We start from the raw sequence: 120,645 nt of genomic DNA on the forward strand, positions 1-120,645 counted from the left end.
AATCACATAGCGAATCGTTAATTCCAGAGTCAGCCCAACGAACCATATTGAACATATTTTCAGTAAAATATTAGTTATAGTTCCCCAAAACAGGCAAAATATTTCATAAATGAGAAATACAGAAAATTATAAAATAAACAAGCAAAAGTCTAAATTTTAATAGTTACAGTACAGTATCGACTGTCATATATATTGGTAGTTATAAGTATAAAATTGGTAAAATTAGATTCTAATTTATGTACTTTTTGTGAAAATGTTTGGGAAACAATATATCACTTATTATGGGATTGTCCAAACGTGCAACAATTACTTGGAACTCAAAGGCAATTATTAGAATATACTTTGATTCTATCTTTGGTGATAATGAAAGTACAATGTAGATAGTTTGAAGTCAAAAGTGTTCAATATACTGATCAATATGATAAAAAATACATATAAAGAGGCAGATATTAGAAAATCACTTGATAGTAAATTGTATAAAGTATTACAATTCTTTTCAAACGAATTATGTTCTCCTTCGTTTCACTCATCCGAACATAAAGTATTTCTATTCTAAGTATTTTATAAATAACAACAACACAGGTATTAGAGTGAGTGAGCTGTCAACCAGTTTATTCGCCGTAATATACAATCAGCACGCGACTTTAATAGCGATGAACTGGAATTAGGCCCAATAATTCTATATTTCCAAATATATCTACAAAATACAATGTAAACTTTATATATAAATACACATCAAGTATACTTCATCATACGCACATGTCCCTATAAACAAATCAAAAAAATCGTGTTCGAAAGGGTTGATTGCTCTTCGATGACCTGTCTATACCTGATCGGTTCTATATATACTACAGCCAAACAACTACTTGTATAACTGCGCTAAAAGAAGTAGTCCGTGAAAAATACAACTTACAGAAATTTATACAAGTGAGATGGATAGGCTCAATACTGACTGTGCAAAATCTATCCCTTTGATAAATCACACTAGATCTCTCTCTCTCTCTCTCTCTCTCTCTCTCTCTCTCTCTCTCTCTCTCTCTCTCTCTCTCTCTCTCTCTCTAAAAGTGCTTTCTGAATTCAGAAATGTAATTTATATTTCTTTAAGTAAAATTTCATGATGTATTCAGTGTTGATGCAATTGTTTCGTAGCAATGTTTACAATATTCTGTATCCTGATGTATGCAGAGACAATTGTTTCACCAATATATATATATATATATATATATATATATATATATATAGAGAGAGAGAGAGAGAGAGAGAGAGAGAGAGAGAGATGAACGTGATACACTAATTGCCATCTTAGCTAAAACGCTAGTGGTAAACAATAATCTTTTTCTAATGCTGGAAATACACGTATCAATGGCACTGGTTGTATTGCAGATATCCTAATCATGCTAGTCTATTGCCTTAGGAGTATCGTTAAATCCCTGTGATAGTTCGCGTATAATGAATTTCACTGTTTTCCGATATATGTTATCCATGTTGGCCGAATAGCGATCCCCAAGCGTTTCCTTGACGGCGATCAAAAATGGCTCCTCTATCCTCTAAAAAATAAAAATGTGCAATAAGATAACAAAGTTAATCATATCCAAATATACAATACATGCTTATATTGTCGGGTATTTAGAAAATAACTTTATTCAAGTATTACATTGTACTATCACCAATATTGCGTGAGCATTTACTTTTTTTGTTATCTTAATTGACCTCGTCCACAAAATTTAATGTTCATCAAGTGAGAAGCATGATAAATGTACTGCCAAGAACCATTGATCACGAATTCGAATTTATGCATCCTCAAAAATTTATGGTTTACATTCAGAAAAATTCCTAGATTCAATGACCTTTAAGAGACAGAAATTAGAGTGTGAAAAGTCCCATTTAAATAGTCCACTATCTGTGTGCATTCTAGCGCAACAAAGGGAGAAAAGTGATTTAAATTCAGACAATGAATCGATTTGACACCTAACAGAAATTTACACGTACAGCCATTCGAACTTAAAAATGACTAGAGGAATTCTTCAAGAAGAAATGCGGAAATCTATCTCCATACGATCCTGTGATTATAAGAATATTCTTTGGGGAATTATCAATTAATTATTTAATAATCATTAAGTGTCTCTCGATACTCTAAATACTGCGTTGTTTCTATCATCAATGATCATCTTTTGACACGTTTTTTTTTCCATCAGATGTAGAAAACCCTCCTTAATACTGTCCTTTACAAAAATTTAGATGATTGAGAATCAAAATTTGTACATGTACAAATTTTGATTCTCAATAATCTAAATTTTTGTAAAGGACAATACAAATAAGAGTTTTCTTCTTAAAGGGAACTGTGTGTCATTATGTATCGTATGAATTGATGGCTGATCATACTTATAAGGCTGCAAGAACATTTCCATCGATTTCCTTTTCTTGGCGATTGTTGAAGGGTATTTTTGAACGATCATAATACTTTTTTGTTTATGATACTGTTCATGTACATATAGATCTGCAGGATTCTCTGAACACAATAAGGGTATGATAAATATTACATTTCTCGTTTGTTCTCAAGAGCTCAGGTTTGTATTATAGCGATACCTTAACAAGCTTCCATTTTTTTATTTTAACAAAGAATAACTTTTCTGTCGTTTTATTCCATATATTTTATATAAAGAATTTTAGAAACCAGCAATTGTTCTACTCAGCCATTTTTGGTGAGAATAAACATATTCATAAATCGATCAAATTTTGCGATTCGAGTAAATATGACTGTTGCCACAAAAATGAATACGGTGAAAAAGCTTACTTGAAAGAAAATTTTGAAAAAGCAATATAATTGAAAATCTAATTTTTGTCGAGAAAAGAACATATTTCATTTGTAAATTATAATCTTAAGTTATTAAATATAATCTTAAAGTGAAGTACAATGTTAACGCAGATATTTATATTTTTCAGTGTGTTTTTTCTGTGATAACTCGACTCTGATTGGCCCAATACATTTAATCAATGAATATTTTAATACACTGTATTAAATCGTGCAATCGCTACAAATTTTAAGCTATACTGAATCATCATTCTTTGAATATTATGGGGTGATCAAATACAGTCGGGCGTGATCAAATCTATCATAAAGCCCTCGGGTTGTATTGAGCTTAATTTGATTTTATTATCCCGATCGTATTTGATCACATGATAATACCCAAGAAGTGATTCCTTAAATATAACAAACCTACAGCATGTATATAATGACAAAAGCAAACTAACAGCGTATGTATTTGTATTGGACAAGCTATCTGCGAATGATGCAAAACAAACATAAATAGAAAACATTTAGTTAATAGAAAATTCTTAAATGGTTTTCCTGGAAACATTAATTTTGTCATTTGACATTTTCCAAATTTATCAAATTGAGACTCACGCTAAAAATCATGAAATTGAACTCGGGCAAGCGTCTGTGAGATTTCCCCACCCCTCGCAGCATCTCCATGACGTAATCCGTGTCCCCCATTGAACAGATGGCTTCGTCGAGTGTATGCATCACCAGCATCACGTGGTTCTGGAAGATCTTGTTCTGGAGGAGGTCGGAAGATTCCTTGTAGTCTCCAAACTTGAAGAACTTCCGGAGATCGTCATACTCTTGGAACATTCTGTTGAAACCAGATATTTCTAAATGTTGTTTTATTTTTGAATTTATTTCATTTTTAATGGTATTACTGCGATTCCCAAAGATTGATACAGTATGAGCAAAATTTATATTGTATACTCATGTACTGGTATATTAAATCATGTATGTACTCATATTGTGTTTTAACATTAGAATAAAAAATGTTACAAAATAAAAAAAAATATGAAAGAACAAACAATGATACCGATTTAAATGAAATAATTTTAATCACAGGCACCTGACTATATAGTTATATTTTTCTTTATTAAACAAGATACATGTATTAAATAATATAATAGCACATTGTATTTTAAGGTAGAGGATACCATTTTATTTGTTTGAAATGAGAAGAGTGCATGTGTGTTCAATTTACCTGAGAAACATTGTGACACCTGTAGCATGCAAGTCTCTGGCGATGCCTTTCCAAGATTTGATGATTTGATATTTGTCACGTGTGGTCAGGGAACATCGAGTATCCATCACAGAAACACTCCGAATCCACTTCCGCTGGGGAGACCGGTTGAGACATGGCTTAGCGGTGCTCGAAATCTTTTTCCGGATCTCCAGCGGAAGTTTCTTCTCTACTGGGCTGGAAGGTTGCCGTATCAGATACACATCCGGGTCGAAAGGTGAAGGACATTTGTCAGTTTTAATGGACAGTGTGCATCCCATTTCTGCAACCATACAGATTTTGGCTTTGAATGAAAGTTTTAAGGCAACAGTCTTGATTATAGTCAATTTGACCAAAGTTGATGATGATGAAAGTCGGTATTATATTTGTTTCCAAATGAAGAAATATCTTTTTTTTTCTGTGTATTCATTAATATGAATTACAAAGACATGATTAATTAATAAACACACGTTCTGAGAGGTATAATTATCTAGCGATATCTCATTAATTTACGAATAAGAAATCATTTTAATGATGAACATGGAACTCAAATGAGAATGACTTAAGGTCATAAAGTATTTTCATAATCTTTATGATCAAATATTTCGTTAACTTATAAGAGATCACGCAATAGAACTATGTTTTACATTGCATGCCTCCCTCTACTCAAGCATTTGGAAAGTGCAAGATTCCTTACTTGTCAAAACTGCCGAATTTGCACAATAATGTCCACGTGATATCTTAAGCTTAAAAAAGATTACGTTAAAATGGAGATTTCATTAGAAACCATGTTTTTATTATCTTTCTATTGAAAGATTATATGAACGACTATATAAGCGAAAGAAAGGGTTGATTTAGACACAAAGATTTAAGTTAGGTAAATGAGTTGATGATATTTGGAATGTAGAGGGAATGTACAAATGAACATTAAATTTTACGTAATATTGTTGTCCGTACAGAATTGACATTTGTTTTCGGTAGATTATACAGTATCGGGGAGTCTTGTAGAAACAACAAAGAATATACGACAAACAAGCTTTAAAAAAGCGTTAAATAGTTAATTATAGTAACTTCTACATATGGAAAATCGGCCCCTCCCTCTATGGACTATAGAAGATATCTATATTGTGTGATTTTATATTTGCTTTATCCAGGGAGCTAAAATAAATAATATTTTCGCGAGGCATAAGACGCGAATATGAACCGACACCATTTCAAAGAGAAATTAACATAAAATCACACAATAATCTCATATAATTTGACATATATTTTATAGTTTTTGGAGAGCTTGAACTTCACGGACTTGCACGGGCTAACCTCCGAGTTCCGTGTAGCCGTAGTAACCATGGTAACCTTCACATGTATGGAAAATTGAATGTTCCTTTCTGTAACGTAGTGATCGACGTTAAAAATGCTAGTAATTCACATACTGAAATTACTCATTTTTTATGGATAATAAAACAGATGTAAATATACAGTAATCAATATCGTGTTTCACCGTTATTTTATAGTGCTCTTTTTGAGTTATGAAGGCTAACGTGGGTTATGCATTCTTTTTTCTGCAATGGCAATGCAAGCTACCTTCATATCTATACAAAATACCATTTTAGAAAGCATTTTATTGTTTACACCCACCCCAGATATTTTTTCATCTGTATATGTACATCAACAACGTGTTTTTACGGAAGCCCTGGGAGGACATTGACTTACTTTTTAATTATTATGAGCCCTGGAAGGACATATTAACTTACTTCTTAAGTTACGACTTATTCATTATGACTTAATTGTTATTATTTGATTAGACTGTTTTAAATTTCAAGCTCAGATCATGTAAAACGTGCTCAAAGAATTTTACGGATTAAAAGGGGAACAAAAAATAAAAGCCTTAATTATTATAGTTGTTTGCAACCTCTTTTTCGATTCCATTCAAATGACTGGTGTTAAACATTTTATGTACTTAGTACATTGTAAAAGTATGTCAAACCAAAGAAAAGAGGCGTAGTAAGTTCTAAGAAGCTTGGGATTCATTGTTGGATTAATCTATTTAAGGATATCGAGGATACTAGAATGTTCAACTTGGACAATCAAGTTGTGAAAGAGTGTCTGTGACTTTGCTTCACGCACGCCTTTCACACTGATTTGGATAGAATAGCAAGTCACAGGAATTCTCATAAAATTCGGCCACAGAGAGGATATGCTGAACTGCCTTAATTCTGGTAAACCAGATGTCTTGTATTTTGTGCCTGAACTGACTGACGGACAAACACCTTAAAACACCTGTGAATGCTGAAGATGTTAACGTTTGTATTACATGTACATGTAATTTGTATGGAAAGAAGAGTAGTGTAGAGGTCATAAAGCTTGTGAACTTATAATGTAATTAAACCCGTTGTTCAAATCCCAGTTCATTCCTATGAATCTTTGGAATTATTCATTGAATTGAATGACGTTCTCAAAGACTACGTATTAACAAATCACAAAAAATTAGTACAATTATTTGGTTCGTGTGTGTAGAACATTTTCAATGGCATTGTTTCCAAAATATTTTCTGTTTCATTACTTGTTCAAGGGCATTTCAGATCATTAATTTTGTTACTGCTGCAAATAAACAGGGCATAAAACTAAACTATCCGTGTTATTCCTTTCCGCACATGATAGATTGCATAAATCATAATAATTTAGCAATTACTACTCCCTTTTCTCGACACTACCAATTACATTATGTATCTAATGCTTCCCTCATAACATATAGTCAATCAAATCAAAATAGTGGTACATATGAAGGACTTGAGCTACATATATATACTTCTTGTTTCTTGCATGTACTTATTACTTACTTGTTATTTATTAATTTTTAATACTTACCTCCTATTACTTAATACTTGCTTGTTAATTGTTAATTGTTAATTTTCTTAACTTTTAATACTTATTCTTTACTGGTTATTTATGTTATTTATTAATTCTTAATACGTATTTGTTCATTTTGTTATTTTCTAGTTATTTCTGATTTTATTTTAATTTTTCATCTCTACGACAATCAGCCCCAGTCTCAGGATTAGAAACCCCAACATGTCTTTGCCAAATTACCATATAAGCATGTGTTTTAACATGAACCTAGATACCCCTGGTAAAGAAGGTTTTTACACCTAAAAGTGTGATGACAGTCCAAGTCAATAAGCATTTCAATTCAGTTGAATGGATGTCTAAAAGTTATAAATATTGGCATACAGTATGTATTTTGTATTTAAGAATAAAAATGTTTAAAAAAAAAAATACATGTATCATTTATAGTTTTTGGGAGTTGATTTTAATCAACTCTCCTATGCAGTTACTCAGGCAAAACGAAAGTGAAACAGTGTTTGGACCTAAGCACAAATCAACACCGCTGACAACATTTAGTTCTAATCAATAAATTCGATGTAATGAGTTCTTAAGCATTGTTTTTCAAGGAAACTAATTTATAGATACCTTGTAAATAGTCAGATTTTAAATGGTACGAACAATTTAGATATTTTTTGAAGTCGTACATTTTATGTATTCCTACGCCAGAGTTCAATATAGTCTCGTTCAACCAGACGCTCGGCTGTCTCCGTAAATCGCCGACAAGCAGAGAGTCACTCTTGCTTGTCGGAGATTAATGGATGTACAGCTGAGAGTCTGGTTGAACGAGACTAGAGTTCAATTTTGATTGGATCCATACAATTTCTCATAATTATTTCGATTACTGATACGCAGTTTGATGGACTAATTCTTTGAATATTACACAACATGATTGATATTGAATTTTCACGAATTTCCTGTAGGAGAATTCATATTATAAAAATGTGCGTAATTCAAATACTTATAGGAATTTACTTGCCATGCATGCAAAATTACATATCGTTGATTTTAAAATAAATAATAATCGATAAAATCAACTCCCGTCAGTACTTCAGTACTTTGATTCATGTTTAGCATCAATTTTCAATACATCTCATTTGGATACAGAAAAAAAATTCTCTCCTGTACAAGCCAACTTGTATGTGTAAGCATGGTAAAAGTTAATATTTTTTTAAAAGTGCAGGCTATTACAATTTTACCCTTTCTTTTCTCAGTTAATTTACTATGCGAATTTGATATTTTTTTTTTAAATTTTCAAAAGGGAAGGGAGCTTATAATTTTAAAATGTTTTCTGGACCTTCAACCTTCAAAGTTGAGAAATAATGAAAGAAAGAAAGATTTATATATGAAATTTTAAATCTTTTGCCTTTCTTATGTTTTTCATCCTTGTTTAAGTACATTCCAAAATATTCAAATGACTAACTGTTAGTCAGTGTAAATTACTATTCCAGTTTTTGTAAAATACATACATGTAGAGGTAAATGAAATTATCATAATATATAGCACAACAGTTACTGCTTTTTTTATCCCGAGAAAGTCAGCAAACCTAGATTTTTAAAAATTTGAAAGAATAATAAGATTGTATTTAACACAATGCATTCACATGTGTCCTGGAATACCAATCTCGAAGTCAAAGTATGATAACAGTTTTTTAATCTTACCCATCAAAATTCATGTAAAGAATATTTTTTTTTGCCCTCAAAATGGGCAAAAATAAAGACTGGTGTAAAAATGTTTAGTTCTCATAAATTTTTTTTACTGTATAGTTATTTTAAAAGAAAGTTAAAGTTTGTTGGCATATGACAGTGACAGAATTACATATTGAATATTCAAAACCAATATATGTCTCGGGTGCATAAAAAATATTCTTTGTATTTATAAAAACCAATCTTCGCTGAAACTAGTATTGTCAGTGTCCATGTCGAACGGTACGCCACCGCCACGTGTTATTTATTCATTGCCGTCTTATCAAATGATAATTAAGTCAAAATCAATAAGTCATAACAATCTTCTTCCAGGGCTCATAACAATTAGGAAGTAAGTCAATGTCCTCCCAGGGCTTCCGTAATTATTATATCATACGAAGAAAAGTGAAAAATTACCTTTATTCACAAGTATTTATTCAATTTCATTTTTGAATATATACTTTTTAAGATAACTAACCTTCAAAACGGATTTTAAAAAAAGTTTTCAAAGTTGAAACAAAATGAAAGTACATCACCTGGATAAGAAACTTACCATACCTAAAAATAGCATATAATTCCACAGGCAAGAAAAGCATTCAAAATGGAGTCATTTTCATCAAGAATGTAAGTGAGCTTCAATCTTCTAATTTTTATCTAATGTAGTCAAAACATTAGAAAGCAGAAAAAAGGTGTGTTAATTGATAGATTTTTAATGTTTCTTTATTTACCAACAATGAAAAGCTGGTATAGTTTAAACAATATTTATTTAGTAAATTGCATCATACATGTACATATTATATTATTATACTTTCAAATACTGAAATCTAATTGGTTCAGACGCAGTTGATAATCCGTTCTATTACCCTCAGCATTAGCAACACACTTAGCAACGGGTAACACAACGAATTGTTACATGCGCGTAAATTATGCGCGTACTGTTCGTCCTAGAATTCACGTAAAGCAGTAAAAAATTATCTAAAATTAAGACATTCAGCATAATAAAATAAATAGTGCCTGTTTGGGAGGATAACAGTTGAAATTGACACCCCACGACACCCATGTCAATTTCAACTGTTACCCTCCCAAACAGGCACTATTTATATAATGACAGTACATAGAAGATTGAAAAACAAGCAAGAAAGGCTTATGTTAATCTCGCTCTCGTCAGTTTACAAATGAGAGGTGGTATGCATCACGTCCTAAATCGACTATAAGCAAACTGACAATAATTATCCCCCTTTAATTCACTGAAAAAAGCTAATTCTTTTATCCTTTTTAATATGTAACAATTTTTTCAAATAGTAAATGTAAATTTTTAACAATCCAAGGATTATAGTTTATAAAATAAATCACCTCTACTTCAGCATTAAATTGTCCTTCTAAAATGGCATAGATTGCAAATTCCAAAAAGTAAAATATGCTATTAATATAGAATTTTATTGTATGTAACATTATTTCAGGTCAAATGGAAAATCGTTTCCACTGCGCAAAATTCCTACGAAATATCTCATTCAAAACGCAAAGGTGCACAATGGTTTTTTTTAAACTGTTAAATCAATAAAATCTAAGAATGGAAATTGATTCAATGAAATGTTATGTTGTGAAATGACTCATCGATCCTTGTTTTGAATATCCTCTGACAAAATAGGAACTTACATACATATTACATGTATATCAGATCGAATTTACCGTTTGATTTTGCTTAAACAGTAGTAAGAAAATGTATCACTTCCGATAGGTCAAATAAACAAGTGAAATGAGTACATAAATGCAAATAATATGAGGTAAATTCAAAACTAAAAAAGTTAATAATCATACATGTATACCCCCCCCCCCACACACACACAAAGATGTAAAGATGCATTGCTTTAATATGCAGGCCACTTGGAACAACATACATGTACTAGGTTGATTTCTATATGATATGATGCGTAAAATGTAAATGAAAAAAACAAGGTTTCTCTTAATTTTTAAATTTTGAAAAATATGCATATTATTATAAACAGAGGCAATGGACTGCAGCACATGTCAGAGTCCTTGTTTGTGGGGATGTGTCAGATGGTTGGGACCTTAAAACAGGTGGTCATAAGGAGGGAGACAGTGGATATCAACGATATGCTGAACAGACAAATAAAAACTAATAATAAAGTTATTAGGATGCTGAGTGGAAGTCGCAGAGAAGGTTTCAGACTGAAGGGATCAGATTTAGACTATATGTACTGGCCAAACAACCACCGAGTGATCATAGACATTTCTCAGTATTGCAACACAGCCAATACAACCTTGATTCTCTCTGACAGTTCTGAGAGCCCACCAGGATTCGCTTTACTTGAGTTACTGACACGATCAAAATGCAGAGAAGTCCAATTAGCATGTGTCACAATGAATGATCGAGTATATATATCTAGTTCTACATTCAGACAGTTAACATGTTCATCACTTATTCCAAATTCTATCGAACATGGACCCTGTGGTAGTGGTTATATAGCAGAGACAGTCGAATATGACTTTGCTTGGAGTTTTGTTAGTGACTGTTGGCCTCCGTCTGCCTCCTCATGGATAGACAGATGTCACTCATGGCCTGGCCCTGAAGTTGTTGATGACATCATCAGGAATGGTATTCACTTTGTAGCAATTGGACACCCATTAGGACCACACACAAATGAAGAATGGAGAATTTCGTTTTCGCAGGCAGAATATAAAATTGTGAACTCAATGAACCACTGTCAGTTTTTGACTTATGGATTGTTAAAACTTTTTCTTAAAGAAGTAATGAATCAACAATCAGAAGACGCCAATAAGCTGCTGTGTTCCTATCACATGAAGACAACAGTTTTCTGGGCAATTCAACAAAACACACTGCCTCACTGGTGTCCACAAAATCTCCTGGCTGGTTTCTGGGTCTGCTTTAAACTCCTCCTTAAATGGGTGTATAAGGGAGTTTGTCCTAACTTTTTCATACCACAGAACAACCTGTTTCTGACAAAGATCCATGGCCCAGCACAAAACAGATTGTTCCTACAGTTACATGCATTGTACAAGAAAGGTCTGGCCTGTCTGTTACAGAGTTCCTCCATCAGGTCCTACATCATTGATGTCCTGTACAATCCTACACTTTCTATTTGTACAGATGAGAGTACAATGAGGTCTCAAGTTGATTATGATGTAGAACTTGTCAAAGAGGCATCTATGGTCAGCATACACACAACAAACCTATTTCGCCTTATCAAAGCCATTCACACCTTAGAACAGTTGGTATATTCACCCCTGACACACTATCAAGCTGTTACGATGCGGAAAGTTACAGCCACCTTATTTCAGTATACTGCATTTCAGTTACAAAATTTGTACACCAACACAGTTTGCAATAAACAGCTATATATTGCGGACAAAATATCCTGTCAAATGCTGAAATTAGCAGCCAAGTTTGGGTGTGTTTCTGATATGTTGTACATTGCCATTTATTATTATAAGACACTCCGATACAGGGAAGCTTTTATTGTTTTAGAGATGACAAAGGTCAAGTTAGCACAGCCGTATCTGATGTATAGGGGACGTGTAGACAGAGAGAGGTACACTGAGGCTGTAGGGGGACAGTCCTGGTCTACAAAGATGAGACAGGCCGTAGCATGTGATGTTAGACTTAGTAACAAAATCGGTTATATCAGTGATCTGTTACTGGAACAACAGTCTGCTCTGCATGATATGGCTATTCCTGTATTATTTATCCCAGTGTTTGTAATGTTACATTTCCTGGAGTTCTTGTGTTACAGACACGTTGATACAACATTATCACAAGCAGCTCTATGTGAGCTTCAGATCCTAGTCCACCATGATCAGGGTCAGTTTGTGGCTGATATTTTCAGAGACATCTCTTGGGAGATCCTGGGGATCTGTCAACAGATCACAGGAAACCTCCGAGCTGCTCTTTATTCATACAAACAGTCACTCACGCAGCATCCAATCAACAACATACAAACTGCTACTCATAGAAGAATACAGGATATACTCTCACACCAGTAAATACCTAAGTAATTCGGAACACCAGTAAACAGCTAAGTCTATTTCCCTCGGCTTCTCTTTTGGAAATAAACTTGCTCTCGGGGAACTGGAATCTTGCCGACTCCCTTAATGGTATACTTTAATTGTATAATATCATCTCTGCATAATGCTACAAACCCTGAATCACGTTATTTCTACAAAAGCATTTTACAACTGGACACGTTTTATATGATTTGTTTTTAATTTGTGAAAATTTCCTTTGTTTGCTCACAGAACATGAAACCTAGCAGTACCTTTTGTCTAAAGGTGCAGTGTTTTTTCTGTGACGTTTATTGGCTAATATAGAACTGCTGATATATCAGTTATTGAGTGATATTTGTGATCATTACCTAATCAAAGGGATTATGTTGTCTTAATACAGATTAAATATTTTCGTCTATTTTGTATGCGTTTTCAGTTTTTCTTTCCTATTGAAACTAATCTATTGAACTGCCATTCAATACAGACTTGCGATCTATTGGACCGATAACATACGTATTTCGGAAAAACCTAGGATAATTTTAACAGGAGGTTGGACTTTAATTGTTGTATCAAACAGCAATGAGACCTTAGCCTGTCCATTTTATTCCTGACTCCTCAGGCATGGCTCTTTTAAAACATCAAAATTTGTCTGCCTTTTGTGCTAAGTCTTATACGCAATCTATGCATATTTCATTCGAAACAAGAGTCATTTTAAACCTGTTTTGGTGCAAGAAATAGATGGTTTCGTCCCACTGAAAGCCCATTTTTCCCAAAATAAATGAATCTATATCAAAGTGAGACAAAGAGACAGGAAGATCAACATGATTCCTACATGTAGATATGATACCACTCAATCACACACGGTGTGTTTTTGCATTTGGACTTTGAGGAGGGTAATACAAACAAGAATCCATTTAAAAAACTTTTCAGTAAGAAAAGTTCATGCTGAACAAGAGGGTACAGGGGCCACATCGCAAACTTGAGCAACAATAGCCATAACCCTGATCAAATCAGCATTACAAATTCAAAGTATCAAAGTATATCTCGACAATTTAACGATGTCCAATCCTAAGCAATGTTCGATAACTCTAATTCACCTAGAATTTTTTTATTCGTACAATTAATATGTCTATTATAGACAAATTCAATTAGTCTTTTAGTATTCAAATTACACACAACTATTCAAAGAACTACTCGGCTTAGTCTTTCCACGAAGATATACTACATAAAGATAAAGGGGTTCGAATCACCGATGCACCGGTACAACTGTTGTTTTTACTAATTTGATCTCAACTAGAATATTTATTTCATTATATCATTCTTGGCCAACATTGCAATACTTTTGTGAAATGCATGGATGCCATCAAAATGTTTCTTTTTTTACTTTATTTCATTCATAAAGTTTGACGATAAATAACACTTTTATGATGAAATAAAAATACTTTGAAGCTTTAATACAGAAAATCTTGCCCAAAAGAAAAAAAAATAAATCTTCTAACTTTTATCAAAATATATCTATGTTAAATTTCAAGCTTTTTTTGTTGTTTCACTATTTGTGAAAAGAGTTTTTTCTCTATTCCTATTTGAAAATCCACACCCTCCCCTTTTAAAGCCCCCATATTTCTCCAGGGAATCATGATTTGAACAAATTTTAATCTGCACAACGTGTGCTTTCACATAAGTTTCAGCCTTTTTAACCTAACGATTTCAAGGAGAAGATTTTAAATTATTTTCTCTATATATTTTCATGTGAAAATTCCATCTCACATTGTAGCCAGATCCTACCACGGGGGATCATGATTTGAACAAACTTGAATCTACGTTTCCTGAGGACGATTGCCCACAAGTTTAAACTTTTCTGGCAAAATATTATTTTTAAAAGGAAGATTTGTGAATAATACCCAAAATTGTATCAATAATTCCAAATTATCCCCCATTTTCCCATTTTAAAAAAGCGTACGTGGCCTTTCATTCGAATCCTGTTGATCCAATAATGATTTGTGCCAAGTTTTGTTGGAATTGGTCAATTTCTTTTTAGAACAAGATTAAAACCAAGTTGAATGATATTACCGAAATTTCTTTTCGATGAGTGCAAAATATCTTTTGATCTTCATGAACAATATTACGTTTTTCGCACAGATAGAACCATTTTAACAAGAGCTTGGACTTTGGGTAGTTGTGTCAAACAGCAATGTGACGTAGACCTGCATGTGTATTTCTTTGATAGCCACTCAGCTATGGCTCTTTGAAATCAACATATTTTGTCTGACTTTTGAGCTAGACTATGCAATCGTATGCATATTTTGCTGGAAACCGCGTCATTTTTAACTTGTTTTGACGCAAGGAAAAGATAACTACGCTCTACTGAAAGTCCAAGGTCTTATCAAAATGGTTCTAAGAATAATCAATAAATTCATAAATACGCGTATATATTCAAGTCTTACTTTTTATAACATAACGTTACTGAGCAGTCTGATATTTCTGTTGATTCGTCCTTGTTTTACCTTCTTTTATCTTGGTTCAGGCCCCCCCCCCCCCCCCCCCCAGGTAATAATAAAAAATCTTTTATCTGATCATGTTTCACTACGTTACTTCCATATAAATGCTATACAATTATATTAAACCTGATAAAATCTTATTCCATTACACTATGCATACATATCGATATACTGGTTATTCTTTTATCTTTTGTTTATTGAAATTAATCATGAATTTTTCTCAAAGCCCCTTTAAGCATGTAAAATATCTTAATTAAGTAGATTCATTATCTAGCTTTTCAACTTCGGTTTTTGATACATTTAATTCATATAATATAATCATATCCAATAGTATACAAAACCTATAAATAGAACTCGGACAATTAGGATGCATGGTTAATTCCACCAGTATATAAATATCACCGTTTAATGTAAACGATAAAAAATTTCAACTAAATAAGGTTAGTTATAATTATGCTACATGCAGTAACCCCGTCTATTTCAAACAAACAAAGTGTAAACTAATGTAAATCAAAGTACTGAAGAACTGAAGGGAGTTGATTTTGTCGATGTTTATTTATTTTAAAATCATTGAAACGTTATTTTGCAAGACAAGTACATGTAGTTTCTAATTTGAATTACGCACATTTTTATAATATGAATTTTTGGACTTTTTCGACAAGAATGTCGAGAAACCCCCATATGAATTATGTTAAATAATATTTAAAAATATAATTGATTCAATCAAACTATGTATCAGTAATAGAAATATTTCTCGAAAATTGTATTGATCCAAGCAATATTACAATCTAGTCTCGTTCAACCAAACGCTCGGCTGACACCGTAAATCTCCTACAAGCAAGAGAGACTCGATCTCTGCTTGTCGGAGATCTACGGAGACAGCCGAGCGTCGAGTTGAACGAGACTATATTGAACTCTGGCGTAGGAATACATTTAATCTAAATAAGATTGAAAATTGATGCTAAGCATAAAAACTATAAATAATACATGCATTATTTTTTAATCATTTTTATTTTTAAAGACAAAATACATATGCCAATATCTATACCTTTTCAGACATCCATTCAATTGAATTGAAATGCTTATTGACTTGGACTGTCATCACTCTCTTAGGTATGAAGACCTTCTTTATGAGGGGTATCTAGAATCATGTTTAAACACATGCTTATAGGGTACTTTGGCAAAGAAAGTCTTAAATGTTCGGGTTTCTAATCCTGAGACTGGAGCTGATTGTCGTAGAGATGAAAAATTAAAATAAAATAAGAAAAAACTGGAAAATAACAAAATGAACAAATAAGTAATAAGAATTAATAAATAATCAGTAATTAAAAGAATAAGTATTAACAGTTAAGAAATGCAAATTAACAAGCAAGTATTAAGTAATAGGAGGTAAGTATTAAACATTAATAAATAACAAGTAAGTATTAAATAACAACAAGTAAGTAATAAGTACATGCAAGAAACAAGAAGTATATACATGTAGCTCAAGTCCTTCATATGTACCACAGTTTTGATTTGATTGGCTCTATGTTATGAAGGAAGCATTAGATACATAATGTAATTTGTAGTGTCGAGAAAAGGGAGTAGTAATTGCTAAATTATTATGATTTATGCTATCTAAACATGTGCGGAAAAGAATAACACGGATAGTTTAGTTTTATGCCCTGTTTATTTGCAGCAGTAACAAAATTAATGATCTGAAATGCCCTTGAACAAGTAATGAAACAGAAAATATTTTGGAAACAATGCCATTGAAAATGTTCTACACACACGAACCAAATAATTGTACTAATTTTTTGTGATTTGTTAATACGTAGTCTTTGAGAACGTCATTCAATTCAATGAATAATTCCAAAGATTCATTGGGATGAACTGGGATTTGAACACCGGGTTTTATTAAGTTCACAAGTTCTTTGAACTCTTTACTACGAGTTTCTTTCTTCTTTCCATACAAATTACATGTACATGTAATACAAACGTTAACATCTACCGCATTCACAGGTGTTTTAAGGTGTTTGTCCGTCTGTCAGTTCAGGCACAAAATATCTGTGGCCGAATTTTATGAGAATTCCTGTGATTTGCTATTCTATCCAAATCAGTGTGAAAGGCTTGCATTAAGCAAAGTCACAGACACTCTTTCACAACGGGGTTGTCCAAGTTGAACATTCTAGTATGCTCGATATCCTTAAATAGATTAATCCACAAATGAATCCCAAGCTTCTTAAGAACTTACTACGCCTCTTTTTCTTTGGTTTGACGTACTCTTACCATACATAAAATGTTAAACACCAGCCATAGAGTCATTTGAATGGAATCGAAAAAGAGGTTGCAAACAGCTATAATAAGGCTTTTATTTTTTGTTCCCCTCTTAATCCGCAAAACTCTTGGAACACGTTTTACATTATCTTAGCTCGAAATTTAAAACAGTTTAATCAAATAATAACAATTAAGTCATAATGAATAAGTCGTAACTTAAGAAGTAAGTCAATATGTCCTTACAGGGCTCATAACAATTAAAAAGTAAGTCAATGTCCTCCCAGGGCTTCCGTATGTTTTTGTTTTTTGTGTTTGGGGGTTTTTTTGCTTGGTTTTTTTTTTTTTTTGGTTTTTTTTTTTTTTTTTTGTAAAACGCCCGTCCGTATGAAACAGAACATTTTCCGATTTGCAACAACAACAAATTAATTAATAACCCACTTCCAATAAAGAATATTAATTGAAAAAAAAAACCAGACAACTTGTTTATAGACAGCTGACATAAATACATGTATACTACAATTAGATATAAAGATGGCGGTGTGTGCGTCAAGTTAAAATTCCTGACGGTTTTTTTTTTGTATTAAAAAACTAATAAGTCATCATCTCTATCAACAAAGAAACGATGGCACAATGTACAGTATTTAGTTTGGCTATAGCAATAAACAAAAAAACATTTTAAAAATCTATGTGCAGTTCAGCAATTTAAGTAATGGTTATTCCATTAAGCATTCTTTCCCTTTGATCATGGTTTTCTCTGATGAATTCTTTTCCAATTTTTTATCTTTACAATGATTACCTTTGGTCATCAAATTGTTCCATTGGTTTTTGCTTCCACTAAAAACAATTAGATATGAAGCTCGGTTCAATATACCAGCGAGTTACTTTGTCCATGCAAGCTCCGAGAGAGGACCCACGTCATGGCTATGATTCTATTACATGCTATGAAACTGAGAATTTTACTTCTGTAGTAGCTTAATATCAAAATGCACACGTATAATATATTTTGTGAAATATACATTGTGATTTTATTCATCTTCTCTTATCTGTCCATTCGCCGATTGTAATTCATAAAATGTTTATGAAATTTGTGTTTGGTGAGTTGTACGACTTAAGGCTTACCATTTTAAGAATTAAAATGGTTTGGATGTATGAACAGAAAAAAAAGAGTTTGATTGAAAATGTCATTTCCAGGCAGAGTGGTATACAAACGGTACGTGTCATTGAGATAATACCGGGTATATTAGGTAATATTTACATCTTTCAGTGTTTTGTCTGTGATTACACTACGAATCGATTTAGTACTGTACAGCCCAATAAATTAAAATGACGTACTGTCGGGACACAAGCGGGGTTTTCATTATTAATTAATATTCTAATATTTAATCGTTCAGTTAAATATATATTTATTAAGGAACCATTCTTTGAATATTATACTGCTATAATTTTGGTCGGGGCGTGACCAAATCTATCATAAAGCCAACCAGGCTTTATTGGAACCCCGCTCTGCAGGCGTCTTATAGTGATTTTTCCTTCCGTCCGTCCTTCCGTCTGTCTGTTCGTCCGAGATCGCTTATCCGGAGCATATCTTCTTCATTTGGCCCAATATGTAGTTCATTCTTCACCCATTTCTAGGTCTAAGGTTAAGGTCATAGCAGAATTATATGTAAAATCCTTGTCCAGAGCATATCCTCTCTCTCCTTGGTCCAATATGGCTCATACTTCACTAACAGAGTGTATATGGTCAAAGAGTGTGCAGTGATCTTGAATAAAGTTTGTAGGTCATGGAGGTTAAAGATTATATCAGACCACGCAAATATTCTTTTTTTCCAGAGTTTATATACTCTCCACTAAGCCTTAATTGACTCATTCTTCACATAAACAAAGCTTTTTAGTAAGGGTATGCAAATTTCAAGGTCAAATGTGACAAAATTATTTGAAAAATCCTTGTCGGGCGCATATATATCTTCTTCCGTTTGGTCCAATCTGGCTCATACATACCCCACAGGGTGCCTTTGATCAAAAAGTATGCAGTAACCTTAAATGATGTTTGTATGTCAAGTGTCAAGGCCATGTCAGATCACACAAAAATCCTTTTTTTAAGAGTATATATACTCTCCCCTCAGCCCTATTTGGCTCATACTGCACATAAACACGGCTTTTGGGATATTTTATGGTGTGAAATGTCTTTAAAACAAGTAAATGTGAAGGTCACAGCAGATCTTTTTATAATTAGTTTTGGGCCGTACAATATTTCTTATCTGCTTAATCTTGCTGAGTTTGAACAAAAATGCCTGTATGCAAATTTCTGTTAAAAATTATCGATATAAATATTGATGTGATTTTGCCATCTGGGAATACGCGTATAAGATACCTTGCATAATAAATTTTAGCTAAGAATAACATTTTAAAGATGAATATAATAATGGTTATGAAAAGGTGCCATTATGCAATCATAAAATGATTTTTTTCCGGGTATGAAGATAAATAGATTGCTTTGTAAAAAATAACACACCTTGCGTTAGCGGATTATATACTTTTTGTGTGCATTTATTGCTACCTTCATTGCCTGTAGCAAACAACAAAGAAACATTTATACTGGTTTTAAGAAATGAGAGAGAGAGAGAGAGAGACAGACAGACAGACAGACAGACAGAGAGAGAGAGACAGAGAGTAACCAATTCTTCTAGGCCTATTTATGTAAAATTTGGCAATTCCTGAAAGTCAGCCCGTGCAGTCCGTGATGTTCGTGCTCTCAAAATGGCTAAAATTTTCATCGATAAAAAATCCATCTTAAACCTAAGACATCAGTGTATGATATTAACATTTTGTAGTAAATGTTGCTTTATTTTTATTCAAAGTTGTTATCTAGTTAGCTAAACAATTAATGCTTTTGGAAGCAGTTTAAAAAAACTTAATCTATACACATGTACATGTATTCATAGGCGGATAAATCGTTTTAAACTGCTTTGAACTAGATCGTGCAGATTTCAGTCTCGTCAAGTCTTTTTTTTTATAATTCACAACCGATTTTTGTACGAAATAGGAAGTAAATTTATTAGGGAATGTTAATGAAGGAACCCAAAACTGCCAGGATGTCCAGATGTAAAGTTTAAAACAGCACAGATACTTGGTCCATAAAATAGTAGCTGTTTCCGGCGATTGTCTTCTTTTACATTAACTTTTTCCTGCACTGCATGGTTTTATTTCCGTTCGAAGTCAGGTTACTTAAAATTAATCTATACAGCTAAGTGTATCTGTATTGTTGCCACAAAAAAAGGGGGGGGGTTGGGGTTCGTACATGTAATAATAATGAAAGTTCATCAAAGGAGACATTAAATATTAAAAAGGCAATACATTTGGTACTGTATAAACATGCATCATGAACAGTTATTTGGTGATCCATAAAAAAAACTACTAGTACACAGTTGATATCAGCATTAAATGGAACAAATTTACATCATGACAATATACGATGTAAATGCTCACGATGTCATGTATAATGTGCATATGGTAAAATCCCCGTTCATTCAAACGCATTTAGAAATAAATCAGCACAGTTACGAAATAAAAAGCCAAACCTTCAAATAACAGGATTAAGAATGGTTACTTGGTTCGAAAATTCATTCTTTTTTATGTAATGAAATAAATTTGAATAAAGGTCTTACTTTTTTTTGCCGCTTTTCCGCCCTCGTCAGCTTGTATTTTCATGCCTTTTATGCAACGGTATATTTCTGCTGTTTCCATGGACACCCACAACTGCTAGCATCTAGCAATATGATTGAGTGAAAATTGTCCTTGCATGTAATTTTTACTACTGAGAAACACTGGCGTATTAATTTCTCGAAATGTTGATAGATAAACATATATGTATAATACATTTATTTAGCACCTGTATCACCATTTCCGTTGCAGTGTTTACTATATACATGTACATGAATCCATCATACTATCGCATCTTAAAAAATTTTACCACATGAGAAATACCCGTTTCGCTACTTTTTATTTCAATATTAGAACCATTTTAACAAGACCGTGGACTTTTGGAACAGTAGGACGTAGCTATCAATTTCCTGCGTCAAAACAAGTTAAACACAAGTTGCTGTCCTTTAAAAAAGGACTACAATACGTGGACCATTTGCATGTGTTTCCAACGAAAAGGTGAAAGCCTTAAGATTATCAGAGATTCCACCGACTCTAGCCTCCTGCTTTTAACCACTAAATTTGTACGTTGTATTACGTATACATGTATGTATAGCCCTGACTTTTTTATCTCAGAATTTAAAGGGTTTATACTTCTCAAATAATTATGATCTATCTATGAATGAAATTTGCATGTATAGTATCAGGCATTTGGTGAATTCTACTATTTGCGCACACATTACGATTCGCACTTCTTTGTTAACTATGCAGTGACAGCTTTGTGTAAGTTAAAAAATTCATATTTTGATGCATTTTTCTTGATATTTAAACTTTTATACAGTGACATAATTATTCAATCATACTTAAAGTAGTCCGAGTATCGCACTACGTCATAATACGGATTTTACAATATTGGTTCGACTTTTACAAAGCGTTTTTGATACCCGGTATTGATTTTGCTCTACATCGCTGTTGTAAACAATGGCAATAATAAGCAATTAGAACGGTAATATATGTATTCTATGAGAGATAGAAATGATTAATGTTGAGAAACTCGATTCTGTTAAAGTAAAATAAAAAACTTTCTGATTAACCAGGATTTCAGGTATGCTTATATCTTCTTTGTTTTGACCCCCCCCCCCCCCCCCCCCCCGAATTTTTCTTTTTCTTTTACTAAAACCAGTTTAAATTTAGAGACAGAAGCTATTTCGAATTAAATCAATCGTCAATTAATTAATGTTTAAATGATATCTAACATTGTTGACAGATTTAGGCAGAAAACCGTAGCAAAATGTGATTTTTACAGATTTTTTCGTCAGGGTCTACTTTGTTTAGAGCTTATAGCGTGAAAAGTAATCCGTCAACATATAATTTATTTTACCAAATCTTTTTTCTAATATGTCAATCTTTAGAATAAACACCATGAATTTAAGTTTGAGTCCATAAAATAGTAAAAAACTTACCAAACGCGTACTAACAATGCATTTTTTGTATTCTATTTTGATACATCAGGTCCATAAAGCGGACTTACTTACAAAAATTTGCGCAAAATTATTGATGAGATATGGCATAAATAAATATTTATACTCTATTTTGTATGTTCAGTTCTAATTTCCCCAAAATTGGTAAATATTTTTATGAAAAACGGACGTCTGGCAAAATTCATAATTGTCATTAATTTTCGCAAGGGGGTACACCCGTCTGAGAGGTGATAACAAACAAACTAGCATGTAAACATATATATTTTCTTTTGTATATGTATTGCTAGAATGTATATTTATCATTTAAAGCTAAGCTTTTAATGATTGAGCCCATTTAGTGTCGAGTATAGGACTACCTTAAATGCTTAAAGAAATTTAATCGGGAAGTTCTCTAGCCTCGCCTACTATAAAAGTAAAGTTAAGCTACATGTGTATTCGGAAAACAACAAAACATTTCAAATAATGCTATATGATGCATGCTGTAGTTTCGGCATAACATTAACTAATTTCATAATATTGATAGTTCATATCACATGCCAATCATTTTTTTTTAAAGGAATACTTTGTTTTCTGTACTGTTTACTGACAACTTTACAATAACAGCGCCTTAACCAAATGTGCTGCATAAATATCTTGGGACAGACTATAGCTGTCACGTTTCCTTAACCCGCCTAAATACCGCTTAATCAGTCATTTATTTCAAGACATTAACCATGTATTTTATATTAATGACCCTTAATATGTGATGTTATATATTTATTTATTAACTTATGTGTCCATATGGTACGGAATCCCGATCCCGATTCAGATAAACGTGTGCTAACATGGTTCCCTGAGCTACCCATTACGAACAGGAACCAGACTAGCTCATGCGCAGGCTGAATTTTCCCCATAGCACCCGGTTTAACCTGGCTTATATATTTTCTGCGTGGACCTCAGGGTCCACGCAATGACACGGATTCAAGCGAATATGCACCAATTGCGAAGTCTTAGCTCAAAAGCCAGACAAATCTTGTTAATTTCAGAGAGAACCATGGCTGAGTGGCTGACAATGAAATAGACAGGCCTACGTCACATTGCTTTTTAACAGAACTACCCAAAGTCCAAGCTCTTGTTAAAGTGGTTCAATTTCTTATAACACAACAAAATCCCTTTGATTGTTAATAATATATATTTACATTTCCCAGTGTCTTTGCCTGTGATAACACTACGTATCGATTTTGTACTATAAAACCCATAACTACAAATTGGGGCGCCAGCGGGGTTTTCTTAGTTATTTTTAAACAGTTAATCGTACAATGGCTTAAAATTATATAAATATAAGTAATAAGGAATCATTCTTTGAATATTATGAGATGATGATTCCGGTCGGGACGTGATCAAATCTATCATAAAGCCCTTCGGGCTTTATTGAATTTGATCACGCCCCGACCGAAATTATCACCTCATAATACTCAAAGAATGATTCCTTATTCCTTATATAAATAGTGCCTGTTTGGGAGGGTAACAGTTGAAATTGACACCTTGAGAAAACCATTGTCAACCGACGCGAAGTGGAGGTTGACAATGGTTTTCGAGGGGTGTCAATTTCAACTGTTATCCTCCCAAACAGGCACTATTTATTTTATTACACTGAATGTCTTAATTTTATATATATTTTTACTGCTTTTATATAGAAATGACGTGAATTCCACGGCGAACCGTACGCGCATAATTTACGCGCATGTAACAATTTGTTGTGTTACCCGTTGCTAAGTGTGTTGCTAACGCTGAGGGAAATAGAACGGATTATCAACTGCGTCTAAACCAATCAGATTTCAGTATTTAACATGAAAGTATAATAAAACGTAATATTTACCTTCACGTGACCTAAGGGGTCAATATAACATTTGATTTTCTCTACATTGGACTAAAAATAGATCGTTAATGAAACATCGCGTTTCTTAATTTCTTCGGCTTCAAACTAAAACGTTGCTTGATAACACTTTAATATAATTTAATATATGTCTGTATCAATTCGTCTCAATCATACAATAAAATAATTATTGCTGTTTTTGAGGTCAATACGATGATTTAGCTACCCTCTAAGTACGATATTCACCTCGCCTCCGGCTCGGTGAATATTGTACTTCTCGGGTAGCGAAATCATCGTATTGACCTCAAAGACAGCAATAATTGTATAGTATCTTATATCGTTGGGAATCATATTTCTGTTGTAGAGGTAGAAAAATCAGTTTCAGAAAAGTGAAAATCGGAACCTAATATATAATTTGAACATAAATCAAAAAGTCATACTGATACAGGGTTCGAATTCCACGTGTTAAAAAGCTTGATACGATACATTATGAATGTTGAATACGTGCTATTATGACATTATGATTCGTACAAACTCAAATATACATGTATACAAGAACTGCCCTTGGCTTGTTTATCTTGATTATAATTAGTATTATTTCTCTGAAACGATTGCTCGTTTGTTGCTATATTAACTTTTCCCCTCCAGCTTTACACACGCGCACGCTTCCCAGTTGGGTTCAATTACTTTTTCATTGGCATACTGATAGGAATTGAAAGCGCGTACATTGAAGAAAATATAATACACTTGGAGGTATACAGTTTCTCGCTGCTGTCATATCTTGCATGGGTATATACATTGTATATTAGTACGGATGCTACAAGCGTACAAACTTAGGAATCTAATATTAACGCTCGCGGTAATCATAGTATGTTTTTCACATCAGTACTCGAGAATCGGGCGGCGGCTGTATGAATTCCCATGATTGTGTATCACTAGAGGATTAAGCTATAATGCGCATACACCCTTTCTGAAATCGGCGGGATTTATGCAACTTGCTCTTTGAGTAATCACGACAGCTATGGAGAGATTTGTGTATTGGGTTTTGTTAGTTTACACCATTCTTCAATCGAGTGAGGTACGTAATGTCTTTGGATAAATGGAGTCATTTTCAGTCAATTATCTCATTTTGCGGAGAATTCAAGCAGTCTATTTATAGCTTAGGTGATGTATGTGTGGGGGTTTTCTCGCGGTGTTTTATTTTTTCGAAATCAATATATCTACCTGAGAGAGAGAGAGAGATAGAGAGAGAGAGAGAGAGAGAGAGAGAGAGAGAGAGAGAGAGAGATAGTATTATAACAATATAAAAGTAGTATTGTTTGAAACCTCATGTCATGTAGAAAACCAAATTGATTGATTCAAAAATTAAAAAAAAAATTTATTTAGGAAATTCTAATGTATTTCTCTATTTTGTTTCAGGCAGCGCCATTAACTGTTTCGTCCGTTCTGGTAAGCTCAGTATATGTGTGTACATAAACTACAAAGGCAACAGTTGCTTCATTAATCAGAGAACCATTATGCATGCAGTACTGTACATTCCATGCCTAGCAAGCGCACAAATGAATTTTCATTCGTTAATTCTTGGGTATTACGGCAAAATTGCAATATACTGCTGTTCCATTTTGTCTTGCAGCTATTTTGTCGCGTTAATATAAAGCCCTTTCTCAACTAATTGCTGTCTCTTTCAATAGAAAAGCTAGAACTAACGTATTGATTGCTTGTGTAATATAACATCTCTTCTAGCTGTGATTCTGACAGATGCTATTCTGACAGTTTCCAAGGACGTGACTGCATGGTTATCCTTACACTGCTGAGGATATAGAAAGCTCTTACGATGTTTTGCATTTAGAATTCAGCGGATTTAGAACTTTGTATACAGAATACATTTATCGCTCGGCCAGTACACTTTGCGCGTGCTATATCTTTAATCTTGCTAAGATCTGGTTTAAGTAAATGGTTCGCGATTTATTTATTTTTTGTCTGTGAATGTTACGATACCGGTATACTACATTTCAATTTTTAAAAAAAAGTTAAGACGAAAAGAGATGTTACAATGAAAAAAGAAAAAACAAACAAACTAGGGCTGACTTTTATTATAAATATGAAAGGGTTCGGTATATGCATGTCTGTTTCAAGTATCTAGCAAGAAGCATCATTGTTTGTTATTGCTGCATATTAAGGTCAGCAGCTTTCGGAGCTAAAATTATCATCTCCTTCACACTAGGATCTACGCATGTTACTTCTTTCCAGCAATTTACTTGCCTGCTAGAAAAACATCACTGACATGATTGAATGAGCAGAAAAAGTCAATATATTGCTTGTCTTGACAGGCCCTCTCTCTCTCTCTCTCTCTCATTTTATAATTCTAGTATACATCATGTAGCTTTTGACAAATAAAATGGTAAAAAGTTCACATTTTGAAAAAAAAACCCTCATAGTTTGAAAATTCAATTCGTTATGCAAAATGTTTGACTTTATCGATTTATTAACCAGTATTTTATGTTGAAAACAGTGTAAAACGTATCGTAGGAGTTTCGCCTTCAAATAATGCAAAGAAAATTAATATTTTATCGCTTTATTCAAAAGGGAAGGAAAAATAGTTTTGGGTCGTTTTGTTGCCATGTGGCAGTGTAAGTTAATATTGCGGCTCTTCTAGCTTGTTTACGTACCATTTAAGTACTGTATATTGTAACAAATGCACTTTTTCTCAAGTCTTCATATGAACATGCCTTTGCACAACTTATACTTAAATAGTGAGAGGGTTGAGGTTAGCAGAATTTTTGCTGTCCGGTTCATTTTGTTTTGCCTCTGTCTATAGAATAACGCAACATCATTGGATAAAACGGATCATATGGTTGTCGTATATATTTCTGTAGACTGCAATCAGTATAGACCGCAACATGGGGCCTTAACACGTCATTTTCTCATGATGTTACTTTCCTCAGTTTAATAACTTACAAAAAGTTTTAATCCTCGATAGAACAGTACATTTATTAAGTTGCTTACTCACAATCGACGAAATTTGCCGAGCCTTAAATTGACCCAAGTATCCCGACATACTATTGACAAACTTGATAAGTAAAAACAAACGTGACTGTTGTTTATCTAGTATTGATTAATACAGCAAAATAAACAACATGAATTTTGTTATATTTCGGTACGTGAGCTTACAATACAGTTTTTTTTAATTGTAGAGACTTACATGTACATGCATTGCAGGATATATTGTATTGTATTTAATCCATGGAATAACTAGGTGAAATATGTTTGTATCAAAAATTAATTCAATTGATTATCTTTTTGATAACCCATTTTATTTAAGTATTCGTGGGTAGAAGTTTTCCGTGGATTTAACAATTCACAGTTTCACAGGATGCGTGAACTCGTCGACAGCGGTCCTCATGATGAAACATGTTGTCATAGATCTTACTCCAATGAGCTAGCTTTGGAATTTAACAACGATAAAATTCATGAAAATGAAGTACTAGGGATACTAATGAAACATCAGTATATTCAAAAAATGTTTATGCACCTCGTGTACCATTTCCATGGTATTTTAGTGAATCAACTGTATAAATGTACACACAATTATTTATATACACATGCACTGGGCTTGCTCACTGATAGTATACTTCAATTTACAGATTTGTTCTGCTGGCAATTACCCGTTATTTGACATCTGTCCTTTTGCTTAAAATTGCAAGGCATTTTACAGATGTCCTAGTGCTTGCTCAATCAATAATCGCTATTTTACAATTGTTTCTGCTTATACACTGTGACAATCATGCGATAGCATCTTGCCATTATATGGTAAACAGCATCTAAAACCCCAGTCACATTATTTGACGATTGAGACATAATAAGTTCATACTAAACCAGACATGTAACAAAAGTACATGCAACTTTACAATTATTATAGTATCAATTACAGTATATGTCATTTTCATCAATGGTTAAATGACATTTTTCAATATTGACATGCTTAAATGGGCATGGTCACGATTTTGGTCAACCTCTATTTATCTGGGTTTTTTTTTTTATTTATAATGCTTAAGGAATGCATTTTTAATGATCAAATGGAATTTGAGGGTCAGCCGTAGAGTTATTAGCAAAATACAGAGCTCACAGCTATTTGTCATGTGAATAAGGCTTGTGCCCTGTTTTTCTACATATAGGTTTAATATTTCAGTAAAAAAAATTCAAGCTGAATGTCTATCATCTTCTTATTCATTTTAAGCATATATAAACAGTTCCTAATTACATTTAACATTACATTTCATTTTAGGTCTAAAACTAAAATTTTTACTTCATCATTCAAATTGTAAACAAAAGCTTTGTTTACATAGAATTGTAAGCTCTGTATTTCACTTATACATCGACTAATGGCGATCAAATTTCGTTTGACTATTAGAAATGCCTTACTGGAGCATTGCAAACATTCAAAACGTAAAAATAAATTTTGACCAAAATCGTGACCATGCCCCTTTGATGGTCACGCACGTTATATACATCTTTCAATTTTGAAATTGTCGAAATGGATTTAAAGGTTAGAGAATTTTCAGACTTTCTTTTTAAATATCTTGTTTATCGGTCGACGCTTCATATATCTGTTTTCATTAACCATGCAACTTATCAGAATAGGAAAAACCATTCAATAAGCAAAAGAAATAATTCATGCAGAATATGCATATGTCCATTCACTAAATTTTAAATATCAGCATTCAAACGTTCTAATATTAAGTTTGTTTGATTTTTCTAGACTTCGCCATTCCTTATGGAGGTCAAAAATGACGAATTTGGTGATAACAAAACATATCGCGGCTATATTATCGACTTGTTAGATGAAGTAAAGAAAAAAGCGAACTTTGAGTACAAAATTGAAATCTCGCCCGATGGGACATTTGGACGAGAGTTGACGCCGGGGAACTGGAGCGGAACAATCAATGAGGTCATTCAAAAGGTAATAAACAAGTATAAGATCTAAACATCAGAAAAAATACTTATTTCGCAACATTGAGTTTGATTCGAGATGTCAAATGTCTAAAACGTCTTTGTAAGGTTAATAGCAATGAAATTCGTAGATGAATTCAGAACTGGGAGAAAACTTGAGCTAATTCATGAATCTAGCAATGAAAACGATTGATAGCAACTGCTTAGAATGGACCTCGAACCTGCCTGCTACTGACTTAAGTGGCTTAAGTGATTAAAAGCTGTGTTCAACAACTTTTAATTATGTTTTAGAGGGCTGCCTTTGCCGCAGGTCCAATAACCATCACTTCTAAACGGGCAAAGAGCGTCGACTTTTCCACTCCGTTTCTTACAACACCATTTGGAATAGTATTGCAGAAACCGGAGAACATCGAGGAAACAGTGGAGCACCGCCTGTTGAGGATCTGGGCCCCGCTCAAACCCAGCGTGTGGATGATGATCTTCATCTCGTTTCTCGTGACCAGCATCATACTGTACGTGGTGTCTTATTTTAACCCCTATGAATGGCGGAGAATGTCGCACGACAGGGAAGCAACTCTTCGTGAAGGGGAGTCCTTCACCTGTATGAACAGCTTCTGGTTCGCCATAAGCGCTCTGATGTGGCAAGGTAACGCTCTTGATATTGCAGAAACAGGTGCATGCATAGTGGCATAATTATGCGTCAAGTTGGAAGTGTTTAAGTACTGTCATCCGCTATAATAAAATAAAATCCGCTATCTTCAGCTGAAATGTTTACGTGGCAATTTATTATAACGGTTGATTAATATTTGTGTTAAGAATTAGTGAAAAGGGGGCTTTTCTTCATTATTTTTTTTTAGATGTGTAACGTAACAATGATTTTTTCTTCTTCTAGTTTTGATTCATTAAACACAACTACCTCAATTGGTTGGTTCACTATATCGAGACCCAATCATCTGTGATGAGTACATTTTTTTTATTTGAAACTAACGGACTTGTGTCCTGAATTTGTAGGTTACGTTCGGGCTCCTCGCTCCATCGGTGGCAGAATCATTGTCATGTTTTGGTGGCTTTTTGCCATCATCTCGATCTCTTGTTACATCGCAAACCTATCAAATTTACTCAAGCTTGAGAGCAACACCAAAAGCATCGAAAAGATTGTAGCAGTTAAGAATTTCAACGATTTCGTGAACAGTGACATTCCATATATCATTACCAAAGGAGGAGCAATGGAAGAGTTTATTTCCAAATCAGAGGCCAGGATAGCCCGGCAGCTAAGGTCCAAAGGGTACGGCACCGTTAATTCCATAAAGGAAGGCTTGGAAAAAGTCAACGACGAGCCGACGCAGGCTCTAGCGTTTATAGGGGAATCCATGATGATCAAGTACTATTTGCGAAGCTATTCCTGCAAGCTTTATGTAGTTGAGGATCCGTCTTTTTATAGACAATATGCCTTAGTTTTACCAAAAGACTCGACGATCGAACGGAGACTGAATGCAGCAATATCGTCGCTGGATGAAGTAGGAATTCTAAATGACATGTATGAAAGGTGGTTTTCCGCGTCCTGTCGAGGAATTTCATTTGACTTGAGTCGCCCCGAGCTTTACGAAGTTCCAAAATTCTTTGTGCTCGATGTCGGCCATTTTTCTGGAGCCATGTTGGCTTTAGCCATTGGATTGGTGTTTGGGGGTTTGGTTACGTTAATAGAATACATCATCTACAAATATGCCGAAGAGGTAATGAAAACAATATGGGCATTTCGTTCAAATGTGAAATAAATTTGCTTCACATTGGAAGGTTTTAGATTTATCATTTTAGATTCTGATTTAAATTGGATATGCATACAAATATCATTGATACTTTTTTAATAGTACACATATTAACGATATCGTTAACGTTTCTTTAAAAAGATATGATTTTCAATCTTTTTTTTTTTAGCCGGAAAAGGAAAAATCGAAGGCCAAAAGGAAGGCAAGGTTGGGAGTTCAACAGGAAGCGGAAATAGAGGGTGCGTCCGATTCCGCCAACAGGCTGTTGTCCGGGAACAAATCAACAACGACGGTGTGAGAGTAGTCAAAATAAGATTAACTAGACTATGATTTCTCTTTAAATTTCCACCTCTGTATGTTCTAGCTTTATATCTCATTCCAGTTTTTATACCTACAATTGTTGCTTTGGATCCAGATTTACCCTTTTCGTAGTAGATTTTTTAAGGGGAGGGTGACAGTTGTGGGAGAGATCACCCTTAAAGTTTGTTAATCACATTACCATCTGATAAACTGAACATTTTTTTATCTTAGGATTTTTTTATCTTAGGAATACCCAAAACTGGGCATCTTTATACTTATCATGTTGTAACTTTTGAATGTAATGAATGGATGCTAATGCAAATTTTTCAACATGCAGCTCAACAATTACAACATGCAGCTCAACAATTACAATACAAATGTATACAAATAAGTGACCTGAGGTTTATTTACATAACAAAGAATTGTGAGTTCGTTATCTCGGTCATAACTTGGCGACCGACATCCAAATCTTGGTTGACTACTAGAAATGCCTAACAGAAGCATTTAAAACATTAGAAACCTGAAAAATAAATTTTGGCCAAAATCGTGGCCATGCGCCTTTGATAAATAGGAAAATGTTGCAAAAATAAAAAATGTAGAATGCTTGATATTGTATTATTGTACGTATATGTAAGTATTATTGTTGAAATATTTTTTTTTTAAGTTTAATGAACACGTTGAACAAAATAGCCAATAGTCTTATATATCTCCCAACATTAGCGTTTTTAACTATGAATTCATGCAGTAAATCGAATTGATTTAATACTTTTCATAGTTATTTGTAAACCAAATCGGAAAAAACCAATCATTCAATAAATTGGCAATATATAAAGCATTTACTGGAAAATCAGAGAATTTTATTACGAGCAATGAATAAAGATATCAACGACCTTGGTGTTATGGCGAGCATATCACACGAAAGAATGAAGAGCTAGCAATTTATGAACACGTTTTTATCATTATTGCTGACAGCACAGCTATAAGATGCACAGCTAGGGTTATCTGTGCGGAGATAGAATATGCTCCTCTTCCATGTGCATCTCTCTATCAAAATAGCTCTTGATTTATTTCGCTGTTACGGCGGCGCTTTGATTGTATAGTCATGTATCTATTACAAAGGCATGTATATGTACGTCATAATATTGTACAACGAATACAGGCGGTAGAAATATGTTTTTACCAATGTGTGTATGCGTACGTTTATGTCATAGACATAGGATTGATGCGTAACGCCAATTTGAAAGATTTATACAAATACATGACTGTATAGAGTAAATTAATTATAATCGTGATGATTATTTGATATAACATATATTTTTTTTTAAATCACCCATACAAATTTATAAAATTAAAAAAACCGAACAAAAAAAATCCACGTCTTCAACATTTATTTATAAATCGTGCTTGTACGGTTTCATAAAGACGTACATAGCACATTGATATACAAAAGAAAACAAAATAAATGCCCAATTCAAATATAAAAAACAAGTTTCAACGTCTCACATGACAAATAGTTGTGTGTTTCAAAAACTACGTTGATCCATGAATTAGAGAGATTACATGTAGCCATTGAGAATACGGTCATCACATAAAAAGAATATCATCGGCAGTCACATAGTGACATAATTGAAATAAAAGAGAAATTATCTGAAATTCGATTGTTTTTTCCAGATTTTACGCTTGATGACAATACAGGCAATACATCGACTCCATGATTTGCACCAAACACATTTCGTCATATCATTTACGCATATCTCACTTTTACACACGACATATTCTATCAGACAGTCATTGCTGTAAATTAATTAATATCTAGAGATGTACAAACTAATGTCATAGAATATGAAAGTAGTTCTTTGAAAAAGCTTGGACTGCCAGCGATATAACAACACTGCTTATCGTTGTCCACAGACTGAAATGTGATGACGCTTGACAAACTGTGAAGTCATGGCTGAAAAAGAAAGACAAATCCGTCAAAGAGAGAGAGAGAGAGAGAGAGAGAGAGAGAGAGAGATTCATAAACAATTTGCTATTAGCAGAAAATTCCAAATTCCTTTTTCCTGACAAGCACGTAGCATAGGGGGGGGGGGGGGGGGGGGCGCAGGGGGCCTGCCCTCTTTCAACACTTTTTATCGCAGCAAACATTTTTTAAAGATGGAGTCCCCCCCCCCCCCCTTCACTTTTTTTTGGGAGCATGTAAAAAAATTCAATTGAAAGGAAAAAAACAAATAGTGACATTAGTGTTATATGAATTTATAGGTACGTAATGCTCAGCGCCCCACCCCCCACCCCCCATGATATTGAGAAGTGGGTTTTTTGGGGGGTTAGTCGGGATTTTAATTTTGGATGAGTTTGCCCCCCTTTCAAAAACGATTCTACGTGCCTGATTTCATGTTTGATTATATTATTTGTTTTTACTGCACGTGAAGCAAAATAACAACTTGCTACTGGTATTTTCAGAGCAAGAATTTCTATGCATAAACAATAATTAACAATTATAGACCTGCCAAAACAATTTTGTGTTATTTCCTTCAGCATACAGATGTACTGTATTGAAAATCAGGGGAGGGGGTATTAATCCAATTATAAGTTGGCCAAGTTTTCCCTAAACCTTTCTCATGGTTCTGTGTAAAACAACAAAACCCAAATGCTTATTGGACCTGTTCCTTACTGCTAAGCGATATAGATTTCAGATTGGACCAGAAGACTTACTCTGTACGATTTTGAAGTGGTTTACTGTAGCTTTGTAGTCATAAAAGTACAGAAAGAAAAAGCAGACTTACTTTGGGGAGACAAGCTTCAGAAGTCTGTCATCTGTTGATCGACCAGTGAAAGACTTTGTGGTCAGCAAGTAAACTTCTCCTGAAAGAAGCGACTTATATACACAGTTTTTACTTTGGTATAACAGTAAAAACAACAGGTAAAACAGTGTGAATGAAGGAATAAGTATTTTACTTTAACCTTTAATCATTAAAAAGTATCGTAAGAATACATGTATCTTGAAGATTTATTTTTTAATTACTTACCAGTAATTGATGTAAATTTTAAAAAAAATACTGAACAAGTAACAGGGACTTTACCGGTCAAGTACAAGGCAGGGTATAGCAATCACATGGACGTACTGAATTTGAATGTTGACTGTTGTGAGAGTTAACGTTTGATGTTTTTTAAAATGATTTTTCCTGAGACGCTTTGAGTAATTCTTGTAATATAAACTTTGAAAGTGGTACAATAATGTAACTGTTATTACCTTTTCTGTCCTGAGAAAAGGACACGAGGTAGTCCTCCCCCACGGACTCTCGGGCGTGGCACGGACACACCCCCGGGTCACAATAATACAGGTGGTTCTCCTCCCACTGACCCCCACTGCTGTTTTTCAATGTTAGGAGGAAGTTTCTGGTGGAAAAAGTTACAAATTTATTGTTTAAAAAATTTATCACATGCAGAAATATCTATGATATCATATATTTATTATTCTATAGTTTGTTTGAGAATATTGCTTAGTTTAGAGCTTTTTAATTTCAAAGAATAAGGAATCATTCTTTAAATATTACATGGTATAACTTTGGTTGGGGCGTGGTTAATTCCAATTCCTAAAAATAAAAATATTACTTATCTTTCTGTCAACGATAAAAAAATCCTATATTAATTGAAAGCATATTGACTAAAGCATGAAGATAACAAAGGATACTTATGATTTACAGCATTTTTTTCTGATACATTTTTATTTGCAAAAAAATATTTTCCAATCCATTAGATAACGTTTAAAATAATTCCGGTATATGATTACATTTTAAGACATACTTAGAGAACATATCAGCAAATAGGTATCTGCCGGTGAGGTTTTTGATGGACGGTCCCCTGTACACGTAGCCTCCTATGACGGCCGCAGGGCCCTTACTGTGGTTATATGTAAATATGGGATCACCCTCGAGGCCTGTATATTCAGAAGGAGAATAAATCATACATAACTTCCGTCTTTATACTCTTGTGAATGTTTCAAAAATATTTATTGGTTGTTTATCTGCATTCTCTGAAATAAAAAAAAAATGATGCGACACGGATGAATGTTTTAGAATCAAGTTAAATATTACTATCATAACCTGTCAAGTTACAGGGGTGGTTGTTACATATCGCGCCCTCTTTGATGTCCCATCCGTAGTTATGTCCCTTTTGGATGAGATTTATCTCGTCCTGTGCTCCTTCTCCCAAGTCGCCACAATAGATGTCGCCACTGGTACTTCCTGTAGAGAAAATGGTATGATATCTTAAGGATGGACAGCATAATATGCCATTAAATGACCACATTTACGTCTGACAATGATAAACAGAGACACCATCCTGATTATAGAGATGAATACATTTCAAGGCCGTAGAAACGTAGATTATATCCACCCCAGAAAATATCATATAACATGAATATATATGCCAAAATGTCAGTAAGAGTCGGAGTTTTCTTTAAATAATTATTAAAAGCAAAATTTTACATTTAGGTCTTCTAAAACAGTACTACCGTTAAAGTACATGTAGTAGAAAATGAATATTATACATGCATGTGCGGCAGGTCTTGCCTTGATAAGAACCTCTACAATATTTAATGGCTTTGTCAGAGTGCCATGTAACGGTCTAAATTTGATGCCCTATAAGAGATCTAGCGATGTCCCATGTGAGTTAAACAGTCTTACCCTAGCAGGAAAATATCAGTTGAAAAAATAAAGTAAAATAATTACCAAAAAAAAAAACCATGCAGAAACTTAAACTTTACCAACCATCGTTTGTCCCATTTCGATCCCATATCAGCGATATCGTATTTTCTGGCAGAATAACTAAATTTTTTTAGTACCCTATAGAGCTTGCACATTCATAACCAATTATAATTTACCTAATTGTATGAACTCTTATATTACAAGTCGTTGAAGACTTCTAAACGTTTTTAAGACGAATGAGAAAAATGATTAAATACATTTCAAAACTGTTTAAACATACTAAGTAGTCTTTACACAACTAGTAATGTTCTTTTATGATAAAAGTAATGTGAACAATTACAAAATGTTTTACCAATATCCAGACTGCACCTCCAAGGGTTCCGGAAACCCCAAGCATAGATTTCCCGGAGACCACTAACATCCGGATTATCGGAAGGTATAGAATAGTAACGAATCAAATTGTCCGCGACTTCAGCATGATCTACATCTATTCGGAGAACTTTTCCCAGAAGCGAAGACCTAAAAAGATAGCAAAAATAAATATTCACATAATGTACAAAAAAATCTACATGTATTTAGTAGAGATAAACATGTTTTTAAAGGTACATAGCCCTTTTGATAAAGAAATATAACTCTTACTATATATCACATTAGATTAACAAAACAGTTAATTAAACGAGACTTGGATGTAGGGTGTAGCCCTTTTAAAGGTATTTTTCAACGTCTAAACTACAAAGGGGTTTTTGAAATTCATCTGATGAAAAATCAATATAGGATGAGAATGAAGAATGCAACTGAAGACCAAGTTAATAGTATTCTTTCATGCCATAACGTCAATTAATTGTGACTGGATTTTTTGCAGCTACGAGATGGTTGTATGGATCAGTGATGAACCACCCAAGTCTCCCTAAGTTTACAGTAGAAGTTATATCTTATAATGACTTTTACAAGTACCTACATGTTCTGGGCAGTTGAGCGGAGGCCTCCATCGCCGACAAAAATATAGAGGGATCCATCATTGCCAAAAAGTAGCTACAAAAAAGAGAGTCATTTAAAGCCATTATAGCTTTGTGTAGCTTAAACGAATGCATATGATTACGTGTATTCTAGAGAGAGAGAGAGAGAGAGAGAGAGAGAGAGAGAGAGAGAGAGAGAGAGAGTACACAGTCATCTGATTAAGTCAGTCATTTTACCTGTCCTCCGTTTCTTGTAACGTTATGTTGTTGAATCACCATTATCAATTTCTCTCTCGAGACATCAACTCGTCCGGATACCTCTTGTAGTTCTGTCACGTAAGCATACTGCACGTTGTTGAACTTCCGGATAGAGTACGTGTAAAATTTACCGTTCTCTGAAAATCTTGGGTGTAGGGCTATACTCAGAAGCCCGCGCTCATCGGCGACGTCGGCGTCATATTCAACCAATGACGTCATATTCACAAAAAGTTTCTGACCGCTCAGCTCAGAGGAAAAGGAATAAACAACACCCCGTTGTTCCATTAAAAAGAATCTTCCAGCGCCTCCGTGTTCCTCCAGCATTGCCAGTGCTTTCTTTGTCGTTAGTTTTAGTTGTAAGCACACACAGGGCTGGGTGGCATTCGGTCCTAGAACCAGCGAGCTCGTGGTCAGGGTCACAGCAAAGGTAACCAAAGACAACAACACAGGACACAGATTCCTTGAAATCATCTTGCTTCCACTCACAGATCGATACTAACACTGCAGTAGAGTTTCATGGACGCGTCAACGCGAGATGGAATTAAAGTCTTAATATTGAGTAACGATTATTCGTTATCTTAAACATCAAGTGAATATCAAAACGCAAAGCTGAATCCAAACGGCATTATCTGATAATATGTGTGGGTACCTACCCAGAAGGCGATTATGCGAGGAAGCCAGTGGTGTATTATTTACAGCTGTCACTGAACGAAACGCATACGAGATCGCTGAATTCACATGTCGCTGGATTTCGGTCATCGAACGAAGATAAAAAGAAAAACAGATTTATAATGGTCATTCCAAATCATTCAGCTGTTAGACAAAAACAATTCAGTTGGAAGCACGTGTGTGTAAGTACGCTACCTGACTAGTAACGGTAACGTTTATAACACAGGTGTGAGAAAACAAACGACTGACGCCCCAGGTAAAACGAGTTTATAGAGATACAGGTATACATGTATATAACTCAATAGAGCATATACCTGTCGATTAAGTATATTTATCAGAATAACGTATAATTCTTAAGTAGTCTTCACACAACATAAACAGATTTTTATTACTTCTATGTAATCAAAGAACATTTTATTTATTGAAAGGTTTGGGCTTTCAAGTCATACTTTTTATATAACCGAAATATTGAAAGGTGTTCTTGATTAACTTGTAGATGGTAACATAATTTAAATGTTCGTGTATTTATGACAAGTTATGTGTGTTAGATCTGTTATTTATTGTATTCTTTGCACAAGAAAACCAGAGAAAGTTGAAAGGGGGCCTCCACCGGTGACTGTGATATCTCCAACGACGAAGTTGATTAGAACGGAAATTACGTCACCTTGTGCCAGTTGTGTTGTCACTGAGGATGTTCTTCGTAAATATGACAGGTGACTGTCACTGTCAAGGATAGTGATGGATATAGGAGAGCCGTTCTTCATTATCTTGGCATGCAGTGAGTGACCACTTTGGGGATGGGCACTAGAGGAAAGTTCAAGAGAAAAATAGTAGACACCGGAAGTAGGACAATAAAATGTGCCAGTCTTGTTGTTGTAGAAGTTTCCGGAATTGAATTGAACCTTATCGAATACGATGCTCATACCAGCTGAGGGATGCGCAAGGGACGTCGACAGCTCTGCACTAAAGGCAACAGGTTGCTGATTTGCAACTACAAAATCAAAAACAAAAATACACATATATATATCAATGGATTATTAAAAAAATAAAAATATACATTTACATTGCACTTCTATATACTTTTTAATTAACCTTCGTGATTTGGATAAGGAAAATTTTTATCGTGATTAATCAACGTTTGCAGTGTCGATTAAAAAGACTCAGTTTGTGTTATATGTGCATCTACTTTCTCTTTGTAGGGTAGATGTGGCTCAGATATTTGGATAATAAGTTTTTTTAAATTTTAAATTAAAAACAGTAGAATTATCGTATTAAAGTGCATCAACTTACTCTGTTCTAGTGTTTCAAGTCTTTGTTGCAGGAGAGCGACCTGGTGCTCCAGCGGTGCGATGCATTGTCCACAGTCTTGGTTCTGTAACAGAATTCCTTCTAACGGAAGGACCAGAGTTACATGTAGTACCAATATCAGAAAATTTTCTGTTATCGACATTACAGCCTTGAGTTTGTAGAACAGTTTAGAAATTCTATAGACCTCTTTCTATAAAGAGCACTGCTTATCACTAGATGGAACTACACTTGTACATGTGTAGAGTCTTGTACGTATAGCAAAACCATGGTTCTTGTAAAACCTACAATTAATTCTTAACGCGTTAAGTTATCTATAAAATGATTATATATGCGATAAAGTTGCAGTTCTGTAGTTATAAATGGCATTGATCTCATGCATATCGATTTATTAAATAATATTCAAATGCCACACCTTAGACTAAAAAAATTTATACGTGTAGACTAATTTGCAGTTATCAAAGGCTAATAAAAACTCTAAAACAAAACCCTGTTTGAGGGCCCATTTGACGTTTATTTTATGAAAAATGACTTAAACATTGAAAATTGTGTTCTTTAAAAACAGCAGGAAGTTTTTATAAAAAAAATTACACAAGTCGAAAAATTACGCATAAATAAAACAAAATATATATGTAATTTACTTTTTACCATCCAAGGTTTTTTTTTTTATCTCAGTTGGAAGACAAGGGGTCAATATCAATGGAATTCGTTTGAACATATTTTATTGTATATATAATATACAAAGGGTTCGAACACAAGTTCTTGCAACTTACTAGGTTCTCACCCAATGGAATCAATGGAATTAGGAGTGAACTCTGTTCGATCCTCTTGTCAGCTTGGGATAATTCATTTATATTGTACAAATTTTGTAAAAAAAAAAAATTCAAGATCTTAAAATAATCAGTATGTGGCAAAGTATTGCTAATACAAACGTTTTAATATGAGGGGAATGAGGTGAGGTCATTCGAATGAAGAAACAGTTGAAAAATAAAGCAAAACAACCATTTTAAGGATAAAAAATTTCATTTTTTATTCAGAATAATACATACATGAGCACATAATTATTAGTATTTTTAAGACACTGACAATTATAGGAGTAACAACGATATGAACATGTTTCTTCGAACTTTATTACATTTAAAAACAAACTATAACAAGTCAGTAGTAACTGATTTTTAAAAAACCAAAAATAAATGTACCTATTTCAAAAACAGCATTGAATCATTGATTTGTTTTGTACATTTTTTCCAAATATATGTAACACATTTTGACTAAAATATTACTTGTAAAAACAAATTGGATACTAATATTAACAAGAAAATTTGATTCAAATAAAGTATTCATAAGATGAAATGTTAAAAAATAAACTACGCACAAGAAAAGCAAATGTGTAACTAAAACTGTAGATAATGTAATGATTGTAGTAGAAAAAATTTTGACAAGGGAAGAAGCATCACAAAGTAAATATCTCTCTCTCTCTCTCTCTCTCTCTCTCTCTCTCTCGTTGTTTTCATTTTATCTCCTGACGCATCACCTAGAAATGGAAAAGGTCGGATTCTTGTAAGTCTTGTGACAAGAGCAAGGCATTTGTTATTTCATTTTCTTGCATTGCATTTCTCGAGACAGGGGTTCTGATGTTCAGAGCTGTTGGTTCGGGTCTACAGTAGCTAGCTCCTTCTGTCTCCCTGATATGTACGTTTGAGAACGTAGCACTGGGTTTCCGATACGGTACAATAGTTGCTGTCCTTCCTTTATTATCTACCACAGTCCTGCCTGTATCCGAATTAAGTACATCAAAGTTGTTCTGGCTCGCCGAGAACGAATTCGAATATTTTCTAATAAATTGGTCATTTTCGCCACCCTCTTGGAAACGGGAATAAATACCGAAGTTGTTTTGTGGAGCTATGCTTTCTTTCCCACCCTGAAAGGTTTCGTTTTCGAATGAAGTTTGCAAAGCTTCGTTCGAACTATTCCTGTCGATAAGAAAGCGTTGGCTATTGTTTTGCGATGCCTGGGCACGAACACGAAAAGGATATCCGGCGGAGTGAGAAGGATGGATAGGATGTGAAGAATTGAAACCTGACGAGATGTTGTTTCCCCTAGTGGCAGTATCAGTATTTGTGTGTATGTTTGTTCTGCAAAGGTTGTCGTCGATTAAATTATCAACAAAGTCGTCTTGCAATAAATCAAAGCCATTGCCTCGCAGACTAGAAGCGGGGGTTTCTTCGAACAATTTCAGCAAACTGGAACTAGTCATTTGACTATTTTGAAGTCCAGAAATATCGCCCCTTTCATTGCTGCAGGACGTAGTGTATAAATTCAGACCGTCCACGATATCCGATATGGAATGCTTCCCGAAATCAATATTATTTTGCGTGCTGGGGTCGCGATTCAATGAGTTTGTCTGAATGAACCCATCGTCTGTATTTGGACTTCTATGATATATTGGTGTCTGCGGTTTGTTATTATAAAGAGATTTCTGAAAACGCCGATTACGTAGATATTCTCGTAGAAAGTACCGTCGGAACTTCAGAGCCAACATGTATTGAAATTTCCTGAAAGCACGTGCTTGAAGGGCCAACTTACTGAGCTGCAAAGGAGGGTTTTTGTTCATCACGTGACCATTTTCTCTTTCTAGCCGACGTGTACCTCTTTGTCCCCCATTCGCTTCTCTTGTCCTGCTTAGCATCTCAGTCCCTTGAGGTCTGTAGTCAAAGCAGGGTCCCGCATTTAAAGAGGACCGTTCACTCTCGTTTCGTCTTGAAGAAGTATTAGCATCATCATGTTGTTTGGGGTGAACAGAAAATGCGCTCACTTGTTTGACTGGGCATATAATGCCATCAGAGCGAACTATGAATCTGTCGACGCTTTTCCCATCTTGGTCAAAGAGGATCGCATTTTTGTTTAAATGTGGAAAATTTTGTTGTTGATGTTGGGCTCCTAAAGCTATCATCGGTTGATTTCTCTGTTCCCCATTTGGGTGGAACTCTTTCTGTAACCCGATAAGAGAACCTTCGTTTAAAGTAGGGAAATTTGTTTCTTCTAGTCCTGCTGGAGTTGAGTTCTTGCTATTTCTCATCATTTCTCTTCTTTGGCTTTGCGTCGCACTCACAATTGGTGCAACCCATTTCATAGAACCACTATCTGATGCTTTATCTTTTAAAATGGTCGCCTCTGTCTGTTTGTTTATTGAAACTGATGACGATCTTTCAGAATGCTGCAATGCAAAAGATGATTCTTCAGTTGGATATGGGCCTTCCTTTTCTTGAATAGAGTTGTATTCGCTTTCTGAAATAGAAGACACGCTGCCAATTCTGCATTCGGGTGAGTTATTTCTGTCTGCATTTTCAAGCTTTTCAGTATCCATATCATTAGACTTCGTATTGTTGTCTCTGGGTAGACAAAAATTCGTTTGATAAGCTGTTCTTTCTGACTGAACAATATTCAAATCATGCAATGACTTCAAACTTTTTTGTTTGGATACTCTTCCCACAAGTTCATTTTGTCTACTACGGATCGAGTCTTTCCCATATTCGTTCAGAATTCGGTCGATGCTTTCGTGAAGTACAGAAAATTTCCGTGAAGTGTCTTTTTTCGGCGCTTTCTTACTAATTTTCTGTTTACAATATCTGTGCATATCTTGTGCAGAACTTCGCTCTAGTCAAGTCAAACTTTAGCACCTGATCATAAACTGGAACAAAAGCGAGAAATTTTACTGTTAACCACAATTGAAACATACTGTATTTTTATATCAAAACCATAAGCATTTTTAAAGAAAATACCCATTTACTTACATGTACAATGCTCGCCAAAAGGAAACGCAATTTTGTTTCACTTTACCGTATATTTTATGTCAAACGGAATCGTACAATGTCGCGCATCCTTTTGTTTTTTCCTGTAAGCATATCTATTTACAAGATGTTTAAATATACATGCATGCTGTTTCTTGCAGCTGTTTCGGTGAGCCCGAGTCTAATTATTTCTGCTTTAAGATTTTTTGAAAGAAATTTCTTGCATGATTTTACTACCTTATGATATCAATTATTTTAAGGTTTAAAAGTCGTGTACCAACCATCACCATTTCCTAGCGTTATCAATTATGACCACTGGGCCTAATGGGAATTTTAGGAAAAACGAAAAAAAAAATTCCGAAGGATTTTTTTAATATTCAGATGTGCAAGATATATGCAAATGTAAAAGTTGATGTAAAATGCCACAAACTAATAAAATTTAAAAAAAAAATGTTCATCGTTATGTCAAGCATAATGGCGTGAAAGAAAATTTTGTTAGAAAATAAAAATGTTCAGATTCTTATACCTTTCTTTTGATGCCCTGAACATTTGAGTTGACTCAGTGTACCATAAATTCATATCCATATAGAGCTCTAGAAAGAGATTAATTAAGGCCATATTTTGGCGCCATATCTTATTTGACGTCATATTTAATATACCTTTTCTTACATAATCTCAACCTGTTTTTGGACTGCAATTATCGGTATCTATAAAATAATATTCACTTTGCAGATTACACAACTAATGAAATTACTCTTTCCAAAGAAATCATATAAAATTGAAGTGTAAAAAAACTAAATAATAAGGATAATTTCAACTTGAAAATTGTAATCAGGTCACTGATTCTAATTTTAAAAACGAAAAAATGATATAACCGAAATATAAAAACAAACCAAATTAACATTTGATCACATTTAAAAAAAAAACTTCCATCTTCTGATTTATCAGTAATAACACAGAAAAACAGCAAGAGTTATTCATTTTATGGCACTCTTAAAATCAATATCAGTATACATAAAAAACAATAACATCAGTACACAAAATGAATTTCAAAGTATAAATAAATATAGTAAAATCTAATATGATAACATAAATAGATAAAAATAAATTTGAGATATAATGGATACATGTGGGTTATGGATTCTGGATAAGAATTAGGATAGGGCAAGATAAATGCACTTTTTATTATACAATCTGGCTACTTCTATAGAGCTATGAATTAACTATAAGTTTCCATAACTATAAGTTTCCATAAGAAACAGAGGTAAACATACTCGGTATATGTAAATATAAATAAATAACCTATATTTAAATCATTTGCATGAACAACAATTTTAAATCATTGCATTACAAAATTATTTAAAATTGAGAAACAATAGGTGACCTGGTCATGTTTTTGTTGCATGAAATGTGACACAATATGGAAACTAGTACAAGCACTGCCTCTTCCCTCCTTCTTCATATTTTGTGGAATCCATTATACCCTCTTGTGTGAACTTTGTGAGTTGGAAACACTGGGTCTATCGCTGTAATAACAAGACTCCGGGCTAGGTCAGGCAGGAGTTTCCTGGAGAAAAATAACAATCAAATTTAAAATCAGGGACACTTTTTGTGGTACACATTGTAAAAATGGCCCAATAGCTCATGGTTTTGAGTACCAGTGTCATATAATTTTTTGAACCCCGCGATATATTGAACCCGGGTTCAAACCTGGGTTCAAAATGTTATGGTCACAATATTTTGAACCCCCCTCTAATTTTCATTGCTATTGGAGAGGGGGTTCAAAATATTATGGCTGCGATATATTGAACCCCCAACCTATTTCCAATTCCCATTGGAGAGGGGATTCAAAATATTACGACTACAATATTTTGAACCCCTACCTACATGTATTTCCAATTCCCATTGGAGAGGGGGGTTCAAAATATTATGGCCGCGATATTTTAAAGCAATGAAAATTACAAGGGGGTTCAAAATATCTCAGCTATAATATTTTGAACCCCCTCTCCAATGGGAATAGGAAAACGGTAGGGGTTTAATATATCACGACCATAATATTTTGAACCCCCTCTCTAAAGGCATCACGGCCATAATACTGTAGATTGGCAAATAATCACGATGGTTTTAATTTTACTATGTTTGCTATTAAATATTTTCCCGCGAAATTAAACCCATCATGAATACTATCAATAGATTTCAAAAACGTTTCAATGCTTATATTCTGATCAATTGATCTTTAAGCAGCGTGAAATTAAAACCATCACGATTAGTACTTAAATACAAATCTGTGAAATTATGTGAAACAAAAAGTGAAATTATAACACCGTGGAATTAAAACGACTTACAGTATTTTGAACCTCCTCTCAGATAGCACTGAAAAATAGAGGGGGTTCAAAATATCGCAGCCATAATATTTTTAAACCCTCTCCAATAGTAATAAAAATTAAAAGGGGGGGGGGGGGGGGTTCAAAATATCACAGCCATAATATATTGAACCGGGGTTCAGTATTTTAATGGGGGGCTCAATATTTCGCAGCGATATCTTGAACCCAGGTTCATAATATCGCATAATATATTTAACCCGCGTTCAATATTTTGCGGTATCAATATATTTTATGACACCGGCAAAATGAGAGTTTCGGATAGAAATGGCCACAAATAAATGGAATTTAAAACTTTCTTAACAATTAATGTAAAGATGGAACCAGTTTTGAACATCTTTTTTCTATAGCAAAGCCTCATAAGGATTGCTACTGAAGATTAAATTCGATTAAATTCAATGGACTTAATTGATACACAGTGAAACATTATTACAGTGAACAAACTTTTAGTTAAGTCATGCTTATAACAAGATCACTTTTTTTCACCATATCTTGAAAGTGTACTATACACTTAACAGATAAAACAAATTTTGTTTACTAAGGAATCGTTTTTAATTGGGTGGAGGGGGGGGGGCAATGTTCTTCAATTTTCTTGGTTTGTGGTGACTTAATTTCATTGACAGCAAGTTTGAAATAATTTTAATAAATATCAAACAGATGCTTGTACAAATGTTTGTAGGGATGTAATTTTATTGGCAAGAGTTACCAATGAAAGCCATGAACATTGGTCCTGCACGAGAAATGATGATTGCACAGGAAGTTCAACAGTATATTTTAATGATGTTCTGCTTACTTTGCACAAGCAGGTGCTCCATTGATCTCTATCAGATACACCATGAGTTCATCATCCACAACAAAGTCAAATCCAAACAGCTGAAAACTCTGGTAGCCCAGAAAGTTGGTGGAAATTCTCTACAAATAGATTGATTTTAAATAAATGGCGATTAAATTTTTTAAAAATATACTCTTTTGCTGTTGAAAATGTTAAAAAATTTTAAAACTTTTTCACCTCTTTCACTATCTTGAACACAGTCTTGACAATTTCCTTTATTTGAGGCAAAATAGTTGCGTCAAATGTCACTCTAAATTTAGACCTCAAGTACCTACAATGTACAAAAATTTGTCTTCAAAACAATTACTGAACTGCTTCATTAATCAATTGTTATATTAATACATGTTTTACATCTTCATCTGTTGTCATACCGACAAAGCAAGATTTATAGCATCTGTATTTTACCCCTACATCCACAAAAGTAAAAAAATAAAGTTATCTAAGTTGGCAATATATTTTGAGTAATCTACCTATCAAATGAGGAAAAAAACATTTCATTGCCTTCCTCGTACATCCCAAAGTTTGCCGACAGTTCTTTCTGTAAGCAGTGATTGGTCAAATGACTAGTGACATCATCCAGATTCTCGCGCTGATAACTCTCGGAGGCAGTGCGTAAAACTCCTTCCTCAAACAAGTACACATTGTAATTGGCGTCCAGCAACACCCAACATCTACAAAACCATGTACATTTAATACACCAAGTTTTTAGGTCACATGCGACTTTCTACAGTTTTCGATTACTTCTCTTGATAGATTTTTCCTACTTTATTTGCATTTACCGGTAAACCTGTTAATGCCCAAAAATTCAGGGAGCCTGACCAGGCTATTTTTGGAGTTAAATTTTTTTTTTTATTTATTAGCATGAAAAATGCAACTGAATGCTTCTTAGTAAAGTCATAGTATATATTTTTAATTGAAACTATATATCCAAATAAAAAAAACATCCTATTACATGATATATGATTATGGAATTAAATAGTGGAAATCATAACATTGCAGAGATGGCAATTTTATTTAGAAAATAATGGATAAGACTCATCTGACCTTAATTAAATTAAGGTGCTAATATGTGTACACTCTTGTACCATTTTGCTTTACTGTTTAAAATTTTGCAAAAGAAATCTAATTCATTATTGAAAAGCATACAATTTATGCATACCATAACTTGCAAGGCATAATTTGATGAAAAACTATGTAACAATACTAAAATTTTTCTTATAGGACTTCTTAAATGCCATATTGATGATGGTATAACCTTGACCTTGGTAAATGAAGCAGATCAAAAGCAAAGTCACAGGCAACTTCATGCCAAGCATGAGTCTCTGATATTTCTTTTCAAAAAAGTTGTTTGCCAGACATGAAAGTCAAATGAACATACAGATTGACAGATAGATGGACATGGACCCCCCCCCCCCTTAAAAAAAACTTTTTGAGGGTCATAGTAATAGTAATTTGACTCCCTGATAGTAATATTTCTATCTCGCAAGTAACAGTGCACCTGGTTTGATTTTACCTTCATTCTAATTTAATTACCTGATATCAAATTTACGGTCTTCCTCCAAGAGCAAGGGGTTGTCTATGTACCTTTGAATTACAAAGGATTGGGTTTGCTGATCAATAAATTTCACCAGTTCTGACACATCAGGGGAAATTTTTATTCCTTCACCTAATATAAACAGAGTTTTAATTCTAAGAATATGAATACATGATTGCATGGATGCCAATCACAATCCAGATTCATCAAATATGATAGAGCCTTGCCTTTTGACCCAGAAGAAGATTTAGCGATCCATACGACTGGTTTTTTGCTGGTTTTGTTGAGGACAGTGGACCGATCTAACAAATCCTTCCTTTCATCAGGCTTGGAGACCCTCCTGGGGAGAGGGCGTGCACCTGGAGCGGCGGACTCCATGCTCTTTGCAATATCTTTAGGACAAATGATAAAAGACTCTGGAAGCCATTTTGGTATTGGTTTTGCTGATGTGGTATAAAACTCTTTGAATACTCTGAAATGGGAAGACATTATTATCTCTATAACTATCAACAAATGAATCGATATATTTGACACAATTAATGTCAGGAAGAAACTGAAAGCCTGGACCAGCTAGAAAACCGCTTACCTTACTAAGGCAGTTTTTCTGCAGATAACATCTGATCCTCTGTAGTAATTCACAAGCTGAATTAGCCCTGGTTCATGACCTAATTATTAACATGCACATAAAACTATTAAAAACATCCAACTTACCAGTCTTTAAATACAAGTATTACTAGTGATTTAAAACACGGAATCAAGATATTGTTGTTGAATTTGTCAATTTAGATGAGAAATATATTTCTATATAGTATTTACCCATTCATGGTCAAAATCATTGAAAATTCTGTATAAAAATTTAGTAAAATGTAAAAAAAAAAAAAAAATATGTACAGTACAAAACAGGTAAAAGTACATGTATCTTAATTTTTTTATAATTGAATCAAATACCAAGTCTCCCAAACTGTAATTTGTTTCGCTCCCCAAACATGAGATGGAAGCTTGCAACATTTGGTGATAATTTTCTCCAGTCCTCATCATTATCCAGGAGGTACTTTGACACAGCCTTGTATACTGAGCTATGGATGTCTCTCCTGACAAATCCATACATGCTGTATTAAACTGTGAAACAAAATACTAGGTAGATTTAATATATTAATTACATAATAAGTCAACTTCATTGCAAAGTAAATGATACAAGCAGTTTCATTCCTCTTCAAAAGGCATGCTTTGTAAAGTAATGTATTGTTTACTTTTTCTGAAGTAAATAAAAAGATATTAAAAGATGCAGACATGAAGTTGGACTGCAAGAGTTTCAAGATTTTCCAATTAATAGCTAGAAAATGTAATAAAACATACAAATATACATAAGCTCTAAGCTTTGAATTGACTCTCTTTCTCCAACATTCTCTCTCTCTCTCTCTCTCTCTCTCTCTCTCTCTCTCTCTCTCTCTCTCTCTCTCCCAAAGTGTCTGGAGCTCGAGTTCTAATTTACCTACTTGTGGTAATTCCTCTTAATCTGCTATACTGGTGCGCCCAACAAAATACATGTAACCCATGTCGAGTGGTTGGAAGAGTACCATGTGAGAAATTTCTATGGGATAGAAATCTAATGATAGTAGGTATAATAGCCTCAGTGCCTCAACACTACTATACTGACACTTTATAGTGACTGAGATAACTTTTAAACTTAAGTTCAAGCCTATCAATTTGTGGTCACTACCCCTAATCGATCTTTAAAAACGTAAAATCTTTGCATATTCAACAATTGTTTCATAAGTCCAATTGGTTGAGATGATAACATCGTAAATAATAAGTGCAGTACTGTCCATCAAATTAAGAGTTGTTTCCCTTGAAAACGCATTTTCATATGAAACAACATTGTTCAACAATAAAACTGTCAACGTTATTTCTAACCTATCGCCAAAGAGGTGCATAACCATTCTTTATCGTATGCATAGAGGTTACATATATCATTCAATAAATAACGTGTCAAATACCGTACTTTCACTTACTGTTTATCTCTCACATGGTGACAGGGGTTTAGAACTCTTTTGAGAAAAAGGAGCAAATTGTCGTATACTTGTGGTCATAATCGTTGGTGTGTTTAATGTTAACCATTTTACAGATAAATTGTAAAGAGGAATTGTTACATTGACTAGAATTTTATGGCCAAAATGGGATAAAACGTGTATTCGAACATACCTTCTTTTCGTTTGTTAGTCTGCGTGAACATGGAAGATAGAGTCGTGACTCGAAAGAAAAGAGGACGGCCAAACAGAGGAGGTGGGCGATTTAATCGCGGCTCCTCAAAAAGCTCACGAGGGCGAGGGGGTCGTCGAGATGATGGTCGAGACGACAAGCAACAATATGGAGACAGGAGAAAAGATGAACGTGATGACAGATATGGGTATTTTTCATCTTAGAACTTATTTTTGTGTTCAACATGTTATTATTTAATGCATGTCGATTGTAATATTAAATTTTTCACTAGTATTAAAGGAAGTGTACCACAGTAAACTGTAAACCTACTTTTATTCACGACGACTCTATTTCGGGACTTAAACTCATCTTAGAACTTATTCATGTGAGCAACATGTTATTAATTAAAGCATGTCGGTTGTAATGTTGAATTCTTACTAGTTTACTGTAAACCAACTTTTATTAACGACGACATTATTTCTGGATTTACAGTGATAAAGAGGTTTGCGACGACTATTTTTTCGTTATCTCTTATCAACACATGAGTTGTCATTATATCCATTCAGCAAAGACTGATTCAAGGCGATAAAAATTCGAGACAATGAGTCTCTAAAGAACATTTTTCGTAAAATTTGATTCACAGTATTCATTAATTTGGCAATTTTTGCTTTACAATTTTAGAAAAAAAACAACAATAAAACAATTTTAACAAGACCTTGGACTTTTAGTACAATGTAACAATCTATTTCTTGCATCAAAACAAGTTAATATGATGCTCAGCTGGTTTCAATAGAAATATACACCGATTGCCTAGGCTTCACTCGAAAGCCAGACAAATCCTGTTGGTTTCAATGAGCCATGGCCGAGAGGCCTACAATGAAATAAACAGGCCTACGTCACATTGCCATTTGACTCAACTACCCAAAGTCCAAGCTCTTGTTTAAATGGTTCTAACTTATTCTTCGTTTTTAGGAAAAGGTCTGCTCCACCACCACCGCCACCTAGCTTTGAGAAAGAGGTCCGTGTTCCAATGCAGAGACTACATATGACATCAGAAAACCAAGATATGGTTGAAGACATGCTTAAAGATCTGAGAGGAGAAGAGATTGATGTGTACAGGTAAAGCATGCTTTACATTTATTGAGTTAGTGCCTGTTTATGATTTGAGCCAGCTCCAGTGGATCAGGTAACAATGCTATGATCAATACTGTTGGTTGGTTCTGTTCCATTTATCCACACAAGATCCACCATGCCAAAAAGTGCTTAATATTAGAATTTAAAAGCATACTAATATTTAATAAACAGGTACTCAATGAGGAAAGTGGTTAAAAGCTAAATGTTAGTGCCTGTATATATTTGATGATCATATGTACATATGACTTACTGTTCTAACAGTGATGAGGAGTATGATGAGCTAGATGACCGCTATGAGGACCAGTACTGGATGACTGACAATACCCTCTATGTGGAGGATGCTATTAACTTCTCAGCTAAGAACCACTCAGCTCAGAAACCTAAAGTTACAGCTCCTGTAGACACTGTAAACAGATATGCAGTCAACAAATTGATTAGGTAAGAAAAAGAAATTTTACCAACTGGCTTGTCAAAACTGATTAATCTCAAGTTCTTTGAGTATGGGGCATAATATCACTTTTACATGTAAATGTCATATAAAATTGGAAAATTGACATTTCCGTATATATTTAACAGGTATGGGTTTGAGAAGCAAAGATGTATTGAAGCTTTACAGCTTCTTGATGGAGACATCGGGTCGTCCTTTGAGTATCTGTACTGTAAGTGTTTTGATCTGCCAACGCTTACAGACGTAGGTACTGATGTTGATGATGAAGATATTGAAGAAGAAACAGATACCAAAGTAACACTAACAAAGGCAGAAAAACTACAGAAAAATGGGATCACATGGGAGGAGATTGAGGAACAGAGAAAGGAGGAAATCCTGGCCTTGGAGTCTATTTATATTGAGGAATTTGAAATAAGAATCCCGGACAGACTGTGGGTGTTTCGACTGGAACTCAAAAATTTAATGGACATGGTGATGAATTCGGGTAAAGTTAAGAAAGAATCCGAAGAAAAAAGTTTTGGAGAGAATTCAGAAATTTGTAAATTTTTCAAGAAAGGTGCATGCCATTTTGGCGATAGGTGTCGATACAAACATGTGGTGGAAAATACTGGAAGCAAAAGTGACTCTGTTGAAAAGACTGACAAGGCAAATTTTGAACTAGAACTTCGTTTTGGGAGCGATAATATATATCCTTATGAACCACCTATTATAGGTTTCTCTTCAATTGCTCCTGGATTTCCTTGTGAGATTTGCTTGAATATAACAGAGGTTCTCCTTAAGGAGGCCCAAGAGCTGGCTTCAGCCCAGTCACCTTCTTCCTTCTCACTTATAGCCCTGCTGGAAGATGACTTCATGCTTGCACAGTGTATTGAGAAACCTCCTTTAGCTTTTAGTCTTCCAGAACCTGAAAATCCTGTCATTCCAGGTGTTAGATCTCTCTTGAGACAAGAAAATAATGCACCAAAGTCTGCTCGTAATCTGGATGAGGAATCTTTTGATGACAACTACAGTGAAAAACAGACTGAAGCATTGGTGAAAATGGTGGAAGCAGAGGGCAGGTTCCGACAGGATGTGGATGATAATAGTAGTGTGACTGATGAGGTGGAAGATAAACCAGTGACTGTGAAAAGAGCAAATTCTAGAGAGGTGGAGAAAGACAAGCAGATATCTCAAGCAGAAATTCTTAAGCAAAACAGGAGACTGAAAGATGATTATCAAAGAAAACTGGTACAATTTAATTTTTTTTAAATCTTTTCACTCACACTGTTTTAAATGACAGTCCATGAAAAAGCCTTTAAAGAATCTTGAATCTTGGATTTGATAGGCATTGCTTCATATGTAAGCCTCTTTTTTTCAATAGGGAACAAAGGCTCTTGGTTCAATGATTTCACAAAGGAAACGTTTGCCTGCCTGGAACAAGCAAGATGACATCCTGGCAGCTTTGAAAAGTCATCAAGTTTTGGTCATTAGTGGAATGACTGGGTGAGGGTTTTTTCCAAATGTTATTATCCAAATCCAATTCAATACATGATTACCAACAAAACTGCACATGTTTATTGAACTTTATTTCAAGTTCATTACTTTTTCATTTAATTTCTTCAGCTGTGGAAAGACAACACAAGTGCCCCAGTTCATCCTCGACTCGTACTTGAACAAGAAGAGGGATCTAAAGATGTGTAACATCATGTGTACCCAGCCACGCAGGATCTCGGCCATGGCGGTGGCCGAGAGGGTCGCCGAGGAGAGAGTGGACAGACTGGGCCGCATAGTGGGCTACCAGATCAGGCTGGAGAAAGTACAAGTGAGTGCCCTCCTCATTGGCTATATAAGGTCTGGGAGAGGACTTACATAGGCACTGTCTGATGTCCAAACCTATTATGTGTTTATTTGCATAATTAAATATTTGTTAAATTGGATTAAGGTAGACTGATGAAGTACTGTTGTTTATTTACCATCTTTGCTACATTATTGTACAATTATCCTGTTGCCCCTTACTGGCCCCTAATTGGTCAATCATTGGATTTTGATTAATTTTTTTGTCCAGAAACAGATTTAATGTAATGTCTAGCAAGAACTCCTCAAATGGTAAAAGTCCTAAATGAAACATTACTGGTTCTTTATAAGAAAAGTAAAAAATATACCGCTATGTACATCTATTAGCTTCTTCCAGGACTAGATAAGGTCACTGTACCAGAGAAACTACAGACCTTTGCACTGTATGGTAGTATGTTTCCTTTCTTACAACATCACAGATTGTGCTTGTTTTTGATGGATGAAGTGTTTCATACCGGTAAATTTATTTTGTATGGTGTATTTGTGTTCCTCTGTTCTAGTCCTCTCTGACGAGGCTGTTGTTCTGTACCACGGGAATCGTCCTGCGGAGACTGGAGGGAGACCCGGATCTCGAGGGAGTGTCCCATATCATCATTGATGAGGTCCACGAGAGATCAGAGGAAAGGTATACTTTTGCATATTAAACAACAATATTTTATTAACTGCACATTATATAAATAGTGCCTGTTTGGGAGGGTAACTGTTGAAATTGACGCCCTGAGACAACCATTGTCAACCGACGCGAAGCGGAGGTTGACAATGGTTTTCAAGGGGTGTCAATTTCAACAGTTACCCTCTCAAACAGGCACTAATTATTTTATTATACTGAATGTCTTAATTTGAAAGAAAATTTTACTGCTTTTATATAAAAGTGAAGTGAATTCTACGGCGAACCGTACACATATAATGTACGCGCATGTAACAATTCGTTGTGTTACCCGTTGTCAAGTGTGTTGCTAAGGCTGAGGGTAATAGAACGGATTACCAACTGCGTCTAAACCAATCAGATTTCAGTATTTAACATGAAAGTATAATAAATGAAAATATACCAGTTACTTGTACATTTTGAGTGGAAAATATTTCAACTGATATTGTACAATTTATCAGATTTTGTAGGGATCAGAAATTGGTGTCTTTTCGGTAACTCTGTACTCTTCAATGTATGGTTCAATGCCTGCCTACAAGATTTTGAATTTAAGATGTACTGAATAATAATGTTATTGTATAGAGTGGTAAAATATTATCTATTTAAAAGAAAACCCACTTAAATTGGTTCCCACAAATATAAAAAACTCCATAGTGCAGGGCGGAATTTAATGAATTGTCAGGAGTTTATGTGCATGATAACAGATCAATGTCACTTCATAAAATCCATTACATTTTAACAAGTTAATGTTTCCTGTCTGCAGTGACTTCCTGATGATGTATCTGAGAGACATGCTGCCCAACCGACCGGATCTGAAGGTCATCCTGATGAGTGCTACCCTCAATGCCGAGCTGTTCTCCCAATACTTCAATGGCTGCCCCGTCATTGATATTCCTGGTACACATCTTCTCACACCCTCTATGTCAGCTGTTAATATTACAGAAGTCATTTTTTATTTGCTATAATTTTTGGAAAAATTACAGAGCTGACAAATACTGCCTCCTTTAGAACTTGACAGATAAAGATTTGGAAACTAACATTGCAAGTTGTAAAAAATACAGTCTTCTTTCCTAGTAATCAATTATCGTTTGTACATGAAAAAAATTCCACAGCATTCATTTTGGAATTGAAACCTGTACATCACTATCTCTCTGTAAACATATTGTATTTGGCCTTCTGTTCTATTTTGCATTTTTGGTGGAAAAGTGGCTTTCGCTAAATGAAATACATTGCAAAATGCCATGCATAAAATTTTGAGGATAGGACATTTTCTGCCAAATAATGTAATTACTAAATATGGTACATTAACAGTATATGTAATTAGAAACAAAACTCTTCTTGATATCAGTGCATGTAATTCTAATTCAGGTAAAACATTTCCTGTCCAGTCTTTCTTCCTGGAGGATGCTGTACAGTTCACACGTTTTGTGATGGAGGAGAAATCGCCGTACGCGCGACCCCTGAAGCAAATGAACGCTGTACGACAGGGACAGTCCTGGCAGACGTACGAGGAGGACTACAACTCTGACCCCGGGAAACCCCCGGGGGAGAGGATGAAAGACGAGAACCTGACCGTCAAACAGCTCATGTACAGATACTCAGGTTAGATTGATGACTAGATATATACACAATATGGACTTAAACAAGTTTACATGAATGCTAGAAGGTCAATTATGTCTAAATAAAAAGTAAGGGTTACAAGATAATCATTAGTTAAAGATTGATGAAAATTTTATCGGCAAAAGAAAACCCAATATATTGTAGTTCTTACTGAAGGTGAACATTGTATTTATAATCTTTGATCATTTGATTTATAAACATATGTGTGTACATGTATGATATACAAGCTAAACCTAGTTAACGTATGTATTATTATATGCCCTGTTTCCTATTTACAAGTGAGTGGTTGAGAATTGATTCTCTACAATTAATTTCCATGAACAAGTACCAGCAAATATTTCATTTATTTCATAGAGAAAAAAGTACAGAAATCTGATGACTCAGTCTGGGGATAAGTTGAACACAAATCTCATGGAAATCAATCATACAATCATCAAAAATCCCAGTTTTTTGTCTACAGTAGTGTTAATAATGTGTAATGCATGAAGATTAGAACTGAAAAGTCCAATGAAGGGAATTTATATGAAATTAGCAGTCCCATTCATGAACCAAATACAGTCAAACTTCGTTATCTCGAACTAGATGGGACTGTTTTAAAACTTTGAGATATCCAAGTATTCGAGTAGAATACTTAAAAAATATGTACCGGTAGTTAGGACTTACAAATCACTTCGACATATTCATTGTATTCGAGATATCAGTGTTCGAGATATCGAAGTTCAACTGTACATAATTATTGTCATGTTGCAGAGTACAAGAAGTCGACATGTAAAGCCCTGTCAATGATGGACCTAGACAAGATTAACTACGATCTGATTCTAGAACTTCTGGAATGGATTGTTGACGGAGAACATCAGGTCAGATTTATAACAAAAATTTCATTCAGATTTGATTAAAGTGTGCATGATTATAACAGTAGGATGAAAAATGTCATTTTGCAAAATTTGAATTAAACCTTTTGACTTTGTTTTGGATTTCTTTTACTAGAGACCTAAACTTACAGTTACTATAAATTCCTTATATTACGCGAGTTCTTAATTCCGCTATCCAGCTGTTTTGTAAGTTAAACCACGAGAATATAAAAACGCGAAAGCAAACTTTTATCCTTATTTCTCATATTTCTCAACTCTCAAAGAATAATGGCAAGATTTTAAAATTTGCGAAGGGTGCTTCTCGCGATTTTACGCAGATATTAATTCCTTGCGTTTAATTAGGAATCAGTAGTATGAAGCTTATAAGAGCAATATTTTTACATTATGTACATTTATGGTACTTTATTTATTGACCGGAAATTTCTTTTTTTAAATTTAAATATGCAGTACATATAATGAAGACTTGAGGTATATATTTGACTGACACTTTATATGCTGGTGTGTTTTTGTTTTACTGCTGTAGTTTCCTCTGGGAGCCGTCCTGGTGTTCCTGCCAGGGTTTGCCGAGATACAACAGCTGTATGAGGCATTGACCTCTCACAAAGTGTTTGGTGCCAGGAGCGGAGGAAGGTCAGTAATTCATAAAGTCAAGAACCCAATTCACAATTTTGTTTTGGGTTATCAAGTTTTGGTTTCCAATGTATGAAAGTGTAAATTTTTCAAATTACAATTAACCTTGACTTTCAACATTTTAGAATGTCTTAAGGTCATGACCTTCAATGCCAGATTTAAAAATACATGCAGGTACATGTGGGTACTGTATATGCAAAGTTAGAAGACTTACTGGTTGTAAGCTTGTTTTGAATTGATGGTCAGAAAACTGACAGAGCAAAAAGACTATAGATTAAAAACTCTGAAGTATTAACCAGCAGAGTTTTCTTTATATCATGTATGACAATAGGCCGCAGAATAAATGCATCACAATCATGATTACAATACAAGCCAGAATGCTAATAAATGGAAATAGATACTGTAAAATGCATCTACTCAGTAGGCTTGTTTTCTCATTATTTTATCAGGTTTAAAATCATCCCCTTGCACTCCACACTATCCAGTGAAGATCAGCATGCTGTTTTTCTGTGAGTACTTGTATTGTTACTTTGGATTCCTAATTAAACACGAGGAATTAATATCTATGCACAATCACAAGAAATCAACCCTCGCAGATTTTAAAAACTCGCTTTCATTTTTCAGACAGTTTTAAACTATAGGAATTACATGTATAGCAAAAAATTGGTGCTCGTGATTTTATATTCTTGAGATTTGATACAAAACAGTGGAATTGCGGAATTAAGTACTCGCTTAAAATTAGGAATTTACAGTATACTTTAATTTTTTCTTTTAATTCTCCAATGCATGTAAAATGTACATGTATATTGGTAAATGTACTTCCTTTTTAGTAAACAAACATGGTTATGAATTTCAGAAAACCTCCAGAAGGAGTAACAAAAATTGTCATAGCAACCAATATAGCAGAAACATCCATCACCATAGATGACATCACTTTCGTAATTGATGCTGGGAAAATGAAGGAGAAGAGGTTATTTCTAAGTGCAACATTATTGTTTAATTTATGCTAGAAAATCAATCATTACTTTTTAATGTACATATATTGTAAATCATGCATATGTACAGTAAATTCTTAAAACACATATAAATATATTAAACCAGGACATATTCATGTAAGACGGAGAAGAGGTTATTTCTAAGTGCAATATTATTGAATAATTTTTGCAAGAAAATCAATCATTACTTTTTCAATGTACATGCATGTATCATAAATAATTTACATGTTCAGGAAATTCTGAAAACATGTGTAAATATAGTTTATCAGTACATGTGCATGTGTGAACAATGCATATTATTAAATAAATTTGAATTTCATCATTTCAGGTATGACTCTTGTAAGGGAATGGAGAGTTTGGACACAGTGTGGGTCTCCAGAGCCAATGCCCTACAGAGGCGGGGGAGAGCAGGGAGGGTGGCTTCAGGGGTCTGCTTCCATCTGTTTACCAGGCACCGCTTTGACTACCACCTCCAGGAACAACCCATACCAGGTCATTGTCTTCACATTGAGTTTTCATCTTACTGTAGGCATAAGATATTACTGGTATTTGATCTAATTGGTTAAAAACTTTTTTATATGACAATCAAGTTAATATCTAGATTCAGCCAATATCATGTCATTGTTTTTACATTGGATTTACAGCATAGGCCTATGATACTATTGATACATGTATGTGATATTATGGGTGTAAAACTTTTTATGTAGCAAGTTACTACATGTGCTAAATTCCAGATGTTTGTATTTTGATGCAAAATGTGATAGATAGATGCAAAACATTGTTTGATTCTCAGGGTTTTTTTCTTTCTGTTGACAGAAATTCAGAGAGCCCCATTGGAGCAGATCAGCTTGAGGATTAAGATGCTGGACATTTTTAAAAAAGTTCATGTTCAGGTATTACAGTACATGTATATACTTGCATCACATACTCGTACATGTAAGTGTGTGCATTTACAAGTATGTGTAGTATATATCATTATACCTCACATAAATATTTATTAGTTTAACATAATTTAATTCGCTGATATGGTCGCGTGACTCACGTGCCCGCCCTACAACAAAACATCACGTTATATGGATTGGTTGTTAGAACATTCCTTATTTTTATTGCTGATGGTGCCAGGAAATTCTTGAAACTCTAAAAAGTAATCTGTATTGTAGGAGGTGCTGGAACAGTTACCTGAGCCCCCTGCGGAGGAATCGACCCTGGCTGCCCTCAAACGGTTACAGGATCTGGGGGCTCTGGATGAAAATGATGTAAGAGATTGGGTTTTATTTTACTCATCTTTGTGAATTTTAAACAGTTTAAAATTTTCCATGGAGATTGCCCTTTGTAAAATATGATATTACTGGACTGACCAGATATTGTTTCTGTTTGAGACATTTGCTGATTGTTTCATATGATGTCATTTATTTATCCCAACCATTAATTAATAGACAAAAACAAGCTTTAGATGATTTTTTGAAGTAGATAACAGGAGTGAAATTTATAATGTTAAAATAGAGATTTGTTTTAAGTGTCTTGTGAAATTTTAATGCCTGTTTTGTTTTCATTTAATCAGGAGTTAACTCCCTTGGGATACCATTTAGGTTCTTTGCCAGTAGATGTCAGGTAAGGAGGATGTCAGACTTCCTGTCACTCATAAGTCATAAATTTTTCAATTTTATTTACAACAGACAACTTTTTGTGATGTGAACATTTACAAGCGACATTGAAATACTCAGTGCTTTGATGCAAGAAATATTCTTAATGATAATGTTAACATGAACCACGCAAAATTTTCTTGCACATCATAAAAGGTTGGTTCACAGTATTTCATGTATGATTGCTTTACACAGAATTGGAAAACTGATGTTGTTTGGGGCGATATTTAGATGTCTGGATCCAGCACTCACTATAGCAGCCACTCTAAGTTACAAGTCACCGTTTGTACGTACATTCCTTCTTTCGTTTTCCGTTAATTATGTATATATTTTTCAAGAGATTTTAGTAAAACACTCTTATAATGAAGTGGATGGACAATTTTGTTTGTTATAAACGTACATGTAATTTTGTTACGTCCGTCAGCTTCGGAATATATTTTAAACCCATTGGAAATTCAAATCACTTCATTATATTACATGTATAAGCATTAATTTTATCATAAGTGTGTTCACTTTAAGTATATCAATTTACTACAGATGGACTGTATTTTTAGGTTTCTCCATTTGATAAACGAGATGAAGCAGACAAGAAGAAGTTGGAATTTGCTGTGGGAAATTCGGACCATTTAACAATGCTCAATGCTTACAAGGTATAATAATTGTATTAGGAGAAATAATTCATTAATAAAACAGTTATCAGCCAATCCAAGCTTCAATGTTCATTAGGCATTCATAAATACAAACCAAAAACTCCCACTTGTGTACTGTACTAATCAATGGGGCTGCTGTTTTGTGTACAGGGGTGGATTGAGGCTAGAATGAGGTCACACAACGAAGGCTACAAATTCTGTTTCCAGAATTTCTTGTCATCTAAATCCCTACAGGTGAGGCTTGGCTCATCATATAAGATATTTAAACAGTTCAGATTCATATACCTCTCAAGACTCTTGTTAATTTTGCTATATAGTTATTCATTTATCACTCAGTGGTTCTTTTTTTCCAAAGATGTTGGCCAGCATGAAGCAGCAGTTTGTGGAGCTACTGTCAGACATCGGGTTTGTGAAGGAGGGGATCGTGGTCCGCGACGTGGAGAGAGCAGCCAGGGGTGGATCCGATGGAGTGGTGGATGTCACGGGGATTGAGGTAGTACACATGTACCAAAGCCATGCAATCAAACACACAACCTACAACTATATACAAGCCTTATCCATACCATCTTTTCTAGCCAATGGTGATCTGCTCCTCTCTGGAGTTTGATGGAAAAAGTGGATAATCACCATGGGCAAACATATATATAAAAAATCAGATTAACATTGATTTAGTAGTTTTTTCAGATTTAAGTTTTTACACGTACCGGTCATTGCTATATGCATTGAAAAGTGAGAGTGAGGCAGATTAATTGAAGGATGGAACATTTAACTGTTAATACGTAATGTCTAAAATAGTACAGGTAGTACAATTGCAAATGGTTGCAGTCTTACCATTTGAAATGTCAAATAAGTAAAATTATAATACTACATTGTATTACCATAAATGTACATATTTTTTTATGGAAGAACATATATTTTTCTTTTAGGCAAATATCAATTCCACTAATTGGAAGCTGGTATCAGCCATTTTGGTTGGAGCATTGTATCCGAATGTTGTGCAAGTCATGAAACCGTCAACCAAATTCAGTCAGGGTAGCACAGGTAAAGTCATATACATGTACACACACACTTCTGCAAAGAAATTTTGTTTCTCTAATGTATTTTTACCATGAAAAAAATATTGCAGTTACATGATTTTCTAATGAAAGCATATACATATACATGTACATTGTTATATAGATCTTGGCACTGTCAACTAAAATATTGTGTGACTTTTTATTTTCTTTCTAGGTGCTGTTTACAAGGCTCCAAAACCTGATGAGTTAAAATTCAGAATGAAATCTGATGGCTATGTATGTAAAATTTTCAAGATCATATTTTGCATCAACTCTACATTTGTTAAAATGAAAATAACAAACATGGTGTTTTATCATTTTTTTTTCATCATTTCAAATTAATTTTTTTTTTACTGATGTTGAAGGTTTATATTCATCCGTCCTCTGTAAACTTCCAAGTCAACCATTATGATAGTCCCTACCTAGTGTACCATGAAAAGATCAAAACCACCAAGGTATGCTGTCACTGGTGTAACATCACTAGTTATTGGAAATTAATTTATGTGTAAACAATTCATGCTGAAGCTGAAACTTCATACAATTGTCATGTATATGTACCCATCGTCTAGATTAATCAAGCATCGAGACCATTGAATCTCCTATTTTGAAATAAATTTCATTGTTTTTTTTCACCAAGTAAAAAATTGGTTCCCTTTATTAAAGACAGCAAATCTTCTAGATTATTTTTACAGTTTACTGAAGGAAAACTGTATTCTGTTTATGTACCTTTACTTATATATAAAATTGATAGTCAAAATAAATATTCCACAAAGAGTTGTGTGATAATTGAACAATGTTGGTCCACCGTTATGAGTGTTGTTTTTGTTACTGTTTAGGTGTACATACGAGACTGCACCATGGTCAACATGTACCCGCTACTACTGTTTGGGGGAGGAAGTATTTCTGTTGATCTAGAAAAGGGAAACTTTGTCCTGACAATAGACGATGGGTGGATCAGATTCCTGGCTGATTCAACCAAGGTATACTTTTGTTGTTGTATTTCTTCAACTACCTGTAAATAAATGCCGGTTTTTTATTTCATTTCTAATAACTTGCCCAACAACATATTTGACTTCTGTTGTCCATGAATAACACAGCTTTTGTTCGATTTTTAACATCAAATGTCAGAAGGCTATCAAATACATGTACCTAATATGTATTACCTGTAGGTTGCGGAGTTGGTGCGTGAGCTTCGGCTAGAACTGGACCAACTGCTGACGGATAAAATCCAGAATCCACACATGGATTTGTGTACATGTCCCAAGGGAAGTAAAATCATTGATACCATAGTCAAACTGATCAGTACTCAGTGATGAGAAACTTTGCAGCGATTGGTGATGTACCTTAGAACAGTCAACCTGATCAGAACTTTATGTTCCGTAGCGACCAGTCCACCTTACCAGAACTTGGTGATGTTGAACTTATTAGTACTGGTTTAACCTTAATACCAGCAATTAGTGAGGTGGAACAGTGTCACCTAGTCTCTGGTGTGTTTTGGATGGAGTTTGATCTGTGCAATATCCCTGTCAAGTCATGTTTATGTATATATCTACATCTAAATGAATGTGAACATAACATTTACACAGGATTTAAAGACTGGTGTGCATGTATAAACTGTTTCCTGATGTGCAGCAATTTATCTTTTTTTTTTTTTGGTTCCAACTTCCATAAATGATATGTACTTGAAAATAGAATTTGGTTAACAGCTTAAACTCTATAGCTAAAAACAGTGCTGCTCTTTGACCAGGATTGATGATAGTAAAGTCTTCAAAAATCATTTAAGTTATTCAACAGATCTTGTACATGGACCTCAAGATTGGATATGCATGAACATGTTAATCTCCGACTATAAAAGTGAAGTGCTTTAAGGTGGAATAACACATCATCACAAAATGGCTTGCCTCTGATCAAACGACTATTTGTTTTATTTAACAAATTTTATTGATGACAATATGTTACTTACTCCGTAACAGGGTGGATACATTGTCATGTTTGCGAGTCACACATCCCAAGTTCGAATCCCGTCGGGGCTTTTGTTGTATTTACTGAATTGAATTTTTTTAGATATTCATTTTTCATCCCCAAACTGCAAATTTTTTGCTTATTTGACATATGTACAGTTTATTTATTATTATCTTTCGTAATCAAATAATTTACTGTTAATTTGAGTGACTTTTTTCAGGTGTGTTATTCCACCTGAATGTGCCAAATTTTACGTTGGACTATTATCAGCAATCATTGCAGTATTTTTGTAACAATATCGCTTAGCATTTGAGCACATGAAATAATAGTGCTCATCTTGCATGTAGGTACCAAGCATATCAGAATAGTTTGAGTACAAAAATAACATGTCTTTCAGTATTAAATGATTTATTTAGTTTTTATAATGAAAGAGTGCAATAAATTGTTCTCAAAACATGTTTTTCTTATAGTCTTTGCTTATACATGTAATACTGGAAGTGGGTTGAAAACATGTATCCAACAGTATTAATTCACTGAGGTTATAGGTCAAACCTATATTTTCAGACAGATCATGTAAAAATCTTTTCTCTTGTAATACAATTGGTAATTAAATACTATTGCACCACATCCCATTGAAACAAATTGTAAATAGTGTCATTTTGGAAAATACATGTATGTGTCAATGTTTCCTTACAAAGGAAAAACCAGTAACTAGACAATAGAGCAAGCAGATCAACTGAGTTTAAAGTAAACCCATTCTTCAAAGCTTATAACAATCGGCCACTGAAAAAACTGAAACAAGCAGGCCACAAATTTAAAAGGAAATTGTATCACATAAAAAATCAAATTCTTATATTTCACCATTTCAAATTCAAAGGTAATAAAAGGTAATAATCAGTCTAAGGCTGTTTTCTTGGCGCCCAGTTTGAGAGCCCCTCCCCCCTTCCTGGCAGCCCGTTTCTCCTCGATTTCTTTCTGTCTTTGTTGTCTTTTCTCTTCCCTTTCCTCCTTTCTTCTTCTTGCTTCATCTATTTTGTTTGAGCCTATAATTGTATTTGAAAAACTAGCATCATAAATAAATATACAGGTATTAAAGCTCAAATAAGTGCATGGATATACATGTATAGCATGTCATGTATACTTTTTCAATCATCACAAAAAGATCATATCTGATTCACATGTTTACAACTAAAATAGAAGCTTTTAAAGATGCGGCTAGTAAAATTTGGTAAGATGAAAATTTTTTGCAATGACAAATCAAAAATTGGATGATGTATACAAAAAAACATACCATTTACTCTTAAAAGTTTTCTACAATCTGGTTCGCCAATCATAAGAATATTTTTGATATTGAGGTTTATGTTAGATTCAGGGTACATGCATGTGGTCATGAATATTTTGAGCAATGGGACTCCAATCGATTCCTATCAAAGCTTGTTTTCTATGGATACATTAACCAACACAGATATGAATATGAATATCATCACACATACCTGACCCCCAGTCATCCACCTCACCCCACCCCGAGTCGTCCCAACCCGACTCTTTGGGGGGACTAGTACTCTTCTGTTTAGCTGGTCGGCCCTGGACTGTGGTTTTGTTTGTGGACCCTATGGTTCCCCATTCATCGGCTCCCCACCCCGAGTCTTCCACATCCCACCCAGACTCCCCGCTCGCTGCAGTATTTTGGCTGGACATGCCACCAGAGGGTGCTGGACTAGACCGTGAACCAGACGAGTCTGACCTGGGTTTTGTTTGCATGGATTTCTGCTGATTTGAAAAAAATTAATGACATTTTTAAAGATCAATTCTATGTAAGAATCAATGATTTATAAAAGGGTCTGGCCACACATAGGCACCAATTTTCCTTTATATTTCATACATGGACACACCTAGGTGTAAAACGCAAAACATAGGTAATCACAGATTACAAAGCTCACCGAGACGAGACATCACCCTTATGAGACTTCACCTTTATGAGACCGCCTTTATCATATTAAATGAAAATCATACTTTATGATCTTGGATATTCATGGATTCTGTTTTGACACAATATCGTATATCATCTGTTACAAAATTGTATGATAATCATATGTTAATCGCTACAATATAAAATCAAATATTGCATCCTATCATATTTACAACATATATCATATAATACAATAAAATACCATAATAAACAATGATGAGATATGATATTGTAACATATGGTATGACATTGTATTGTGTTATACGTTATTGTATTTGATCACATAATACAATATCATAATATATAAAACAATATAGTATTATATTACAATATCATATTACATAATACATCATAACATATGATATTATATTGTATAATATAGTATGATATTGTATGATACTGTATCATTTTTGAAACATAATATGATATTGTATCATTTGATACATTATAATTTGATACAACATTGTATCATATCAAATGATACAATATTATGTGATAAAGTAAAATATATAATACAACATTATATTATACATATTGTATCATATGATACAATAATATATTTTACAATATCATACAATGCAATTTCATGTGATGTGATAATATATCATATTATAAACCATATTATAAACCAATATCATATTATACAGTATCGTATGATACAATATTATATAATATTACAGTATCATATAATACAATTTCATGTGATATAATTCTATATTACAGAAACTAATATCATATTGTACAATATCGTATGATACAATATTATAGAATATACAATATTGTATCATAGGATACAATATTATATTTTGCAATATCTTATGTAATAGTACCATGTGATAAAATAATAAATTAATAATACAATATAATATTATACAATATTGTATCATAATATACAATACTATACATAACGATATCATGTTACAATATCATAACATAAAATATAAAAAAAATTGATACAATATCATATCGTATCATATTTATATACTTTTTATAATATTACATATGATATTATATTGAATCATATTAAACAATATTGTTTCATACCATACAATACTATATCATAGGAATCATGTTGTATCATTTACCAACAAACACATCTATCTATCGAGCAGGTTTGAGTGAGGTAGGAGATTTCTTTAGCATCCTTGATAATGGAGATCAGGCACTGCATCTGAAGCAACCTCTGCGTTTCATTTATAATATAGTTAAATCAACTATGCAAGCTATCATCTATAAAACATGTGACATGTTCCAAAAAAACTAAACCTCATCCAGCATCCAAAACCTATAGCGCAGATTCAGCATTCAAGCCTGTCTGGTGCATCAGTATGCATAAGACGCATCTCCATGCAAGTTTGGTGAAGTTCAGACCAGTAATAACTAAGATATTATCATCAGAGGGCACTACCAATTAAAACCTTAACCTGCTCCAGCATCCGCAACCTATGGCTAAGATTCAACATCCATGCCTGTCAGGTGCATCTGTATCATAAGACACACCATCCATTCAAGTTTGGTGAAGTTAGGACCTGTATTAACTAAGATATATTTTTTTGCATCCTTGATAATGGAGATCAAGGTCTGCATCTGAAGCTTCCTCTGTGATTCATTCATATTACAGTTTAATCAACTATGCAAGTTTGAAATAGTACTATTATCTATTAAACATGTGACCTGTTCCAAAAAACTTAACCATTTCCAGCATCTGAAACCTATGGCTCAGACTCAGCATTCAAGCCCGTCAGGTGCATCAGTATCATAAGACACACCATCCATGGAAGTCTGGTGTAGTTAGGACAAGTAATAACTAAGATATGATCATCAGAGGACACCTGTTTCAAAAAATTTAACCAGCTCTAAAAACCTTAACCTCCTCCAGCATCCGAAACCTATGGCTCAGATTCAGCATTCAAGCCTGTCTGGTGCATCAGTATCATAAGACGCATCATCCATGGAAGTCTGGTGAAGTTAGGACAAGTAGTAACTAAGATATAATCATCAGAGGGCACCTGCAACAAAAACTTTAAGCAGCTCTAAAAACCTTAACCTCCTCCAGCATCCGAAACCTATGGCTCAGATTCAGCACTCAAGCCTGTCTGGTGCATCAGTATCATAAGACACACCATCCATGCAAGTTTGGTGAAGTACGGACCTGCAGTAACTTAGATATTGCTATCAAAGGGGCACGTGCAACAAAAACTTTAACCTGGTCCAACAACCTTAACCTCCTCCAGCATCTGAAATTTAGGACTCAGATTCAGCATCCAAGTCTTTCAAGTCTATAAGTAGGTTCAGATGCATCATCCATGCAAGTTTGGTGAAGATAGGACAAGTAATAGCTTGGATACAGGACCTGCAACAAAAACTTTAACCAGGTCCGGACGCCGACGCCGACACCGACGCCGAGGGTATAGCATAAGCTCCCCCTGACTTCGTCTCGGTGAGCTAAAAAATACTGTAAGTTGGTTGCTGGGGGTAACCGTTGCCATGGTAATCGAGGCTAAAGATGGGAAAATAGCAAAACTTACCTACTTTGAAGCCATATTAGAAGGTTTTGCCCACTAATGTAAACTATCAAAGACATAAAACAGCCTTTGTCCTATTTTCAATTATTTAATTATACAGGAAAATTGATGGAGAAACCAATACTTTTAAAATGTTACCATGGAAACCGTTTCAAATTTTTGAAATCAGTTTTCTGCGGTTTTTTAGTAAGCCCAAATGGGAAACTGTTAAATTTTTACATCCATATCAATGTCTATGCAATACATTTATATATATTATCATAAAAATTCACATCCGTTGCAATGGCAACAAGGCCAAAAATTAGGAAAAACTGAGAAATTGAAGATTATTTTGATATGCTTTCAATCCTGATTTTAGAATTTATTTGCAATTGTTTTAGCTGGAACTTGTAAAAATATATCTAAATTTTCATTATACACCGCAAACACATTTGTTATGCAACAGAGAAGTGTTGTTGCTATGGAAAATTAAGTTGCGTAAAAAATCACACAGAAATTCTTACTTTTTGAAAAGGTCATAGCAACGGCAGTTATATTGAGAAAATTTCAGATTTTTTTTCAAATGCCATGAAAGTTAAGGACATACTTTATTTTTTCTCACCATTTGATTTTTTATATTTATTCTTAATAAGTAAATAATATTCATTGAAAGACGCCTAAAAATATTATAATTTTCCTTATTTTTAAGCTTGTTACCATAGCAACGGTTCTCATTTTTAATATTTAAATTTTTAATTGCACAATCATAATAGTGTTTACCAAAAAATCCAAGATTTGCACTTTTTATTCAAATTAGATGAAGAAAACAGATTTTAATATTTCTGTTTAGCAACCATGGAAACGCTCTTAAAATATGCGTTTCTCCTTGAATATTTTTCTTTCTTTTGAAAAATGACAACTATTTTTAATAAAATATTCTACCCTGGAAACCCCATGTTCTGCACATTACTCACAATATGTTCTCTAATAAGCATTAAAATGCCATTTTTACATCTTTACCCTCGGTTACCATGGCAACGGGACCACATAGCAACAAACAAATGGTGTTAGGCTTTTTCACTCACCAAAGTCTATCAAATTGCCAAGTATGAAGAAAATCCATGACTATGCGTGGCCACCGAATTTTGATTCTTACATAGAATTGATCTTAAAGAACATATACAGACAGGTATATTAACATAAATAATTAAAATCTCTCACATATTTTTATGACTGTGCCACAGGTGACTTCTGATGTGATATATCATTGCTATATTTAACATTTATGACATTGCATGCTTAAAACCTAGTACAAAATGGCAACATCTACAGACAATAACATACATTGTGTAACATTCACACAACAAACACCTACTTTAGGAAGTCCCATGGCCGAGGAGAAGAAATCTCCCTGATTAGTCTCCCCTCCCCAGTTGTACTCTCCGGCCATCGGAAGCCCGCTGTCCTCAGTGCTCACAAACTCGTTCCCAAAGTCCCCACCCCAGTCCTCCTCCGCTGGTTTCGGGGTTTTGGCACTGAGCTTCAAGGCAGCTCCTGACGATTTCTCTCTACCACTCTGAACAGAAAAAATTTCATTTCAATACATCACAAATTTGAATGTACATGCCTATGATATTGCTAAATGTATTTATGAAACAGTTAGCAGTTATTACGAAATGCATTTACTTTGTCTGTTACACATGTAATTCTACTGCATATCATGAAAACATTTTCAATACACATCAAATGAGCCTGGATATCAGTACTTTGAGTACTTTGATTACAATAACAATTCTGTTTACTGGTTAAGTGATTCAGCGATTAATTCTTGACACTGCTCTCACCTGAGGAGCTGTGTCCTCCAGGCTGCCCCAGTCTTCGTCGTCATTGTCCCAGCCGTCCGTGGCCTGAGGCTGGCTCTCACTGGTCTCTACCTCCTCTATATCCGGGTCATCCTAGCAATAAGTCAACTAGCATGAGTATACACACTATACACTGATCTTATTTTTCTTCCGTCACAGAGGGAATTACTACTGGTATTTGAGGCTTGGATTTTTTCAATCAAATTCAATAGTCTTCTATCAAATGTATACATACAAATATATATATCCAGTATGTAATATGCTTACTAAAGAATCAAAATTAATTAATTGCACAGAGAAGAATTCTATTTCTGACCAAATATGCGAGAGTATATGCATGAAAGACAGGAGAATTTGCATGGTCCAATATTAATACTCTGCATCTACATACAAACGCCTGTCCTTGTCTTATCTATCTACTGTCTGTAAATGGGTGGCCAATATTCCTAAAGAACTCAATACTAAAGATCCCTGTCACTGACCTCCATGTCCCCCCAGCCTTCCTCCTCCCAGCCTGACTCTCTAGGTTTATCTTGCTGTGTGTCTGAAGGGTTATCACTGGCTGATGCTGGAGAAACGGGCTTGCTGGGAAGTTCACCAACATTCTGTGCTGTCTTGGAAGATCCTATAAATGTAGCCAGGAAAGGCCCAATATAATAACATGCAATTTAAGAACCATGTGTTTGGCACCATATTCAACAGCTTTAAATCAAATCTGTCTTTGATTCTCCACCTTATCACTATTTTTCATTTGTCATTTTCAAAACTGATTTCACAAGCATTATGGTACAATTTTAAATGATTAAGAGGTTTCTGATATGTACAATAAAAGCCATACCGTTTGGTGTTTTTCTGGTGCCGTCCTTTTTGTACAGTTTGGAGGTAAGGGACGATACTCCTGTCACCGCCCACCCCGCCCAACTAGCGGCGCTATTGGACACCGCAGAGCCGCCGGATAAAACATCCCTCTCTAAAAAAACAAACAACAAGAACCTGAAGACTTCAAAGATTTACTAATCTCTAACTACTTTTAATGAATAAAGTACCTGGTTACAGGTACATTTAAATTGTAGGATTGGAGTTCATCATTTTCACATTACTCATCAGTTCATGAATTTGGCGAATTTCAATTTTTTTATATGATGTCATTTTATTACTGCTGGAACAATGCAGTATTTGTTTGCAAAATGAATGGTTGATTACATTTAAAAATGAGCTAGAAATAACCCATTCTTTACCCATTTCTGCTTCTAAATCTGGATTTTCTGAGACCTTTTCCAGTTTGTCCACAAAACACTTGATTCCTCTGAAAGCCTGAAAAGGAAAGGAAAATTCAATAGAAGGCAAATATCTCATAACTTATGTAGTTTATTATTCCATAAACTTGCAAGTCCGTATTCATACATTGAACTTAAAACATACATGTAATCTACAGAAACATGTCCAAGCTGCATATAATATCAATCCCAAAGAAAAACAATAATCAAATACATGTATATAGTACAGAACATGCAGCAAGGGTTCCAAAACATGAAAATCTTACAGTGCAAAACATGTTAAATTTACAAATATTACTGGCAGTAACTTATAAAGTTTCTAAGTAAATAAAGAAAAATGGACCATGCAGCCCACAACCCCCCACCCCCACCCCCACCCCAAAGGTCCCAGCTATTCAAAATAGGTACCTATGATACCAACAAACAATCACAAGTTAAAGAGAAAGGTGAACCCTGAAGAAACACCTCCATTAGTAGCCTGAAAAAGACAGCCTATGTTATACCTGATCCCTGACCCCTTTCTCTGGGTCCCTGGTCATCGAACACATTGCTGGCAGTAGCCGCTGAGCTATTTCATTCAGGGTGAAGAAGTTCTGGGTGGCCGCCATGCCTAGGACCCCTGCCTGTCTGGCCGGGGGGAAGGGGTCCTTCAGCGCTCGCAGGAAAGCTGAGGATATCATCTTCTGTCTTACCTACAACAGGATCACGATAAAGGGATGGAAAAGCATCATTTTTTTTTTTTAATTATTACAGCATATATTTTTATTACGTGAAGAGGAGATAACTTACTAGTACATCGACTTTACATACTGCTGTGTGCATAACACATGAGTGTTGTTTATTGATATATTTGTGCATGTGAGCTCTCTAAAGCATACTGTAAAAATGTGTTTATCTATCACATTAAATATTATAGAAATTAATAATATTCCTTTCTTTGAAAAATACAAAGCAATTGTCCTTTCTAATACAATTATACAGCTTACCTGAGGGTTGAGATGACAGGCTACCTTCCCCAGACATACAGTTGTGTTTGTCCTTATTCCACCCTGCAATCATAAATATCTTAAGTGATTTCTAGTTACCAGGTATTTGAAGATAAACTGTTTTTAAACATTTGTTTAAATGTTTAAAGAAACCTTCATATGATTTTACAGTATCCAAATCAAACATCTCTTTTCAACAATGGCCCACCTGATCGTCTTTGGCTTGAAGTCTTGCGAAATGTTTCATCACCTCCTCGTTCAAGTTTTTGTAGTTTAGTTTAGGGGCCATGAAGACCATGGCCTAAAACAAAATAAAATCATTAAAATAATTCAATATCACTGTGATTTATAAAGAATACTAGCTGGGAATTTTAAGTCCTAATGTTCTTTAAAATACATTTAAAAGTTTTGAGGCATTCATAATATCAAGTTTAAAATTACTGATATGTGATGTGGGTTTTTTTTTTAAACCTTTACATGTATGTATACAGGATGCAACATGTACATGTACAAATCTACAGGTATAAGTGTATTCTGAAATTACATTACCTTTATTGTAGATTCTCGAACCACAGGATTTGTGTCGGTAAATCCATGGATGATGTGAGGGAAAATCTTGTCATTTACTGTTGCTGGTTGAAGATATTCTACAAATGTGTCAATCTTTCCCAAAAAAAAAAAGTTTAAATGAAATCAAATACTAGAACATTGTAGATAACTGTTGATCAGGTTTTGAATACAAAATGTTTTTTAAAAAAAATACCGTAAATGTATTATATTTGGCATGTGTGATATCTGGCAGAGGATAATGTTTCAAATAGTTAGCAAGGATTAGATTTAGCACATTTCTGAATGTACCTATCTATATACTGTACATACATGTATACATGTATATTTGACATTTGGTGATGGACTTAATACTGCGGATGCCAAAAAACGCTGAACAGAATACACAGCCAAATATATGTTTATAGTAATCATTTACAGCCTAAACTTTATTGGTACAAACAGATAAAATGTGTACACTTTGACTGTATGTTGCTTAAATTAAATCAACAAACATTAAATATTACAGATTCATAATGAGAAACTGTTTCGGCTACCTGCTGTAGAAGTTTGACCCTGGTGGCCCTGTCAGGGGAGGTAAACAACTTGACCACACATGGCACGATTCTGTTCTGGTATTCTTCTGCATCCAAAAACTTTCCAATCTACATTAAATTTTACACTGCATAAAGTACATGTACAATTAAAAATATAAAACCAATTAAGCCTGTTAAAAGCAACACATATTCTGCAATTCTATTTAAACCTGATCTTCTGAATACATATACATGTACATAACATAGAGTTACTGATTTTCAAATTTCCTAAGTTATAAGGTTCCTAGTGTAAATCTTTTTTATCTGAAATCTGCTAAATTTCTAATTCAGAGAATAAAACTGAAGTACCAGATTTTTTTTTTTACAGGACATGTGTTTGATATACCGTACTCGTATACTGTACTGTAAAATAAACTCTGCTGGAGCCCAAAGTCAGTAAGATATAAACAATAGTATATAAATTTCACACACCATCATCAAAATATGCTGATAACAGTAATTCTAGGACACATTAAACTCAAATTCATTCTTGCATTGTATATTCCTACCTTGAACATAGGAGCTAGGATATGAGAACCAGCATCTCCATATTCAAAGGCATTCAACAGCTGGGGAAGAATTTTATTTTTACAGAACGTTTTTGGAAATTCATCTAAGGATGGTGCCAACTTTGTGAAAAACTTTGTTTTCTCTGCTTGGTCTTTAATCTAAGAAGAAAAATAACTAAAGGTAAATCATGTGCCACATATTTCAATAACAATTGAGAGATGTCCAATTCAATATTTCATTTTAATGTAAGAAACCACAAAATCAAACAAATAGTGTATTACGACTGACAAGAAGATAGAAAAATGATGAGAAACTTAGCCACATTACATTTGTTACCCTCTCTTTTTCATACCTGAATTTCTTCTAAAAAGAGCATTGTTTCAACAAAGGAATTATGCATGAATCCTTTGTCACTTTTACAGTTTTCTATGAACTTTGCAGGATTTGGACGAGACTTTGGATTGGCTCCGACAAGTTCACAATAATTTGGCACTAAGGATTTAGGGATCTGTAATAAAAACTCTATTGTTGTTAAAAAAATTCATTCTGCAACACATGTGATTTATGTTACATGATCGTATGTTCAAGTACATAACTAAGATCACATTGAAGATCTGATTTGATTTGATCATTCAAGCACTTACCTTTCCGACTGACTTCAGGGAATTTATTTGTGACAGAGAGCCATTGAACACTTCCCAGATCAAGCATCCTAATCCCCACATATCTGTTGACCTATTATAGATAATCCCAATTGTTAGACATATACCGGTATTAATTTCTTATTTAATTCTAGACTTACAAAAGCTCTACAGAAAAAGAACAACATTGATTTACATTTTAGGTTCCCATAGAACTAGTATTTTTTTTTCTTCAAATTACCATTTTTCTGTCCGGACACCTCTCCGATTCTCCACCTTTTCCGGAGGATCATACTTGTCCAGAAGAGGAAGAATTTTGACCGGAGGCACACTATCTTGACCCTGGGCGGGGTACATATAGTCGACGCCCCCTAACTTCCACTCCCCTGCCTGATTGACAAACACTGAGGACAAACACACATTGTTGTGGATCAAATTACAGTCATTGATGAGGAATGATAAACCTTTCTGAAAAGTGAAAAGAAAAAAGGAAAATGACAATCATTTTATTCACTTTTCCACTCAGTCAGGTACATGTATATTGTAACTTTCTGCAAAGCACTGAAACTTACTGCAACTTGATGAATACCCCATGATATAGCCATCAAATTTCGATTTTCGTCATTTTCATTCAAATAACTTTCCAGGGGTATCACAGCTTCTGTGGCAAAGTAGATTACTTTTTCAGTCTGTAAAATGCATTTGGAATAAAATTATCAATAGTTATCAACTTTTTTTTGTCACTGACTGAAATTCGACAAATCGTACATGTACAAATAAACCATTTCTGATGGACAGATTACAAACCTCAACACCATCCAAGAATGACACTATATTGGGATGTCTCAAAGTTTTGATCCTCTTGAAAGCTCCTTTTGCCACCTGCACCTATCAAAGTAAATATATGAACATTTAGTTTAAAAATATTTGTACCAATAATCATATGCTATTCTCATGACAACAGTTCAGTATCAAATTGTTCAACACGGTGACTTTTTCAAACTTGGTCCAGGGTCCACATGATTGTGAATTTTGATACATGAAATGCACTGACTGGGAAACTTTGAAACTGCTTGGGTAGTTGATTCAATTTTTTAAAGCAAATGTGTCTTACAGTCGTTGAAAAAGTGCTTAATTTTCAAAGTTACATGAACATACAATGTGTATTTACCAGAAATATGGCAAAACTTACTTGTGATTCACTGCTTGATTTGACATCAAATGCAAATATTGTAACAGGCTCACCAGTCCCCTAAAATAGATTCATGAAATACATCTGTCAAAAACAATTCTGAAAGCAAATACTTGCACTTTGGAAAAAAAAATACTCAATCTTTCAAACACGTGTAAAAATACTGTGGAAAGAAATCAAATTTATTCATATCGTAGACCTGAGATCTGGTTGTAAGAAAAGGAATGATTGTAAAAATCAGCCCTACCACCATGTTTTTATGAAAAATACCATTATTAACCACCTACGAAATAGAATATGTAAGAGGATTAGATGAGCTGTCTTTTTTATACCTTTATACTTATGAATGCATTTAGCATGTTTAAATCACTAAAAATATTTAAACTGCAATTTGTGAAATTTCCTCCACTAAAGTACATGTATATTTTCTCTACTAAACTACAAGTATACTATATAACTATATATGCTATAAATCTATGTCAAAAGTGTGACAGTCAAGCAGTTTTAATCTTAAGTACAAGACAGGAGAGGTGGTTGTGCACTTGACTAGAGATTCAGGAGGTCTGGGTTTGAATCCCAGTCTGGTTCGTCATGTTTCCTACCATCCCGTTACACTCAAAAAAGTGTAAAGAAGTAAAATAAAATAAGGTATGAATTATTCATGAACCTGAGAATAGTTTCATGAGTTGGCCAATATCAAACACTTCTGATGTGCCGGATAGGTAAAGGTGAAACGTTTACTGAATTTTGTAAATGTTTAAACAGGCAGTAGGGAATGAAACGGTACCGTTTAAACAGGGGATTATTTTAGTTGAATTTGTAAATGTTTAGAGCATTTAATCAAAATGTCGCCGTTCACAGGTATAATCATTTCGCCCTTACAGATTGGCCATCATTAGATAGAATGTTCTAGCCCATATATACTATATACTTGCTTGACTGTATCGTTTGAAATGAAATAAAATTCTTTATATGGATATAACCTTAATTTAACAGGAGAGGGCATTTTCTGCATAATCCATTAATAGAAAGAAAATGTGCGGAAATTGATAGGCGATAATCATACTCTGTTGTAAAGTATTACCTTCTTTTTACCATGATGTAGAGACCAAATTGACTTATTTTCAAGTCCTGCTATCTTCTCTCCTATATCATAGTGGAAGTCTTTCGCGGGGTCGCGAGAAAAAAATGACCACATACTTTAAAATTTCTATTCGTCTTAATTCATACAAATATAGAGAACATTCTTTGTAATGTTAAAAAAACATTCATAATTTCATTGCGTTTTGGGAGTCGTGTCAAAATTTTGGACATGCGCACTTACGGTTTGTCGTAAAATGCATATACGAAAATCAATGCTTATCTATGTTTAAATTTGGATAAATACGTAATATATATTTTCATCGACATTAGTCCTTGATATTGATTCAAAAACATATCAATAAAAGAGACACAACATAAATTTGAGTTTTCAGAGTTTACGACATCTGCAGGTTGTTTACACTGACAAACATGGCTTCCAATCCGTCTCTGGTGATGCGAATTTTGTCTGCTTCTGTAGCAGTTTCAAATCGCGCTAGTAACATTATAAGAAATGTCTTAACTAAAGGAGATCTTGGAATTGTCGAAAAGGTTTGTTATTCAGTTTTAAACGGAATAGCACATGCAATTATAAGTTTAAAATTTAATCTGTGTTTAGACATGTTTTGTATACAAGCATTTATTGTTTTCGTTTAATTTACTTTATCATATTTAACCGTGATCTTTTACCATTAACAAGAAACCTATCAATACAATATTTTCTCCCACTGATTCGCCTCATCATTATGTTCTTCATAATAAATGATATTTTGAATCCATGTCTATGTACAGTACTATAATTACTGTAATAGGATATTACCCTGTTATAGCAATGTATTTGTCACACCTATATATAGACTTATAATATAAGCTGCAAGTCTCTTAGAACCTTTGATAAGTTTGATTCTGTCAAGGTTGCAAGACTTCTATTTTAAAATATGACACATCTGAGAACATCTGTTTTTTCTTATCATCTTTAATGATTTTTTTTTCATGTAATTATAAAGGGACTTCAGAGAGTAGATAAAGTTAAATGTTATTAATTTTCATTTGCTTTTGTAAATATAAATATTTATTTTCTTGCAACGTGGATTAATTAAAGTTAGAATGTCATAGATATCTTAATACAGTAAAACACGCTTATAACGTTGAAGAGTCGGGACCGGCAATTTTGTTTCGTTATAAACAATTCGTTATAGCCATTGTTTCACAATATGTTTAAAACCCTCTGGGAATGAAAATCACTTCACTCTAAGCATCAATTTATTATAAGTGTGCTCACTATAAGCATGTTTTACTGTAATGAGTGAAACTAAGAATCCTTTTTGATTTTGTTTACATTTGGTGCATTAATTGGTAAGAATAGACTTGCATGCCCAGAGAAAAAGTCAGGGATCTTGAGTCTACTTGTGGCCATCTCACACCCACTAGTGGACTTAGGACCTGGGATGTTGTGAGGAGGGCCAAAGACAGAACTGAAACTATATAATTTTAGCTCACTGATTACAATTGTACTAAAAAATTTATGGATGTTAGAAGTGATCTAAATGTTTGTTAGGTTATAAAGCTATAGGTATTTTTTTCTTTACTTAATGGCGTTTCTTACATACTGTGGAATCATTTTTATTCATGGGGGTCAATTTTCGTGGGTAGCCAAAATTTTCATTGTTCGTGGGGACATAATTTCGTTGGTAGCACGCTCTTTTTAATTAATAAATATTAATCATATGCTTGCATATATGTTTGTGGGGATGTGAATTTGTTGGCAAGGGTTACCCAAGAAAGCCATAAACTTTGGTCCTCCATGAACAATGATGATTTTACAGTATGTTAGAATTGATCTGAAACATTGAAAATTTATCAATCGTACATATATGCATCCAATATTGTGTAAAATGAATTTCGGTTATTGTTGCATTAATCAATTACTGGTTTATTTTTATTTGTTACTTACAACATAATTACTGTACTTCCATAATTACTGTACTTCCATAATTACTGTACTTCCATAATTTACTGATGTACTACTAATTAAACCTGAGTTTTATGGACTTTTTATAAATGCCTAAATTATTACATATTTTAAAATTAGAATTATATATATTTTTTTGTATCTGATAAAAGGTACTGTTACTTGTGATTTTTAAAGAATTTTACCATAATTGTTTATGATTTAGAACTCATTTAAACTGATACATTTATTTTTTGTGGTAAACAATGCCTTTTATATGTATACTTTCATACACATACACCTATTATTTATTAGTGGTAGGTTGTTTCATTGGTCGTTATTTAAGAAGAATGCATGGGAGAACAAATTCAAACAGAATTTTATTTATTATTTCCTTTGCAATATTGTAAGAATTACCTTACTAGTATCTTAGAGAGCACGAAAACCCTAGTTAAGACTAATGTCAATATACCTGTAGGCTGTATGACTAACTTGTTATCTTTGCTAAGAACAATTTGCACAGTTCTAGTTTCTGAACTTGATGCCGAAGTTCAGAAAATAGAATGAGGTGTGTAAAATGAGCACTTAAACTAGAACAATGACCTAGCTAGTTTCATCATACAAGAGAATGGTCTGCTTTATCACCTGTGACGTTGTATGTCTCATCAAATATTCAGCTGACCAGTTATTTAAAGTGCCCTGCCCCTGTTAACAAGAGTGCAATATATAGTATGTACCAGTACAGTTAATATACTGCATCTGTTGGTCAATGTCAGTACATGTATAAGGCTGGACACACATGAGTGACTAGCTGTTCCTTGTTGTCGTCTCTATATCTTAAGAACGATCTGAATTTTATGTATACAGGTATGCAAAAGGTTTCATCTTACGATTGGTCTTAAATATTTGATGATCTCTAGCTGTTAATTGATATTCAGGTCAAGAAGCATTAATACTATACATATAGTTATAGTACACACCCGAATAATTTCTCATTACCCATTTGTCAAGAATGTACTCTCTTTTTAACCGATGTGAAGTTGTTCAGTGACTTTAGCAGTTGGATTGAACTATGCCTCTATTATTTTTCTGGGAAAATTTACAATGTAATTAATAACATACAGCCTCTGTTCCTTGACAATACATGTAATCTGGAGAGAGATAAGATGTGTTTTTGAACCTTATTTAGAACAAAATCCAAATTTTTGATTCATAAAGCAAACAGCTAGTGCATTTGGTTTACAATGAATTTCAATTGACTGTATACTCTGAAAAAACACAGTCTTCATTGTTTTGATTTAAAACAATGAAATTACTGTTTCATGCAAGTTAAATGGTATATGTATGCACTTCCCATTGTGATTCATTGCAGTATATACAATGCAGCTTTTATGTCATACCAAAACTGAAAGATATTTAGACATTGGATAACCTAGCTACAGACTAGCATGAAAATAAAAAAAATGAATATTACCAAGGGTTAAAAAGAAAGAAAATTTGATCATTCGTCAAAAATGTGTACATATTAATAGCGCATGTAAACTGTGATGTATGTAATATTGCACTGGATCAGTAGACAAGATATACAATCATGTAAATCCTAGTGTGTATTCTAGTTCCTCGTAGATAACAAAATGTATGTTAGCCTTCCTCTATATTTTTTACAATTAACACTGCTTAATTTATTCCAAACTACCATTATGGCAGGATATTATCCTGAAACCCAATATGATGGGGGGGGGGGGGGGGGGACTGGGTCTCACTGGAGACACAGGGATTGGTTTTCCCATTTTACTACTACATTGTTCTTACCTCATGAAAAATACATCATTTCTGAATGGCATTATTTGCAGGCATTTAACACGTTTATATTTTTTTTATAGAGTTATTCTAAACATCAGCCACCAAAATTTAACAATAATTTGGAGTCCAATCATTTGAGATCAAATTTTGAATTCACAACTATTTAAACCACAACAATTGATTTTCACAAGCTTGCAGTAATTTTGATTAATTTCCTTAATAATATACAGATATGAACAACTGGTTTTAAGTAAAATATCCTTGAACAGTGGTTGCAAGTGAATCTTATCCAAAACATAAAATGCCAGGTTTACAGTAACATTACAAGATGAATTGAATTTTAATTTTTGTTTGTTTGTTTTTTTCTTCAGGGTAAAAATGACCTACAGACAGAGGCCGACCGCTCTGCCCAGAGATGTATTGTGGCTTCTCTACACAAGCAGTTTCCAAATGTGGCCATATTTGGCGAAGAGGTAAAAAAAAAATAAGAGGAAATCTATGTAGTCTCTGAATAAGAGATCAATTTTGGTTGACTATTCTAATTAATTGGCATTCATTTGGGTATTATTTTTTGAATACCGGCCAGTAATTAAAAAATTAATGAGTTATTTTGTAAATTTTTGGAATAAAGGAGTACCTACAAATTCAAATGAGTAGGGTCAGTCATGAAAATCAACAGTAAGACTATTTAAGTATGAAATTTGGTTTCCGTTTCAAGATTTTATATAATATAGCACCTCTGAGTGACTCTCATTTTTCATTATTTTACGAAATCTCACTAACCTAAATAGAAAGTCAATGGGCCATTTCCTTTATATCTGTAGTAAGTCTGTTCAAAGGATGGGAGTTACAGACTGTGGGATCTCTTTTCTTGTTTCCTTGGTTAGATTGTTGCCTTATTGATTATTATACAAGTATTTTAAGTAATAAGTAACCCTGATAAGTTGGTATAATAATACTGGAAATCCAAACCTGATCTTGCATAAGCTTACTTTTGTGCATACTAAACAGCAGCACAGGCAGCAGATCTCAAAAAAGCTTCACAATGTGCTATTTTCTACAGAGTATGGCAATTGTTTGACTTGAAGCTCTGCATGGATATTCATTAATAGTACATCTACTACATGTAATAGTACTGCTAAAGTATTTGGTTGAGCTTGTTTTACTCAAGAAATGAAACATAGTTTCTCTTTCCTTTGTCAGGATGAAATGACACAGAGAACTTTAAGCTTTGTAAACAAACCACAATATGGTACTCTCTCCTCCTCTGTCCCCCATTGGACCCCTCCAAAGATTCTGGAGCTATACGACAAAAACCAGAACTTGGTATGTCTGCCACGTACTTCCTCCTAAATGCTGCATGTTCTAAATCCCAGCCAGTGGCACAGACATGCCGTACCTGGAAATTTAGTTACATTTACACTATCATTATGTCATATCAGCCAGGTCATATACTAGTACATGCATTCAATTTTATCAATGGAACTTTCACTGATTCACCTGCAGTCCTACAGTGCTTCATTTCTTCATAGTTCCCTTATAGACCTATACATATAAAAGCTTTGCATTAAAGATAATTATGTATTTCCTTATTGCAAACTTTCTTAAACCACCTTTGCTCCCCATACTGCATGTGTCACAATTCATCTCCCCTAATTTTGTGGACAAGTGCATTAAAATCATTTGTTACTGCCCAAATCAATAATAAACCTCAAAACAATCTTACATGACTGTCTGTTTTCTAATGACCATAGATGCAATGAAGCTGGTAGCATTTTATTTCAGAATATCGACAGGTATACTCATAAGAATGCCGTATCTATCATTAGTTTACTGTTACATGCTTTGCACTGATTTCTTTCAATCTTTGATATTTATTTTAAGCAACTGGATCCTCAAGAGACGATTCCTAAAGATTTTATAGAGTTAAACTTTGATGAGGAAGTCTTGAAGCACACATGCCCCGAATACCTCAAAGACACCAAAGATGAAGATGTGAGTTTGTATTTCATTTAAATCTTTGAATACAAATGTCATCTCCCCTCTAAAAAAAGAGTTAAAGTTACATTTATATAAAATATCCTATACATATATCATCCAGATGACAGGTGATTTCTGCAAAGCATTTTTGCTATGTAATTTAAATGCTGATTATATATAGATTCCTGTTTTTATCTTCATGATATTAAAATTTGATAGGGAGATGGAATTTCATTTGTCTTATAACCATCAATTTATGAAGCATATTGAATTTCAGAACTAGATTTTATTAAATTTATTCAGTAGGGCTTTCACTTTATTTTGTATAGAGAAAGTGATTATGTACCTTGTGTTAAAATTTCGATTGTTTTTGCTAAGCCTTAAAAAAAAACCCAGACAGATTGGGAGCTTTAGGTGTAAAATGTATGTCTGCATTTTAAACCTTTTAATTTTGTAGGTTGTAATTTGGGTAGACCCCTTAGATGGAACCGCTGAATTTACACAAGGTAAGATTGTCACACATGTAAGAAAGTATTATAATCATTGTGCTTGCCTTCATAACTCATATCAAAATTATCCAAAATTTGCTCGTTAGTGATATATGCTTGTATTTTGGTAGAAATTCAATTCAAAATATGGGATGGATTTGGTTATGATTATAACCATCAGTTTAAAATTGAGTACATGTATTGATACATGTATCTGTTGATCATATCTCAAACTAATACAATGCTGTAAATACAAATTTTTTGCTAACAAATGCTTGGTAATTTATCTAATCATGTCATTATGAATTGCAATTGAAATGAAATATTTGATACATTGTAACGGTATTAATCTTGCAGGCTTCCTGGACCATGTGACAGTGCTGATTGGTATAAGTGTCAAAGGGAATGCCGTGGCCGGAGTCGTACATCAGCCCTGGTTTAACTTCGAGAAGCCTGGATTACCACTGGGGAGGTGCATTTGGGGAGTTATTGGTCTAGGTGGGCACAGTTTATGAAATAACTTTCTTTTAATAAATGCACCTAAGAATCATGACCCATACTTTCCCTAATTTTGTAGAAAAAAAATCCTTATCTTGATTAATCTTGACTGCAGGTTTCAACTTTGCCAGGATATTTGCATTGACTGACGTCTTTGATGTACCATATTTTCATATTATTTTCCCAAGACAAATGTCAAAAAAGAAATGGGCTTGTCCATGCAGCATTTTTTTACAAAAAAAAAAAAAAAAAGATGTTAAAAGTCATTTTAATTTAATAGAACTACTTTAAAAGATTAAGAAAGGAATTCCTGAATATGTGCTGAAACATTGTAATGTGCTGAAACATTGTAACAAGTAATGTTGGTCAGTTTTTAAGAGCAATTCACTTAAAAATAAATCATTAGGTCACTGGTATTTAATGATCGATAAATACTTTGGCAGATATTTATGAATGCATGTAAATTTGCATGAAGGGTTATTGAAATACATGTACATTACAGTAAAACATGGTAACAGCAAGCTTTTAACAAATTCACGCTACAATGAAGTCATTTAAATTCTCCCTTATCTTAAAAGATATTAATGGATGTAAGAAATTAAGTTAATAAGAAATCAAAATCTTTTATCCCTGGAACTTTGCGGTAAAGTGTCTGTTTTATTATTGCCTCATTCTCATACCAACAGGTGCCTTTGGATTTGAGAGGGAGACACCCCCTCCCAACAAGGTGATAGTAACGACCAGCAGATCTCACTCGGACAGGATGGTGACGGAGGCGGTGGAGGCCTGTAACCCCGACGAAGTGGTCAGGGTGGGAGGAGCTGGTCACAAGGTGGGTGCTGATCAAGGGGGATAACTCTTATATTTCTTCATGTGATGATTCAGTGTATGTCCAGAAATGGGGAATACATGTATTATAAAGGAGGAATTTTATAAATTTTCTTTTCTCAATGATTTAGGTATACAAATAGTCTTTGTACTTATTTATGGTAGTTAGACAAAACAGTATGAATTCTTGATTTAATTGGTCATGGTCAGACAAATACTATTTATCGAATAAAATTTCAAAAAAATTATATACCAATAAAATATATTATGTGAAATTTTCATGGGAACTCCTCTTGATGTTTTCATTTCATGAAATGTTTAACTGTGGTTTTAAAGCAACAGAATCTAATGTGTCTTTAGTAAAACACAAGCATGTTTATATAAATTCTTATACTTTTTCAGGTTCTTCTACTAATTGAAGGAAAAGTACATGCATATGTATTTGCCAGCAAAGGGTGCAAGAAATGGGACACATGTGCCCCAGAGGCCATTTTACATGGAGTTGGTGGCACGCTGACGGACTTCCATGGCATCAGAATGAATTACAGTGCAGATGTTCAACGCAAAAACACGGGAGGAGTTCTTGCCACAGTTGCAGACCATGGAAAGTTTCTCGGCTGCATTCCGGAACACATCCGCGACGCTATGGATAAGAGCAGCCCGGCTCCTGAATTGGATTTCAAAGGGGTTGTTGTTTGTGGGGGTGCAGATCTTGAGAAGGCTAAGCAAAATAACGGCCAAGTGTCAGCTGGAAAGAATCCTTCTCCTGAAGAGAATGCAGAATCAAAGAGCTCAAGTGACAAAGTACCAAACGATGTCAATACAAAATTGTAGGAAAAATTTAACAAAGATTAAGTTACCTATATTGTATTTGTTTAATCAAGTTTTGAAGAAGACAAAGTCGAATATAGCAAGTTATTTTAGAAGCTTTTCTGTTTGTTTGTTGGACTATTTAGAAAATGCTGCAATGTTTGGTTGAACGGGTGCAATGTAATGCTAGATAAATACATTCCTCATATATTATTAATATGTTACATGTAAAGTAATTTTAATGTACCAGTGCATGTATTATATACATTATATGTATCATTGTATGAATGTGTCAGTACTGAAAGTTTCTTAGAGCAATACCAACATTAATACATTTATTTGTTTATTGTTTGCTTCATCATTTTTCTTTTCAGCTTCTGTAATCAAAATGAATGTCACATTGAAGTATATACAGGTACTGGGTATTAGATAATGTACTTGACAATCTTGTGATGCATTAAATGTTTGTTGGTTTCATACATGTACATGACATTTTGAACAGAATATACTTTCTTCAGCAAAAATTTGAGAATGGGTATTATACCTGACATGTGTGTTTAAAATTTTGTGATAACCCAAGCTTATTTACAGGTAGATCCATACAACCATTTGTACAAGTTTTTGCATTACATGTATTAATTTTGGGAGAACTTTTGATATCAGTGATTATAAAGAAAATGTAAAAGAAAATTTATTAAATGTATTAAGGTAATGTATTTATGTATTATGACTAGAACAAACCCTTGTTGAATACAGTTCTTTATAGTAATTAAGTCAGGACACCTACATGTACCACTTGACCACTTGAACAGTTTGATACAGGTACATTCATGTGCATGATTTTGTAAAGAACATCAGTGCAATAGAACAAGTTGTCAAAAATGTTTATATTTATATTTATTAATACAGTAGATAATCCGAGAACATAGCTGAATGATAAATATCACTGTTTTTTAATCTACATATGTAGTTACAGGTACAAAATTGTGATTCATGAAGAAATATGATATTTCTAAATATCAGGGGTAGTTTTTTGTTTCTTTGCATTGTTCTGTCTACACATGTAACCCTTGCCCAGATGGATTATAAGTCATCATTTTCAGATAAATTTTGTTCAATTTTCTGAACAGCAGCATCTAGAATTTGTGGAGGTTTTTTAAGGGGTCCAAAAAAAAACCCCTACCGAACATTTTCATTCTACCAGTAAGTTATAGGGCAATGCATTTCCATCGGTACCTGGTTATTGTTTCATGAATTCTGAATCCATTGGCTGCTCCTGTTTTAATTCTATTGGCTCTGTGACTAGAAGCAGGCAGCTGGTATAGTTTCCGATTCCTGTCAATCTTTTTTGTGTAGACATTTTTTTATTGTACTTCATGAACTTTTCTTTATCAATTTTCATATATTGACATAGGTACGTGCATATTTACTGTGGTATACCTATGACATCTATGATTTGTCAGTCATTTTTGTCTTGTCTGTAGAACTACATATCTATGTCAAAACAGCTAGGTTAAAATTATTTTCAATGTAGTGCCATCAAATATGTGTAGGTAGATTCGGTGACCTTAGTTGCTATTCGAGGTATTTTATATGCATGCACCGTAATTTCATTTGATTTCCTTCCATAGATTATATATTACTTTTCTTAGACACTAACATTTCACATTTGTAAAACTGTAATTCATATAACATGTAAATTTTGATGATATTTCCATTGTAAACATCTAGATTAATAGCCTTATTTATATATAATGCAATGTTCAATGAAGATGACACCAAATAACTAAATCTATGAATGGACTATTTTCCAAAGGTATTTGAACACACACACAAAAATTGATCCTGAATTGCAAGAGAAACCACATAAATTTTTAATATTTTGCACCCCTCCCCCCCAGAAAAGAAAAGGGGGGATTATTTTATATAAGATAGATCTAGTCATGCTGTAAAATTCAATGCCATCAAATCCACATACAGAGATGTGGTGTATGTGTATAAACTTGTATCTGAAAATCAAATGTACATATGTACAGTATACAGGACTTGCTTCCCCCTTCTTACATTGACAAAGTTGTCTTCCTTGTGCTTGCAGGATTATTAATACTAGATAAAGCGGCATTTTAATCAGACTACAAATGCTATTTTCTTTTACATGTAGTTATAATTGTGTGTACTGGATTTCATTCTTTAGAAATCTCTTGGGATTTTATGGGTCTTTTCTTTTAATGTTTAATTTTTTTTCTTTTCAATACATGTACAGAAACAATTTCCTACAGTTGTATGTCCTGTTATTTCAACAATGAAGAATTCATTTATTATTCTTCTTTAAAAGTTTTGTTTTATTGTTTTATTAATTGATGTTATGTATTTAAAAAAAAAATTTACTGAAATCTTAGAATAAATTATATAACCAAAGATACCTTGATGTCGATGTTGCTTACTTATATGAAATCCAGTTATGTACCAGTATACATCAGCCAGTTATGGTAAAATGACATTGTTGTCGACACAATCCACAATGTTTCAGTGATATACATGTTAAGAGCAAATGAAATAAATTGCTTTATCAGAACATAGTTTTAATTCTACTTATTTTTCACTATGTACAATATAAGAATGAATTGATATATTTCGCTGATTCCCTTAAAATTGCCTTAAACAGACCAATTCCCTGCCAAAAGTTGCATCAGTTCATGGAAGTCCAAAATATTACTAGAAATTTCACTCTAGTGTCAATTCAAAACAACATATAAATCAATAGAGATTTTTTATTTTCTTAAACAAAACCTTACAATTATGTAAATTAGTAACAAAATGAACACTATTTTTGAACACAAGTCCAATTGTAAAACAAGTCAAGCCATAACTCATAATTTACAGTACTCCTAAAAACACAGTCATTATCTGTCACTGTAAGGCTGAACGCACATGTACATCCTCTTCTCAAAATGCCAAACAAAATAAAATAAAAAATTAGTCACTTCACAAAAAACAAAAAGATGCCTTAAACTACAAGTATAACTTTTGATCATTTACACAAAGGTGAATTGGTCAAACATTATGTGGGACATGAAAAATCTTTCAAGTTGACTCACAGTAAATGCCTTTTGATTCACTTAGTCATTACATAGACCCCAATTGGTCAAGCCTCACTGAGTACATGTATGTTACAAATCTTCAGTATATTGTCCTGACCAGGCATTACAATACACATGTAATCTGATTGCACTGTTATTTGCAGGTACAACTGTTCATCATTGCCAAAAATTCCACTGTTTGACTAAAAGCATTGTAACAGTCATACAAGTACTTTGTTTTACATGTACTAGTACTTTTTTTTTTTCAACAATTACGGCACTAGTAAATGATACGAAATCTGATGCATCATTCTGAAGTTTAAACTGAGTGAAACTTTTGAACTAAACAAACTTGTTACAAGAAATATTTTAAACTATAAGAAATATTTCAAACTATTACACACATTTACATGTATATGACATATACATTATTCTTTGGTAGAGCATTTAGATGCTAAGAAGTTGCAAAAACACTTTTCAACAAACAATCATACTGGGACCAAATTATCAATCTTTTAATTTTAAGGTCTTATAATTTTTAACATTAAAACAAGGACATCAAAATCAGTGCAATGGTCTTCAAAACTATTGTAACTTCTCGACTCTTGAATTTTTTTTTTTTTACATTTTTTTTTAAAGATTTATAATAACTTTGTAAAAAATAAAACAGAAAAGGTAATTTAATCAAAATGATTTCATGAAGTGGCCTTCATGAAAATAATGCACACAAAAGTTTTAACAGTTAGTAACATATAAAAGAAGTATTTAAGCTGAGCAAATAAAGAAGACATTTATCATTATTTTTTTTTGTCTAAATGTGTCTCATAACATAGTATACGGGGGAAAAATTCATTGCACGAAATGGAAATAAAAGTTGACATTTCACATACAATGTACAAGTTGCTTACAAGTAATTCAAAAAGTCATAAAAAGTTAAAGATCCCTGACATTTAAATTAGATTTGCTGCCATACTGGACATAAAGTTACACTTTAAAGAACTATGCAAATTACTGTGTGCATTAATTAAACATGATTTAAAAAAAAACAAAAACAACAAAATCTTCATCACAGACAATATTGCCACAAGCAAAACACTCAGTTTGTTTTCATATAAATAAATAACCCTTTTAAGACAATTCTGGGAGAATCATCAAAGCACAACAAACAAATTTAAACAATTCTCATATCTACAAACGTCAGTGATTATTGAGCGTCTGTTGCTGTGTACTTCTGCGCAAGTTCATCCTTCGTCTCCCCATCTGAAAGTCCTCCGGTCTTGAGTTACCCAAATTAAAGGTACTACTTCGAGTCACACGCGACATTTTAGGGGTGTCCTCGGTCCTTGGCATCAATGATCTTCTCTTTCTGGGAGTTTGCTTTGGTGGTGATGGTTGGCGATTTGGACATGATCTGCAAAATTTTCTCATTATTATAATCTTAAATTTAAATACATTCCCATGTACTGTTAACTGCCTTTCAATTCCAATTTTGTTTATTTCTCTACATATACACTCAACCATTTGAGATTCTTGTAATTGACAAAGAAAATTCGGTGGCTCACTCACTTTAAATGCTCTTCCATTTCCCATTCCCAACACTCCATTGTACATCCAGAATGGGGACAGGCTCTCACTCCCAGACATCTCTGAATCTCTATAACATCCTCTGGAATTGCTGGCCTATGTAAAGTAAAAGAACTGATTAAACCAGTATCATATCCAGTTTACCTCAAGTAGTTTTGTAAATCGAATTATTCAAATTTTATAGCTACGACAGTCACTGATGTACCTTATAACTGGGAAAGCTTCTTCTTTTTGGCATGTAGGACATTTATCCAGGCTGGGTTTGCGTATGCTGTCTTCATTGTACAGACACTGTGTGCAAATCCTGTGCTGACAGTAACCGCTGACCATCTGAAGCCTGGGACACAGGCAAATCATACAGTTAAATCTGAAATAATTTAAAGATTTTATGATATCCATCATGGCATAAAAAATATCAGTGTTAAAGATCTTTGAAACATACCAAACCACACATTTGCAAATGTAAATATTTTAGAAGTACATATAAAAACATCGTTGTGTACTTTTTGCATTGTAAATCCCATATGCACAGTGGTTTCCCTTCCTTAAACATCATACCAGAATGGACACTGATATGGTCATATAGAAAGTATTAAAGATAAAAAATTTATAGTCCAGGAAACTAACCATGGACATGACACATCCCTCCTTTTTTGGAGAATGAGAAAGAAACAAAGGATAAGTTTTGAAATGAAGAGACTTGTTTCATTGCGTCTCACGCATTTGTCCACTAACCAATGATGCATTTATTTTTGTATTTTGATTATGTCATGAGCAGTGGATCTCGAGCTGCAGGTCTGTAGCTCCCAGTCCAAAACTAGCGCACATTTTAGTGCGTGATAAATACACAATTTTTTTTCAATTGGTGGCACTGTAGTTCCCAGGTCGTCCATCCGAATTTTTTTTTTTTCAGACCAGAAGCAACAGACCTGCAGCTAGGGCCTAGAGCAGTGGGATAATTCAATCTGGCCTGGTCAAAGATTGCAAGCTCTGATCTGCCTCTTTGTGGGAATAGGATTGGATCAGAAACCCTTGACTCGAGAAGATGAACTAAACTGAGCACAAAATTCGTTTTTGATTTCCATTTAATATACGGGTTTGTTGCAGTAAAACTTAACAGACTTCTCCCTGACCTGCAGTTACTCAATTTCCTTCAGTATTTATTACCAGTGATTACTGCATCTTATTAATATATGTGCCATCTTACCTTGTGGAATTTGAAGCATCGATAAATATTACATTACTCAAACCATATATTGTTTACTAGCTGCAATAATGTAGCCCTCTCCCGATTTTTTTTTTTATAAAAAATCGGAGAGGGCTACATTATTGCAGCTAATTGTTTACATAAATCAAATATTGTGCAATTTCAAGGAAGTTCTGACCATGTGTACAGGTGTACAAAGCATTATGATGATCCATTTGGAGTGCTGAGACCTGATATTGTATTAGTTAATAAAATTATCGTATATAAACAAAATACAAAAGGATAATTAAATAACTCATAGAAGCCATATTTTCTTTACCTTTGTTCATACGAACTCTGAATTTCTTGCAGACGTGCAGTCATTTTCCTTGTTGTTTACGCTCTTCAACGTTCGCGCTTACGTGATCACATGACGTGTAAGGCGATTTTTAATTGGTTGTTTAAGAAGTAAGCGCGGAGGTCAATCCCGAACTTTCTCGGCGCGGATCCAGTGATTTTGGTGAGATCGTACAGTAACGGGGGGGGGGGGGGGGGGGGCATACAGACCCCTCTCATAAAACTTATTGAATTAACATAGGTCTAATAAAATTCCGAACTGAGGCCTCAGACCCCCTTTTAACAGTTATTCTGGATCTGCACATATATTTCGAATATTGTTCAAAGAAGAACTTAATTTGTAAGAATGTCATGTAATTTATGCAATTGTAACAATTAATTCATTGGAGAAACTTTATTTTTCAGAATGCAAAACCGAATATTATGTTAATTAGTCGGTCAGTTTTTACCTTTAGATATTACCGTTTGCTTCTAATAGCAAGTAACTCCGTGACTATATTTTTTTATAGATGCAGAACTGAAGCTCTACGTGACCGTCAACGAAATTATACGTAATTACACTTTTAAAATTCTGCAGCTACTCCGTAAAATAAAATAAAACTTATGTTTGATTTTTTTAAATTAATCAAATTGTTTACTTTCTGATTGACCTAGCTGCAGGTCTATAGCTCCCGGTCTGAAAACGTTCGGAAGGACCGGGCCCAGGTCGTCCATCCGTCCATTTTTTTTTTAGACCTGCAGCCTCATGTACATGTACATGGGCTTTGATGGTATTGTACAAATGTAAATTAATATTACGTTTTCACGTACCTCTATAATGGGTCATTTCATGAAAACGAACTGAACTAGAGCAGAGCTCGTGGCAAAGCCCCGAGTAGGTCTTCCGTTGTTGCTGCGAGTTGAAAATATATGTTACGATTATAATGACTATACTTTCAGTTCTGCTTTTGTTATAAAAATGTGTTGTAATTGAAAGTCTGTATATAAAACGTGTTTTGAAAAAAGAAAGAAAGAAAATATTTTAGGAAAACTATTTGTCGAGCAGAGTTTATGTAATCGTTTCAAACATTGTTTAAAAAATGAGATCATGTTTAATGGCGAGTTAAATTTTCAAAGGGTAGCAAGCATTGTTATAAACATTAAACAGTATGTACTCATGATTCATGTCAGGAATTGTATTTCTTTTTTAAACTGAACTCGCCTACAAAACACGTAAACTTTTCTCAAAGATAACTTCTATATTAAAATATTTCTAAATTTTAGAAGACTATGTGCAAGTTTAGAATTGCGTGCTGACAAAATTTACAGACCCTAAAACGTACTACTACACCAAAAAAGCGTGCGGCCAACGTGCGAGAAACGTTTCGTGTAAACCTTTTAGAGTTTCATGTAAACCGTTTAGCGTTTCGGGCAAAGCGTGTAAATCGTTTCGAGCAAAGCGTGCGAGAACCGTTTGAAACGTTCATCAGATTTCATTCGGAACTCTCTGACAAGTTAATTGTTTCAAAATGGCGCGCGTGTTTTACATTACTTTAACAAAATTGAACGAATTTTTAACAAACAAAAGAAAGGTATATGTATTAAAAGACGACTAGTTACAGAGTACATGTATATTTAACGTTTTCATGCGATGTTTCAGTACTGAAACAATATTAAAATTCGCTATACATAAAAAATATTAAATACAGTTAGCGAAACATGATTTCTATTGGAACAAACCTAAATCAACTTTAACTTGCACGATCATGTTTTGATAAGCATGTATTTTTATTATCTATTTACATCGATAACTCTTACTGAGACCATTCGGCTGTGTACAAGCAGCACACATAACCTCGGACATCGGGCGAGACCTGCACCTGGCTGAACCTGTCAATCAAACTCTGTGTATTTGTTTTCATTGGATGGTCAGGCGTCTCTCTTTTGTCAAAAGCCAATGGAAAATTAATGAATTCAAGGTAATCGGAATCAGAATTTGATAAAGCACACAATTTAAATGATAGAAAATTTATTAATTATTTGAACAAAATTAAATGTAAACATTGAAAGGAAATAAAAAAAATTAATTATTATGGGAATCTATACGCATGGTACTCAATTAAAATAGATTATATTATGATTTTATTATTTTATGTAGTAAAATCACCCTTCCAACTGTTACTCAATTACATAACAATTGATGACCTGGGGCTATAAATGTTCTGAGCTGTGTGCGCTGAAGCGGCACAAGATTCTCGATCGCATGCGGCAATTGAATTAACACAGACTGGCCGAATAAACAAAGGGGTGGGAAAGTGAAACAAAATGTTACACATAAGAAGAAACCACCAAAAATGTTTTTCGACAGATCTTGATATCTTTTCTCCAATTAAAAAAAAATCCAGCGCGAGCACCTGTCAGCGGGGCGGGAGGAGTGGGGGGGGGGGGGGGGGCAGCAATGAGTTCGCTTCCACAATGAAACTACAGAAGTGATTAATATGTGACCGATAGAATCTAATCTAAAGTTGTTTAAACTCATGTGAATATTTTCTAAAATAATCATCGAATGCCTCAATTCAGGGCATTCCTTTATCGTGCTAGCACCTACCGCAAACATGTAACATGGAACTTTGATTATAATTTGATTTGATTTTTAAACTACCTTGTACGCTATCGTATAAATCAATGCTTAATCAACTGTAAAAGTAAAATAACTTTATCTTAAACCAATATAATAGTTGAAAACATAATAAAATAAAGTTGTGTCCGTGCAAAATATGAAACATAAACGCGTCATAAGGTACATGTAGAAGAACACGAACCGACCGCGGATCACTTAACCACTCGCGCCGGATCTCCTCAGCCATGTGCGAGGGATGATCATTATTTAAAGGTTTAATATTTGAGGGGGTGGGGTGGGGGGTGTTGATTTAAAACATTAATTGTACAGTTTTTAAAGTAGTTTACATAAACCAACCAACCATTAGTTTATGTCTAACGATTTTTCCGATATGGAGTAACATCGTTCATTAATATTCATTTACACTCAAATATTTAATTAAATATATACAAGTAGGACAAACCTTTATAACATAAAATTAAAACAGTTCTTGTATATACGGCTATATTAACTCAAACACGTTCATATGCATGCAAGTGTAAGTCGCGGTGTGCGAATCTTGTGTATTAAATAACCGCTTACCGCTAGGTAATGCAGCCGTGGCTGATCTCCTCGGCCGTGGGCGAAGGATAGATTACGTAAAGGTACAACGCACAGAAACGCACAGCTCAGAACCAAGGAAGATTTGAAAAGTTTGCAGTATAATGACCTTACTCTATCAAATAGAAGTTCTTTATTTTAAACTAAAAACCCACAATTGATCTATGTCTATTATTGCTTTAGAGAATGACATTGCTTTTATTAATTAAATGAACTACATGTATTTCTTACTTGACATCCAATCGTTTAATCCACAAAAGATTTTGTGTAATCAAAACTAAAACAATTCTTGAGTTCGCGGCTAAATAAATTCATATATGAGAGACGCAACTCTCGTGTATTAGATAACCACTGACCGCTAGGTAGTCCAGCCGCGACCACGGTGACCGACTTTCTCGGCCGCGGGCGAGGGAGAGCTTACGTAATGGTACACACACAGCTCTGATTCAAGGTAGATTTTGAATGCATGATGTTTATATTAAAAAGGTAATGCATATATTTTTTCATTCCATATTTTGTGTTTTACTAGAAAAGAAAAAGAATGTTTTGTTTTCCAATTCCCGTTTTTAAGGATTGTGCACTATAAGAACTTAACAACGACTTAAACTCCTAAAAAAAAGCATGTATTCTAAAAAAAAAAATTCTTATGAATTAATGCCTCCTGTATAAACCAGCATACTTTCTGCGGTAACTTCATGCCAGTTGTACGCACAAAGTCTTTCGTTAACTTGTCAAATAAAAACAGGTACATGCTAGCATGTAAAGCTTTTTACACTCATACTACACAAACCACTTACAAAATAACATTGAAACGACCTTCATGAGATCCCAACAAACAACTTTTCCAGCGACAGCCATATCAAAATCCTAACCGTTTTTGAGTTATTAAGCAACATTTTTTAGGGGCCATTGGCCCTTAATTAAAGGGGCCAGCCCCTTTTTATTGGTGTCAAATGAAAGCCCTTGTTATTTTACACAACTTTTATTCTACATGTCTTTACAAAAATTTTTTCGTTCAAAAGATATAAAGGAAAACATGTCTAAATTTTTGCACTTTTTTGAATCCTGTTTTTTGACCCCCTACCTTTTCCTAAATAAAAAACGTAATCTAAAAACATAAACAGATGTGCACAACTACAATGTCTCTGTTATTCAAATTCGTTGGATTCCCATTCCCTGCTATCATAGTCTCGGAGCCTTTGTCTGGAAACAAAAGGCCCTAAAAAAATTTAAAAGGGGAATAACTCTTTAACGGAAAGGGAATTCTACATTTTATGAATTGCTTAAGATAGTGTTTTGTAAAGTACATTAGCCCTGAAAATTTGAGCAAAAACCGTTTAGAAATGAGCAAGATATGAAGCCTCAAAGTTCGCGTCTAGGAAACAAAAAAAAAAAAAGAAAAATAAGAATAATCTTAATTTTTTTCCCGCACAATAATAGAAAGGTCTTCCGTTGGAAACGGAAGACCTTAACTAGATGAACTGTCTTGGAAGGAAACCAGGTTTCAGAATAAAGATAATAAAAATTGCTACAAAAAATGAATACTTGACATAGAATTAAGGTTGTACAAACAAGATTTCACTCCAAACACACAGAATACTATTCCATGCCCCACAGTTCTACGTACATGTAAGTATAGAGAAGCTATAGTGGGGCAAGCAATTATACATAGATTTAGGATTAAAATATTAATTTCATCAGTTTTTAAAGTAATTTAGACGCAAAATAACTTTATTAAAGATTATAGCTGCCAATTAATATGACAGAATATCGTCTCAAGCCAAGGTCCGGGGTCTGCATAGGTTCCTCCCACGGGTCCAGATGGGGGCCGTCGTTTGCGATGATGATTGCGAATCAACAAAAATGGTAAAAGTTGTATTTTTGGAATAAAAATTTTCAATTTTCACTAAAACCAACAAAACGACTAACAAAATTGAGTTACGATGTATGTTATTTTGCAATTAGAACCATTTTAACAAGAGCTTAGATTTTGGGTAGTTATGTCAAACGGCAATGTGACGAAGGCCTGTCTATTTTATTATTAACCACGCAGTCATGACTCAACTGTAATATCTACCCAAGTTATAAACAAGAGGCCCAGGGGCACATCGCTCACCTGAGCAACAATTGCGTTAATTCTGATTAAATTAGCATTACAGTATCAAAATATCTTGACAACTAAGTACAGTCGATCTTGCTAAAAAAATTGAAAATCTGCCAATTTTTATCCACCTCTTATTTTTTGGTAAATACAAAGCCCCTTTTGTTGTTGTACCTGTAAGAAGATTTTTCTCTATTCCTATATACCCCCCCCCCCCCATTTCGTGGCCCCACTTTTCTCTAGGGAATCATGGTTTCATCAAACTTAAATCTGCATAACCTGTGCTTTCACACTAGGTACTGAGTTTTGGACCGAAAACTTTCCCAGAATATTTTTAAAAATTTTCTCTATATATTCCTATGTAAAAATTCAAACCGCCATCACGGTCCCGCCCTACCAGTAGGGACTGGTTTTGCAAACTTGAATTTACACTACCCGAGGATGCCTCTACACAAGTTTAAGCTTTTCTGGCCAAATAGTCTTTGAAAAGAAGACTTTTAAAGATTTTCTCTATATATCAAAATTTATCCCCCATTGTGGCCCCGCCCTACCCCCAGGGACCATGTTTACAACAAACTTGAATCTACATTATCTGAGGATGGTTACACACCAATTTGAGCTTTCTTGGCCAAATTGTTTTTAAAAGAAATGTTTTAAAATATTTTCTCTATATATTCCTATATAAAAATTTATCCCCCAATTGCAGCCCCACCCTGCCCCCGGGGACCATGATTTGAACAAACTTGAATCTACACTATCTGAGGTTGCTTCCACTCAAATTTGAGCTTTCCTGGCCTAATAGTTTTTTAGAAGAAGATTTTTAAAGATTTTCTCTATATATTCCTATATAGAACTTGATCCCCCAATTGTGGCCCCACCCTACCCTCGGGGACCATGATTTGAACAAAATTGAATCTACACTACCTGAGGATGCCTCCACACAAGTTTAAGCTTTTCAGGCCGAATAGTTTTTGAGAAGAAGATTTTTGAAAAATACCAACAAATTTTCAATAATTCTCAATTATCTCCCCTTTAAAGAGGGTGTGGCACTTCATTTGAACAAACGTGAATCCCCTTCACCTAGTGGTGCTTTGTGCCAAATTTGGTTGAAATCTGCCCAGTGGTTCTTGAGAAGAAGATGAAAATGTGAAAAGTTTACAACGACGACGACAACGACAACGACGACAGACAACGGACAAATTGTGATCAGAAAAGCTCACTTGAGCCTTTGGCTCAGGTGAGCTAAAAAGCGTAAATTGCTCCAACCCAGGTTATACGACTATAACTTGGGTAGATATTGAGTTTATTTCTTATGATTTAATTTTCTGTACAAAGGACTATATATGGTTTGAGCCTAAAATGGCCCCCTAATATGAACATTGTCATTTTACTGTAATTCTTTGTTTTATTTGTACAAATATACATTTGAAGTTTTTTCATAATTTTCATTTTGATTTTAGTGCCCACAATTTAAAAATATGACATCATAAAGTTTACCTTTTCCCGCCATTTTCTCATTTTAAGCATAAAGCATATAAGCAAACAGTAAACTTCTTTGATATCAACAATTTTATTTTTGAATCTGCTACTTTTCTCAACAATCTGCACACATTGCACATAACATTTTATAGTGAACTCGCGTACCACATGTAACTATATACTGGACAACACTGTATCTTAATATGTAATATACCATTTGGGTCAAAGCAGGCAAAATATAAATAAAGTCTTAAGAAAAGAAAAGAAAAAAGTAATCATAATACTGCTAGAACATTACAATCCCAAATTACCAAAACTTGCTTTTTAGGAAATAAATCTTTGGTCAAGATAAAAATTGTAAACAGTCCTAAAAAAATTTAAACAGAAAATAAAAAAAAACCAACTTTGGCAGCTAATTGGTATAAAAGAGAATGCAGTCTTTAGTGAGTTTGCCTGCAAGCACCAAAAACCTGTTTGGGTCCAGAAGCAATGCTAACCTTTTAGCGGAAACAGTAGCTATATAATTATGAAAAAAATAACAAATATTGAAATGGCTTGAACCATGTGATATAAATCACTTAAAGACACATCAATAGAATACATGTTGAATGACGTGGCTAGCTGACAAAGGGGTGTGTCCTTCTGAAGTACAATACGACTAAATAAATGTGCCAGTAGACTATATATGTAACAATGATTCTATGTATTAAATTGTAGCATATTCATATACTGCATGGCAATTTCTACACAGTCTATAGTCTGTGAGTGAATAAATGTATCTTTTTATCAGTGTACTATGCAGATAAACATTTACTGGCTTATGTTAAGAAAATAAAATAGAATATTGTACATGTACTAAATAAGTAATTAAGAATACTGATGACACTATTTGGCTACATAATAAATTAATACATTTACATGCAAGTATATTATACTTTAAGTGTAAAAAAAAACAAATGCATGTTTACATATAAACCAATTTATATATGCGTGTAATATAACAGTCCCTGTTGTCTTTGAGTATATTAAATAACATAACAAAATTAATGAAATATAAACATAAAAACATCTGAATATATGTATGCATGTAAAACAAAAAGCAAACCCTCTTTACATTTCAACACTCTGTGCAACAGATATTTAACATTCAGTGCATGAAAAAGTATAGACATTTGGCAGAGCTAAATATTCTATACATTGTGTAATATGTAAACAGAGAAAAAATAATTTAAAAAATAAATAATAAAGACACAAAATAGTGTACATGTGTGGACACAAATTATTATCACAGAATCTGTATTTTGAAAATGATTTAACAAAATTGATAAATTATTTTTTAAAATGTATAAATTATAAAATCTCAATAATGTTTTAAATCATTATTTAATTTAACAGTCAAAGCAGTAAAAAAAAAATGTTGCAAATCAAACACTGTAAATTTTTCTTAATCATTCGAAATAGAATCATCAATAAGCAAAAAATGTTGACAACATATAACATATATTTCAATCCAGATCTAGAGTATTGTGGGTATAAATATTATTCATGCAGTACTGTAAATTCCTAATTAAACGTGAGGAATTAATATCCGCGTAAAATCACAAGAAGCACCCTTCACGGATTTTAAAATCTCGCCATTATTTTCTTCAGTTGAAAACTATAAGAAATAAGGATAAAACTTCCGCGTTTGCAATTTCATATTCTCGCATTTTGATACAAAACAGCGTGATCGTGGAATTAAGTACTCACATAATATAAGGAATTTACAGTATTTTGTTTCTACATGCTTTGTAAATAATCTATGATGATTCTTGTTTTTAGAGCAAGAGACTGACAATCCAGAATGAGCATTTATGTATAATCTGCTTCTGAATCAACTCTGTATTTCATAGATGTCAAAATGTGTACCGGGGTAATTATTTTTTTCAGTCTATATAAACCGTGTTCATTAATCTCTAAAGCAGGTTTCATAGAGTCATAAACTTGCTAATTAATGAACATGACTGTGTTAATATCATCAGGAGTTTAAAGTAAATAATTTCAACCTAGCCAATTTGCAACCTTTTTGTAAACGATGTGCTGTACGTGAGCTATAATCATATAAAATGTCAAACATCCAATCAGCATTAACACAGAAACTAAAACTGAGGTGCAGTCATTTTGTGGATGACCTACCAAACAAATTACATTTATTTATTAAGCTGCGTCAGCTTTCTCCACAAAGATCTAATCCTACGGATTTCAAGGAATAAAGTAGCTAGGACCACAAACCTACAACTGATGCTAAGACAGAATCAATAAATTTTTTGTGTTCGCCTATAAATCAACACTGAAAAACCTATACAGGGGCAACAAGAACCACTGACTAGCTTTTGGTCCAACAATTAAAAGCAGCATCCAGTCTCAGAGTTTTCAAAAAATCAGGTACACAATCAATAAACATCACCAGTAACACAACTTGTCAGATACTGTCAAATACTGTCAGTTCATTGTCAGTCAATTGTCATTCACTGTCACTAGCAGGAGACTCCTTGGTGGACATCTTGGCAGATTGAGCCCTCTCGTCTCGATGGTCTATCTCGATCCTATAGTGGTACTTTGCGAGGTACTTGACCCACTTTTCTGGTGGGGTGGGGTTTTCCACCGAGATGGACCGGACTTGAGACTTGGACACAGTGCAGGATGGCATGGTGAAGTCTACGGTGGTGAACTGTTCAAAGGATTCGGGAACTTCATCGTGCGCCCCGAACTCCAAGGTCAGTTTGAACAAATGTGAGGTATAAGCACCTGTTAGAAATAAAATTATATATTAATTATACAGTCCAAATATCGTACATTAAGGATAGGTTGACATTTTCGATTGACATTCAATAGATATTTTGGATGATTTGGACTGAATAAAATATATGTTGAAACCAAACCAACCGTTTTAAATTTAAATTTATTTGATTTAAACAGTCCTTTCAAGTAACAATTTAGACATTGTGGGCTTATCTACTGTGGTTTCATTAATATATATTCAATGGTATCAATTTTCGTGGATAAAGTGAAAATCACAGTTTCAAGGATACATAAATTCATGGCCAATGACCATTTCAATAAAAAATGTTAATAGAAATTGGGTTTCAATGAACATTTAATTTCGTGGATCAACTTAACAGCGAAATCCACGAAAATTGGTATTCAACGAATATTGATGAAACCTCAGTATCCTTTTTAATTAATTTTGGACAAACAAATGTCACACCTTGTCTATATAAAGGTAATAACTTTTTTTCTCTGATATTTTCACAGTTTTTGACTGGCACAGATTTCTAATCAGGGTTTTACATGTGCTTTATTTCAAGTGCAAAACTATTATTAAAGTCATCAATCACTTCAAAAATGTCAAAAGATAAAATGGGAAGAATTGAAATGTTAGTTTCTAATAAAGGAATAAAAACGCTATAATTAATATTTATGATATCCATAGAAAAAAACATAATTGGATACAAAAATACACAACCAGCAGTTTTAAGACTAATAGCTCACTCACGGACTTTTCCCTAACATAAATCTAATACAAATGTATAGTGAATGAGTGAAGGAATGCTTTAAAAAAATCAATATTTTGATGCTCTGAAATCATGTTAAAACATATTAATAGGCCTAGTCATCAAAAATTCATGTGCTTGGCCTGTGGGGCCAATGCACTTGGGTTCATATGTGTGTGTGTGTGTGTAAGAATATGGAACTGATATTATCCCTAAAGACTAGGTAGGGCATGGTGAGAACAACTCAACATTTATAATACTCAATGATACATTTTATCAGGAACATATCGCACGTGCTGCGCTACATTGAATGTAATGTGTGGATTGGAGTGGCTGGTTTAATAATTAATCACAATTAATATTTTGAACACAGCAAAATAATGAACTCAAGAATATGAAATAGAAGAATAAAAGACAAACCCATTTTCTTTAAACCGAAAAAAATCTACAGTTCTTGAGAGACAAATTATATGCAACAAAGATCTGTGCAGCATATTCTGGTTACTCTTTGATGTGAAGCACAATTAAGTCACAACAGAGCTAGTACTCCTATTTTTACCATTGATCCAATTGTTCAACAGAGGTATCAATTCTCTCAATGTGAAAGACAAGAAAACTACTTCATGTAAAAACTTCTATGTTGTCGGATCAATCAAATGCATGATCTCGTATCATTACTTCAAAGCTAAGCTGATGATTCTTGCTAACAGCCACTTTTGAGTTAATAGAAGAGAGAGAGAGAGAGAGATATATATAAGAATACAATATCAGAATAATTTCATGTGTAGACCATTTCCTTGCCTCTTGAGACACAAACAAATTACAAAGTTGCTTTGCTGAACAATATTAGCATAATAACAAACTTGATAGTTCACGGCCATGCTATGAGAAACCAAATATTGATTAGCCTTTTTTTTGAGCAGCGGAATCGCCAAATATGCATATCCTTAGGAAACAGATAAATAGTCCAATTAAGACTAGCAAGCATAATTCATAAAGAATTATAAAAGTTAGATACCTTCGTTTCTTTCTGGCAACCGGGGAATACGCCATACAACTGCCCTGTTTAAATGTTCGTATTTTGCACCACCCACATCAGCCTCCATCAAAGTTGGCGTCAATAGTCCTTGAGCAATCATGGTCAACCTCTCAAGTCCCTTTATTTTGCCAGGTTTCCGAGTGGAAGATTTGAATGCGCCGTATCGGAACCTCTTTTCATATCGAAACAGGTAGATCCATTGTTCTGGAATTGGAAAATGCACCTCAATGTCTTCACAAGGAAATTGTCCATGTTTCTTGCTGAAGGAATGATAACCCGTCACAAGCAAATCACACCGAATTTCACATTTTTTCTCCGACAATGTCTGCTGAATTTTGAGTTGTAGAGGAAGTTCTTTGTTCTGGCGTAGTCGAACACGGTATCTCATGACTTCAAAATGACAAGCATCTAGAGGATGAAATTTAATGTTGTTTGTCTTCTCATATTCTTTTAAATCCACACAGCAATGGAACTCCACATCCTCTAGTTTGATCCACTCTTCTGTCTTGATGGGGATGATGTCATAGCGTCCCACCACTTCTTTCCCGTCTCTTCGCCTATCGTTCAGACCGACCTCACATGTTGGCATCCCTGTCACAAAGGCTAGGAAGAACACCCTGACCCTTGCTTTCTGCTTCTGAAGCACACCTGCTTTATCCAACTCTGCTTCATATTCATCCACCACTTCTGCACAAACCTCTTCCTTCACATATGTCAATGTCTTCTCTCTATGGGCATCCAGGTGCATCAGAGCATTTTCGATTGCCCTTCCAAACGATTTGATTTCATTCCTATCCAATGAACCTAATTTCATCATTTCTGAGACTTGTGGAGCGTGGTCCAAAATCATAGTTGCTTTTGGTTTTTTGACAAATGAAGGCGTTATTCTATCTGTTTTTATGCCTACACGCTCACGATAAAAGATGTACTGAATTTTCAAAGTGTAGATTTTTCCATACTGATCATAATGTTGCTGAGCTACATCAGACACAGAATAACAGGGCTGAAGGGGAAGTTCATGATAGCACTCACCATTGTCTTTTTCACTGAACACTTTAATGACTGGGCCCTCCTCTGTTTTAACCAAGCGTACAATCACACCTTTCCAGAAGCGATTTGTGGTGAGTTTTTTCTTGGTTGGCTGTCTGAGCATAAGTTTCCAGCCGTCTTTGACTTCCTCAACATAGAATGGTTCCAGAGGTTCCAAATTCTGTTCCTCTTCAGGTGTGACACTTCCTGTTGTAGATATAGTGGTGGAGAAACTGACAGATTGTTCTGGCATGGTTGTTTCTTCTTCCTCTTTCTTCTCGTGCATGATTTCAAATTTGGCAAAATTCTCTTCTGGAGGTGAGTCCCTGTCAAAAGGATTTACTCTGGGAGGTTGTGGTGACTTGGGTATTTTTGGTGGTGGCTTTAACATGGGCACTGGCCCAAAGTCTGTTGGTACCTTTCGTTTATTGGGATCTGCAGGAATGGGTTTAATTTTCAACTTAAATATATCATCATCATCCTCATCATCATCATCTTCCTCATTGTCGTTTTCTTTTGCAACTTCTGCTTCTTTTCCTTGGGAGCTACTTATATCTGCTTCACTTGACAATCCCTTTGCTTTCTCATATGTAATAAAGTCCTCTTGAGATTCCTCAATTGTCCTGAAAGGATCAAAATCATCCAATTTTGTGCCTGAAAGTTTTTGTTCTGAAGTCTTGTTACTGCTTAAAATATCCCCAGAATCTGACAAACCAAAATCAGTCAAATCCCCTGTATAGGAAGGGTCTGTGTCTAAATCTAGAAAAGGATTGTGAGCATTGTCAATGTTCATCACTACTTCACACGTATCATCAAGAAATGGATTGTTTCTTGTCCTATTTGGATCATTTGCAATGTCTATTGCCGTGTCAAAAAAGTCATCTTTGAAGGGATTGATGGAATGCTTTTCTACAGAATCTTCACCTTGAGACCCCCACACTAGGTCTACATTGGATGAATTAGTCTTGTTTCCCAATTCTGAAAACTTCTCTTCAAATACGTCTGCCCTCAAGGGGTTTTCATCTGTTAAAAATGGATTAAGGTTCTCAAAATTCCCACACTCCTTTGTTGTCTCTGAATCAAGTTGTAAGTTTGCATGATCAACACTATCTTCATCATTGTTTTCATTTGCGTCTGAAGCATTTGCCAAGCCAAACCCAAAATTGTCATACACATGAGGAGAAATTGAGCGACCAATCGTGTTGTCTTTACAGCCATTGAAAGGATCAAATAGTACTGGAGCACCATCAAGTCCTGTAGGTAATCCTGTTTCTAGAATGTCCTCTTGAGGTGGCTCTTTTTTAGCAGAGGTATCTTCAACACTGCCAAATCCAAATGGGTCTGACTCAAGAGATGAAACTTGTTCTGATGGCATTTGCACTGTGCTGCTGGTTGTGGAATCTAACAATGTAGTGTTTGCGTTTACATTACTTACAATTGCTTGAGTTTGTGAGGTAATTGAGGTACCAGATACTGATGAAAATGGGTCTAATGAGTCCAATAAATTGTTTGATTTCTGAGATGTGCTGAATGGATTAACCTCAGCAGATGCTGCTGCCTCTTTCATAGTATCCAACTGTAGAAACTCATCCACCAAGTCACTGACAAACTTAGAAGTCATTGCACTGGACTGTGCGGATGTTCCAATCCACGAGCCCTGCTCAAATCCCAGGGGAGTTGTTCTAGCTGAGGATCTGGCACTGTGCATATTACTTCCGAAGGTCATGTCAGACTCATCAAAGCTGCTGTGCATGCTACTCTCATAGGGAGAATCGGTAGAAGACATCAGACCATCTAGCTCCAAGAGGTCTGGGTTGATGTAAGCACTGTTTGCAGCAGGTTGTGGCTCCACATTGCCGTTGTCAACATCATCTGACAAACCCAGTAAATCTCCTTCTGTATCAGTGGATGGGCCTTGTGACTCACTCAGATTTTCCATGCTTGTTCGTAAACTATTTGCAGGAGGTTTTGGAATTCCTCTTGGAGTTACAGAGAGCTGTTGTAATTCTAAATTCAACAATTCGCCAGTATCACAAGAGTTTTCATTGTCTGCACTAGAGTTTTCTCCTTCGAGAAGATTATTTTCATCATCCCCTGAGGATTTTTTTCCTTCCATGTCATCAAAATGTTCCTCCGAAGATTCTGAAGTTAGCTTTGTAAGACTGGATTTGGTTTTTAACACATTTAATTTGATTCTGTCCTGCATCTGTTGAAACATTTGCCATTCCTCTGTTTTTTTTTCACTGATTTTCTTTTCAATGTCTTTGTAATCCTCTGTCAAAAGTTCTTCATCAGCTTTCGATGCTTTTGATGATGTCTTGGGTGACTTGAAAGGCGACTTTATGGGTGATTTTAATGGACTGCGAAAAGGTGATTTAGCTCTTTTTTTAATGAAATGGAGTCCTCCTTTATGTTTTTCTTTGAATTTTGACTTTTCTGTGTCCTCGAAGTCTGTGGATTCAGCGCCAGTGCTATGTGGCTCAGTGGGAGATGTTACCTCTATCACCAAGTTGGAGGACTCATCAAAAGATTGTGATGACATGTCTATAAAGGCTAACTACCTGAAAAAGATAAAGAAAAAAATTATCAAAGTTGATCAATACACTGTAATATTACCACAAATTAAATATCACAAAGTAATGCTGTAATACATGTCTAAGTACTAATACTACAACATATACAAAATGGAGACCTGCAGTAATTAAAATTTAAGATCAAATTGCTTCTCTGTGTATAAATCTCCCATCAAAAAGATATTTAGAAAAGTGCAACAGCCATTATCACCAATCTCGAGGATGCCAAACACAATTTGGACTGTCAGTGGTGAATTAAACCTGGACTCAATGTAAACACTTAAAGTCACCGTTAATTTGTTGGCCAAGACTGACTGAATTTTTCATTGAAAATCAATGCTCGTGAAACTGCTCAGTTATCAGCTAACAGTCCAAGCATTTATCTGCAGTCACAGCAGCAGCTGTTATAAAGCAGGTTCTCAACCCGCAAAGAGCACTCCACGAACACAACTTGCTCATTCAGTGTCTATTGGAACCATTACATTGGCATTAAAAAGAGGATCTTAGCTGTCACACAATGACATTATATAGTCTTTACAAAGCCTTTTATATTAGGTTACAGCATTGATCTTACGAAGCCTGCAGTCTAGAGGTCCAAATCTGCGGGAATGTTCTGTATAAACTGCATCAGTGCTACTCTCGTTATTGATCTGCTTTTTTTCCCCCATGAAATGATGTAAAAGTTTTAAAACAAAAATTGATATGGAAGAATTTCTTTTGTACTAGAGTTGGGCCTAGCTGTGAGCCATTGCAGTACAGTGCAGGAAATTGCAGTTTAATGTTGAATCTGTGGTCATTATTGGATTAATATTGTCTCTATGGCATATTAATTACTTCAATAAGAAAATCCAGCGAAAGCTTTTAAACATCAAAGCCATTCAGCAAATGTATTCCACATATGGCATTTTATGGAATGGTAAATAAATCATATACTGGCATTGAATCAAAAACTGGGATGATGCTTGGCTCCTGTAAGGCTCAAACTAAAAAGTAATATTTGTGGTCTGAGGTGCAAAATAATAAAACCTGGTGTCCAAAACACTGCAATGCTGAATCATCTGAGACACTGAATTGGGTAGATTATACCAAATCCAATGATAATTGACATTTCACAGTTTGATCAAGCTAGTGGTATAGCTGATGTGGCCAATAATGTGCCAATTATACCATCATGTGTATCAAATTACAGCAGCAGTAGCTTAGTTTTTCATAAATCCATCTTTTTATATCAGATGTCTGTCAGGTTAATTCTGTCAGTGTGGTACACATAACTTGTACATTACACTTTAAAACAACTTTTCAAACCATCAGTTCATTCAACATCCCCCCCATCCCATCAAATAGTATATTTATAAATTGAATTTTAAAGATTCAGAACCTGAATATTTGTGCCAAAATTCTGTCAAGATACTGGTTGTACATGGATGACCTGAGATTAAGGTTCGACCAAAGATGATATACCCACATTTTTGGTTGAAAATGTTTAATAAATTCTTAATTAATCTGGAAACTTGGTAATGGCTAGAAGGAGCAACAATTTCTATTAGTTTTATAGATATTTCATAGGTTTTTCAGTCAAAAATATGTTATGATACATGCATTATGCTATGGATATGAATCACTGAAAATGACAGCATCATACTTGAAGAAAAGTCTCTAAATCCTTCTTGCTTAACAGCCTGATTACAAACTCGTAGGAGATCAATAGTTCATGAAAACATACCAATACAAATTGAAGCCTCTTTATTCGGATTCTTATCTGGTCCATACATAAACATGAGACATTGATCAGTAAAGTTACAATGTATTGGAAGACAGTGTAGTGGTACATGGTCAACATTTTGGTCAAGCCAATAAGAATTTGGTTAACAAAACCAATGCATACCAAACAAATAATTGATGATGTCCAAAAACGAAAATCAACATTTAAGGAGATACCCATTGAGGAAATAGCAAATTTTCTTCCAGCATTTAAGCAATTATCTATCAACAAACCCTTACCAAAAATCAATGGCCTTAGTAGTCTGCCATTGTTTCTGTGAATCCTTGTTGGCTCCAGACAAACTCAACAATATATGGACGTCTTGCACTGGAATCAATACCTAATCCAATGAAGCAAATTTCAGCTGCTGTAACTCTTGGACACGTCTTGCAGTTCCAAGTCTTTTAATTTCACCATTCCAAAACACTGATGCATCAATTCTCTTAAACCATAGCAACTTTTACATGAGTAAAAATTTTCCCACTACGTTTCTTCGCACATTCTAATACTCAGTCTCTATATAACTCTTCCCTTGAAAATGTCTGCTAGCTAGCCTGAGTAAAACCACAAAATCAATTTCTATTGATCCGCAGAATTTTCAGATTCAGCGATGCCATCCACAATATTGGGGTTTCAGAACATGTCTTCCCTGAGAGTCAGACCAAAGAGACCCAATATCTAGACTATCATGGCAAAGGAAATAATTGATTTTGCTTGGAAATTGACATACTTGTTTGTTCCAACATCTAATGTAATCAATTCATTTTTATTGCCAAACAATATTCCGCGATCAGAGATCGATTCTCTCTCAGCATGAAGCCTTGCATTGTATACCAATTGATCTGTCTCTCTTGCAGACAAATTTTTGCTTGAGCTAATAAAAATTGTCCTTTGTGGCAGGAATTTTTTTTAATTATTATTAAAAATGCACAATCTATGTTTTAAAAAATAATTTCAGTACCTGGTAACATGAAAAATTTTAATTGTTATAATATTTTGAAACCAGCATCCTGACTTCAATATTCAAGTTAATTTTTTGCAGTCCAATACATGATATTAAATACCAAAGGATGTTTATGCATGGTTACATCAACTATGATCAAAATACCGATATTGATAATATCAATTGATTAATAATTCAGCATGAGTTTATTGGTTGATCAATTTAAACGAGTGGGTGGATTGATGTCAATTGAAAGAAATATGCTGCAAAAAGAAAGACAACTCTATTCTAGATAGAGTACTCAGTACTAATATAACGATTTTAAAGGCATAATTCTATGAAATTGATGGAGGAGACTGTTGCAATTATAAATCCTTTCATTAAAATTGTTGAATCCTTATTAGACAGAATTATTGTACTTCAAATTTCACAGCTACATGAAAGCAAATTACCGGTAATTAAAAAGTCTTATAAGGAAGAGGGTAAAATTTGATTAATATTCAAGCTGTATCTCATTTTTACATATAATTATATACATGTTCTGCTACTGTGTATTTGCTGTATAGTATTGGCAAACTAAGAAAAGGTAAAGAGAAAAAGCCCACTTTAATGAGTACATAGGGAATATTTTTCTCAGGATTCATCTTTACCCTGGGTATTGACTGCTGTTCATGTATCAGTCAATATCGTGAATCAGATATAAGTTATAAGTCACTGGAGGGAAAGTGAGTGGGAGCTAAATGTTTCTGCAGGAGGTTTTCGTCTCCAGTGCGCGAGATTCGCTCTCTGCGGGAGATTTGTCAATTTTTAATGATTTTGCAGAAGTCTCCCAAACAATGTGGGAGAGTTAACAGGTATGGTATAACCCGGGGTCACCTCAACCAATCTTCCCTGCATGCCCATTCCCAATCCATATTGAGTAAAGCATATAAGTCCCAATATCCCAATAATACATATATACATGTACTTTCAAATTACTGAATACAGGGTTATTTTCGCTCTTCTACACTTGCAAATTGTTTCGCACCTTCTTCAATTCACCCAGACACGTTTGTGTACTAAAGGATTACTTAAAACATTGAAATTCGCCCTGTCTTAAATTCGCCCGCTGACAACGAGGCGAAAGGGCCAAAAATAAAACAGGGCGAATAAAAAGAGTAGTTTTCTAAAATACAAGTTGCTGCAAGTTAATGCAATCATTTAAGTAATGGCTGCACAGGAAGGAGGGCAAGTGTTCTCACAGGTCATATAGCAGCTGTATGGGGTTCACAAACGTATATAAATATATTTTTTTTGGGTGGGGGGGGGGGGGGGGCTGGAGAATTATTGCTGTTATAACAAGAGATGTTTGTGAAACACTTATGCCCCCCTCCCCCTCCAACATCTACAAGAAAATATACGTAAACTCTAAATAACTGGAATTTTTCTAAGTCCAAGGGCCATAACTCTGTCAAAAATTGCTCTATTGTACCCAATATCGAAGTTGACATAGATATTATCATGATAAACCTGTATACCAAATTTCATTCCAATATGTTTATCCTCTGCGAAGAAAATGACGGAAACTGCAAATAACTGGAAATTTTCTATGTCCAAGGGCCATAACTCTGTCAAAAATTGATCGATCATACCCAGTATCAAACATGACCAAGATAATATCATGATAGACCAGTATACAAAATTTCATTTCAATATGTTGATCCTCTGCGAAGAAAATGAGCGGAAACTGCAAATATCTGGAATTTTTCTACGTCCAAGGGCCATAACTCTGTCGAAAATCGCACCCAATATCGAACTTGACCTAGATATTATCATGATTAACCTGTATACCAAATTTCATTCCAATATGTTCATCCTCTGCGAAGAAAATGAGCGGAAACTGCAAATAACTGGAAATTTTCTATGTCCAAGGGCCATAACTCTGTCAAAAATTGCTCGATCATACCCAATATCGAACTTGACCTAGATATTATCATGATAAACCTGTATACCATATTTTATTTCAATATGTTCATCCTCTGCGAAGAAAATGAACGGAAACTGTTAGTGGACCGAACGACAGACAGCAGCAAAGCAATATGCCCTCCCTTCTTCGAAGGAGGGCATAAAAACTGGTAACTGAACCTGAGTAATGTGTGTAAGTATACATTTAAACAAAAAACAAAAGAAAATGTTGTAGCAAACAAATTTTCAAATTACACCTGGTTATCATTACTAATGATATATAATAAGGGGAAATAAACATGTAACTGTAAACCAGCTTTTATTTGCATGCAAGAAACTTTTGTGAGGTTCACGAGAGCCTCTATTTTGCAAATATTTCTTGCTGCAGACCATTATTTGCCATATAAATTTGCAATAAAATAAACACGTGTGGACAAGGCTTGGAAGTGAAAATTAGTCACAGCAAACCAGTTCATCTGAGGTATATCGCAAAATTAAGTCATCGCAAATAATAGTTGGTTTACAGTACTACATAAGGATCGACCAATGTACCGTACATGTAATCACAAATCTTTTTTCTTTTTCTTTTTTTTTTTACAGGTATTGTCGCTCAAATCCCAGGTGTGCCCCAAGTTAGAAGGAAAATCAATCACTATAGTTTACATGTAAATGGGGTCTATATCAGAAGACTGAAGAAGTTTCTTTTTAAATGTAATGCATTTTATAAATTGGGCATTGGGAACTGTGGATAGAGTGCAAATCAAGATCAATGTCAGGCAATCACTCTTTTAAAAAGACAAAATGAAATCAATCGCACAGAATTGGTACTCTGGAACTCTTCCCATAACATGTACTGGGTATGTAGACCAGTATAGTGTTGTATTATACACCACAACAAATTGTAACTTATCCTCCAGTGTATAATCAAAATACAAGTAAAAAACGGTCAATGTGACAGCAAACCGGGTTTTCTTTTGTGTGAACTGTATCCATAATCAATGTCAACCCGTATCCGGTGAAATGGAGTACCCTATATGCAATATTTTGCCAAAAAATGACTAAGTTCAAAAGCTGGTATTTTTTTCATAAATTATCAGAAATCAAAATCCTTGCAATATGCTCACCTGTGATATATGTATAATTGATCTGCAAGAGAACAACTTCCTATCTTGAAAACTGTAGGAAAAGTTATCCGTTCAATGAGGGTACCCTATATGCAATATTTTGCCAAAAAATGACTAAGTTCAAAAGCTAGTATTTTTTTCATAAATTATCGGAAATCAAAACCCTAGCAATATGCACACCTCTGATATATGTACAATTGATCTGCAAAAGAACAGCTTCCTATCTTGAAAACTGTAGGAGAAGTTATCCGTACAATAAGGGTACCCTTTTGGCAACCGCCCGCTCGCCCACCCGCCCGCCATTTTCACCATTTTAATAACCGGATTTTTCTGTTGGAAAACCCGGTTAAAAACCCAGCAAAATGACATCAAGCAACTTGATGGATCTGAGCCATTTGCCCACCTACATTGAATTTTAGGAAGCTTTCGATCAGGGAAACGCAAGAAGCCAGTGACATGAGTATTAAAACGGAGTTTTTGTTCATGAAACAATGATCTACAAATGGCACAACAATGACCCCCAGTATTTTGGAATGATTGTTATGTACTATGGAGCAAAAATGATGATCAGTGAAAGCTATTATTCTTTATGAAGTTCAAGATCTATACAGAATTAACAGGCTAGATCAAATCTCCACTCACTAACTGAAGAACATTTATTTCCATTGAATATTGTAGATTCCTTATTTTACGAGTCTCAGAGTACTTAATGCTGGTTTTGCATCAAATCGTGAAAATATTAAATCTTGAATGACGATTTCTCACCATAATTTCAAATAGTTTACATCTGCCAAAAAATTAAAGTGAGATTTTAAAACCTAGCTGTGAGTTAAGCTTCTCTTGATTTTATGCAGATATTAATTCCTCGCGTTTGATTAGGAATTTACAGTATTTCATATGCTAGGTATAAATGTTTATAGTACATGTACAGTTACCATTATGGCATAGTTTGAAAGATGTCAAATCCAAAATTCTCTTAGCAGTCAAAAACTGAAAGATAAGGAAAGATGTCTAAAAAATTTCGAACAGATGTCTTATACAGCATCACTGATGTCTTGGCAAAATAGATAAGCTTTTTTCAATGTCAGGTCATATATGATAGATTACTGTATCAATAACATGTTTATACTGCATACAGGGAAATATTTGCCATTGGTTTTTTGTTGTTGCCCTTTTCACCCTTGTCAGCAGGTGAATTTACGACTGGGTAAATTCCATTTTTGCGAATATTATATCTTTCCATCCAATTGCAAATTCTAAGGACAGGACAAAACTGTTAGCAAAAGTAAAGAGCAAAAATAACATAGGACAAAAATAACCCTATATGCAGTACATGTAGACGTTGTGCATTAGATCAGATAAGTTATTAATAAAAGTGTCACAAAACTAAACTTAGTGTCTAGGTACCAGTAGTAATAAACCAAATTTATTGGTTAATTAATTTATAATTATAATTAATCTATAATTGCTGTTGTTGATAATCATCTTTGAAGATTTTTTATATGCTGATTCATTAATAGAAATTTAGGAAAAAATCACAGTAAATCATGCAGAGAGATAATACTGTATAAGACGAAGCTCCAAGCCCTTTTAATAATGAATCGATTCATTGTCTTTGCAGCCAGGTAATTTCGGAAAAGAAAGAAGTCTCAATTACAAGTACCAGTACAGGCTGCATGATATTGAACTTGTTTCAGTATTGATCACGGAGCATTTCCTGTAGTCCAGTGTATTGTTTTACAAACATCACAACCCACACACAACATGCGATTTTGAAGTCTGCTCTGCAAAGTCTGAAAACATGTCTGTGACAGTTTCTAAGGTATTCCACAGCAAGAATTCAAGAAGAGAAGTCCTCTTATAGCCTGAAGAACATCGTCTTGAGTTGAAGATTCAGGCGATATGCCCATCCGTTTTGTTGATGTCACCAAAGCATCCTTTCATAAATCTGAAAATTAGCTTCAACGACACTCCGATATCCAAGGCCCTTGATATGACAAATAGCCATCATTAAGAGCAAATAATCTTCTGCTTCTAAACACATGCACTACTGTAGTCATAATTACAATAATTTCATTGGGGAATTGCTACCGATTTGAAGATGAAACACATCAAATTTTTTTGCAAGTGTGTGAAGAAATTAAATTCTGTTTTACTGTTAACAGATTTCAATAATTGAGCAATTTGCATTCACTTATAGAAAGGAAACATCTTATCACACTATTGATTGTCATTGATGAAATTTGAAAGCAAAAAAAAAAACCACACTTTAATGTTGTGTACATGAGATTCAATTGGTCAAGATGAGTAAGAATATATATTTGTAGAGAGAGAGAGAGAGAGAGAGAGAGAGAGAGAGAGAGAGAGAGAGAGAAAGAGAGGTGATTAAAATAGTTATCTAACTGATGAAAGTTTATTGGACTGCTATATTACAAAATTGATTTTTTACTGTTATCGCAGACAAAGACATTTGAAAATGTAAATATTTAACAATTCATTTTATCTATAAATTAATCAACTTCAAGAAATGTGTACAACAGTCGGAAACCTCAGACTAGACCTTGTATGTCGGAGAGGATTTATATATAGGCAATGCCTGCTATCCCATCCATTTATGTGATGTATTTCATAATAAAATATTGTTTTAATTTAATTAAAACCTTGCGCATTAAATTGTAAAGCAATCATAATCTCCAGATGCAGGCAGCTAGAAACCTTAGTTGCAAGCGTAATGTAATATAGGATATTCGTAACTTTGCATGACCATAGCTATAATCTGGTCAGGAGTTCGATCAGAGTTGTTTAGATTTGTTTTGACAGATTTCTATGATGACAAAACCTTCATCCATCAGCTAATCTCATCATGGATCAAATTTGCCAACATAATTCATTGATTTTCATTAAGTGATGGAGAATAAAAAACAACTCATCCCGAATTGGACTAAAAAATACCACACTGTGAACACAACATTAATTGTCACTGAATTGTATAACTATAAGTTTCAGCTCGTAGGAGGAAGTCTGCGTTGAACTTCTAATGAATATGGTACTCTATGGCTCTCAGAGCAACAACTGTGTATTATATGGTATTTTTCTGAAAAGAAAACCTTTTGATCCTTTATGTATACAGATTAGCAGTCTGACTTCTGGACAGAATCTCTGGTCCTTTCTGCCATTGACAAGCTTGATCGTATAGATACTCCCACATGATTTTTTTTGGCTTGATCAGCAGAAGAGAATGAATTTATATTTAGATGTCTGAATACTGAAGTTCACTGTGCTTCCATCAATAAGTTCTATTATAAGCATTGACCATGTATAAAAATGCTAAAAATATCATTTTGTAAGTTAAACCTGATTCAGTAAATTTAATTATTTCCCTGTCATTATCAGGCCTTTCTGAGACACATCATCTCTAGAGACGAATTATAAATTGAATCTTCCATACTGTACTTATAGTATTATTATTACGCTCAACCCTTAATGTATTTCATGCTTGGATCCAGAAATTTTTTATTTTTTTCAGGGGGAAAGGGTCCAAGGGAAAATTAAATTTTTTTTTTGCGGGGGGGAGGGGGGGGTGGGGGGGAGAGGGATTAGAGGCCTATTTTTGGTAGTTTTACAATGTGAATTTAACAAAGCAACATGTATTTCCTTCAGTAATATTTATGACACGTACTACAAATTTTATGATAAATTTCATCAGTGTTATAATGTCATATAACAGCTGATGCATCAGAGCTAGTTTTATATTTCATATTTTCAACAGAGGTTTGTGTAAACGTACAAGCATTTATAAGCACTCCTCTTCAAAATCAGTGTACTGTGGTTTCATCAATATTCGTTGAATACTAATTTTCGTGGATTTCGTTGTTAAGTTGATCCATGAAATTAAATGTTCATTGAAGTGCAATTTCTACTAATAATTTGTATTGTTAGGGTCATTGACCACGAATTTACGTATCCTTGAAACAGTGATTTTCACTTTATCCACGAAAATTGATATCCTTGAATATTAATGAAACCACAGTATACAGTTTATCATTAAATAATAAAACTGAAAAAGTCTGCAACTTATTGCGAACATTTACGGCTCCTAATTTTGGGTGGAATTGACTTGAGCTTTGAACTGTGATTAAGCAAGGTTATTAATATTTAGCACCTTAGCATGATTACAGTTTACTAGCTGTATACAGAGAAACATTTCCCCCATTTTACCTTGTTCACCCTAATGTTGTCAGCAGGTGAATTTAAAACTCAAGAGCATAATATTGAATTCAAATTTCTTGAATTATTTCTTGTTTAAATACAACTTTTTCTGGGCGAATTCAAGACATGGTGAAATGTTTGCAAGTGTAGAAGGACGAAAACAACATGGGGCGAAAATAACTCTTTATACAGCATATACTGTAAACGTGTTACATTTGGCTTGTACGATATTTGGCGGAAATAAGTTTTTAAACAAGTTGGCTAGATTTGAATTAGCGTATTCCTGAATGTGTCTACTCTTATTCATATATGCATGGTATTTAGCAATGTACTTGATTTATCGGAAACTGAATTTTGCCAAAAGTGCTAAATAGAATACACAGTCAAATGTAGTGAGTATAAAGTAGTTTGCTATCTTTGCTAGCCAAGGGTTTTCGGTCCACTTCGCTTCCCATAAACCCTTGGCAGATCTCATTACGAAAACTCCGTGACAAGGTCCGTTTTATGATTGGCTGCAGCTGGGAGTGACTGATCAAATAAAAGAAACACACTTGTGATCTTTGGTAAAACAAACGGAGCTTTTCAGAAGTTGAGGCACAATTGCTCGAGTGCAGTACCTCCCCAAGGATGGTCTAACCAGATCACTTTATAACTTTACTTTATAAATCACTTTATAAAACGCTGTATTTTAATTTTACTGCACCGGATTGAAAAGAGATTTACAAACTTGTCAAGACTCGTGTGATGGTGTGGGAGGTAAGCATGGCAAATGTAGAAGTTGCCCATCCCGTTAGTATATAAGTCCCTACTCATGGTTATTGCTTTTAAAGGTTCAATGAGCTGTATCTTATTCAATTTCTTTTGTCTGCAATAATTACGACAACGATACCTGGTTTTATGGCTTAAATGCATTCATATATCAGCGACTTTTTCGCCCCTGGTAAAGGTCCCTACAAACACTATAAAAAAAACATTCCTTGCTTTCTCTAGGTTATATTTTCATCCCAATATTAATAATATCGTTCGTTAATTATGTTCCGTTTCTCACTAGTCAACATTTTTTCAAGGTGTAGCGTGTACTTATTACCCGTTAAATCATTTGGTTATAATGGTAAATATACAAGGGGCGCAACTCAAGTTGCTCGCTAGATAGCGCTACCGCATCACCAAGTTTTCGTAATGAGATCTGCTAAGGGTTTATGGGGAGCAAAGTAAACTGAAAACCCTTGGCTAGCGAAGATGATAGTTTGCCTTCCATTATATTTTCAGCAAAGGCATCAGAAATAGACACTATAACCAGGGAATCATAATTCATGGGTACTGCCATGTTGCACTTTTATTTTAAGTCCATAGAAGAGTAGTTATCAAAGCTCATTATTACCTAATCAAAGGGATTTTGTTGTTTTATTGCAAATTAAATATTTGCGTCTATTTTGAACTGCCGGTCATTAGACTGCGATCTATTAGGCAGCCGGTCAATAGACTGTGATATATTGGACCGGCAACGTTAATCAGACCATGTGTATGTTATAATGTTACATCCTTTCTCAGGGAATGTATATTCCTTTACATAGACGCTGTTTTTAGTACTTGGTGAAACCAAATTCAATGTTATCAAAATGGAGTATCAAATAATTAACAGTTTTAATATGCAAATTGTAAACCCGGAAAACTAAAAAAAGGAATTAGGTAATAAAACAATTATTTAATGCTTGAACAGTCAATAGACCAGAATTTTTTCCCTTGGTGCAGGGAACACGTTAATTATGTTCCGTTTCTCACTAGTCAACATTTTTTCAAGGTGTAGCGTGTACTTATTACCCGTTAAATCATTTGGTTATAATGGTAAATATACAAGGGGCGCAACTCAAGTTGCTCGCTAGATAGCGCTACCGCATCACCAAGTTTTCGTAATGAGATCTGCTAAGGGTTTATGGGGAGCAAAGTAAACTGAAAACCCTTGGCTAGCGAAGATGATAGTTTGCCTTCCATTATATTTTCAGCAAAGGCATCAGAAATAGACACTATAACCAGGGAATCATAATTCATGGGTACTGCCATGTTGCACTTTTATTTTAAGTCCATAGAAGAGTAGTTATCAAAGCTCATTATTACCTAATCAAAGGGATTTTGTTGTTTTATTGCAAATTAAATATTTGCGTCTATTTTGAACTGCCGGTCATTAGACTGCGATCTATTAGGCAGCCGGTCAATAGACTGTGATATATTGGACCGGCAACGTTAATCAGACCATGTGTATGTTATAATGTTACATCCTTTCTCAGGGAATGTATATTCCTTTACATAGACGCTGTTTTTAGTACTTGGTGAAACCAAATTCAATGTTATCAAAATGGAGTATCAAATAATTAACAGTTTTAATATGCAAATTGTAAACCCGGAAAACTAAAAAAAGGAATTAGGTAATAAAACAATTATTTAATGCTTGAACAGTCAATAGACCAGAATTTTTTCCCTTGGTGCAGGGAACAGCTCAGTATGATCTATTGCCCTCGGCCGTTGGCCTCAGGCAATAGATCATTCTGAGCTGTTCCCTGCACCTTGGGAAAAATATTCTGGTGTATTGACTGCTCAAACATTAAATAATTGTATAATATAGAATGATGCAGTGCCTAATTACTTACCACAACAATAAATTGGATGGCTATTTTATACAGATGGGCTATGAAGATGATGGTGATGATGACATGCAGGAACTGTTGTCTAGCTGTATAGTATTGGACTGTCTCTTCTTCATTTCAATCTCTATCTCCTGAATTAGATCAAATGTGTTTTCTTCCTGAACAGAATAAAGAAATATAACAATAAAACATTTTTTTTTTTTAAATCTGTTCAGCTTATTGAAATTGCTTTTTTTTTTTTCAATTTGTAGGAATTAAAGTCTTACTATATGTATAATATATTATACGAATGGTTAAAGTCTTATTAGTTTTGCAAGTTGAAAAATTACCTTCTAATTTCAAGTCATTTGAAAACTAAATTATATAAAGCTTTCTTTCTCCTAGCTGCAATAATGTAGCCCTCTCCAATTTTTTTTCTGATGTTTAACTGGAGAGGCCAAAAAAAAAATAAATTTGTGAGAGGGCTACATTATTGCATCTCTCTCTCTCTCTCTCTCTCTCTCTCTCTCTCTCTCTCTCTCTGTGATTCTAATATCTGTAATTTTTATTTACATGCATCAAATGCACTTTCTATTCAAGCTTACACTACAAGAACTGATCAACATTTTTCATGTAACAATGTGGATTATGCAGGGAATAACCATGTAATATTTCCCCCAAATCCAATGAAACAGCATACCACTTAATGAAGCTAACAGAATACACTCCCAACAACGTAACATCATACAATCAATTCTAACCAACAATGTTGACCCATAATTATATATATATGTATAATATTGATAAAAAAGAATCAGATTATTGCAAACATGTAGATAGTAAACTGATTTGTGAATAGGCCATTTAATGGGCCTATAACTTTCTTATCATAATTGATTCAATAGACTTCAACAATAATTTTGCATTTGAGGGATCTAAAACATATTCATAGTTAAGGTAGATGTTAATAGATATTTTCAAAATGGAAATTCATTAGTTTGCCTGAAACAAAAATTTAGGATATTCAGACTATAGTATATGTTTATACGGTTATCTGATATATATAGTGCTGGGTCAGTGAATTGTCTTGAACCTCTTTCATAAATAAATACAGGGCCCTATATATAATGTCAACCACGGGTTAAAGAAACATGTTAAAGACAGTAATTGTTTGAATAACAAAATCCAAATTTGTATCGTACTATCAAAAATGTTATTGTCACACTGACCTAATGTCAAAGGAAAGTAACCATGAAAAAATCTGTTGGAAAATAAATTAAAATTTTTATAAATCAGCAATCAGGATTTTTGATGTTCATTTTGTAAATTATAATTTAATTTTGATGTGATGCTTGCATTTTTACAATATCAATTATATGTAAGAATCAAAGATTTATATAAAGGTCTGGACATGCACTCAGTCACCAATTTTCTTTATATTCCATACACGGACAGTGTCACCCAAGTGTAAAATGCAAAAGACACTAAGAGTTGATTCCTGGGGATAACCGCTGCCATGGTAACCAAGGCTAAAGATGGAAAGAGCAAAACTTACCTTCTTTGAAGCCATTTTAGAAGGTTTTGTTCAATAATGTAAACTATCAAAGACATAAAAAAAAATGTTGTCCTATTACTCACAATATGTTGTCAAATAAGCATTAAAATGTCATTTTTACCTCTTTACCCTCTGTTACCATGGCAACAGGACCATACAGCTACAAAAAATGGTGTAAAGCCTATTTACTCACCAAAGTCTATCAAATTAGTATTAGTATGACGAAAATCTGTGACTATGAGTGGCTACTGAATATTGATTCTTACAAAGAATTGATCTTAATTTTAAATATGTAATTGTACATAAAATCA

The 120,645-nt window shown here is 34.1% G+C and overlaps 10 protein-coding genes and 1 long non-coding RNA gene across 23 annotated transcripts; 4 read left to right on the forward strand and 7 right to left on the reverse strand.

Annotated features, from left to right (window-relative positions):
- Positions 1–1,270: 1,270 nt before the first annotated feature.
- On the reverse strand, positions 1,271–21,143 carry LOC105332450 (neuroglobin). Of its 2 annotated transcripts, none has more exons than XM_066088429.1 (4): positions 21,051–21,143; positions 4,026–4,326; positions 3,407–3,635; positions 1,271–1,547 (listed from the first exon to the last, which is right to left on the reverse strand). In XM_066088429.1, the coding sequence occupies exons 1-4, from the start codon at positions 21,127–21,129 to the stop codon at positions 1,398–1,400; spliced, it is 759 nt and encodes a 252-aa protein (XP_065944501.1). In that variant the 5' UTR covers positions 21,130–21,143; the 3' UTR covers positions 1,271–1,397. The 2 variants fall into 2 exon arrangements, with proteins under 2 accessions (XP_065944501.1, XP_034323744.2); XM_034467853.2 differs by having other exon boundaries at positions 4,026–4,347; positions 21,051–21,137.
- LOC105341275 (uncharacterized) lies at positions 9,133–13,052 on the forward strand. Its single transcript, XM_066088849.1, has 2 exons — positions 9,133–9,232; positions 10,615–13,052. Exons 1-2 carry the CDS (start codon positions 9,210–9,212, stop codon positions 12,629–12,631), a joined length of 2,040 nt encoding a protein of 679 aa, XP_065944921.1. The 5' UTR covers positions 9,133–9,209; the 3' UTR covers positions 12,632–13,052.
- Positions 21,144–29,101: 7,958 nt separating the features above from the next.
- Positions 29,102–31,984, forward strand: LOC105332449 (glutamate receptor ionotropic, kainate 3). Its single transcript, XM_034467852.2, has 4 exons — positions 29,102–29,320; positions 29,602–29,956; positions 30,322–31,043; positions 31,246–31,984. Exons 1-4 carry the CDS (start codon positions 29,135–29,137, stop codon positions 31,372–31,374), a joined length of 1,392 nt encoding a protein of 463 aa, XP_034323743.2. The 5' UTR covers positions 29,102–29,134; the 3' UTR covers positions 31,375–31,984.
- A 764-nt stretch (positions 31,985–32,748) lies between these two features.
- On the reverse strand, positions 32,749–37,767 carry LOC105348477 (HHIP-like protein 2). The gene is made up of 8 exons (XM_034467851.2): positions 37,276–37,767; positions 37,041–37,114; positions 36,435–36,601; positions 35,480–35,620; positions 35,181–35,313; positions 34,627–34,772; positions 34,160–34,238; positions 32,749–33,327 (listed from the first exon to the last, which is right to left on the reverse strand). The coding sequence occupies exons 1-8, from the start codon at positions 37,765–37,767 to the stop codon at positions 33,210–33,212; spliced, it is 1,350 nt and encodes a 449-aa protein (XP_034323742.2). The 3' UTR covers positions 32,749–33,209.
- A 6,262-nt stretch (positions 37,768–44,029) lies between these two features.
- On the reverse strand, positions 44,030–49,878 carry LOC105332425 (tubulin--tyrosine ligase). 9 transcript variants are annotated; one of them, XM_011435035.4, is made up of 10 exons: positions 49,821–49,878; positions 49,305–49,399; positions 48,757–48,917; positions 48,395–48,473; positions 48,036–48,280; positions 47,808–47,940; positions 46,745–46,945; positions 46,452–46,545; positions 46,236–46,354; positions 44,030–44,628 (listed from the first exon to the last, which is right to left on the reverse strand). In XM_011435035.4, exons 3-10 carry the CDS (start codon positions 48,914–48,916, stop codon positions 44,520–44,522), a joined length of 1,140 nt encoding a protein of 379 aa, XP_011433337.3. In that variant the 5' UTR covers position 48,917; positions 49,305–49,399; positions 49,821–49,878; the 3' UTR covers positions 44,030–44,519. The 9 variants fall into 9 exon arrangements, with proteins under 9 accessions (XP_011433337.3, XP_011433335.3, XP_011433336.3 ...); XM_011435033.4 differs by having other exon boundaries at positions 48,757–48,927; XM_011435034.4 differs by having other exon boundaries at positions 48,757–48,927; positions 49,301–49,399.
- A 38-nt stretch (positions 49,879–49,916) lies between these two features.
- On the forward strand, positions 49,917–63,952 carry LOC105332424 (putative ATP-dependent RNA helicase DHX57). The gene is made up of 26 exons (XM_034467849.2): positions 49,917–50,215; positions 50,980–51,126; positions 51,403–51,579; positions 51,718–52,816; positions 52,950–53,071; positions 53,192–53,390; positions 53,923–54,047; positions 54,832–54,965; positions 55,437–55,670; positions 56,439–56,545; positions 57,084–57,190; positions 57,640–57,699; positions 58,047–58,160; positions 58,514–58,677; positions 59,002–59,078; positions 59,346–59,441; positions 59,747–59,796; positions 60,024–60,114; positions 60,383–60,478; positions 60,629–60,712; positions 60,834–60,971; positions 61,405–61,519; positions 61,709–61,770; positions 61,899–61,988; positions 62,370–62,513; positions 62,703–63,952. Exons 1-26 carry the CDS (start codon positions 50,040–50,042, stop codon positions 62,844–62,846), a joined length of 4,152 nt encoding a protein of 1,383 aa, XP_034323740.2. The 5' UTR covers positions 49,917–50,039; the 3' UTR covers positions 62,847–63,952.
- Positions 63,953–64,070: 118 nt separating this feature from the next.
- Positions 64,071–76,901, reverse strand: LOC105332423 (N-terminal kinase-like protein). 2 transcript variants are annotated; one of them, XM_034467846.2, is made up of 20 exons: positions 76,663–76,901; positions 75,579–75,638; positions 75,194–75,274; positions 74,959–75,075; positions 74,628–74,854; positions 74,390–74,480; positions 74,098–74,253; positions 73,745–73,903; positions 73,197–73,304; positions 72,643–72,756; positions 72,302–72,394; positions 72,094–72,156; positions 71,611–71,799; positions 71,069–71,144; positions 70,669–70,800; positions 70,313–70,455; positions 69,813–69,923; positions 69,344–69,544; positions 64,989–65,262; positions 64,071–64,538 (listed from the first exon to the last, which is right to left on the reverse strand). In XM_034467846.2, exons 1-20 carry the CDS (start codon positions 76,774–76,776, stop codon positions 64,390–64,392), a joined length of 2,658 nt encoding a protein of 885 aa, XP_034323737.2. In that variant the 5' UTR covers positions 76,777–76,901; the 3' UTR covers positions 64,071–64,389. The 2 variants fall into 2 exon arrangements, with proteins under 2 accessions (XP_034323737.2, XP_011433330.3); XM_011435028.4 differs by having other exon boundaries at positions 64,989–65,265.
- Positions 76,902–77,052: 151 nt separating this feature from the next.
- On the forward strand, positions 77,053–87,438 carry LOC117688910 (3'(2'),5'-bisphosphate nucleotidase 1). Of its 2 annotated transcripts, XM_034467847.2 has the most exons (8): positions 77,053–77,210; positions 80,784–80,885; positions 81,616–81,738; positions 82,297–82,407; positions 82,850–82,898; positions 83,238–83,378; positions 84,065–84,210; positions 84,609–87,438. In XM_034467847.2, the coding sequence occupies exons 1-8, from the start codon at positions 77,091–77,093 to the stop codon at positions 85,038–85,040; spliced, it is 1,224 nt and encodes a 407-aa protein (XP_034323738.2). In that variant the 5' UTR covers positions 77,053–77,090; the 3' UTR covers positions 85,041–87,438. The 2 variants fall into 2 exon arrangements, with proteins under 2 accessions (XP_034323738.2, XP_034323739.2); XM_034467848.2 differs by lacking the exon at positions 81,616–81,738.
- A 1,471-nt stretch (positions 87,439–88,909) lies between these two features.
- On the reverse strand, positions 88,910–91,321 carry LOC105332420 (uncharacterized). The gene is made up of 4 exons (XM_011435026.4): positions 91,207–91,321; positions 89,886–90,047; positions 89,663–89,776; positions 88,910–89,507 (listed from the first exon to the last, which is right to left on the reverse strand). Exons 1-4 carry the CDS (start codon positions 91,248–91,250, stop codon positions 89,294–89,296), a joined length of 534 nt encoding a protein of 177 aa, XP_011433328.2. The 5' UTR covers positions 91,251–91,321; the 3' UTR covers positions 88,910–89,293.
- A 1,486-nt stretch (positions 91,322–92,807) lies between these two features.
- On the reverse strand, positions 92,808–95,169 carry LOC136276458 (uncharacterized). The gene is made up of 2 exons (XR_010714899.1): positions 94,654–95,169; positions 92,808–93,143 (listed from the first exon to the last, which is right to left on the reverse strand). It is a non-coding gene; the product is annotated as an uncharacterized lncRNA (long non-coding RNA).
- Positions 95,170–98,074: 2,905 nt separating this feature from the next.
- LOC105332418 (protein stoned-B) lies at positions 98,075–118,927 on the reverse strand. 2 transcript variants are annotated; one of them, XM_011435022.4, is made up of 3 exons: positions 118,804–118,927; positions 102,554–106,164; positions 98,075–100,789 (listed from the first exon to the last, which is right to left on the reverse strand). In XM_011435022.4, exons 2-3 carry the CDS (start codon positions 106,143–106,145, stop codon positions 100,506–100,508), a joined length of 3,876 nt encoding a protein of 1,291 aa, XP_011433324.3. In that variant the 5' UTR covers positions 106,146–106,164; positions 118,804–118,927; the 3' UTR covers positions 98,075–100,505. The 2 variants fall into 2 exon arrangements, with proteins under 2 accessions (XP_011433324.3, XP_011433325.3); XM_011435023.4 differs by lacking the exon at positions 118,804–118,927 and adding an exon at positions 108,178–108,619.
- Between the last annotated feature and the right edge of the window lie 1,718 nt (positions 118,928–120,645).

This window comes from Magallana gigas, chromosome 6, assembly GCF_963853765.1.
Source record: "Magallana gigas chromosome 6, xbMagGiga1.1, whole genome shotgun sequence".
Lineage (NCBI taxonomy): Eukaryota > Metazoa > Mollusca > Bivalvia > Ostreida > Ostreidae > Magallana > Magallana gigas.

Bases quoted from the DNA above. Each gene is read 5' to 3' on its own strand.
- LOC105341275 (XM_066088849.1), top strand. From the start codon at position 9,210: ATGGAGTCATTTTCATCAAGAAT. The intron at 9,233-10,614 runs GTAAGTGAGCTT...TATTATAAACAG, and splicing joins GAGTCATTTTCATCAAGAAT to AGGCAATGGACTGCAGCACA.
- LOC105332450 (XM_034467853.2), bottom strand. From the start codon at position 21,129: ATGGAAACAGCAGAAATATACCGTTGCATAAAAGGCATGAAAATACAA. The intron at 4,348-21,050 runs GTAAGACCTTTA...TTTCATTCAAAG, and splicing joins CGGAAAAGCGGCAAAAAAAA to CCAAAATCTGTATGGTTGCA. The intron at 1,548-3,406 runs GTGAGTCTCAAT...TTTATTTTTTAG, and splicing joins TCAATTTCATGATTTTTAGC to AGGATAGAGGAGCCATTTTT.
- LOC105332449 (XM_034467852.2), top strand. From the start codon at position 29,135: ATGGAGGTCAAAAATGACGAATTTGGTGATAACAAAACATATCGCGGC. The intron at 29,321-29,601 runs GTAATAAACAAG...ATTATGTTTTAG, and splicing joins TCAATGAGGTCATTCAAAAG to AGGGCTGCCTTTGCCGCAGG. The intron at 29,957-30,321 runs GTAACGCTCTTG...CTGAATTTGTAG, and splicing joins AAGCGCTCTGATGTGGCAAG to GTTACGTTCGGGCTCCTCGC.
- LOC105348477 (XM_034467851.2), bottom strand. From the start codon at position 37,767: ATGATTTCAAGGAATCTGTGTCCTGTGTTGTTGTCTTTGGTTACCTTT. The intron at 34,773-35,180 runs GTATGTCTTAAA...TTTTTCCACCAG, and splicing joins TTTGCTGATATGTTCTCTAA to AAACTTCCTCCTAACATTGA. The intron at 34,239-34,626 runs GTAATAACAGTT...CGCTTCTTTCAG, and splicing joins CTTTTCTCAGGACAGAAAAG to GAGAAGTTTACTTGCTGACC.
- LOC105332425 (XM_011435035.4), bottom strand. From the start codon at position 48,916: ATGTATGGATTTGTCAGGAGAGACATCCATAGCTCAGTATACAAGGCT. The intron at 48,474-48,756 runs GTATTTGATTCA...GTTAATAATTAG, and splicing joins ATTACAGTTTGGGAGACTTG to GTCATGAACCAGGGCTAATT. The intron at 48,281-48,394 runs GTAAGCGGTTTT...TTCCCATTTCAG, and splicing joins AGAAAAACTGCCTTAGTAAG to AGTATTCAAAGAGTTTTATA.
- LOC105332424 (XM_034467849.2), top strand. From the start codon at position 50,040: ATGGAAGATAGAGTCGTGACTCGAAAGAAAAGAGGACGGCCAAACAGA. The intron at 59,079-59,345 runs GTATTACAGTAC...TCTGTATTGTAG, and splicing joins TTAAAAAAGTTCATGTTCAG to GAGGTGCTGGAACAGTTACC. The intron at 59,442-59,746 runs GTAAGAGATTGG...TCATTTAATCAG, and splicing joins GGGCTCTGGATGAAAATGAT to GAGTTAACTCCCTTGGGATA.
- LOC105332423 (XM_011435028.4), bottom strand. From the start codon at position 76,776: ATGTGGTCATTTTTTTCTCGCGACCCCGCGAAAGACTTCCACTATGAT. The intron at 73,904-74,097 runs GTATGAAAAAGA...TTTTCTTCTTAG, and splicing joins TCTTTTTAGAAGAAATTCAG to ATTAAAGACCAAGCAGAGAA. The intron at 69,545-69,812 runs GTGAGAGCAGTG...TTTTCTGTTCAG, and splicing joins TGGAGGACACAGCTCCTCAG to AGTGGTAGAGAGAAATCGTC.
- LOC117688910 (XM_034467847.2), top strand. From the start codon at position 77,091: ATGGCTTCCAATCCGTCTCTGGTGATGCGAATTTTGTCTGCTTCTGTA. The intron at 80,886-81,615 runs GTAAAAAAAAAA...TTCCTTTGTCAG, and splicing joins TGGCCATATTTGGCGAAGAG to GATGAAATGACACAGAGAAC. The intron at 83,379-84,064 runs GTGGGCACAGTT...TCATACCAACAG, and splicing joins TTGGGGAGTTATTGGTCTAG to GTGCCTTTGGATTTGAGAGG.
- LOC105332420 (XM_011435026.4), bottom strand. From the start codon at position 91,250: ATGACTGCACGTCTGCAAGAAATTCAGAGTTCGTATGAACAAAG. The intron at 89,777-89,885 runs GTACATCAGTGA...TACTTTACATAG, and splicing joins GAAGCTTTCCCAGTTATAAG to GCCAGCAATTCCAGAGGATG. The intron at 89,508-89,662 runs GTGAGTGAGCCA...AAAATTTTGCAG, and splicing joins GAAATGGAAGAGCATTTAAA to ATCATGTCCAAATCGCCAAC.
- LOC105332418 (XM_011435022.4), bottom strand. From the start codon at position 106,145: ATGTCATCACAATCTTTTGATGAGTCCTCCAACTTGGTGATAGAGGTA. The intron at 100,790-102,553 runs GTATCTAACTTT...TATTTCTAACAG, and splicing joins GTTGCCAGAAAGAAACGAAG to GTGCTTATACCTCACATTTG.